Consider the following 144,179-nt stretch of genomic DNA (forward strand, 5'->3'; position numbering starts at 1 on the left):
AAGTGAGGTGGAAAATCTAGTCAGGTGGAAGAAGGCAGCATACATGAGGTTTAGGAAGCAAGGATCAGATGGGACTACTGAGGAATATAGGGTAGCAAGAAAGGAGCTTAAGAAGGGGCTGAGGAGAGCAAGAAGGGGGCAAGAGAAGGCTTTGGCAAGTAGGGTAAAGAAAATCCCCAAGACATTCTTTGATTGTGTGAAGAACAAAAGGATGACAGGAGTGAAGGTAGGACCGTTTAAAGATAAAGGTGGGACGATATGCCTGGAGGCTGTGGAAGTGAGCGAGGTCCTCAATGAGTACTTCTCATCGGTATTCACCAATGAGAGGGAACTTAATGACGATGAGGACAATATGAGTGAGGTTGATGTTCTGGAGCATGTTGATATTAAGGGAGAGGAGGTGTTGGAGTTGTTAAAATACATTAGGATGGATAAGTCCCCGGGGTCTGACGGAATATTCCCCAGGCTTCTCCACAAGGCGAAGGAAGAGATTGCTGAGGCTCTGGCTAGGATCTTTATGTCCTTGTTGTCCATGGAATAGTACCGGAGGATTGGAGGGAGGCGAATGTTGTCCCCTTGTTCAAAAAAGGTAGTAGGGATAGTCCGGGTAATTATAGACCAGTAAGCCTTGCATCTGTGGCGGAAAAGCTGTTGGGAAAGATTCTTAGAGATAAGATCTATGGGCATTTAGAGAATCATGGTCTGATCAGGGACAGTCAGCATAGCTTTGTGAAGGGCAGATCGTGTCTAACAAGCCTGATAGAGTTCTTTGAGGAGGTGACCAGGCATATAGATGAGGGTAGTGCAGTGGATGTTATCGACATGGATTTTAGTAAGGCATTTGACAAGGTTCCATATGGTAGGCTTATTCAGAAATTCAGATGGCATGTGATCCAGGGAAGTTTGGCCAGGTGGATTCAGAATTGGCTTGCCTGCGGAAGGCAGAGGGTCGTGGTGGAGGGAGTACATTCAGACTGGAGGATTGTGACTAGTGGTGTCCCACAAGTACCGGTTCTGGGACCTCTACTTTTTGTAATTTGTATTAACGACCTGGATGTGCGGGTAGAAGGGTGGGTTGGCAAGTTTGCAGACGACACAATGCTTGGTGGTGTTGTAGATAGTGTAGAGGATTGTTGAAGATTGCAGAGAGACATTGATAGGATGCAGAAGTGGGCTGAGAAGTGGCAGATGAAGTTCAACCGGAGAAGTGTGAGGTGGTACACTTTGGAAGGACAAACTCCAAGGCAGAGTACAAAGCAAATGGCAGGATACTTGGTAGTGTGGAGGAGCAGAGGGATCTGGGGGTACATGTCTAAAGATCCCTGAAAGTTGCCTCACAGGTAGATAGGGTAGTTAAGAAAGCTTATGGAGTGTTAGCTTTCATAAGCCAAGGGATAGAGTTTAAGAGTTGTGAGGTAATGATGCAGCTCTATAAAACTCTGGTTAGGCCACACTTGTGTCCAGTTCTGGTCACCTCACTATAGGAAGGATGTGGAAGCATTGGAAAGGGTACAGAGGAGATTTACCAGGATGCTGCCTGGTTTAGAGAGTATGCATTATGATCAGAGGTTAAGGGAGCTAGGGTTTACTGTTTGGAGAGAAGGAGGATGAGAGGACACATGATAGAGGTGTACAAGATATTAAGAGGAATAGATAGAGTGGACAGCCAGCGCCTCTTCCCCAGAGCACCACTGCTCAGTACAAGAGGACGTGGCTTTAAGGTAAGGGGTGGAAAGTTCAAGGGGGATATTAGAGGAAGGTTTTTCACTCAGAGAGTGGTTGGTGTGTGGAATGCACTGCCTGAGTCAGTGGTGGAGGTAGATACACTAGTGAAATTTAAGAGACTACTAGACAGGTATATGGAGGAATTTAAGGTGGGGGGGTTATATGGGAGGCAGGTGGGCCTGTACTGTGCTGTACTATTCTATGTTCTATTACCTCAAGATTCAGGGGAGAAGATTGAGGACGGAGATGTGGAGTAACTGTTTTTCCCAGAGAGTAGTGAATCTGTGGAATTTTCTGCCCAGGGAAGCAGTTGGCGCTTCCTCACTAAATATATTTAAGAAACAGTTAGATAGGTTCCAATATAATAAGGGAATTAAGGGTTGTGGGGAAAAGGCAGATAGATGGAGCTGAGTTTTTGGACAGATCAGCCATGATCTTATTGAATAGCAGGACAGGCTCGATGGGCCGGATGGCCTACTCCTGTCCCTATTTATTTTGTTGTTATGTTTAAGCAGGAGTACTTATTGTTAATGGGTACAGCCACAAGGATGCTCTCTAGCCTCTGACTCCTGCCCTTCCCTCTCCTGACTGTTAGCCATTTGACTGTCTCCCCAGGCCCCAGTGTGACTCCCTGCCAGTAACTTTTCTCTATCATCTCTTCACTCTCCATGACCAGACGAAGGTCACCGAGCAACATCTTCAGTTCCCTAACGTGGTCCCTAAGGAGCTACAGCTGGACGCACCTGGCACAGATGTGGCCGTCCAGGAGACTGGGATTCTCTCGGACTTCCCACATCTGACACCCAGTACAGAACACCGGCCTCACACAATACTTCCTGTCTGTATTCTACACAGATAACCTACCTCGCCGAAGCCCCGTTGAGCCAAAGCCTTCCTACTCTGTCGTCCACTCTATAAACCAAGGCTAGATTCCTGATTTGTCAGAGCGTCATAAGTTAAGTGGAGAACACAGAAGAATTGGGTTGAGAAGGATCATAAATCAGTCATAACCATATGGGTGAGCAGATTCGATCAGACCCATGGCCCAGTTCTGTTCCCAAGCCTTATGGTTTTACTGACATTGAAACATTTCGACAGGTTGTATTACTGATTGGTCTCTTATCCCTTCCCGAAGCCCACTATGTAAATTCCAGTCCAGTTATGATTGATTCTCCTGTTGCTTCAACATCGGCATTCACTGCTGATCCCCCTCCCTCTTTGCACTTCTCCTTTCCTGTGGACCATTTCATCTTTCCTCACGCTGGCTGAATAACGGCCACCATATATGGCACTTCCTCTTTCCTTCCATGTGCTCCTTGCGTAATATCCCCGTTGCCCAAGACCGAATGTTATTCCTCGTAGCCAATAGAAAGCCAGTGTTGGACAAAGTGTAAGGAGTTAGACAGAGAGCCACCTTGGGCTGTCTCGATATAAACTGGGATCGAGGGAGGGTTCTTCAATTCCCATGAAGACCTTGCACAAGGTGAGCAACTTTTCCTCTGCTCCAATTATGGTGTTAGAATGAAGACTGATTTTTGCCATTTATTTCCATCAGTGGATTATGGAATATGGTCAGTAGGGAGGACAGAGGATATGGAGCAATGTCTCCCGTCCAGTGAGGGATGAACTATGGGCTGGGATGGCAAATCGGGTCCTAGAAATGTGAGGGGAGATACATTCTGAGTCTGACACATGTCCAGGGAGTGCCTCAATGGACAGTGCCAAGACAGGTTCAGTCCGAGTCCTGACATATGTCCATAGAGTGTTTAACGGAACAGTTCGGGGGAGTTTCACTCTGTGTTTTACCCATAGGCTCAGTGCCCAACAACGTGTGATGAGATAATACAAAGGGAGCTCCTTTCTGTGTCTGACCCATGCCCGAAAAGAGCATGATGGGACAGTGTAGAGATTCTGTGGCTAAAAATGAGAGTATGTCTCTTTCGTTACCTCTGTGCGCCAGGATGAAGGAAGTCTTCTAGAAGTTGCAGCACATACTTAATGGAGAGTGTGAGCAGGCAGAAATCTTTGTGCCCATGGCACCAACAACTTGCTGTGGATACATATGGACGAGAGTGTAGAGGTTAGCCCAAGACTTTAAAGCAGTCAGATATAAGATTTGGGTTCAATTTCCACCGCTGTCCGAAAAGTTATTTTAGCTTCTCTCCGTTTTGTACGGATTCCTCAGGGTGTTCCAGTTTCCTCCTGCATTTCAAAGATGTGGAGGGTAGAGTTAATGAGTTGTGGGTATGTTATGTCGGATCTGGGAGTGTGAGCTCACACTTGTGAGCTACCCCTAGCACAATTCTCTCTAATTTAATTTAACACATTTCATTGTTTTTTAAAATTAATTTATGGGTTGAGGGCATTGCCAACTAAGTCAGCATTTATTACCTATCGCTAGTATATGTTAGATACAGATGTGACAAATAAAGGTTCAGAAAAATAGAGGGCTATGGGTAACCGTAGTAATTTCTAAGGTAAGGACATGTTCGGCACAGCTTTGTGGGCCAAAGGGCCTGTATTTCGCTGCAGGTTTTCTATGTTTCTGAAGCCGATCTTTAATCATCGCACCTATATAAAACGGGATGTGGCCTGCTGAGTGGATATCGGGAGTTAGGCAGAGGTTTACAAAGTAGACACAATGAGTCTGCGGATGCTGGAATCTGGGAATTCTGGAGGAAAACAGCGTGTCGCGTAGTACCTGCGTGAGGGAGGATGTATGGGAGGAATTGTTGATGGATCAACTCTGATGCAGGGTTTCGATTCCTTTCCCCTGACAACTATTATTCAACCCGCGGATTTCCTTCAGCAGGGTTAAAAAACAGAATTAAATCCAATGTGCATCCTGTGAGTCTCTCCGCGGCTCAGAATTGGGCCAATCGAGTCTGCTCCAGCATTCCAACACCGCTGGTTTAATATCTCTCTCGGCCCCGTTGTGCTGTCTTCTCCCCATAACTTCTGACGCCCTGACTAAGAAGAACCTCTGCGAGTTGCAGGGCAAGAAGTTCTATACAGATAGTGGGGAATGCCTCGGACACACAGCCAGGCGTTGAGATCAGGTATGATAGCAGTATTTCAAACTGAATTTAGATAATCACAGAGGGAATTAGCTTATATTGATTTCCTGATCGGCACCGAAGGGCCTCCTCGCTTACTGTGCTGTGGCATGTTCAACAGGATGACAAGTTGAAGGAATTAATTGCTATGAATTTGGGGAAGGAGCTGGAAATGCGATTAGCTGACGTGCATCTTGGCTAGACAGATTCTCCGTTTTTTCTCTGTTTAATACTTGATGTTATGGACCAATTGCGGGGAAACAGGACTAACTCAGGATGATCGGCATGGACAGGCTGCACCGGAGGAACAGCTTCGGTGTTAAAATCTATGTTCCTGTAATGGTATTTTTTTTGTAAAAAGACGCGGACCACTACAATGTGTGTGGGACTGATAAACGAAATGCCAACACCGATAGAGTTGTGTTCTCAGACAAACAAACCACAATTCTGCTTTCGACAGGATACTGCTGTTTTTCCTTTCTTCCATCAACCCACCGAACATAAATTCCTAAATACTGTTTTTTCATGTACGGTGCATAACTAAAAATGTCATCTCTCCCGGCCAGTAGAGAGGCGTAGCTGCACAAAGTAGTTGTTATCCCTGACCCCCGGCGCTCTCAGCTTGGAGTTTCCACCTTCTCCTGGTGACACCGGTGTGCACTGGCTCCCCTGCGGTCAAGACCGCTGTAAGTAGTTCCCAAGGAATGAATCAATCTGGGTGGAGCTTGTGGGGTGGGGTGGGGTGGTGGGGGGAAGGTGCGGCATCATAGGATGTGGAAGAATGAAACAAAATCAGTGTACGACTTGTGTAACAAGTATATATTGTCGGTTCGGACCCAGTGGACCGAAAGTACCGTTTCCCTGCAGATAGGCTTTATGAGTAGACATGGGTCATTGGCCGTGTTGTCAGCATTTCAAAATTTGGAGTCATAGACTCATACAACATGGAAGTAACCCCTTCAGCCCAACTCGCCCATTCCGACTATTGCCATCCAATCATCACTAATCCACATAAGAACATAAGAAATTGGAGCAGGGGTAGGCCATCCGGCCCATCTAGCCTGCACCACCATTCAATAAGATCATGGCTGATCTGTCCGTAATCTCAGCTCCATCTACCTGCCTTCCCATAACTCTTAATTCCATTACTATGTAAAAACCTATCTAACTGTTTCTTAAATATATTTAGTGAAGAAGCCTCAACTGCAGAGAATTCCACAGATTCACTACTCTCTGGGAAAAACAGTTTCTTCTCATCTTCGTCCTAAATCTTCTCCCCTGAATCTTGAGGCAATGTCCCCTAGTTCTAGTCTCACCTACCAATGGAAGCAACTTTCCTACTTCTATCTTATCTATCCCTTTCAAAATTTTGCATGTTTCTGTAAGATCCCCTTTTATTCATCTGATCTCCAGAGAGTATAGTCCCAGGCGACTCAATCTCTCCTCATACAGTAACCCTTCATCCCTTAGCCACAATTCTTATCTAGATGACTTTTAAATGTAGCTAATCTGTATGTCTCCAGCACAATTTCTGACAGCACTTTCAAATACTCGCCTTCTCATGCTCAGGAAATTGCACCTCATGTCCCTTTAAAATCTCTCTCCAATGATCTAAGTCCTATGGCCTTTTGTACATTTCAAATCAAAGTCAAATTTAAGTTATTATCAAGGTATGCCTGTCACCATCTACAACCATGAGATTAATTGTTACGGGAATTTACATGAAAACAAATACAATATAATTCATGAAAACATGTGCATAAATAATGACTGACAGCACACACACACACACACACACACACACACACACACACACACACACACACACACACACACACACACACACACACACACACACACACACACACACACACACACACACACACACACGGAGTTTACGATTTGAGGGATTGTAAATTCCTTTATTGTGATTCCATGTGTTGTGGAATGAGTTCAGTGTCGAGGTGGCTGAAGTTATCCGAATCGGTTCTGAAGGCTGATGTTTGTAGAGTTACTGTTATTGAACCTGGCGATGTGGACTCTAAGGGTCCTATACCCTCTGTCCCACGACAGCAGCGAAAAGAGAACATGCTCTGTTCTCATTGGGAGGTTAATGATTACCAACACTGGTGCATTCAATTTAAAAATCAGCAGAGACGCCGTGAGTGGGTTCGGTGGGAATGTAGACTAACGTTTTTGTACAGAAACCGGGGATAGAAACACGGAGAGGAACTGTGAAGAGGTTGTTGTGGATCAAGAAGGATAGGTCAGAGAGAAGAAATGAATGACCTGTTGCAGGGTTGGGTCTTGTTTATAACCATCTCTGAACAAGTCTGACACGTTCCAATTCGACGCAACCGTCACGAGGTAAGTTATAGTTTCAGAACGGTGACATTTCGCCATAAAATAATGCTCCAGGTATTAAAATCTCGGCGATTCGGAAGTTAATCCGAGACTAAATTAATTCCCCTTTCCTGTCTATTTTAGCACAGGATGAAGACCAATTACCTACTGTTATTTGCCTGTGTTTGGGCCGTGGCCCGAGCTCATCACACAAGAGGTAAGGTTTCATTTTATCTCTGCTCCGCTGGTTCCAAGCATGGAGATGGAAATGGTGCCGGATTCATAGATCAGATTATTCCTATTCACACGGGTCGTTAGGGCACATTGTTACAGGGCGTCAATCGTCAGGCACTGGGGTTAGACAGCCTAGTGCCGACTGACCCAGAACCGCCTCTCAGCCGAAGTGGTGTAATTGTCTGTGCTGTTGCTGAGTGTATGTGAATGTGAGGTCAAAATGATCATTAAATCAGAATGTGGTGATTCAGATTCAGAGTTATTGATCTCACGTACATCGAAATATACAGCGAAATGTGTCATTTGCGTTAAAAGCTATCACACCAAAAAGGTGCAAACACGAGGAAATCTGCAGATGCTGGAAATTCAAACAACACACACAAAATGCTGGTGGAACACAGCAGGCCAGGCAGCATCTATAAGGAGAAGCACTGTCGACGTTTCGGGCCGAGACCCTTCGTCAGGATTAACTGAAAGGAAATTTCTAAGAGATTTGAAAGTAGGAGGGGGAGGGGGAAATGCGAAATGATAGGAGAAGACCAGAGGGGGTGGGGGGAAGCTGAGAGCCGTAAAGGTGATTGGCGAAAGTGATACAGAGCTGGAGAAGGGAAAGGATCATGGGACGGGAGGCCTCGGGAGAAAGAAAGGGGGAGGGGGAGCACCAGAGGGAGATGGAGAACAGGCAGAGTGATGGGCAGTGAGAGAGAAAGAAAACAAACAACTGAATATGTCAGGGATGGGGTAAGAAGGGGAGGAGGGGCATTAACAAAAGTTAGAGAAGTCAATGTTCATGCCATCAGGTTGGAGGCTACCCAGCCGGTATATAAGGTGTTGTTCCTCCAACCTGAGTGTGGCTTCATCTTGACAGTAGAGGAGGCCATGGATAGACATATCAGAATGGGAATGGGACGTGAAATTAAAATGTGTGGCCACTGGGAGATCCTGCTTTCTCTGGCAGACCGAGCGTAGGTGTTCAGCGAAATGGTCTCCCAGTCTGCGTTGGGTCTCACCAACATATAAAAGGCAGCACCGGGAGCACCAGACGCAGTATACCACACCAGCCGACTCACAGGTGAAGTGTCGCCTCACCTGGAAGGACTGTCTGGGGCCCTGAATGGTGGTGAGGGAGGAAGTGTAAGTGCAGGTGTAGCACTTGTTCCACTTGCAAGGATAAGTGCCAGGAGGGAGATCGGTGGGAAGGGATGGGGGGGATGAGTGAACAAGGGAGTCACGTAGGGAGCGATCCCTGTGGAAAGTAGAAAGAGGGGGGAAGGGAAAGATGTGCTTGGTAGTGGGATCCCGTTGGAGGTGGCAGAAGTTACGGAGAATTATAAGTTGGATCCGGAGGCCGGTGGGGTGGTAGGTGAGGACAAGGGGAATCCTATCCCGAGTGGGGTGGCGGGTGGATGGGGTGAGGGCAGATGTGCGGGAAATGGAAGAGATGCGTTTGAGAGCAGAGTTGATGGTAGAAGAAGGGAAGCCCCTTTGTTTAAAAAAGGAAGACATCTCCTTCGTCCTGGAATGAAAAGCCTCATCCTGAGAGCAGATGCGGCGGAGACGGAGGAATTGTGAGAAGGGGATAGCATTTTTGCAAGAGACAGGGTGGGAAGAGGAATAGTCCAGGTAGCTGTGAGAGTCTGTAGGCTTATAGTAGATATCAGTAGATAAGCCGTCTCCAGAGATGGAGACAGAAAGATCAAGAAAGGGGAGGGAGGTGTCGGAAATGGACCAGGTAAATTTGAGGGCAGGGTGAAAGTTTGAGGCAAAGTTAATGAAGTCAATGAGCTCAGCATGCGTGCAAGAGGCAGCGTCAATGCAGTCATCGATGTAGCGAAAGAAAAGAGGGGGACGGATACCGGTATAGACTTGGAACATGGACTGTTCCACAAAGCCAACAAAAAGGCAGGCATAACTGGACCCATGCAGGTGCCCATGGCTACACCCTTGGTTTGGAGAAAGTGGGAGGAGCCAAAGGAGAAATTATTGAGAGTAAGAACTAATTCCGCTAGATGGAGGAGAGTGGTGGTAGAGGGGAATTGGTTAGGTCTGGAATCCAAAAAAAAGCAAAGAGCTTCGAGGCTATCTCGGTGGGGGATGCAGGTATATAGCAACTGGATGTCCATGGGGAAAATAAGGCAGTGGGGGCCAGGGAACTTAAAATCATTGAAAAAATTCAAAGCGTGAGAAGTATCACGAACATAGGTGGGAAGAGATTGAACGGGGGGGGGGGGATAAGACAGTGTCAAGGCATGCAGAAATGAGTTCAGTGGGGCAGGAGCAAACTGACACAATGGGTCTACCCGGACAGGCAGGTTTGTGGATCTTGGGTAGGAGGTAGAAACGGGAAGTGCGGGGTGTGGGAACTATGAGGTTGGTGGCAGTGGATGGGAGATTCCCCAGAGCTGATAAGGTTGGTGATGGTATAGGAGACAATGGCCTGGTGCTCCTTAGTGGGGTCACGATCAAGGGGTAAATAAGAGGAGGTATCAGAGAGTTGTCGCTGTGCCTCGGCCAGGTAGAGGTCAGTACGCCAGACAACAACAGCTCCCTCCTTATCAGCAGGTTTTATAGTGAGGTTGGGATTGGTGCGGAGGGAGCGGAGAGCAGAGCGTTCGGAAGGAGTGAGTTTGGAATTGGAACAGGGTGTGGTGAAGTCGAGATGGTTGATGTCCTGTCAGCAAGTAGCAATAAGGAGATCCAGAGCAGGCAGAAGACCAGAGCGGAGTGTCCATGAAGAGGAGGAGGGTTGAAGATGGGAGAAGGGGTCAACGGTGAGGGTGGGAGAGTCCCTGTCAAAGAAGTAAGCTCGGAGACGGAGCCGGCGGAAGAAGAGTTCAGCGTCATGGCGTGCCAAAAAGGTGTGCTGGAGCAGCGCAGTAGTGTCTCCATATACTTCCGGGCCCATACAGCACGCCTAGAATACTAGACAGAGCAATAAAGAACACGACAGAACAAAACATACCAAGAAACGAGGAGCTTGTGATTGCCTTGCTTGTTCCACTTTTTCGCTTGCTGCAAAGCTAACAATTCACAAATAATTAACACTAGAACAAGTGGTACTCTGGACAGTGAAGAAACTTATAATGAGTTACAGAAGGATGTTTGTCAGCTGTGTAAATGAGCCCAGGATTGGCAAATGGCATTCAATTCACTTAAGGCTGTGGTGTAGCATTTTCGGAAGTCAAACCAGGGTAGGACTTCCACAATGAGCTGTGGGGTCCAGGGGAATATTGAGGGGAGAAGAACCAGGGAGTACAGGTAGATAGTCCGATGAAAGTAGTGTCACAGGTAGACAGTCAAACCACAAACAAGCGAAAACCTGCAGATGCTGGAAATATAAGCAGCACACAAAAATGCTGGAGGAACTCAGCAGGCCAGGCAGCATCTATGGGAAAAGTGTCCTGACGAAGGGGTTCAGCCCGAAACGTTGACTGTACTTTTCCATTGATGCTGCCTGGCCTGCTGAGTTCGTCCAGCATTTTCTGTGTGTTTCACAGGTAGATGGGGTGTTCAAAAGGCATTTGACATGGCAGCCAATAAGCCGTTTGACATGATGGCATTTATCAGACAGGACATTGAATATCGGAGCTCAGATATTACATTGACGTTGCACAAGGCATCAGTTAGTCCATAGTCGGTGTGCTCTTTATAGTCTTCCTCACGCTGTTTGAAGAAGGATATAATCGGGTTATATGGGAAAATCAGGAGGAGCTAGATAGGAGCTAGTGGTAGATAGTCACCCCTGAGTTGCAGGAGGCAAATACCTGGGTGACTGTCACGGGAAGGGAATGGAATAGACAGCCAGCACAGTGTACTCCTGTGGTCGTTCCCATCAATAACCATATAACAATTACAGCACGGAAACAGGCCATCTCGGCCCTTCTAGTCCGTGCCAATAGTAAGTATACTATTTAGGGGGCGACCTACAGGGGAAAGCAGCAGTCACTTGACACTGAGTCTGTCTCTGTAGCTCAGAAAGGAAGTGGGGGGCAAGAGGAGTGCAATAGCGATAGGGGTATCCATAGTTAGAGGAGCACTCAGTTGATTCTGTGGACGTCAAAGATAGTATGTTGCTACCCAGATCCCAGGGTCAGGGATGCTTCAGATTTCTGTATCATTGAGATCGCCTATGGGGATGGTATTACCTGTACAAAAAGGACGCGTTACGCCTGAAGTGGAGGGGGACTAATAACCTGGGGGGCAGATTTACTAGTTGAGGAAGGGGTAGACGGTATACAACTAGCTGCTGTGCAAAGTGAGACTGTGGGAAAGGGCAAATTACGATGATGATGATGACGGCCGCAAGAAAATGAACTTCACATTTCTATAAGGTGATGTGCATGTACTTTGATAATACATTTACTTTGAACTTTGAACTTTCAAAGATATCACAAAGGTGAAGAAGTATTCTAAAGGGAGGCTGAGGCAACCGTGGGGGACTAAGGAAGTCAAACACAGCATAAAAGGAAATGAAATTGCATATTCAATAGCAAAATATAGTGGGAAGACAGCAGAATGGGTTGCTTTTACAAACCAACAGAAGGCAACTAAAATCCCATAAAGAGAGAGAAGATGAAATTTGAAGGGTAGATAGCCAATACTATAAAAATAGATGGAAAAATGTGTTTTTGAAGTTTCAATATAGAAAGGGTAAACAAGAGACGAAAGTGGATATTGCAACACTACAAAATGACACATGAGAGGTAGTAATGGGGGAAAATAATTGCCAGATGTATTTAATTAGTATTCAGCGTTAGTCATCTCTGTGGAAAACACCAGCAGAATGCCAGAACTGCGAGAGTGTCAGGGGCAGGAAGTGAGGGTCATTGCTATTAATAAGGAGAAGATACTTGGGAAATTGAAAAGTCTGAAGGACGATAAGCCACCTGGACTAGAAGGACTACACCCCAGAGTTCTGAAAGAGATAGCTGAAAAGATTGTGGAGACATTAATAATGGTCTTTCAGGGATCACTAGATTCTGTAATGGATCTGGAGGAATAGAAAATTGCAAATATCACTCCACTCTAGGATGCAGAGGTGGCTGTCCAAAGGAAAGCATATGATAGGTAGCCCGACTTCAGTGTTTGGAAAGATGTTGGAGACTATTATTAAAAATGAACCATCTGGGTACTCTGAGGCACATGATAAAATCGGCCAAAGACAGCATGGTTTCCTTCAGCGGAAATCTTTCATGACAAATATGTTGGAATTCCTTGAGGAAATAACAGGCAAGGTCGTTAAAGGGGAGTCAGTGGATGTTGTTTGGATTTTCAGAAGCCCATTGACAAGGTGCCACTCATGAAGCTGATTAACAAGAGAAGTATGCATGGTATTAACGTAAAGATAGAAACATAGAAACAAAGAAAACTCACAGTACAATACAGGCCCTTCGGCCCACAATGTTGTGCCGAACATGGCCCTACCTTACAAATTACTAGGGTTGCTGATAGCCCTCTATTTTACTAAGCTCCATGTACCTATCTAAATGTCCCTTAAAAGACCCTATCGTATCCGCCTCCACCACCGTTGCTGGCAGCCCATTCCACACACTCACCACTCTCTGAGTAAAAATAAACATACCCTTGGCATCTCCTCTGTACTTACCCCCAGCACCTTAAACCTGTGTCCTCTTGTGGCAACCATTTCAGCCCTGGGAAAAAGCTTCTGACTATCCACATGATCAATGTCTCTCATCATCTTCTGCACCTCTGTCAGGTCACCTCTCATCCTCCATCTCTCCAAGGAGTAAAGGCCGAGTTCACTCAACCTGTTCTCATAATGCATGCTCCCAAATCCAGGTAACATCCTTGTAAATCTCCTCTGCACTCTTTCTATGACTTTCATATCCCTCCTGTAGTGAGGCGATCAGAACTGAGCACAGTACTCCAAGTGGGGTCTGAACAGGGTCGTATATAGCTGCAACATTACCTTTCGGCTCCTAAATTCAATTCCACGTTTGATGAAGGCCAATACACCATACGCCTTATTAACTACAGAGTCAAAACCTGCGCAGCTGCTTTGAGTGTACTATGGACTCGGACCCCAAGATCCCTCTGATCCTCCACACTACCAAGAGTCTTAACATTAACACTATATTCTGCCATTATATTTGACCTACCAAATTGAACCACTTCACACTTATCTGGGTTGAACTCCATCTGCTACTTTTCAGCCTAGTTTTGCATCCTATCAACATCCCGCTGTAACCTCTGACAGCTCTCCACACTATCCACAACACCACCAACCATTGTGTCATCAGCAGACTTACTAACCCATCCCTCCACTTCCTCATCCAAGTCATTTATAAAAATCACGAAGAGTAAGGGTCCCAGAACAGTTCCCTGAGGCACCCCACTGGTGACTGACCTCCATGCAGAATATGACCCGTCTACAACCACAATTTGCGTTCTGTGGGCAAGCCAATTCTGGATCCATAATGCAATGTTCCCTTGGATCCCATGCTTTTTTATCTTCTTAATAAGCCCTGCATGGGGTACCTTATCAAATGCTTTGCTGAAATCCATATACACTACATCTACTGTTCTACCTTCATCAATGTGTTTAATCACATTCTCAAAAAATTCTATCAGGCTCGTAAGGCACGACCTGCCCTTGACAAAGCCATGCTGACTACTCCTAATCATATTATACCTTTCCAAATGTTCATAAATTCTGCCTCTCAGGATCTTCTCCATCAACTTTCCAACCACCGAAGCAAGACTCACCGGTCTATAATTTCCTGGGCTATCTCTACTCCCTTTCTTAAATAAAGGAACAACATTTGCAACCCTCCAATCATCTGGAACCTCTAACTGTCCCCATTGATGATGCAAAGATCATCACCAGAGGCTCAGCAATCTCCTCCCTCGCCTCCCACAGTAGCCTTGGGTGCATCTCATCCGGTCCCGGTGACTTATCCAACTTGATGCTTTCCAAAAGCTCCAGCACATCCTCTTTCTTAATATCTACATGCTCAAGCTTTTCTGTCTGCTGAAAGACATCACTACAATCACTAAGATCCTTTTTCATCGTGAATACTGAAGTAAAGTATTCATTAAGTACCTCTGCTATTTCCTGCGGTTCCATACATGCTTTCCCACTGTCACACTTGATAGGTCCTATTCTTTCACGTCTTATCCTGTTGCTGTTAACATAATTGTAGAATGCCTTGGGGGTTTACTTAATCCTGCCCACCAAGGCCTTCTCATGGCCACTTCTGGCTCTCCTAATTTCCTTCTTAAGCTCCTTCCTCTCAGCCTTATAATCTTCTAGATCTCTAACATTACCTACCTCTCTGAACCTTTTATAAGCTTTTGTTTTCTTCATGACTAGACTTATTAGAGCCTTTGTATGCTACGGTTCCTTTACCCTACCATAACTTCCCTGTCTCATTGAAACCTACCTATACAGAACGCCACACAAATATCTCCTGAATATTTGCCACATTTCTTCTGTACGTTTCCATGAGAACCACTGTTTCCAATTTAAGATTTTAATTTTCCACACATAGATTGGGAAGCTCATTCTGTAAAAGGGCTGGATGGTTTAGAGTTTGTGAAATGTGTGCAGGATAGTTTTTTGCAACAATACATAGAAGTACCGACTAGAGATGGGGCAGTGTTGGATCTCCTGTTAGGGAATGCGATAGGTCAGCTGACAGATGTATGTGTTGGGGAGCACTTCGGGTCCAGTGATCACAATAGCATTAGCTTCAATATAATTATGGAGAAGGACAGGACTGGACCTAAAGTTGAGATTTTTGATTGGAGAAAGGCTAACTTTGAGGAGATGCGAAGGGATTTAGAGAGAGTGGATTGGGTCAAGTTGTTTTATGGGAAGGATGTAATAGAGAAATGGAGGTCATTTAAGGGTGAAATTATGAGGGTACAGAATCTTTATGTTCCTGTTAGGTTGAAAGGAAAGGTTAAAGGTTTGAAAGCGCCATTGTTTTCAAGGGATATTAGAAACTTGGTTCGGAAAAAGAGGGATGTCTACAATAGATATAGGCAGCATGGAGTAAAGGAATTGCTCGAGGAATATAAAGAATGTAAAAGGAATCTTAAGAAAGAGATTAGAAAAGCTAAAAGAAGATACGAGTTTGGTTTGGCAAATAAGGTGGAAGTAAATCCGAAAGGTTTCTACAGTTATATTAAAAGCAAGAGGATAGTGAGGGATAAAATTGGTCCCTTAGAGAATCAGGGTGGTCAGCTATGTGTGGAGCCGAGGGAGATGGGAGAGATTTTGAACGATTTCTTCTCTTCGGTATTCACTAAGGAGAAGGATATTGAATTGTGTAAGGTGTGGGAAACAAGTAAGGAAGCTATGGAACCTATGACAATTAAAGAGGTGGAAGTACTGGCGCTTTTAAGAAATTTAAAAGTGGATAAATCTCCGGGTCCTGACAGGATATTCCCCAGGACCTTGAGGGAAGTTTGTGTAGAGATAGCAGGAGCTCTGACGGAGATCTTTCAGATGTCATTAGAAACGGGGATTTTGCCGGAGGATTGGCGTATTGCTCATGTGGTTCCATTGTTTAAAAAGGGTTCTAAAAGTAAGCCTAGCAATTATGGACCTGTCAGTTTGACATCAGTGGTGGGTAAATTAATGGAAAGTATTCTTAGAGATAGTATTTATAATTATCTTTATAGACAGGATCTGATTAGGAGTAGCCAGCATGGATTTGTGCGTGGAAGGTCATGTTTGACAAACCTTATTGAATTTTTTGAAGAAGTTACAAGGAATGTTGACGAGGGTAAGGCAGTGGATGTAGTCTATATGGACTTCAGCAAGGCCTTTGACAAAGTTCCACATGGAAGGTTAGTTAAGAAGGTTCAGTCGTTAGGTATTAATGCTGGAGTAATAAAATGGATTCAACAGTGGCTAGATGGGAGATGCCAGAGAGTAGTGGTGGATAATTGTTTATTGGGATGGAGGCCGGTGACTAGCGGGGTGCCTCAGGGATCTGTTTTGGGCCCAATGTTGTTTGTAATATACATAAATGATCTGGATGATGGGGTGGTAAATTGGATTAGTAAGTATGCCGATGATACTAAGGTAGGAGGTGTTGTGGATAATGAGGTGGGTTTTCAAAGCTTGCAGGGAGATTTATGCCGGTTAGAAGAATGGGCTGAACGTTGGCAGATGGAGTTTAATGCTGAGAAGTGTGAGGTTCCACATTTTGGCAGGAATAATCCAAATAGAACATACAGGGTAAATGGAAGGGCATTGAGGAATGCAGTGGAACAGAGAGATCTAGGAATAACAGTGCATAGTTCCCTGAAGGTGGAGTCTCATGTAGATAGGGTGGTGAAGAAGGCTTTTGGAATGCTGGCCTTTATAAATCAGAGCATTGAGCACAGAAGTTGGGATGTAATGTTAAAATTGTATAAGGCATTGGTAAGGCCAAATTTGGAATATTGTGTACAGTTCTGGTCACTGAATTATAGGAAAGATATCAATAAATTAGAGAGAGTGCAGAGACGATTTACTAGGATGTTACCTGGGTTTCAGCACTTAAGTTACAGAGAAAGGTTGAACAAGTTAGATCTCTATTCATTGGAGCGTAGAAGGTTGAGGGGGGATTTGATCGAGGTATTTAAAATTTTGAGAGGGATAGATAGAGTTGACGTGCATAGGCTGTTTCCAGTGAGAGTAGGGGAGATTCAAACGAGAGGACATGATTTGAGAGTTAGGGGGCAAAAGTTTAAGGGAAACACGAGGGGGTATTTCTTTACTCAGAGAGTGATAGCTGTGTGGAATGAGCTTCCTGTAGAAGTAGTAGAGGCCAGTTCAGTTGTGTCATTTAAGGTAAAATTGGATAGGTATATGGACAGGAAAAGAGTGGAGGGTTATGGGCTGAGTGCGGGTAGGTGGGACTAGGTGAGATTAAGAGTTCGGCACGGACTAGGAGGGCCGAGATGGCCTGTTTCCGTGCTGTGATTGTTATATATGTTAAGCCTCCAATTTCCTGCCTGATAGTCTCATAATTCCCCTTACTCCAATTAAATGCTTTTCTAACTTGTCTGTTCCTATCTCTTTCCAATGCTATGGTAAAGGAGACAGAATTATGATTGCTATCTCCAAAATGCTCTCCCACTGAGAGATCTGACACCTGACCAGGTTCATTTCCCAATACCAAATCAAGTACAGCCTCTCCTCTTGTAGGCTTATCTATATATTGTATCAAGAAACCTCCCTGAACACACCTAACAAACTCCACCCCATCTAAACCCTTTGCTCTAGGGAGATGCCTATCGGTATTTGGGAAATTAAAACCTCCCATCATGACAACTCTGTTATTATTACACCTTTCCAGGATCCGTTTCCATATCTGCTCCTTGATATCTCTGTGACTATTGGGCAGCCTATAAAAAACACCCAATAAAGTTATTGACCCCTTCCTGTTCCTAACTTCCACCCACAAAGACTCCATAGACAATTCCTTCATGGCGTCCACCTTTTCTTCAGCCATGACACTATCTCTGATCAACAGTGCACGCCCCCACCTCTTTTGCTTCCCTCCCTGTCCTTTCTGAAACATTTAAAACCGGGCACTTGAAGTAAACATTCCTGTCCCCGAGCCATCCAACTCTCTATAATGGACTCCACATCATATCTCCTAGTAATGATCCATGCTCTAAGCTCATTCGCTTTGCTCACAACACTCCTTGCCTTAAAATAGACACATCTCAAACTTTCGGTCTGAGCGCGTCCATTCTCTATAACCTGGCTGTCCTCCCTCTTGCACTGTCTACAAGCTTTCTCTATTGGTGAGCCATCCTCTTCTTCCCCAGTCTCTTCAGTTCGGTTCCCACCCCCAACAATTCCAGTTTAAACTCTCCCCAGTAGCCTTAGCAAACCTCCCCGCCAGGGTATTGGTCCCCCGAGATTCACGTGCAACAGGTCATTTTTGTACAGGTCACACCTGCTCCCAAAGAGGTCCCAATAATCTAGAAATATGAATCCGTGCCCTCTGCTCCAATCCCTCATCCACGCATTTATCCTCCACCTCACTCATTTCCTATTCTCACTGTTGCGTGGCACTGGTATGGAGAGGAGATTGCTTTACTGACAGAAGGGAACGAGTTGGAATAAAGGGGGCCTTTTCTAATTGCCTTCTGGTGACTAGAGGTGTGCCCCAGGGTTTGGGGGGTGGAACTGTTCCACTTCATCTTATTTGTCAATGATTTTGAAGAATAAATAATGGTTGTGTGCCCAACATTGCGGATGATTGGAAGATAGGTGGCGTTCTAGGTCGTGTTGAGGAAGCACGGTGTCTGAAGAAGGACTTTGTCAGATTGAGAGAATGGACAAAGAAGTGGCAGACGTAATATAGTGTAAGGAAATGCATTATAATGCACATTGGAATAAAGAAGTGGACAATTTTCAAAATGGGGAGAAAATTCAAAAGTTAAGAGTTGTAAAGGGACTTAGGAGTCCTCGTACAGGCTTTCCTAAATATTAACTTGTAGGTTAAACTGGTGGTAAGGAAGTCAAATGCAATGTTGACAATCATTTCGAGAAAACTAGAATACGAAAACAAGGATGTAATGCTGAGAATTTATAAGGCATTGGTCAGACTGCACTTGGAGCACTGTGAGCAGTTTAGGGTCCATTTATGTGAAAAGATGTGCTGGCATTGGGGAGTGTCCAACATAGGTTCACCAGAATGATCACAGGAGTCTTTGATGGCTTTGAACCTGTACCAGCTGGAGTTTAGAAGAATGAAAGGGTGGTACCATTGAAAACTAACAAATATTGAAAGACCTGGATAGTGTGGATGTACAGAAATGTTTCCTGCAACGGGGAAGTCTAGTTCCAGAGGATACAATCTCAGAATAGGAGACATCCATTTAGAGCATAGATGAGGATAATCATCTTTATCCAGAGAGTGGTGAATCTATGGAATTCACTGCTATAGATGGCTGTGCAAGCCAAGTCATTGGGATAGTTACAGCGGAGGTTGATAGGTTCTCGATTAATCATAGTGTTAAAAGTTTATGGGGAGAAGGTAGGAGAACGGCATTGAGAGGGATAATAAATCAGACATGATAGAATGGCAGAACAGACTCGATGGGCTGAATGGCATAATTCTGCTCCTATCTCTTATAGTTTTATCGTCTAATGCAGCTGGAACGAGTGTAAAGGGGTACATGAGGATTTTCCAACACTTGGGGTGCTATGGAGAGGAATTTGGGTATGCCTGCTTTTATTCCCCAAAACACGGGAGACTGAGGGGTGACCTTAGAGAGGTGCATAAAATTATGAGTGGTATAAACAAGGCAAATGCAAACAGTCTTTATCCCAGAGAAAGGGAAATTAAAAAAAAATCCAAGTCATAGGTTTAAGCTGAGAGGTGAAAATTTTAAAAGAGAACTGAGGGCCAACTCCTTTACTCAGACGGCTCATATATGCAATAAGCTTTCAGGGGACGGGTTTGAAGTAGGCCAATAATAATAATTAAAAGTTATTTTGACATATGGATTGACAACATATATGGATACAAAATAAAAAAGAGGGATTCAGACCAAATGCGGACAAATGAGAACAGTGCAATTGGACACCATGGTCGGCGAGAGTTATTTCTATGCTATTTACCTTTATGCCTCCTCTCCATGTTTAGCCCTTGCAACAAGTCCTCAGCAAATAGAGCAGCCTGTGCCAGCATGCAGCAATGCCCGGATAACATTTCAGCTTAGATCAATTCATTGTCATATACACTAGGGTACAATTACATTTCTTGTTCACATAAAGCTCACAAAGTAATGAATGTAAAGTTCACCGAGGGGCGACCATGAAAGAGGCTGCTGGTTCAGTTATTGAGCAGTGAAAGAGGTTGTTTAGTTCAGAAGTCTGACAGCATTGGGGCAAAAGGGTTTTCTTGAGTCTGGGCAGTCTCTTTTCCATATTTGACCCACAAAAGAGAAAAACTAAGAAAGAAAGAGATGGTGTGTGTGAGTGTGAGTGTGAGTGTCTGTGTGAGAGAGAGTGTGTGAGTGAGAGTGTCTGTGTATGAGTGTGTGAGAGAAAGAGACAGGGAGAGACTCAGAGACAAAGTGACAGAAGCAGAGAGAGAGAGAAAAACAAAGACAGAAAGTGAGATAGGGAGAGAGTAAGCTGGAGTTTTAAAAATGCCATCAGGGCCGGGTTTCCAGCTGCATTGTGGAGGAGAGCTCGCCGTTCACGCATTAATTTGTAAGGTAGCGTATAGATAGTGCGAGGGTAACGACCATGCGGGAACAAAACAGCGGCCGTGCCGTAGGCTGACATCAGGCTTATTCTTGTGATTGCAGGTAACTTGTGCGAAACAATCCGCGCCTCGCAGTCGAGCCTGGCCGATTTCCGGGGATATGCCCTCAACGCCATTGACAGGAACCATGACCCCAATTACCAGCACGGGTCATGTAGCAGAACGGCCACGGAGCCGTCGCCCTGGTGGAGTGTAGATTTCTTCCATCATTACAAGGTCTATGTTGTAAAAATCACCTCCAGCGGCAACGGAGTTGGCCTGAGGGGAGCGGAAATCCGCATCGGAGACTCACAAGAAATGAACGGCAGTAAAAATCAGATGTAATACTCAAACTCCCTGGATACGTAACCCCGGCAAACGTAACCTCCCGCGATGCACAAACCTCAGCGATACACAACCCCGGGAAACATAATCTCCTGGGATATACAAACTTCCGGGATTCACCACCCCGACAGACGCAAACCCCTAGGACACTAAACCGTGCAGAGATCCTGGTACTCGCAGAACCCAGGGAAAGGCACACCCGCAGGAGAAACAAAATACCCGGCATGCGCTGACCCACGATACACGCCAAAACACCGCAACACGCCCACTTTCTTAGACATGCAAATCCCGTGGACATGACAACACGGAATACATGCAACCCATTGTAATTTGCAATCCCAGAAGTGTACTATCACTCATCTTGCGATACCAACCCTCGGAATGCACAACGTGGAAACGCTGCGATGGCATTCAGGGTTATAAGCATGTCCTTCAAATACACGTCAAGCTCAGTGGTTGGCAAGCCCGCAGGATACTCAATTTCCACATTGCTCGCCTCTTTCATGTGCAACCCTCTTGGTATTCACCCCACTTCAAGACACCCTTTGTGATAAACCGACTCTCAAAGGGGCGGTCCAGCCCATTTTTAAAATGATGCGCCCTGTGCAAACGTTGCCACGAAGCGTTAATATTTCTTTGCTTTCAGTGTAACTAATAAACACAAGAGATTCTGCAGATGCTGGAAATGCAAAACAACTCAGCAGGACAGGTAGCATCTATGGAGAATAATGAACAGTTGACATTTCAGGTCATTTCAATCCGGATGAAGGGTCTCGGCCCGAAACCTGGACTGTTCATAGATGCCGCCTGACTAGCTGAATCCCTCCCGCACTCTGTGTTACCAACAAACAGTTCCGTTAGGATGTCATGCTGATTCGTATTCTGTTCCTACAGCTGTGCAAGGGATGTAAACGTTCCACCCGGAGAGTCTAGTTACTTTTACTGCCATCTGAGCGGAGTACACGGACGTTACATGACCATTACCATCCCCGGGAGGACGGCATTTCTGTCCCTGTGTGAGGTGGAAGCGTATGGAGCATACGATCCTCACTAATGCTCACGGTGAGAATTGTTCTGACTGTTCTGATTTCAGCTCTCTATTCCTTACACCTCCCACGACACAGTCACTGGCTGAATCATTGAATCATGCAATATTTATCGCCCAAGAGGCAATTTGGTCCATTTGCCTAGGTCAATCCCAAATCTCCGTACAATAGCCCTGCTATACTAGCTCTTCAAGTGCGCTCTCACGTATCACTTACACGTGACTCCTGCATTTCTCTCATCACCAGGAGTTTGCCTTTATGTTTATTTATCAAATCACGACGTATCAACATGAGAGGTGGGTATACGTAAATTTCAAGGACATAAGATTTTCCAGTGTTCAGTGCAAGTACTGTTTTGATATAACTTCAGTCTGAAACCCACCCACCACCCATAGCCTTCCTTTCTCCTACCAACAAGCCAATTCTATTTTCAATTTGTTACCTTTGCCCTGGATCTCACATGTATTGAAGCTTCTGGATCAGCTCAGCATACAGGTACATGTCAAAGGCCTTATTAAAATCTATTTAGACTATGTACACTGCCCTACCCTCTTCAGTCCTGCTGGTCACCTCCTCAAAAATTCAGTCACGTTTATGAGCCATGATCTCTATCGAGCAAAGGCAAGTTGACTATCACTAATTCCCTATCGTTCAAATGAAAATTGATAATTTCGTTTTAACCTACTCTAAATTCAATCTAATCCTTCCATCGTACTTTGCACTCCAGTTTTATATCATCCATCTGCCAATCTAAGAGTTCCTTAACTGCTCCTAATGTCTCTGCCTCTACCACCACACCTGCCAATGTGTTCCACTGAGGCACAGTCAAAAGCTTGCTTTGCAAGCGACCCATTCAGACGATTTCATTATAGCAATGCATGGAGGTAGTACAATGGAAAACAAAAACAGATTAATGAACAAAGAGTTACAGTTGCAGAGAAATTGTGCTGGAGGCAGATGATAAAATACAAGGACTTAACGAGGTATATTTTACGGTCTGATTGCCTTTTAGCTTTACCGGCTTATACGACTTCCTCTGGTATCCTCTTCTATATAGACATCACCATCAATATGAAAACATGGCGATCAAGTCTCTTTTAAATCTTGTCCCTCTCACGGGAAATCTATGCCATTTAGTTGTTTTGGACTGCTCTACCTTCTTATCTATAGGACTATCCATCGTATCCCTTATGTTGCATATCATATAACAATTACAGCACAGAAACAGCCATCTCGGCCCTTCTAGTCCATGCCGAACGCTTACTCTCATCTAATCCCACTGACCCACACGCAGCCCATAACCCTCCATTCCATTCCTGTCCATATACCTATCCAATTTTATTTTAAATGACAATACGGAACCTGCCTCTACCACTTCTACTGGAAGCTCATTCCACACAGCTACCACTCTCTGAGTAAAGAAATACCCCCTCGTGTCATGTTACCCTTAAACTTTTGCCCCATAACTCTAAAATCATGTCCTCTAGTTTGAATCTCCCCTACTCTCAATAGAAAAAGCCTATCCACATCAACTCGATCTATCCCCCTCATAATTTTAAATACCTCTATCGAGTCCCCCCTCAACCTTCTACACTCCAAAGAATAAAGACCTAACTTGTTCAGCCTTTCCCTGTAACTTAGGTGCTGAAATCCAGGTAACATTCTAGTAAATCTTCTCTGTACTCTCTCTATTTTGTTGATATATTTCCTATAATTTGGTGACCAGAACTGTACACAATACTCCAAATTCGGCCTTACCAATCCCTTGTACAATTTTAACATTACATCCCAACTCCTATACTCAATGCTCAGTTTTATAAAGGCCAGCATACCAAAAGCTTTCTTCACCACCCTATCCACATGAGATTCCACCTTCAGGGAACTATGCACCATTATTCCTAGATCACTCTGTTCTACTGCATTCTTCAATGCCCTACCATTTACCATGTATGTCCTATTTGGATTATTCCTACCAAAATGTCGCACCTCACACTTATCAGCATTAAACTCCATCTGCCATTGTTCATCCAACTCTTCTAACTGGACTAAATCTCTCTGCAAGCTTTGAAAACCTACTATCCACAACGCCACCTACCTTAGTATCATCTGCATACTTACTAATCCAATTTACCACCCCATCATCCAGATCATTAATGTATTTGACAAACAACATTGGACCCAGTACAGATCCCTGAGGCACACCACTAGTCACCGGCCTCCAACCTGACAAACAGTTATCCACCCTGGCATCTCCCAACCAGCCACTGTTGAATCCATTTTACTACTTCAATATTAATACCTAATGATTGAACCTTCCTAATTAACCTTCCATGTGGAACCTTGTCAAAGGCCTTACTGAAGTCCATATAGACAACATCCACTGCTTTACCCTCGTCAGCTTTCATCGTAACCTCTTCAAAAAATTCAATAAGATTTGTTAAACATGATCTTCCACACACAAATCCATGCTGACTATTCCTAATCAGACCCTGTCTATCCAGATAATTATATATACCATCTCAAATAATACTTTCCATTAATTTACCCACCGCTGATGTCAAACTGACAGGTCTATGATTGCTAGGTTTACTCTTAGAACCCTTTTTAAACAATGGAACCACATGAGCAATATGCCAATCTTCCGGCACCATCCCCGTTTCTAATGACATTTGAAATATTTCTGTCAGAGCCCCTGCTATTTCTACACCAACTTCCCTTAAGGTCCTGGGGAATATCCTGTCAGGACCCGGAGATTTATCCACTTTTATATTCCTTAAAATGGCCAGTACTTTATACTCTTTAATTGTCATAGTTTTCATAACTTCCCTATTTGTTTCCCTTACCTTAAATAATTCAATATCCTTCTCCTTAGTGAATACCGAAGAAAAGAAATTGTTCAAAATCTCCCCCATCTCTTTCGGCTCCACACATAGCTGTCCATTCTGATTCTCTAAGGGAACAAGTTTATCCCTCACTATCCTTTTGCTACTAATATAGCTGTGGAAACCTTTCAGATTTATTTTCACCTTACTTGCCAAAGCAACCTTGTATCTTCTTTTAGCTTTTCTAATTTATTTCTTAAGATTCTTTTTACATTCTTTATTTTCTCGAGCACCTCATTTACTCCATGCTGCCTATATTTATTATAAATCTCACTCTTTTTCCGAACCAAGTTTCCAATATCCCTTGACCACCATGGCACTCTCAAGCCTTTAACCTTTCCTTTTAACGTAACAGGAACATAAAGATTCTGTACCCTCAAAATTTCACCTTTATATGACCTCCATTTCTCTATTACATCCTTCCCAAAAAAACAGATTGTCCCAATCTACTCCTTCTAAGTCCTTCTGCAGCTCTTCAAAGTTAGCCTTTCTCCAATCAAAATTCTCAATGCTGGGTCCAGTCCTATCCTTTTCCATAATTATATGGAAACTAATGGCATTGTGATCACTGGACTCGAAGTGCTCCCCAGCACATACGTCCGTCACCTGACCTATCTCATTCCCTAACAGGAGATCCAACACTGCCCCTTCTGTAGTCGGTACCTCTGTATTGCTGCAAAAAACTATCCTGCACAAATTTTACAAACTCCAAATCATCCAGCCCTTTTATAGAATGGGCTTCCCAGTCTATGTGTGAAAAATTAAAATCTCCCACAATCACAACCTTTTGCTTACTACAAATGTCTGCTATCTCCTTACAAATTTGCTCCTCCAATTCTCGCTCCCCATTAGGTGGTCTATAATACACCCCTATAAGGGTTACTACACCTTTCCCATTCCTCAATTCCACCCAAACAGCCCCCCAGATGAGCCCTCTAATCTATCCTACCAAAGCATCGCTGTAATATTTTCTTGGACAAGCAATGCAACAACTCCTCCTCTTGCCCCTCCGATTCTATCACACCTGAAGCAATGAAATCCAGGAATATTTAGTTGCCAAATACACCCCTCCTGCAACCATGTTTCACTAATAGCTACAACATCATATTTCCAGGTATCAATCCATGCTCTAAGCTCATCCACCTTTCTTACAATGCTCCTAGCATTAAAATAGATGCATTTAAGAAACTTTCCATCTCTTCCTCTCTGTTTATCCCTAACGATATGATCAACTTTATTATCTTTTTCTTCCTTCTCCCCTACATCTTTGGTCTGAGCGCTCCCCTTCTCTATCACCTGCCTATCCTCCCTCACACACTGTCTACTAGCTTTCTCTATTTGTGAACTAACCTCCTCTCCCCTAGTCTCTTCAAATTGATTCCCACCCCCCAACCATTCTAGTTTAAAGTCTCCCCAGTAGCATTAGCAAATCTCCCCGCCAGGATATTGGTCCCCCTTGGATTCAAGTGTAACCTGTCCTTTTTGGTCAGGTCACACCTGCCCCAAAAGAGGTCCCAATGATCCAGAAACTTGAATCCCTGCCCCCTGCTCTAATCCCTCAGTCAGGCATTTATCCTCCACCTCATTCCATTCCTACTCTCACTGTCGCGTGGCACAGGCAGCAATCCTGCGATTACTACCTTTGCGGTCCTTCTTCTCAACTCCCTTCCTAACTCCCTATATTCTCCTTTCAGGACCTCTTCCCTTTTCCTACCTATGTCATTGGTACCTATATGTACCATGACCTCTGGCTCCTCGCCCTCCCACTTCAGGATATCTTAATTGTGATCAGAAACATCCCGGACCCTGGCACCAGGGAGGCAAACTACCATCCGGGTTTCCTGATAGCTTCCACAGAATCGCCTATCTGACCCCCTAACTATAGAGTCCCCTATTACTACTGCTTTCCTCTTCCCTTCCTTTCCCTACCCTTCTGAGCTACAGGGCCGGAGTCTGTGTCGGAGGCACGGCCACTGTTGCTTCCCCCAGGCAGGCTGTACCCTCCAACAGTACTCAAACAAGAGTACTTATTGTCAAGGGGTACAGCCACTGGGGTACTCTGTGGTACCTGACTCTTCCCCTTCCCCCTCCTAACCGTGACCCACCTGTCTGCCTCCCGTGGCCCCGGTGTGACCACCTGCCTGTAACTCCTCTCTATCAACTCCTCACTCTCCCTGACCAGACGAAGGTCACCGAGCTGCAGCTCCGATTCCCTAACACGGTCCCTCAGGAGCTGCAGCTCGGCGCACCTGGCGCAGATGTGGACTTCTGGGAGGCTGGGAGACTCCAGGACCTCCCACATCTGACACCAAGAACAACAAGCTGCCCTCAAACTCATACTTCCCCTTTCCTCAAATAACAGCCTATTCTCATACCTTATGAGAATAGGCTGAGTGAACTCGGCCTTTTCTCCTTGGAGCAACGGACGATGAGAGGTGACCTGATAGAGGTGTATAAGATGATGAGAGGCATTGATCGTGTGGATAGTCAGAGGCTTTTTCCGAGGGTTGCAATGGCTAGCGCAAGAGGGCACGTGGAACGGGCTGCCGGCGGCGGCGGTGGAGGTGGATACTATAGGGTCTTTTAAGAGACTCCTGGACAGGTACATGAGCTCAGAAAAATAGAGGGTTATGTGTAACCCTAGGTAATTTCTAAGATAAGGACATGTAAGAGCCTGTATTGTGCTGTATTGTGGTTTTCTGTGTTTCTGTGTATCTATGGCGGTCGTTATAATGCATCCTCTATATGTCACATTTCAAGCTCACGTGCATCAGTAAAATAGTTCCAGTCTATGCAATCTCCCCTTGTAACGAAAGCTCTGCAGTCAGGGGACTATCCTCATGACTAAATTCGACACCATTTACAGGTTATTGACAACATCCTTCAACACTCCCCAAGGACCTGCCATTTTCCAGGTATATCCTCCTGTGGTTTAACTTCCTAAAATGTATCAACTCTTAAATGTTCGAGTTCAATTCCATAAGTGAATCCTGTGAGTGTGGCAAAAGGGTGAATTGAAGACATTCTATGCAACTGTCCACTCTCACCTGATTTAGCTGACACTGTACTGCTCAACATCAACCAAACAACACCAGAGTAGCTGGCTGTCTGGTGTGACAAGCTATGATGATGAATTCCATAAGACCATAAGATATAGGAGCAGAAGTGGGCCATTCGGTCCAGCGAGTCTGCTCCGCCATTCAATCATGGCTGATCAAATGTTTCCAGTTATCCCAACTCCCCTGCCTTCTCCCCATACCCTTTGTTGCCCTGACTAATCAAGAACCTATCTATCTCTGCTCTAAATGCACCCAATGACGTGGCCTTTATAGCTGTTTGTGGCAGAAAATTCCACAGATTTTCCACATCTCTGTTCTAAATGGACGTCCTTCAATCCTGAAGTCGTGCCCTCTTGTCCTGGACTCCCCTACCATGGGAAATAACTTTGCCATGTCTAATCTGTTTAGGCCTTTTAACATTCAGAACATTTCTGTGAGATCCCCCTCATTCTCCTGAACTCCAGGGAATACAGCCCACGAGCTGCCAGATGTTCCTCATATGGTAAACCTTTCATTCCTGGAAGGATTCTCGTGAATCTTCTCACAGCCTCCTCCAATGTCAGTATATTGTTTCTAAAATATGGAGCCCAAAACTGCACACAATTCTCCAAGTTTTGTCTCGCGAGTGCCTTATAGATCCTCAACATCACATCCCTGTTCTTATATTCTATATTTCTAGAAATGAATGCCAACATTGCATTCGCCTTCTTCACAACCAACACAACCTGGATGTTAACCGTTGGGGTATCTTGCACAAGGACTTCCAAATTCATTTGCATCTCTGCGTTTTGAATTCTCCCTTCATCTAAAATATACTCTGTCAATTTATTTCATCCACCAAAGTGCATGACCATACACTTCCTAACATTGTATTTCATTTGCCACTTCTTTGCCCATTCCCCTAAACTATCTAAATCTCTCTGCAGGCTCTCTGTTTCCTCAATATTTCCCGCTCCTCCACCGATTTTTGTATCATCGGCAAATTTAACCACAAATCCATTAATCCCATAGTCCAAATCATTGACATATATCGTAAAAAGCAGTGGTCCCAATACCGACTCCTGTGGAACTCCACTGGTAACCAGCAGCCATCCAGAATAGGATCGTTTCATTCCCAGTCTCTGCTTTCTGCCGATCAACCAATGCTCCACCCATGCTAGTAACTTCCCTGTAATTCCATAGACTCTTATCTTGCTAAGCAGTCTCATGTGCGGCACCTGAAAGGTCTTCTGAAAATCCAAGTACACCTCATCCACTGCATCTTCTTTGTTACTCTGCTTGTGGTTTCCTCAAATAATTATGGAGTAGGTTGGTCAGGCAAGATTTTCATTTCAGGAAACCATGCTGGCTTTGGCCTATCTTGTCATGTACTGCCAGGTACCCAGTGATCTCCTCCTTGACTATGTGACAGGGACGGGGCGAGAAAACGAGCCCAAGTGCAGGACTCCAACGCGGAGGCAGGATCAGGAGGCAGAATCTCCATAGCGAGTGTAGAATCGGGACCAGGCTGAGTCAGGACCTGGGAGACTTGGTTTACGAAGAGATACGGGGTTCAAGACTTGTTGCAAGGTCTCTCCCTTCTCCCTTCTCCCTTCTCCCTTCTCCCTTCTCCCTTCTCCCTTCTCCCTTCTCCCTTCTCCCTTCTCCCTCCACAATCTGGCAAGGGCTGACTGGAGCTGTCGGAGTCTTATCTTCTGGTGGCTAATGGAAACCAGGTGCTGGTGATTGAGAGGAATTGGGAAAGATTGGGAATCAAGTGTGGGGATTAAGGACCAATTAGGGAGGATAGGGAAAAGGTGGGGAATGCCAGCCAGGACCATGACAGACTATCGATTTCAACAACTTTCTAACTACCGTACTGATATCAGGCTAACAGGTTTATAGTTCCCTTTCTGCTGCCTGCCACGCTTCTTAAATAATGGCATAACATTTGCATTTTTCCAGTCATCCGGTACAATGCCAGAATCTATCGATTCTTGAATTGTTAACTGCCTCTGCAATCTCTCTAGTTACTTCCTTCAGAACCCAAAGGTGCATTCCATCAGGTCCAGGAGATATATCCACCCTCGGACCATTAAGCTTCCCGAGCACCTTCTTAGTCCTAATTTTCACTGCACATACTTCATTTCCTTGGCACTCTAGAATGTCTGGTATACTGCAGATGTCTTCCACTGCATTCAGTTTCATTGCCATCTCTGCATCTCTCATTACAATATCTCCAGCGTCATTTTCTATTGGTCCTATATCCACCCTCAACTCTCTTTTACCCTTTATATACTTCAAAAAGCTTTTAGTATCCTCTTTGATATTACTCAACAGTTTCCTTTCATAATCCATCTTTTCCTTCCGAATTACCTTTTAGTTTCCCTCTGCAAGTTTTTAAAAGCTTCCCAATCCTCTAACTTCCCACTAGCTGTACTTCCTTGTATGCCTTCTCTTTTGCTTTTACTTTGGTTCTGACTTCACTTGTCAGCCTTCTGCTTAGACATTCTACAGATTCTCTCTCTTGAGGTCCAGTACTGACCTGGTATTCCCAATCCACTTTCATGTTAAAATCCCCAATGATTATCATGACATTGCCTTTCTGACACGCCTTTTCTATCTCCTGCTGTAATTTGTAATCCACATCCCGTCTGCTGTTTGGAGGCCTGTATACAACTGCCATTAGGGTCCTTTTACCCGTTAAATTCGGTCTGCTATTCCGTTGACATCTTGCACAGTGGAAACAGATCCATCAATAACCGCAGAAAACGTTGTTCTCTGTCCGCCACACCATCAATTTTGGCGTCATCTGCAATCTTACTAACTACGTTAGCAGAAGCACAGGAGATTCTGCAGATGTTGGAAATCCAGTCACACAAACAAAAAACGCCGGAGGGGCCTAGCAGGCCAGGCAGTACAGAGAGGAGTAAACAGTCGAAGTTGGGCTGAGACCCTATATAACGGCCCTGATGAAAGATCTCGGCCCGACACGTGGACTGTTTACTTTGCTCCATAGATGCTGCCTGACCTTCATTTTTCCGGCATTTTTGTTTCTGTTAATCACTTTATCATCATTGCCCTTCCTGTATTTGAACCAAAGGAGCTCCTTCTATGTTAAGTCAAGTCCAATGCAGTGCACTTCTTATCCACAATTACTGTGAGGTGCAATGAACAAGCTTGTTTGCATGAGCATCACAGGTACGTAAGTACAGACGTAACTGAAAGCGTAAACTGGACATTAAAATGTGTAAAAAGTACACATACAATTTCAGTGGAATAATAAAATCGTGATTTCCATTTATGACCCTGTGATGATTTTCCTCAATACCATTAACCCTTTAATGGTAAGCTTTTGTTATACAGCATAGATCTCCAACTTCCCTGCTCCTCCGCACCAGCTTCTTTGTTTTCTGTTGTCCCCTCACTCCACACCACGGGAAGCAACAGGATATAGAATTGTGTAAGATGATATTATTGACTGATAACTTGAGTGCCGTCTTACAAAGGGAAAAAACGACATCTGGAGAAAAAGTCAAGTGGTTTCTGATTCTCAACCTGAGGAAATATTTTTCCTAATGAAATGTACAAATTCCGAGCAATCTGATGTGAAGATCACCTGTCTGTCTAGATATACCCAATATATTTTATTTAGCAAAACTATACTGCTTCTTTGCAATATAGAAGCAAACCTAATTGTGGCTAGTTATTTACAGCCTGTGAAATAGTTATTCTTGACTGCTTTAATTGGATATATATTTGCTTCCTATACATGACATATAACAAAATATCACTGAGAACGAATCAATGGCTTTGCAAAGTAAACCATCCTCATGTAAGATAGCTATGTTTGGCGGGCAAAGCTGGGACAGAGGAGTCCCCGATTGCTGCTTCTGGTGGTACTGGCGAGTGGAGTTGTAACCGCGAGCTGTGGATGACCACTGTAGATAGAGCAGAAGCTCGACAAAGTGATCGCCCATTCTGTACTGGGTCTAACTGATGAGGACACAGATCGAAACATCACTCTGACTTGTTTTGCAGGTTCCCTGACACGGACACGAGTGCGACCTGGCAATTTTGTTTTCGTGCTTGCGGCTTCTGCATCTGACCAAGACGGAGAAAGGATCCAGCTCCGAATTCCGGGCCATCCCACTCTAATTCCGCTTCAAGCATCTATTTTCACAGGCAGTCCGTCTTTCAGGAGTTACGTAGCTCAGTTCAGAGCGCAAAACAGCAGCTGATGCGGGTGAGAAACAGAAAACCCAAAAGCGGACACCACTCTGCGCCTGTGATACATGGCCAGGACCGTGGAAGCGTCCATTGCTCCACCACAGCAAGTCGCGCATCTTTCCTTTGTGAGTGAAATTGGACAGTAAAACCTTCACTCCGTCCCAGCCGGGACAACTCTCAGCTCCACAGACATCTCCATCGACATGTGCGACGGGCGTTCGAGTCATCACAGACCTGCATCGAGACTCACTCACTCTGAGTGCATGTGCCATTTCTGTTTTAATAAATGAGCGAAGCAGCTTGAGCAACCACTTTCTGTCCAGAGTCGGTTAGTTATAGAGCACGAACCACAGATCGCTGACAGCCAGGGCAGCGGGTGGGGATGAGAGATCAGGCTCTGTTACAGACGGGATGGAGCCCAGTAATGTCCTAGTTTCCGACCAGTCCGACAGGTCCGACCAGTCCTGGAGTACTTCACTGGTCAGGCAGGCTACTTCCAGGGCAGAGAAACAGAGGCAGCGTTTCAGGATATCCGACGAGGCACTGACAAAGGGACTCAAATTCAAAACATTTTCCCGTTTTCTTCTCCCACAGACGCATTCTGACTTTGACACAGCCAAATAATTCCACAACAAAAAGGGCGTGGCTTTTGCCAGAGGTTGGGCATGGGAGAATTTATTCATTGGAAAATAATTAGAGAGGTGGCCCTACAGAGGGGTATAAAATTACGAAGGGAATAGATCAGTTGAATGCACTTAGTTTCTTGCCAGAGAACATAGAAGGTAGAACACAGAAACAGAAACCCACAGCACATTACAGGCACTGCTTCAGAAGCTGCCTACAATTTCCCTACCGTGTAGCCCTCTATTTTACGAAGCTCCGTGTACCTATCTAAGAGTTTCTTAAAAGACACTATTGTATCTGCCTCCACCACCATCGCCAGCAGTGCATTCCACACACCCTCACACACACTGTGTGAAATACTCACCTCTAACATGCCTTCTGTCCCTATTTTCAAGCACCTTAAAACTCTACTCCCCCGTTTTAGCCATTTCAGCCCAAAGAAAAAGCCTCTGTCTAGTAACACGATTAATGCCTTTCATCATCTTATACACCTCTATCAGGTCAACTGTCATCTTCTGTTGTTCCAAGGAAAAAAGGCGAAGTTCACTCAACCTATCCTCACGATAGGTTAACGCAGGGTAACGTAGAAATATAGAAAACCTACAGCACAATACAGGCCCTTCAGCCCACAAAGTTGTGCCGATCATGTCCCTACCTTAGAAATTACCAGGCTTACCCATAACCCTCTATTTTTCTAAGCTCCATATACCTATCCAAAAGTCTCTTAAAAGATCCTATCGTATCTGCCTCCACCATCGTTCCCGGCAGCCAATTCCAGGCACTACTTTTTACTCTCTGAGGAAAAAACTTACCACTGACTTCTCCTCTGTACCTACTCCCAGCACCTTAAACCTGTGTCCTCTCGTAGAAACTATTTCAGCCCTGGGAAAAAAGCCTCCAACTATCCACTCGATCAACTCCTCTCATCATCTTATACACCTCTATCAGGTCACCTCTCATCCTCCGTCGTTCCAAGGAGAAAAGACCGAGTTCACTAAACCTATTCTCATAAGGCATTCTCCCTAATCCAGGCAACATCCTTGGAAATCTCCTCTGCACCATTTTCATGACTTCCACATCCTTCCTGTAGTGAGCTGACCAGAACTGAGCACAGTACTCCAAGTGGGGTCTGACCAGGGTCCTATATAGCTGCAACATTACCTCTCGGCTCCTAAATTCAATTCCATGATTGATGAAGGCCTAAAGAACATACGCCTTCTTAACCACAGTCAACCCGTGCAGCTGCTTTGAGCATCCTATGCACTTGGACCCCGAGATCCCTCTGATCCTCCACACTGCCAAGAGTCTTACCATTAATACTATATTCTGTAATCATATTTGACCTACTAAAATGAACCACCTCACACTTATCTGGGTTGATACATGTGGTACTGGGAACGCATTCAAAAACATCGCGGCCCTGTCAGCTGCAGAGGGAAACTATCAACCGTGTTTCCTTTTCGCGTCCACAGAATCGACTATATGTCCCCCTAACTATAGAGACCCATCCTTTTCGGTTCCTTGCCCTTGTGAGCCACAGGAACTGACTCAGTAGCTGAGGTAGGGCCACTGTTGTTTCCCCCAGAATGGCCACACCCCCTCCCAACAGTACTAAAAATGGAGTACTTATTGTTGAGGCATCAGCCACGGGGGGTGCTCGCCACTATCTTCCATTTTTCCCTTCCCTCCCCTAACACACTCATTTATCCCTCTCCTGTAGTCTTAGCATGACTACCTTCCTGTAGCCCCTGTCTATCACCTCTTCACTTTCCCTAACATGCCGTAGGTCATCAGTGGGTTAAAAACTAGACACAGGGTTAAGGCCAGAGTTGAATGATTTATGTATATGTATATGAGGGCAATTTCTTCAGAAAAGGTGGCACATGAATGGGAAGTGCAGCCAGAACAAGTTATTGAGGCAGATACATAAACAAAGTTTCAAAGACATTAGGATAAGTACATGGAAAGAAGGATTTTCATAGACTATCTTTATGAGCACCATAATCAGCATGGATGAGTGGGGCCGAAGGACCTGCGTCCACACTGTGTGACTCTATTGAGGTGTTATTTACGTTCCATCCATTGAAATAAAGCAAAACGTGTTCATTTCCCATTCATCCAGGCAGGCAATGTCATTCATAAGTAAATCGAGGTGGTACAAAGAAAAACAAATGCAGAATATATTCTGTCAGACTGAGAACATAATGGTAAAAATAAACCAATACAAATAAAGATATAATGAAATATTCTGCAGGGAAAAGATAGCAAAGAATCACAGTGGTAAGTTTCGAGTAATACGGTTAAATATGAGAAAATGGGTCTAGATTAGTCATCGTGGACCAGTTCGGCCGAGGGCCATGTTTCCACACTGTCCGAATCAATGACTCTAAAACATATCCAGTAAAATCCCAGAGGTACAGAAATGCCCACAGAAGCTCCAAAGATCTCATCTATGGGAGAGGAAGGATACACCAAGAAGGTGGGCTACACCTGGAGTTAACGTCAAATACTGGGCCAGGAGAGATGACTCTGGCGAGCCTACAACCCAATAGTGGCAATGAGCTTGAGCAGGTATAGCAAGGAGGGTTTCAGTTATAACGAGAGACCAGATAGTCTGGGACTGTTTCCACTGGAGAGCAGGAGACTGAGGGGTGATCTTAGAGAGGTTTATAAAACTATGATGGGTAGAGGGTGATGGGTTCATGGATCGAAGAGCCAGGCGTGGTGACTGATGTGGGAACAATTACTTTAGCAATTTTTTAAAGTCACATTTATAAAGGTATGTGGACAGAGCCGGTTTGGGAGATATAGGCGATTTCTAGGCCCAAACACTCCGTCTGGAGTGCAGCTTGTCCAGTATGGACAACTTATAGGGTCAGTACAGCAATGCAGAACGGATATGGCCCCTTCTGTCCAAAGTCCCAACAAGCTAGCACAACTTCCTGCATTTATCCCACTTTCCTCCAAGCCTCAGCCCTCCGGACATCGAGCCTATGGCCGCAGTGCCTGTTTCCGTACAGTATGAATACGTGAATTCCTGTCGCAGACCACTGGATTCCGTTTTAATTTATAAGAGTGACAACAAAAGCAATAATGAATTAAAAATCTTTTCCTGGGAGTTTCACTTTAGAGGAGCGAGAATAAGAAGGAAAAAGAGGAGTTAAAAAGTACCTTTCGCTGTTTAACTAATAGGCTAATTGAGCAGCATCTGCCAGTAAAATGACAGAAGTGGGAAGTTCAGAGTGGAGCTTTAAGGCATTGACTAAAGGAAGTGGAGTAAATGAGCGGAGGACCAGGTGATGTTCAAGTATAGTCTCTTCCTTTTTTCTCAGTTAGAGCAACAGGAATGATCTTCTTGCAGGGAGTGAAGGTCTCTTCTGACTGCATCTGCGAGGAATCCATCCATCTGCAGCTCCCTAATGACCGCGTTTGGGGATTGGAGCTAGAGCCGAATGAACACCAGATAATTCAAGCGACTGAGAGATTGCTCAGAGTTCGTAACAGCTAGAGAGAATTAGATGTAGAAGGAAGAGGAATAGGCAGTCAGAGCAGGGTACCCCGAGCTATTCTCCTCAATAACGTCTACGGCTTTGGATACTACTGGAAGGACTTGTAAAGAGCAAAGCCTCACAGGCCGGATCTCTCACAAAGAATCTAGCTCTGTGGTTCAGAAGGGAAGTGGGAAGAAGAGGAAACAGGTTCTGATAAGGTATTCTGCAGAGAAACAGATGGCGATCCTGTAGACAAGAACATAGCGCTCAGATAGTACTTTGCATACCAGGTGCAAGAGGCAGAGATGTGGTGGAAGAAGTCTACAGGAAGAGGGTAAGCAACTGGAAGTGTGGTACACGTTGATACGAAGCCCGGAAGAGTGAATATCGGAAGAAGGATTTTTAAAAAAAGGACAAGGGAAGGTAATCTCTAGATTGCCGCATTTTGGCACACATGTGGATAGTCAGTGGCTTTTTCCCAGGGCTGAAATGGCTAGCACCAGAGGGCATAGCTTTAAGGTGTTACGTACCCCGTAACTGGGTTACCAAACCAGCAGAAATGCAATACATGTTGGAGTCTGTACTTACTAGTAACTAATAAAGTTTATTAGCAAACTAAGTAATACAGTTACAAAAATAAAATGCAAATATGAAAATTTAAACAGGTTAGCAATTTTATGTGTATGTATATAGATACAGAAGTGTGGTAAAAGGAATCAAAAACCAAGCTCTTCCAAAGTCTAGGGGTAAATGAATAGTCTTAGGAGATGATGAAAGTTCAGTTCAGTTCAGTTTAGCTTAGGTCAAAGTAGTTGCTGGTGTAACGTTGGACAGAGAGAGAGAGAGAGAGAGAGAGAGAGAGAGAGAGTGAGCGAGAGGTGAGCAGCTGCAGCAGGCAAACCTTCCGTTGTCTTCTTGTTCCGTTGTACTGATGTGGTCATTCGGTTATGACTCCTCTGTTCTCGGCTAGACCATTCTTCAGTGGTGGACTCGTCACTCTGGCATGAGTGGGCACACACACAAGCCCCCACTGGCCCTGCCGTCACACTGTGAGCTTTGTGACCGATCTCCAGATTCGGTCCTCCAAGGCCCCACCGGTCTGTGGGTGCACAACACTCGTTCCGTGTCCAAGGGCTTGTCTGCCTGTGTCTGAGTAGATCCGTCTTTTCTCTCCTCTGACGGGGTATCAGCCATCCATCAACTGTCCATGTCCATCAAACTGGCCACTCCCTCCTGTTTCAGCAGGCACCTGGCATCACTCTGCTGTGTCAGCAGAGATCCACACAAACAGGCCAAATGTCATTGGCGTTAAAGTCAACAATTAGCGAAAAAGCCATAATACTAAATCATCCATTTTAATCCTTCTCTCTCTCTCCCATCTGCAACAGGATGCCTGCCCCCCCCCCCTTCATCTCTCTCTCTCTCATTAGCAGCATAGTTCCCGGGGGGGTCAACTCTGGACACCATCTCCAATTGGTTTTCTCATCACACATAACACCCCCACCCTTAAAAGAACTTTACTGGGGGAAAAATTCAATAGTAAAGCACATTACAGAGTCTAATATAATACAGAAGTAGTCATTAACTAACAGAGTAACACAGATGTACTTTCAAATCTAACACCTAGATAAACAATCAGCAATTACATTGTCAGTCCCCTTTGCATGTTGTATCTTAATATCAAATTCTTGCAAAATCAGACTCCAACTTAATAACCGTCTATTTTTATTCTTCATGTTAGTCAAAAATACCAATGGGTTGTGATCAGTATAAAATATCAATGGCTTCTGTGCCGGACAAATGTAAACCTCAAAATGCTGTAATGCCAGAATAAGTGACAGTAATTCTTTTTCCACAGTGGAATAATTTTTCTGGTGCACATTGAACTTGCTAGAGAAATAAGCCACTGGGTGTTCAATTTCATCCTCAACTCTCTCAGTAAGTTCAAAGGTGATACAATATGATTAGCTCTCAACTCCTTAACTATCCCCTGGAATGTTCTCAATGTAAAGTTACTACCCTTCTCAGATTGGATTCCTTTAGGTAGACCTACCAGTGTAGAAAATTTTATAAGTGTTTTTAAGTGCTTTATAAGTGCTTTTACCACAGCTTTTACCTTGATGTTCCAGAGGGGCACCATCCCATGGAACCTAGACATAGCACACGTGATGGTTAACAGATACTCGTAGCCAGCTGCAGTCTTTGGCAATGGGCCCACACAATCCACTATGACCCTGGAAGATAGTTTGCCAAGAACAGGTTTCGGCCTAAATGCTACTGCTAGGATCACCTGATTAGGTTTTCCTGCACCTTGACAGGAATGACAAGCGCTTCGCAAGTTCACAACATCCTTCCTTAAATTAGGCCAGTAGAATTCCCTCTCCTTTCCACTTACTGTCTTTTCCACTTCAAAGTGCCCACCTAAAGACATATTATAAGCCACGTTTAAAATTTCGGCCCTGTAAACTTTCGGGTCTACCTGTCTCTTTCGGGAACTCCTGTCTCTGCTAACTGTGGCAGTATCTGTGCTTGGGTTGCAAGCCACGAGTTTGCTCGTTAGCCATTCCGCTGACTTAATATCACCCTGGATAGGTGCTAATTTAATGTTTACCAAGCTCAACACCATCACTAAACTTATGAAAACCATGTTTACATTCTGGAAATTCCCAAATAAACCATCTAATCTGTTTCTTCGACTCTTACTTCGATTCGTCCCCATAGTTACGCAGACAGGAGGCCTCTCAAAACCAAAACAATCTTCTCTCCTCCCATTGTAATCTTGACCAACAGCTCTATGACCTTGCTTACTTTCAACTTCTAAAATAGAATCTAACAAGCTGACAAGTTTTCCAACAGACCTTTGACCTGCAAGCAGGGCCAAAGGTCGCAGAACCAGTCCAAACTTCACAAATTCTTGCTTTAAAAAAACCAGGCACAGCCCCTTTTCCACCATTGTCCATTAAATTCACTTCACCAGCTTTCATCTCATCACTAACTTTTAGAACACCTTCCAACACAAGTGACTGAGAATCCTCACTTTCCACTGGTGCCAGGGTAAACCCCTTACTCAATGAACCAAGACCATCAGACCCAAAAGGACTGCATTCCTTTTTAACTTGTTATGAAGGATGAACAACTCTGATGGGCAGAAGGGTACAGAGTTGCCCATATTTTTTTTCCCTCTCCTGGGAGAATTACAAACCGTTACTGTTGCCATGCTGCTAATGAGAGAGAAAGAGATGGAACAAAAACAAACTGGGACTGGAACATTTGCTTCAGATAAGGGAGAGATAACACCGGGAGAGAGAGACTTGTTGTTCCACCATATTATGACTCCTGTAAGACTTATGGCTCCAGAGAGGGCTGTTTACTTGGTACCATTCTGTTCATTAAAATTCCTCAGTGGACAGCCAGAGTGGGCTGGTTTGATGGACTAAGCCATTCAAAACTGATTGACACCTGAGACCCCGTGAGTAGGGATAAAAGTGAGGTCTGGGGAGACACCCCTCAGACACACCAGGAGACGCACCAAGAGACACACTAGTGAGCATTGCTTAAGTGTTGGAACCCACGAGAAGGTGTGGGGCATCGGAGACTGAACGAAGGGTCGGTCAATTTTAACTCACAGTGTTTATAGTGAGGCTGGTGAGGACTTGTGTGTGTGTCCATCCTTGCCTGGGTGACGAGTCCACCATAGAAGAACGGTCTAGCTAAAGGAGAGAGGGGTCACACCTGAATGGCTACAACAACACATCGACGGATCAAGAATGTAAAGGAAGGTTTGACTGACTGTAGCTGTCACTGTTTGCTCGCCCTCTCTCTCTCTCTCTCTCTCTCTCTCTCTCTCTCTCTCCAACAATTACAACACATCGACCAACAACTACCTCAGCCTGTATGAACTGAACTGAACTTTATATTCACATATGACAATTCATTATCCCCTAGACATCGATAGAGCTTGTTTGTTATTGATTATTATTATACCCACACTTTTAGGTTTAGTATTGCTAATGTTTATTATCTGTATATTTGCATTGTGGATATTGATTTGTATATTTTACTAATAAACACTGTTTTGAAAATAGTACCAGACTCCAACGGATACTTCTATCTTTGCTGGTAAGACACCCAGTTACGGGGTACGTAACAAATTGGGGCCTCGTCTCGAGATTTGATTACAAAATTGGGGGGCCAGTGAATCGGGCTATAAGTCCATTATTTGTTCTGGTTGCGTGGGTAACCAGACAGGAAACCAGCAAAGATGGATATAGACAAATTTTTAGAAAGCCCGACTTTGAAGGCGCTAGAGGATGCCACAAAGACGGTCTTGGTGGATATTGCGAAACGATTAAATCTCACAGAGGTGAAGTCGTCAATGAAAAAGTGGGAGATACAGAGGGCCATAGCCCAGTATTATATAGATAAGGATCTGTTTTCGGCTGGGGTATTGGATCTGTTCCCTGAAAAGAAACCAGTTGTTGGGGTGGTTCAGTTAGAGTTGGAAAAATTAAGGTTGGACGCGGAACAGAAGAAAAGGGAGTATGAGCTCCAGCTAAAGGAGTTGGAGGTGCAAAGGGAGCGGGAAAGAGCTGCCTGGGAGGCACAAAGGGAGAAAGAAAAAGGCTGTGTTAGAGGCACAAAGGGAGGAGAAAGCCAAAAGGGAGATGGAAGAAAGGGAAAAGGAGAGAGATAGGCAGCATGCACTGGAAATAGAGAGGGTAAAGCAACAGGGAAAAGACCGAGGGGAAGGCTCAAGAGAGGAGAAGTTTAATGTTAGTAGGGAGTTTAGGTTAGTACCTCCGTTCGAAGAGACAGATGTTGATAGTTACTTCTTGCATTTTGAAAAGGTGGCAGTGAATCAGAAGTGGCCCAGAGGTTAGTGGGTGGAGTTGTTACAAAGTGTATTAAAAGGGAAGGCTCAACGGGCATATGCGGCGTTGTCCGAGGGGGAGTCTGAGGATTATGAGGAAGTAAAGCAGGCTATCCTTCGGGCCTACGAGTTGGTACCTGAAGCGTATAGACAAAAGTTGAGAGATTTAAAGAAACTGTGGAATCAGATGTATGCAGAGTTTGCCTATGAGAAGGGTGTGCTCCTGGATCGCTGGTGTGCTGCAGAAAGGGTGGAGGAGGATTTCCATCATTTCAGAGAGTTAATTCTGATTGAGGAATTTAAAGGTTGTGTTTCGGATAATATCAGGATGTATCTGAACGAGAAGACGAATAAGTCTATATCGGAATTTGCCAGGTTCGCAGATGAATATGCCCTAACCCACAAGACAAAGTTTTCCTCAAATAAGAGTTACCTATAAGGTAGTAGGGATGGTAAAGAAAGTCCACCGGCTAAGGTAGAGAATAAGCCGGGAGCTAGTGGTAAAGGTGAGGAGGAGGAAAAGCAGGCTGACAGGAAGGTTCCTGGCTTGACCTGTTATAATTGTGGAAAGTTTGGTCATATTGCATCTAAGTGCTTTGCTCCGAAGAAGGAGGCAGGAAAAGGGAAAACAGCAGTCCCTACAGGGTGTATTGAGTCGATCAGCAAATCGACGAGGAAGGCAAAGGAAGATAGATTACGAGAGGGGCGTGAGAAATTTATTTCAGAAGGGACGGTGTCTGTGAAAGAAGGAGAGACCCCAGTTCCAGTGAGAATCTGGAGGGATACTGGGGCTGACCAGTCATTGATCCTAAGTAAGGTGCTAGATTTCGGTCCTGAAACTGGAGAGGTGGTATTAAGAGGTATAGGAAAAGGGTCAGAAGCTGTACCTTTGCACAAGGTCATTTTAAAATGTGACCTGGTAGCTGGACCAGTCGAATTAGGGGGTGCGGTCAGAATTACCGAGAGACGGTGTGGACGTCCTTCTTGGTAATGATTTAGCAGGTGGTGACGTGTGTGCAGCAGTGAAATTGACGAGCAAGCCTGTGAGTGCTGAGGACCCACCCCTGGATTCTAAGATCTATCCCGCATGCGCAATCACTCGCAGCATGTCGAGAAAGGTGGCTGAGAAAGAGGACAATTTAAATGAGTCCAGTGTTGATTTGGCTGAGACGTTTTTACCGACCCTGTACCAAGAGGGTTTAGGGGATGGTAAAGCGGAGAATAGGGAGGTGAAAGAGAGTAAAGGAGAGGAGGTAGACCTACCCTTAGCCAAGAGGGAATTTATAGAGGCACAGAGTAAAGATGAGAAACAGATGAGGCAGTTAGAAGGCCCAGGGTTGGACACTGATGATCTGTCTGGCTTGACAGAGCAGTTTGAAGTTGAAAAATTTAAATGTGTTCCTGATAATGATATAAGGGCAGTCCTAGATGAAAAGGATGCCATTACCTTGAAGGAGTCTGCTGGGTTAGCAGATGAAGTTGTTTTAATCCGCAGGGTTGAGTTTACTCAGGATGGGAGTTGCCCAGAGAGTAACTGGGAGGATCAGGGGAACTTAGACTTTGAAAAAGGGACTGGTGTTGAAAGCCTGGAAGAGGTAGATGTCCCGTTTGAGTGTGTTCAGGATATGAAGGATGTGGAGTCACAGGGTACTGAACCTAGTATTGAAACTCAGGAAACGTCTGAGGTATCTGATTTAGTTGAAAAGGAATGCAGTTCTTTTGGGTCAGATGGACTTGGTTCAGTGAAGAAAGGGTTAATCTTGGTACCAGTGGAAAGTGAGAATTCTCAGTTGTTTGTGTTAGAAGGTGTATTAAAAGTTAATGATGAAATGAAAGTTGGTGATGTGAATATTATTGAAGGAGAAGGGAAAGGTGTTGTTCCTAAATTGAATAAAGAAAATTTAAAGTCTGAATTGGTTTTAGAAGCAGTAACCAGGCTGAAGGAACAATGCCTTGTTAACAAGGTGCCTGTGAATCAATTACAGTTTGTTTTGGAATTTAAAGGTAAACAACTCGCTGATGTTATTAAAGGAGGTGATTTGGAGGGACAGAACCAAAAGCGTTGTTTTGACAAAGAGGGATCACTTGCAGATGTTAAACTGAAAACTAATAGAATAAAGGGTCCTGAAGATAAAATTAATGACTTGCTTAAAAATAAAGAATTGTGTGGAAGTTCAGAGAATGGGCTAAGTTTGGAAAACATTGGTGATAAGATAACTCCTATGAAAGTAGTATGCGAAAGCCTATTCCACACTGGTGAGCAAGCTAACCATGTGAGAGTTAAGTGGAAAAGAGGAAAAGGTTGACAAAATGCCACGTTTGAATAATAGGATCTGGTTTTGAGGGAATTCGACAAAGCATGTAAATAATAAAGACAACACCATGGAAGATTGACTGTTAAGTTTAAAAGTAAAATAGACATTAGTATTTGCACAAACTTTTGTAATGTACTACAGTATAATCACACCTGTATTACTTCACATTTTGTAATATACACTTAAGATAAGATCACAAGCCTTGGTATTTGTTGGCTAACAAAGAGAAAAAATAGGCAGTTATTAAATTGGAGTCTGATGCTACAGGAATTTATTAAGATATTAAGATACACCATATTAAAGGAAGTGACAATGTAATCGCTGACTGTTTATCTAGATTCTAAGTGAAGGTATATCTGTATTGCTTTGTAGTTAAAAACCTTTCTGTATTTTGTTAGATTCTGTAATTCTGTAAGACTCTGTATTAATTAATTTTCCCCTTTGGTGAAAATTCCTAGAAGGATGGGGGTGTTACGAAGGATGAACAACTCTGATGGGTAGAAGGGTACAGAGTTACTCATTGTTTTTCCCTCCCCTGGGAGAATTACAAACCATTATTGTTGCCATGCTGCTAATGAGAGAGTAAGAGATGGAACAAAAACAAACTGGGACTGGAACATTTGCTTCAGATAAGGGAGAGATAACACCGGGAGAGAGAGACTTGTTGTTCCACCATATTATGACTCCTGTAAGACTTATGGTTCCAGAGAGGGCTGTTTACTTGGTACCATTCTGTTCATTAAAATTCCTCAGTGGACAGCCAGAGTGGGCTGGTTTGATGGACTAAGCCATTCAAAACTGATTGACACCTGAGACCCCGTGAGTAGGGATAAAAGTGAGGTCTGGGGAGACACCCCTCAGACACACCAGGAGACGCACCAAGAGACACACTAGTGAGCATTGCTTAAGTGTAGGAACCCACAAGAAGGTGTGGGGCATCGGAGACCAAACGAAGGATCGGTCAATTTTAACTCACAGTGTTTATAGCGAGGCTGGTGGGGGCTTGTGTGTGTGTCCACCCTTGCCTGGGTGACGGGTCCACCATAGAAGAACGGTCTAGCTAAAGGAGAGAGGGGTCACACCTGAATGGCCACAACAACACATCGACGAATCAATAAAGCAAAGGAAGGTTTGAATGACTGTAGCTGCCGCAGTTTGCTCGCCCTCTCTCTCGCTCTCTCTCTCGCTCTCTCTCTCTCCAACAATTACAACACATCGACCTGTATGAACTGAACTGAACTTTATATTCACATATGACAATTCATTATCCCCTAGACATTGATAGAGCTTGTTTATTATTGATTATTATTATACCCACACTTTTAGGTTTAGTATTGCTAACGTGTATTATCTGTATATTTGCATTGTGGATATTGATTTGTATATTTTACTAATAAACACTGTTTTGAAAATAGTACCAGACTCCAACGGATACTTCTATCTTTGCTGGTAGGACACCCAGTTACGGGGTATGTAACACACTAAATCAGACACCTCAGATCTCTCCGGAGTTTCAACACAAGGTTCAGTACCCTGCAAATCCACAGGTACCTCAACAACCTGAACACAGGCAAACGGGACAGCTACCTCTTCTAGGCTTTCAGTACCAGTCCCAATTTCAAAACCCAAGTTCCCCTGATCCTCCCAGCTACTCTCTGGGAAGCTCCCATCTGGAGAAAACTCAACCTTGTGGGCTTAAACAACCTCATCTGCCAACCCAGCAGACACCCTCAAGGTAGCGGCATCCTTTTCATCTCGGAATGCCCTTACATCATCGGGAACGCACTTCTTAAATTTTTCAACTGCAAACAGCTTTTTCAAGCTACATAAATCATCCCTGCCCAACACTGCACCTTTCAACTGCCACATCTGTTTCACAAATTGTCTCTGTCTTTCCCTTTCCTCTGCCTCCAGCTTCCTCATTTGGAACTCATGTTCCCTGTTCCTCTCCTCGGCCTCTATTCTTAATCTTTCCAACTGAAGCTGAAGCTCAACCCCACTGGGTTTACTCTCGGGAAACATCTCCTGCTCCTCTTTGGAAAACACCCCCTCAGATACATAGTGGTCAACTATGGCTCTCTGTATCTCTGACTTCCTCATTGCTGGTGTCACCCTCACAAGTTTCAACCGTTCCGCAATATTCAACAATTCCAACTTTCTGGCATCCCTTAATGCCTCCGAAGTTGGTTCCCTTAGAAATTTGTCAATCTCCATTTCTGCTGACTACCTTTTCGGTCTCCCACACAACCTAATCAGATAAGTGAATTTACCCCAAACAATTCAGCGGTCCCCAATTGGGTAATCAAATCCCGGACGATTCCCCCAATTTGTGACGTACCCCGTAACTGGGTTACCAAACCAGCAGAAATGGAATACACGTTGGAGTCTGTACTTACTAGTAACTAATAAAGTTTATTAGCAAACTAAGTAATACAGTACAAAAATAAAATGCAAATATGTATATATTACAGGTTAGCAATTCTATGTGTATGTATATAGATACAGAAGTGTGGTAAAAGGAATTAAAAAGCAAGCTCTTCAAAAGTCTAGGGGTAAATGAATAGTCTTAGGAGATGATGAAAGTTCAGTTCAGTTCAATTTAGCTTAGGTCGAAGTAGTTGCTGGTGTAACATTGGAGAGAGAGAGAGAGAGTGAACGAGATGTGAGCAGCTGGAGCAGGCAAACCTTCCGTTGTCTTCTTGTTCCGTTGTACTGATGTGGTCATTCAGTTATGACTCCTCTGTTCTTGGCTAGACCGTTCTTCGGTGGTGGACTTGTCACTCTGGTGTGAGTGGACACACACACACTCAATTTATATTGAGTTACCCAGCAACATTGATAATTTTTCTGGATGATGAAGAAAGAAGATTTTTTACTGATCATCAGAAAGCGGAGAAATTCGTACAAGAACTCCCTAATATTCGCGAGATGCAGGAAAGAATTATAGAAATGAAATGGATTAAAGATGAAGATTGAGATAGGGATTGGATTTGATGGACATTTATGAGTAGAAGAACAGAAATATATTTTAACTATATGATAGAAGGGGAACAAGAAAAAAGAAAATAATTGACATTATTTTTTTTCTCTTCTTCAAATATATATATATATTTCTCTTCTTTTTTTGCGGGGGAGCTGGAGGAGCTTCTGATCGATGGCTGCGGTATTCACGTGCGCAATCATGACGATTGCCATGATGCGTAAAACGGAGGGGGGGTAATGTTGTGTTTCTTTTTATTCACAACATTAGTGGGGGGGGTACTTTGATTTTTTTTTTCTATATCAATTATCTTTTTTTTATTTTTTATTTTTTGCCTGGATGATTGGGGAGAGACACATAGCAACATGGAGAATTTTAAAGAGATTCCCCAAGGTAGTATGAATGACTAATTTACTTAATTTTTAAAGTTTTAATGTTAATGGGATTAATGGACCTGTGAAAAGAAAAAGCATTTTAACATATATTAAGAAAATGAAGGGAGATATAGCTTTTTTGCAGGAAACACATTTAACAGAGACAGAACATCAGAAGTTAAAGAGAGATTGGTTGGAAGTGTTATTGCAGCTTCATTTAATTCAAAATCGAGGGGAGTTGCAATTTTGGTTAATAAAACCTTACCAATTAAAATACAAAATGTATTAATTGATTCTGTGGTGAGATATGTGAATATACATTGTCAAATATTTTTGGAATTATGGACTCTTATAAACATTTATGCACCAAATGAAAATGATGCAAAATTTATACAAGAAGTTTTTTTTGAATTTGGCTGACGCACATGATAAAATATTAATAGGTGGAGATTTTAACTTTTGTTTAGACCCAGTTCTAGATAGGTCAACTAAAGCTGTCACAAAATCAAAAGTAATAAAGTTAACTTTATCATTAATGAAAGACTTAAATCTGATTGATATATGGAGAAAAATTAATCCAAGAGAAAGAGATTATTCATTCTATTCAAATGGACATAAAACTTATTCAAGGATTGATTTTTTCCTATTATCAAAGAACATTCAGGATAAAAAGTGTGGAATATAAAGCAAGAATACTGTCAGATCATTCTCCCTTGATAATGACAATGGTAATGATGGATAAGGAGGAATTGATTTATAGCTGGAGATTTAATTCAATTTTATTAAAACGTCAAGATTTTTGTGATTTTATGAAAAAACAGATCCAATTTTTTTGGGATACAAATTCACATTCAGTTGAGAATAAATTTGTATTATGGGAAGCGATGAAAGCATATTTGAGGGGTCAGATAATAAGTTATACTTCTAAACTTAAGAAGGAATATATGGTAGAAATAGATCAATTAGAAAAAGAGATTACAAAATTAGAAAAAGAATCCCAAAGATATACGACAGAAGAAAAATGAAAACAATTTGACAATAAAAAATTACAATATAATACACTCCAGACGTATCGACCAGAAAAAGTAATTATAGAACTAAACAGAGATATTACGAATTAGGTGAAAGATCACACAAGATTCTTGCTTGGCAGTTGAAAACAGAACTGGCTTCCAAAACAATAAATGCAATTAGAACAAGTGCAAATAAGATTACTTATAAACCTTTAGAAATTAATGAAACTTTTAAAAGATTTTACTCTGAATTATATCAATCAGAATCACAAAATGAGATTGCTGAGATAGACAAATTTTTATCACAAATAACTCTTCCAAAATTAAATTTGGAAGAACAGAAAGGACTAGATATGCCCTTTACATTAAAAGAGGTTGAAGAAGCTTTAGGATCACTTCAGAGTAATACATCCCCAGGAGAAGACGGTTTTCCGCCTGAATTTTATAAAAAATTTAAAGATTTATTAATCTCTCCTTTTATGGAGTTAATATATCAAGTGGGAAGAACACATAAACTCCCACAATCTTTTTCGACAGCAATCATAATAGTATTGCCAAAAAAAGATAGAGATCCTTTAAAATCAACATCATATAGGCCTATCTCTTTGTTGAATACAGATTATAAAATAATAGCAAAAATTTTATCTAATAGAATATCAAAATATTTACCAACATTAATACATATGGATCAAACAGGCTTTATTAAAAATAGACAATCGGCGGATAATGTAACTTGATTACTTAGCATAATTCATCTGGCACAAAAAAGAGAGGAAATGAGTGTGGCAGTTGCTTTGGATGCAGAAAAAGCATTTGATAGATTGGAATGGGATTTTGTATTTAAGGTATTGGAAAAATATGAGTTAGGAAAATCTTTTATAAAATGGATTAAAACCTTAAATATTAGTCCTCAAGCTAAAGTAGTGACAAATGGTCAACTTTCAACATCATTTCACTGAACCAGGTCAACTAGACAAGGCTGCCCATTATCACCTGCCCTATTTGTATTGACGATAGAACCATTAGCTGAAATAATTAGAACGGACTCAGATATTGTGGGCTTCAGAGTTCACCAAGAAGAATATAAGATTAATTTATTTGCTGATGATGTTCTGATTTATTTAACAAACCCATTGCAATCGCTGCAAAAATTATCTTTTAGATTGGAAGAATATGGGAAAATATCAGGGTATAAAGTAAACTGGGATAAAAGTGAAATTTTACCCCTTACCAAAGGAGATTATAGTCAATGTCAACTAGTAACTCAATTTAGATGGCCAACAAATGGTATAAAATACTTAGATATAAGAGTCGATAATGATATAAAGAATTCATATAAACTAAATTATTTGCCATTATTGAAAAAAATAAAAGAAGATCTTGATAAATGGATAATGTTACCAATAACGTTAATAGGTAGAGTTAATGCTGTAAAAATAAATGTATTTCCTAGATTACAATATTTATTCCAAATGTTACCAATACAACTGCCTCAGAAGTTTTTTCAAGAATTGAATAAATGTGTGAGGAAGTTTCTTTGGAAAGGAAAGATGTCAAGAATATCGTTGGAAAAATTGACATGTAAATTTGATTTAGGAGGGTTACAACTTCCAAATTTTAAGAATTATTACAAAGCAAATCAACTTAGATTTATTGCATCTTTTTTGATGAAGAGAAACCGGCATGGATTAGCAGAGAACTAGATAAGATAGGAGAAAATATACCAGAAGATTTTATATATAAATGGGAATCCAAATAGATACAGGAAAAGAAAGAATCTCTTATATTAAGATATTTGATTGATTTATGGAATAAGGTAAATATGGATGATGAAATAAAGAAATCCTTATTAGCAAAAAGAACCTTAATTCAAAATAGGCTTATTCCTTTCACAATGGATAATCAACTTTTACATAACTGGTTTCAAAAAGGGATCAGCTACATAGGTGACTGTTTTGAAGGAGGTATATTGATGTTGTTTGATCAATTAAAAATAAATATCAAATATCAAATAACACTCTTTTCTGTTATTTTCAATTAAAGGGCTATTTACGAGATAAACTGGGTCAAACAATGTTAATGCCAAAACCTAATGAAATAGAAATCTTAATTCAAAAAGGAAAAATTAAAAAATTTACATCTTGTATGTATAATTTGATTCAAAACAGACAATTAAACCAGGAATTCATAAATCAAGACAAAAATGGGAAACTGATTTGAATATTAAAATTGCTGAAAAAAATTGGTCAAGACTATGTCTTGATAGTATGATAAATACAATAAATGTCCAACTTAGATTAGTACAATATAATTTTTTACATCAATTATGTATAACACCACAGAAAATAAATAGATTAAATTCAAATTTATCAGACCAATGTTTTCGATGTAATCAAGAAATTGGTACCTTTTTACATTCTACTTGGTCTTGTTCTAAAATTCAACCTTTTTGGATAAATTTAAGACTTTTACTGGAACAAATTATTGGAATACAACTTCCACATAGCCCAATATTATTTTAACTAGGTGATATTGAAGGGATAATACCGAAACCTAAATTGAATAAATATCAGAAAAAATTTATAAAAATTGCATTGGCAGTAGCCAAAAAAGCTATTGCAGTTACTTGGAAATCAGATTCATATTTAACTATGGATCATTGGAATAATGAAATATATAGCTGCATTCCACTTGAAAAAATTACTTATAATTTAAGAAATGAATATGATATATTTTTGAAAATTTGGCACCCCTATCTACAAAAGATAGGATTAAATATACAGGTCCTTTAAAGATAAAATTATGAGTTATTTGGGGAAAATAAAAACTAAAGTTATTTTGAACTCCATGGAGCATGTGGGGATACTCCGATATCCAAGCAATCTTTCTAGCCGTTCCGCTGACTTAATATCACCCTGGATAGGTGCTAATTAAATGTTTACCAAGCTCAACACCATCACTAAACTTATGAAAACCATGTTTACATTCTGGAAATTCCCAAATAAACCATCTAATCTGTTTCTTCGACTTTTACTTCGATTCATCCCCATAGTTACGCAGACAGGAGGCCTCTCAAAACCAAAGAAATCTTTTCTCCTCCCATTGTAATCTTGACCAACAGCTCTATGACCTTGCTTACTTTCAACTTCTAAAATAGAATCTAACAAGCTGACAAGTTTTCCAACAGACCTTTGACCTGCAAGCAGGGTCAAAGGGTGCAAAACCAGCCCGAACTTCACAAATTATTTCTTTAAAAAACCAGACACAGCTCCTTTTCCACCATTTCCATTAAATTCACTTCACCAGCTTTCATCACATCACTAACTTTTAGAACACCTTCCAACACAAGTGACTGAGAATCCTCACTTTCCACTGGTGCCAGGGTAAACCCCTTACTCAATGAACCAAGACCATCTGACCCAAAAGGACTGCATTCCTTTTTAACTAAATCAGACACCTCAGATCTCTTCTGAGTTTCAACACAAGATTCAGTACCCTGTGAATCCACAGGTACCTCAATAACCTGAACACAGGCAAACGGGACAGCTGCCTCTTCTAGGCTTTCAATACCAGTCCCAATTTCAAAACCCAAGTTCCCCTGATCCTCCCAGCTACTCTCTGGGAAGCTCCCATCTGGAGAAAACTCAACCTTGTGGGCTAAAACAACCTCGTCTGCCAACCCAGCAGACTCCCTCAAGGTAGCGGCATCCTTTTCATCTCGGAATGCCCTTACATCATCGGGAATGCACTTCTTAAATTTTTCAACTGCAAACAGCTTTTTCAAGCTACATAAATCATCCCTGCCCAACACTGCACCTTTCAACTGCCACATCTGTTTCGCAAATTGTCTCTGTCTTTCCCTTTCCTCTGCCTCCAGCTTCCTCATTCGGAACTCATGTTCCCTGTTCCTCTCCTCGGCCTCTATTCTTAATCTTTCCAACTGAAGCTGAAGCTCAACCCCACTGGGTTTACTCTCGGGAAACATCTCCTGCTCCTCTTTGGAAAACACCCCCTCAGATACATAGTGGTCAACTATGGCTCTCTGCATTTCTAACTTCCTCATTGCTGGTGTCACATTTACAAGTTTCAACCGTTCCTCAATATTCAACAATTCCAACTTTCTGGCATCCCTTAATGCCTCCGAAGTTGGTTCCCTTAGAAATTTGACAATCTCCATTTCTGCTGACTACCTTTTCGGTCTCCCACACAACCAAATCAGATAAGAGAATTTACCCCGAGCAATTCAGCGGCCCCAGTTGGGTAATCAAATCCCGGACGATTCCCCCAATTTGTGACGTACCCCGTAACTGGGTTACCAAACCAGCAGAAATGGAATACACGTTGGAGTCTGTACTTACTAGTAACTAATAAAGTTTATTAGCAAACTAAGTAATACAGTACAAAAATAAAATGCAAATATGTATATATTACAGGTTAGCAATTCTATGTGTATGTATATAGATACAGAAGTGTGGTAAAAGGAATTAAAAAGCAAGCTCTTCAAAAGTCTAGGGGTAAATGAATAGTCTTAGGAGATGATGAAAGTTCAGTTCAGTTCAATTTAGCTTAGGTCGAAGTAGTTGCTGGTGTACCATTGGGGAGAGAGAGAGAGAGAGAGAGAGAGAGAGAGAGAGAGAGAGAGAGAGAGAGAGAGAGAGAGAGAGAGAGAGTGAGATGTGAGCAGCTGCAACAGGCAAACCTTCCGTTGTCTTCTTGTTCCGTTGTACTGATGTGGTCATTCGGTTATGACTCCTCTGTTCTCGGCTAGACCGTTCTTCCGTGGTGGACTCATCACTCTGGCATGAGTGGACACACACACAAGCCCCCACCGGTCCTGCCGTCACACTGTGAGCTTTGTGACCAATCTCCAGATTCGGTCCTCCAAGCCCCCACCGGTCTGTGGGTGCACACACTCATTCAGTGTCCAAGGGCTTGTCTGCTGGTGTCTCAGCAGACCCGTCTTTTATCTCCCCTGACAGGGTATCAGCCATCCATCAACTGACCATGTCTGTGTCCATCAAACTGGCCACTCCCTCCTGTTTCAGCAGGCACCTGGCATCACTCTGCTGTGCCAGCAGAGATCCACACAAACAGGCCAAATGTCATTGGCGTTAAAGTCAACAATTAGCGAAGAAGCCATAATACTAAATCATCCATTTTAATCCTTCTCTCTCTCTCCCATCTGCAACAGGATGCCTGCCCCCCCCCCTTCATCTCTCTCTCTCATTAGCAGCATAGTTCACAGGGGGGTCAACTCTGGACCCCATCTCCAACTGGTTTTCTCATCACACATAACACAGGTGTTTGGAAGTAGTTATAGAGGAGATGTCAGGGGTAAGTTTCTTTACGCAGAGAGTGGTGAGTACGTGGAATGGGCTGCCAACGACAGTGGTAGAGGTGGAAACCATAGCGTCTTTTGAGAGACTCCTGGATGGGTACATGGAGCTTAGGGAAATAGAGGGCTATGGGTAAGCCTATGTAGTTCTAAGGTAAGGACATGTTCGGCACAGCTTTTTGTGCCGAAGGGCCTGTATTGTGCTGCAGGATTTCAAATTTCTATGTTTCTACGCTAATGAAGGAAGAAAAGGAAGATATTCCTTTGTGGCAACCGTGGCTGAAGGGTTGGTGCAAACCGTGGTGGGAGGAGAACTAGATTTCAGATTCGTGGAGCATTAAGATCTCTTCTGGGTAAGGGTCCAGTTATACCTGAAGTAGACAGGGAACAATGTCCTTGTGTATAGGTTTGCTGGAGCTGTTGGGGAGGGGTTAAACTAGTTTGGCAGGAGAAGGGGAGTCATTGCTACCTCATAGGATGGAGCAGTTGATGTAAAGGCATATGCAAAGTGCAGAGAGACCGTGTGGAAGGATATGCAGTGTAAAGGACTTAAATCCAGTCAGATCTGTACTTTGAAGTGTGTTTAATTTAATGAGAAAAGCATTAATAACAAAAATGAAGAATTGAGAGCATGGATCGGTGCATGGTGCTATAATACTATGGATATTAAATAATTAATTTGGTGTTGCAAGGGCAGGATTGGCTTCTTGATGTCAAGGAACAGCGAGAGGGGGAGTTTAGGTGAGGAGTGAGACTGCTGATCAGGAATAGTAGCATAGCTGCAAAAAGGGACGACTTTGTGGAGCAACCCGTTCACTGAACCAATGTGGTTGGACGCCAGAACCAGAAAGGCAGCAGTAATTGCATTTGCTCTATTCTCTGACAATAACTGAGACTCCAATGACCAGCTCAGTAGGTTAGAATTTGGAAAGGTGCAAAAATAACAAGGATGCCGTCGTGGGTGATTCTAATTTCCTTGACATTCTTTGGCACCTCCTTCATGCAAAATATGAGGTAGAATTTATTTGGTGTGCCCAGGAGGAGTCCTGACTGAGTACATGAGCAGGGCGACAGGTGGAGTGGCCTTACCTGATCTAGTAGAAGCCAAAACACCTTGCCAGGCAGAGACCTCCTGGTGGGCAAGCATCCTCTCCACATCCAGTCTAGCAAGGCCTTCCACCATTCCATAGGTTTCAAATAAGTCACCCCTCATTCTCTTGAATTCTAGTGAATACAGGCTGAGAGCCATCAAACGCCCTTCATATGACACGCCATTCAATCCTGGTATCATTTTTGTAAGCCTCGTTTGAATTCTCTCCAGTTTCACCACATCCTTTCGAGGAGAAGCTGCCCAACGCCTACTCATACTACTCCAAGTGAGGCCACAGCAGTGCTTTACAATTTCTCAATATTACACCGCTCCTTTTATATTCTAGTCCTCTTGAAATAAATGCCAACATTACATTCACCTTTCTCACCACCCGCAAGTTAATCTTTGGGGCATACTGAACAACGGCTCCCAAGTCCCTTTGCAGCTCCGATTTATTTCCCTTCTATTTAGAAAATAGTCAAATTTTTAATTTATTCTACCAAAGTGCATAACTATACACTTCCAAATACTGTATTCAATCTGCCATTTATTTTCCCTTAATTGAACACAGTATTCCAAGTGAGTCTTATATAGCTGTAACATTATCTCATGGCTCTTGAACTCATTCCATGGTTGATGAAGGCCAACACACAATATCCCCTTTTAACAACACTGACAACCTGCACAGCAGCTTTGCATATCCTGTGGACATAGGCTCCAAGGTCTCTCTGATCCTCCACACTGCCAGGAGTCTCACCATTAATGTTATATTCTGTCTTCAAACTTGACCTACTAAAATGAAGCACTTCACCCTTATCTGGGTTGAATTCCATCTGTCACTTCCCAGATCAGTTCTCTATTCCATCAATGTCCCACTGTAACCTCTTACAACCCTCCAGACTATCCACAACAGTCCCAACTTTTGTGTCATCAGCAAACTTACTATCCCACCCTTCTAGTTCCTCATCCAGGTCATTTATAAAAATCACAAAGAGGACCGGTCCCAGAACAGATCCCTGTGGAACACCACTGGTTACCGACCTCCATGCAGGAGACGAACTATCTACAATCATACTTTGCCTTCTGTGGGTGAGCCAATTCTGAATCTACAGAACAAGTTCTCATTGGACCCCATGCCTCCTTATTTTCTGAATGAGCCGTGCATGGGAAACCTTATAAATACCTTACTGAAATCCATCTACACTACATCCACTGCTCTACCTTCATAAATTTGTTTAGTTACATCCTCAAGGAGTTCAATCGGCTCGTGAGGCACCACCTGCCCTTGACAAAGCCATGTTGACCAGCCCTAATCAGATTATGTCTCTCCAAATGCTCATATATCCTGATAAATGCTCAAAGATCCTTGCAGGATCTTCTCCAACAACATGTCCACCACGGAAGTAAGTTTCACTGGTCTATAATTTCCTGGGTTACCTCTACTCCCTTTCTTGAACAAGGAAACATCATTTGCAACCCTCGAATTCTCTGGTACTTCTCACATACCTGTTGATGATGCAAATATAATTGCCAGAGGGTCATAATTTCCTCCCTCGCTTCTCACGGTAGCCTGGGGTTTATCTCGTCCAGACCCAGTGACTGATCTAACAATGCTTTTCATAAACTCCAGCACATCCACTTTCTTAATGTCTATATGCTCAAGCATTTCACTCCATTGTAAGTCATCCCTACAATTGCCAAGGTACTTTCCTCTGGTCAATACTGAAGCAAAGTATTTATTAAGTACTTCTGCTACCTCCTTCAACACCATACATTGCTTTCCATTATCCTGTATATTCCGAATTGCTTCCAGAACTTCCAGCCATTGCCACTTTACCATCATCCCTGGCAGTGTTCTTTTCCAATCAATTCTGGCTAACTCCTCTCTCATGCTTGTGTAATTCCCTTTGCTCCACCGTAAATCTGATACATCTGACTTTTAGCATGCCCTTTTTAGCATGCATTTTCTATCTCCTTTTGTAATTTGTAGTGGGAGTCATTACTGGAGTTTGGGAATATGTATACAACTCTCACCAGGGTACTTTACTCTTGCCATTCCTTAGCTCTATCTACAATAATTTAACACTTTCAGACCCTATGTCAACTCTTCGTAATGATTTGATATCAATTTTATCAACAGAGCCACGCCACCCCCTCTACATCCCTGCCTGTCCTTTCGATACAATGTGTATCCTTGGACATTAAGCTCTGAGCTATAATCTTTCAGCCATGATTCCCTGATGCCTGCAACACCGTACCTGCCAATATGCAACTGTGCTGCAAGTTAACTACCTTTCCCTGTATACTACGATACAAGTTCAGTCCTGTATTCACTCCTCTCGGTTTTGTTGCACCACGTTCATCCTTAGGGTTCCCAACTTACTCTGAGGCCTTACAAACATAGAAACGTAGAAAACCTACTGCTTAATACAGGCCCTTCGGCCCACAATGTTGTGCTGAACATGCCCCTGCTTTAGAAATTACTAGGCTTACCCATAACACTCTATTTTTCTAAGCTCCATGTACCTATCCAAAAGTCTCTTAAAAGACCGTATCGTATCTGCCCCCACCACCATTGACAGCAGCCCATTCCACGCACTCACCACTGTCTGTGTAAAAAAACTTACCCTTGACATCTCCTCTGTACCTACTCCCCAGCACCGTAAACCTGTTTCCTCTTGTGGCAACCATTTCAGCACTCGGAAAAGGCCTCTGACTATCCACATGATCAATGCATCTCATCATATTCTACACCTCTATAAGGTCACCTCTCATCTTCCATCACTCCAAGGAGGAAAGGCCGAGTTCACTCAACCTGTTTTCATAAGGTAATCCTGAAAACATCCTAGTAAATCTCCTCTGCAACCCTTCTATGGCTTCCACATCCTTCCTGTAGTGAGGCAACTGGAACTGAGCACAGTACTCCAAGTGGGGTATGATGTGGTGGCCATTACAGTGACTTGGATGGCTCAGGGACAGGAATGGTTACTTCAAGTGCCGGGTTTTAGATGTTTCAGAAAGGACAGGGAGGGAGGCAAAAGAGATGAGGTGTGGCACTGTTGATCAGAAATAGTGTCACAGCTGCAGAAAAGGTGGACGGATTTCCTGGAGGAATTGTCTATGGAGTCTTTTTGGGTGGAGATTAGAAACAGGAAGGGGTCAATAACTTTCCTGTGTGTTTTTTATAGATGTCCTATAGTAACAGGGATATCGAGGAGTAGATAGGGAAACAGACAATGGAAAGGTGCAATAATAACAGAGTTGTCGTGATCGGAGATTTTTATTTCCCAAATAGCAATTGGCATCTCCCTAGAGTGAGGGGTTTAGATGGGGTAGAGTTTGTTAGGTATGTTCAGGAAGATTCTTGACACAGTATGTAGATAAGCCTACAATAGGAGAGACTGTACTTGATCTGGTATTGGGAAATGAACCGGGTCAGGTGTCAGATCTCTCAGTGGGAGAGCATTTTGGAGACAGTGATCATAATTCTATCTCCTTTACAATAACATTGGAGAGAGATAGGAACAGACAAGTTAGGAAAGCGTTTAATTGGAGTAAGGTGCATTATGAGGCTATCAGGCAGGAAATTGGAAGCTTAAATTGGGAACAGATGTTCTCAGGGAAAAGTATGGAAGAAATGTGGCAAATGTTCAGGGGATATTTGTGTGGAGTTCTGCATTGGTAGGTTCCAATGAGACAGGGAAGTTATGGTAGGGTACAGGAACCGTGGTGTACAAAGGCTGTAATAAATCCAGTCAAGAAGAAAAGAAAAGTTTACAAAAGGTTCAGAGAGCTGGGTAATGTTAGATATAGAGAAGATTATAAGGCTAACAGGAAGGAGCTTAAGAAGGAAATTAGCAGAGCCAGAAGGAGACATGAGAAGGCCTTCACGAGGAAATCTGCTGATGTTGGAAATTCAAGCAACACACACAAAATTCTGGTGGAACACAGCAGGTCAGGCAGCATCTATTGGGAGAAGCGCTGTTAACGTTTCGGGCCGAGACCCTTCGTCAGGGCAGAAGTAAGGAAAACCCCAAGGCATTCTACAAGTATGTGAAGAGCATCAAGATAAGACGTGAAAGAAAAGGTCCTATCAAGTGTGACAGTGGGAAAGTGTGTATGGAACCAGAGGAAATAGCAGAGGTACTTAATGAATACTTTACTTCAGTATTCACTATGGAAAAGGATCTTTGTGATTGTAGTTAGGACTTTCAGCAGACTGAAAAGCTTCAGCATGTAGATATTAAGAAAGAGGATGTGCTGGAACTTCTGGAAAGCATCAAGTTGGATAAGTCGCTGGGATGGGATGAGATGTACCCAGGCTACTGTGAGAGGTGAGGGAAGAGATTGCTGAGCCTCTGGCGATGATCTTTGCATCATCAATGGGGACGGGAGAAGTTTCGGAGGACTGGAGGGTTGCAGATGTTGTTCCTTTATTCAAGAAAGGGAGTAGAGATAGCCCAGGAAATTATAGACCAATGAGTCTTACTTCAGTGGTTGGTAAGTTGACAGGGAAGATCCTGAGAAGCAGGATTTATGAACATTTGGAGAGGTATAATATGATTAAGAATAGTCAGCATGGCTTTATCAAGGGCAGGTCGTGCCTTACGAGCCTGATTGAATTTTCTGAGGATGTGACTAAATACACTGATGAAGAAGGAGCAGTTGATGTAGTGTATATGGATTTCAGCATGGTATTTGATAAGGTACCCCATCTATGGTTTATTGAGTAATTCTCACGTGGCACGGGTAGTAATTCTGAGATCAGAACCGTGGTGGATCTGCCCTTTAACTTAGCATCTAACCGCCTGAATGCCCTACGCAGAACCTCATCACTCATCCTACCCATGTCATTGTTACCTACATAGACCACAGGTTCTGGCTGTTCACTCTCCCACTTGAGAATGCTGAGGACTCGATCCCAGACCCTAGAACCCAGGATACAACATACCACAGGGGAATCTTGTTCTTGTCCACAGAACATCATTTATTTTCCCTTAACGCATGAATCCCCTATCACTGCAGACAGCCTAAACTTACCTCCTCTCATCTGAGTCACAGAGGCAGACTCAATTCCAAGAGACCCGACCACTGTGACATTCCTCTGTGAAGTCAGTCCCCACCCCCCGACAGTCTCCAAAGTGATATACCTGTTGTCGAGGGGATGGCCACAGGGGTTCTCTGCACTAGCTCCTTAACACGTATCCCTTCCATGCCTCGCAACCAGTTTCCTGTGTCCTGCACCTTGGGTGTAACGACCTTTCTATATGTCCTATCTATTGCCGATTCAGATTCCCAAGTGATCTGGACTTCATCCAGTCACAGTTACAGCTCCTTAATGTGGTTTGGTGGAAGCCAAAGCTTGATACTCTTCTCACAGTTGTAGTGGCCGGAGATATTGGAGGTCTCCCTGCCTTCCCACATCCCACAAGAGGAGCATTGAACAGTCCTGCCTGACATCTCTACTGTCCTAGTTGAGCAGAAGAAAAGGAAACACTTCAGCTTTTCTTTCCTTTGCTTTCTCTGACTGAAGTCCTTCTTCGCTGAAGAATCGAAGAGCTAAATCCTTAACATCATCACTCTGACTATGTCCAGAGACGATGGCTGCAGCTCTTGCCCCGCCATCCTTTAACTTACTCTTATTATACAATCCCAAATGCCGATTGGCTGATGGTCAAAGATCTTTAATGTTGAATCAGGGCTTCAGGTCTGGAAAGTGATACAGAAAGCACTCTCTACGAATAGATATATGTATCATTTATTTACAAACAGTAAAACTTCAACCAAACAAGTTAGAGGCGTACAAAACCGAATACTCAACAGACATACCATATCCAACAAACATACTTAGTTCGAAGATTGTACAGAGCATAGCTGGCTTCTCAGAAGGCCTTTGATAAGGTGGTACAGATGAGGCTGCTTAACAAGATGAAATCCTATGGCTTTACAGGAAAGATACTGTCTTTGAGAGCAGAATGGTTGACAGGTAGGAGGCAGCGTGTTGGAATAAAAAGAAACTTTTCTGGTTGGCTGCTGGTGACCAGTGGTGTTCAACAGGGGTCAGTATTGGGACCGCTACTTTTCACATTTTTTGCCAATGATGTAGATAATGGAATTGATGACTTGGTGGTAAAGTTTGTGGAGGATACGGAGATAGGTGGAGGGTTAGGTAGTGCTGAGGAAGCAATGCGATTGCAACAGGCAAATTGGAGGAAAGGACCATAAGGTGGCAGATGGAACACAGTGTAGAGAAATGTATGACAATGCATTTTCACCAAAGGAACAGAAGTGCAGACTAATATCTAAATGCGAGAAGGTTCAAACATCAGAGATGCAGAGTGACTCCCAGAAGGTTAATTTACAGGTTGAGTCTTTGGTAAAGAAAGCAAATTTAATGTTGGCATTTACTTCAAGGGGAATAGAGCACAAAAGACAGTAGATAATGCTGAGTCTTTATAAGATACTAGTCAGGCCGCACTTAGAGTATTGTCAACAGTTTGGGCCCCATATCTCAGAAAGGATGCGTTATCATTGAAGCGAGCCCAGAGGAGGTTCTCGAGGATGATTCTGGGAATGAAATAGTTAACATATGAGGAACGTTTGGTAGCTTTGGGCCTGCATTCACGGTAAAGTAGAAGGCGTGGTAATCTCACTGAAACCTGCCGAATGTTGAAAGGACTGGATAAGGTGGATGCGGATAGGATGGCAGATTATCCAGGGCACAGCCTCAACATTTCAGGCCGACCCTATAGAACAGAAGTGGTAAGGAGGAATTATTTAGCTAGAGAGTAGTAAATCTGTGGATGCTGTGCCACAGACTGCGGTGAAGGCCAAGTCCGTGTGTATATTTATGGCAGAGGTTGACCATTCCCTGATTGTTCAGGGTATGAAAGGTTATGGTGAAAAGGCAGGTGTATGGGGTTGATTGGGATCCAGGATCAGCCATGGTGGAATGGTGGAGCAGACTCGATGGGCTGAATGGCCTAATTCTGCTCCTATGGCTTATGGTCTTATACCTTCCCAAGAGTCATGTCTTAAACAAAGGAAGCAAACAGTATTCTCAGAGGATTATTTATGGCATGTTAAGACGATAGGCTCCCTAATGCACCCATTAATTTGTTAGATAAGATCACTCCGGTACATCCCTCATCCCATATTCTCAACAACCACATGGCCACAGAAAACCCAGCCTTTTGTCTGTACCTATCCCCTAAACACGCTGATTCCTTATTGGAGAATTCTCTGCGCTCCTTTGTGTCGAAGGTGTCCATTATGCCATCCCCCGAATATTCCTAAACTTCCTCTCCCTCCTGAGAGGAAAAAGCTGCAGATGGATGCCCCTGCGGTGGGTGTGGGAGTGTGTAATCCCTGGCCTGCCCATACTCTTTTGGACACACAAGGAAGAAGGCGATCATCTCAAGGATTAAACCGAGGGGTCCACGATACTCTCTGTCCCTCGTGTTCATCATCGAGCTAGTTATCCCCATCTCCCTGTCCCACAGTAGGATCAGCGCCCTGTCTCAACATGGCTCGAACCGTAAAGGAATCAGGTTCCCAATGGGACCTTTGATCTGCCTCTAAATTCTGCACTTCCGTTAGCCGACAAGATATCTGTATATTCTTATCTTCTAACTTCGTAGCCTTACTCTGAACCATCAATTGTGATTCGCTAAGAACAATACAGCGCTGACCGCGATCGTCCAATTCATTCTTAAGTCTCGCTATCGTTTTATACAGTTACCTTACAATTATTGCTAACAGCTAGAAAGCATCCCGCCAGCTGTCTCCCCTCCTGGAAATACCCAACGATTTACGCATAGAAACAATGTAATGTCGCAGTTCAACTTCTTAGAAATCTAACTGGTCTGACCAATTCACTGGCATTCCGTAACCCATTAATAAGTTAGTGACACTTGCAAAGCCTGCACTAGTATTGTCACAAGGGGATGTGGAGACTGGACCCAAATGCAAGATGCAGGCACTGAAGTACTAGAGGCAGGACAGGAACAACTAAAGGATAGAACAAGATGGGGAGACTGTGGCATGCAAAGGTGATCCTGGGGTTCAGAGAGTTCATGGCAAAGGCAGGACCCTGGAGTTCATGGCGAAGGCAGGTCCTTGGCTAGGCTAGAGGATGGGTCAATGGGACAAGGAATGCTGGGAGGATAGCCCCCTGAGCAGGCCACATCACTTCTGGGCAGGGCCCGGCCTCCCAGGCAGGAACACAGGGGCCTGGGCAGGTCACAGGGCACCTGGGCAGGTTGCGGGGCACCACCCGTCAGAAGAGAGGGGTAGCAAAGGGTCAGAGACCCTACCGGGCAACGGCAGTCCGGCCTGCTTACCCGACGGAGGCAAGGGATCAGAAGGGAGCTCAGTCCAGGGTGACTACAAGAACGGACTTACAGAACTAGATAATTAACAGTGGGTACTCAAGCCAGGGTCAAAATGAGATAGCCAGGCGAACAGCGCAACGGCGTGAACAAGGCAAACCGGACAGAACAGCAGGTACAAGAGGAACAGAACAAACCCCCAACTAGACTCAGTCCCAGAGCCCCATATATACACCTGCCAGCCGATAGGTCTCAGGTGCACCTGCTTAAGCCAAGATGATCCTATCTGGGCTTAAAGGTGAAAGGAGGGACGGCTACAAGACCCGGAGTCCGCGGACCGGATCAAGACCCAGAATGTGGGCTCCGGACCGGACCATAACAAGTTTCCGTCCACCCTGTAACTTTGCATCAGTCAAACAGAGGCCCTCTCTTTCTGGGGCGCCTCGAGGCACTCGTGTGACAGCAGAACTCTCAACGGTTACGATTGAATATTCTCATTTCAGCCTGATACAGCAAAAAAACACAATTGCTTCCGAGGTCAGTACAGTCAGCAGAGATGTCTTAATGCATTTAAATGAACTTTTGCTTCTTAAAACTGATGGAAACAATGCTGATTGTGGACGGACTCCTCGCCGGATTCTACGTAGGAAACGTGGCTGCAGGTCAGGGATTTAAGGAAATGGGATTTCAAACTCCCAATACCTTCTTGCTGGCAAATGTGCGGTCTCTGGTGAATAAAAGCGATGATCTCAGAGCTGGGGTGCTGAATGAGAGGAACATTAGGACCGCGTATGTCCTCTGTTTCACGGAAGCCCGGTTAACCCCTTCCATACGGGATGCAGCGATTCAGATTGGCGGGTTTACTATACACCGTCATAATAGATCTATGGAGTCTCTCAAAAGGCTGAGGTGGAGGAGTATGCCTCATGATCAACTCTTCTTGGTGCATAAAGCTATCAGTGATGTCCCAATTCTGCTCACCCAAACCTGGAACATCTAGCAGTTAAGTGCATCCATTTTACTTACCACGGGACATTTCCAGGATCATTTTGGTAGTGGTATACATTCCACCTCAGGCCAATGTCAATCGGCCTTTAGATGATCTGTGCAATGTGATCAACATCCACGAAACAGCTAACATCTTCACCATCATTTTGGGGGATTTTAACCAGACCGGTTTTATAAAAATCACAAAGCAATTATCATCAACAGATCACTTGCAACACCAGAGGAAACAACACGCTGGACCAAGCTACACCGCTATCAAGAATGCCTACCGTGCTATTCCACGCCCTTACTTCCTGAGGTCTGATCACCTGGCTGTACCTCTACTGAAGACTGCAGCACCAGTAGTGAGGACCAAGAAGGTATGGACAAGGAAAGCACAAGAACACGTATAGGACTGCTATGAATTGGTGGACTGGACTGTATTCAGGGATTCATCATCGAATCTAGATCAGTATGCTTCACTTGTTACCGATTTCATTAAAACCTGTGTGGATGAGTGTGTGCCTACAAAGACTTACTGTACATTCCCAAACCAAAAGCCGTGGATGAACCAGGAGGTACGTTGTCTGCTGAAGGCTAGATTTGAGGCATTGAAGTCAGGCGACCCAGCTCTGTACCAGAAAACAGGTATGACTTGCGGAGGGCTATTTCAAAGGTGAAGAGACAATTTCAAATGAGGTTGGAGGCAACATCGGATGTACAACAACTCTGGCAGGGTTTGCAAGATATTACTTCCTACAAAGCTAAACCCAATAGTATGAATGGCAGCGATGCTTCACTACCAGATGAACTCAACACCTTCTATGCCTGCTTTGAAAGGGAGAATATAACTACAGCTGTGAAAATCCCTGCTGCACCTGATGACTCTCTGATTTCTGTCTCACAGGCCAGTGTTAGGCTGTCTTTAAAGAGGGTGAACCGTCGAAAGGCAGAAGGTCCCGATGGAGTACCTGGTAAGGCTCAAAAATCTGTGCCAACCACCTGGCGGGAGTATTCAAGCACATTTTCAACCTCTCACTGCTATGGGCTGCAGCTAATGTCATGAGCAGCTTATATTTTATTGTAAGAAGTATCATACGAAAGCGAGGTAAGCTCAGGGTGTTTATCAGCGCATGGAATCATGATATTGCAGCCATTAGTAATACTTGCTTGCAGGAAGGGCAGATCTGGCAGCTCAATATTGCAGAGTTCCATTAATTTAGCGGACAGAGTGGGAATAATTAAAGAAGTCACTTTTTTTCACTAGTCAGGGAAAAAAAACGTCAGGGCACTGCTAAATTAGGACAGATTGGAGAACTCGTCTAATGAATTGTTATGGGTGGAACTGAAGATAACCATGTCAACAGGACTATATTACAAACCGGCCAACAATGTCGGGACACCTGAGAAACAAATGTGTAGAGAGATCGTAAACTGCTGCAAGAAACATAAGGTGATTTTAACTTTCACATCTGCAGCATCCAGCATCTGCAGATTTTCTCTTGCTTGCTTTTTAACCTTCACATCTTGACTGGGACTCCCATACTCTAAAAGGACCAGAAGGAATTGAGTTTACATGTGTTTTTGAATGTTTCCTTAAACAGACGGGGAAGGTGACAAATGTTTGTGTAAGGAAACAGTTTGTATCTAGTGATCATTATGCCACTAGTTTGAAAGTAACTGTGAAAAATGACGGGACTGGTCCAGGGGTTCAGATTCTAACTTGGAGAATGGCCATTTTTAATGGTATCAGAAAGAATCTGGCAAATGTGGATTGGGACAGGCTGCTTACTGGGAAAAAGTGTACTTGGTAAATGGCTAGCCTTCAAAAATGAAATTGTCAAAGCACAAAGCATCAACGTGATTGCCAGCATAAAAGTTAAAATAACATGTATGGGGAATCTGGTTTACAAAAGATAGTGAGGTCCATGTTGGAAAATGGAGGTGTATAGACAGATGCGAATGAACAAGTAACCCTTGGAGTGGAAGAAATGTAGGAGAACACTTAAGAAAGAAATCACAAGAACTAAAAGAAGGCATGAGATTGCCATATCAGACAAGGTGAAGGGATTATATAGATCTCATAAAGCAAATGGATTGCAAGTGACAAAATTGGTCCTCTGGAATATCAGAATGTTGATCCGTACGTGGAACCAAAAAGGCGGGGGAGATCTAAATTTTTTTTTGCATCTCTATTCACTGAGGAGATGGTCACGGAGTTTATAGGAGCGAAGCAAAGCAGCATCAACTTCATGGGTATTAGAAAGATTACTAAAGAGGTGGTGTTCGTTGTCCTTATGTGAATTAGGGTGGATAAATTCTCAAGGCCTGATAAGGAACCTTCTCGGATTTTGTAGGAAGCAAGCGCAGAGATTGCAGTGGCCCTAACAGAGATATTTAAATCATCCTTAGCGACAACTGAGGTTCCTGAGAAGTAGAGGATGGCTAATTTTGTTCTGTTGTTTAAAGAAAGGCTCTAAAAATATACGAGGAAATTATAGACCGGTGAGCCTGTCATCTGTAGAGTGAAAGTTTTTTGAAGGTATTCTGAGAACCCACTTATGTTCATCATTGGATAGACGAACACTAATTAGACATAGTCAGCATGGCTACGTGAGTGATAGGTGATGTCTAACCAATCATAAAGGGTTTATCGAGGAATTTACCAGGACCTTTGATGAAGGTAAGGCAGTGAATGTTATCTCATGGACTTTCAGCCAGGTCTGTAACAAGGTCTGGCATGGAAAGTTGGTTAATTTGGTTCTGTCGCTCAGCATTCAACATGAGAGTGTAAATTAGGTTAGACATTGGCTTTGTAGGGAAGCCAGAGAGTGGTGGTAGATGACTGCCTTGCTGACTGGAGGCCTATGGCTGGTGGAGTACCGCAGGGATCGTTCTGGGTTCGTTGTTGATATGAACTATATCAATGATCTGGATAATGTGGTTAACTGGAACGGAATATTTACAGATGACATCAAGATTGAGAGTGTAGTGGACAGCAAGGAAGACTATCAGAGCATACAGCAGGATCTGAACAAGTTGGAAAAATGGGCTGAAAAACGACAGACAGAATTTAACGCAGAAAATGTGAGGTGTTGCAGTTCGGTAGGACCAAACAGGGTAGAAGTTAGACAGTGAACCGGAGGGCTCTGAGGACAAAGGGGCCTGTGCATAGCCATTCATAATTCATTGAAAGTGGCATCACAGGTAGACTGAGTTGTAAAGAAAGATTATGGCACATTGGCCTTCATAAATCCAAGTGAAGACAGCAGGAGATGTGATGTGATGATAAAGTTGCATAAAGCGTTGATGAGGACTAATTTACAGTATTGTGTGCAATTTCGTTCACCTACCTACAGTAAAGTTAGAAATAACTTTGAAAATTTGCAAGGATATTGCTGAGAATGGAGGAACTGAGTTATAAGGAAAGATTGAATCGGTTAGGATTTTATTCATCCGAACGTAGAAGATCGAGAGGAGAATTAATATAAGTATGCAAAATATGAGGGGTATACATAGGATAAATGCAATCAGCTGTTTTCCACTCAGGATGGGTGGGCCTACAACTAGAAGTCATGGGTTAAGTCTGAAAGGTGAGAAGTTTAAGGGGAACATGAAGAGAAACATCTTCACTGAGAGGGCCGTGAGAGTATGGGGCGAGCTGCCAGCGCAAGTGGTGAATGAAAGCTAGATTCCAAAGGATGATAGCGGTATGGAAGGCTATGGGCCAGGTGCAGGTCGATAGGAATAGGCAGTTTTAATGGTTTGGCATGCACTACATGGGTTGAAGTGCCTATATCTGTTCCATACTTTGGTATGACTCTATGACTCCATGATAGTGTCCGTAGACCTTAAAATTCATTTTGAATAATGAGTTAAATATTAACGATCATAAGACTATAAGAAATAGGAGCTATTTAGCACATCGAGTCTGCTCCACCATTTTGTCATGGTGATCCATTATTCCTCTCAGCCCCCATCTTCTCCCTTCTCCCCATATCCGTACATGCCCTGACCAATCAATAATCTACCAACTTTTGTCTTAAATATACACAAAGACTTGGTTTCTACAGTTGCATAGTGGCAAAGAATTCCACAGATTCCCTACTCCGGCTAAAGAAATTTCTCCTCAGCTTTGTTCAGATACGATGGTCCTATATTCTAGGGCTGTGTGCTCTGGTCTTAGACTTTCCCACCATAGGAAACATCCCTCTGCACGTCCACTCCATCGAGGCCTTTCACCATTCGACAGTTTTCAATAAGGTCACCCCTCCTTCTTCTGAATTCTAGTGAATACAGGACCCGAGCCATCAAATGTTCTTCATATGACAAGCCGTTCAATCATGGAATCATTTTCGTGAACCTCCTTTGAGCCCTCTCCAGTTCAAAGCAAATTCTTTCTAAGATGAGACTCCCAAGCCTTCTCACAGTACTCCAAGTAAGATCGGAATTGTGCTTTATGAAGTTTCAACATCAGAGCCCTGGTTTTATCTTCTAGTTGGAACAGAACACGGAAACACAGAAAACCTACACCACAATACAGGCCCTTTGGCCCACAAAGCTGTGTCGAACACGTACTTAGCTTAGAAATTACCTAGGGTTACCCATAGCCCTCTATTTTCCTCAGCTCCATATACCTGTCTAGGAGTCTCTTAAAAGACCCTATTGTATCCGCCTCCAGCACCGTCGCCGGCAGTCCATTCCACACACTCACTGCTCTCTGAATAAAAAACTTACCCGTGACATCCCCTCTGTACCTACTTCCAAGCACGTTAAAATTCTTCCCTCTTGTGTTGGCCATTTCGGCTCTGGGAAAGAGCCTCTGACTATCCACGTGATCAAAACTTCTCGTCATCTTATACACCTCTATCACCTCTTATCCTCCGTCACTCCAAGGAGAAAAGGCCAAGTTCACTCAATCTATTCTCGTAAGCAATGCTCCCTAATCCAAGCACATCCTTGTAAATTGCATCTGCAGCCTCTCTATAGTTTCCATATCCTTCATGTAGTGAGGTGACCAGAACAGGGTACATGGAGCTTAGAAAAATAGAGGGCTATGGGTAACCCTAGGTAATTTCTAAAGTGAGTGCATGTTCAGCACTTAATGTCTACATGCTCAAGCTTTTCAGTCCACTGTAAGTCATCCCTACAATCGCCAAGGTCCTTTTCCGCAGTGAATACTAAATCAATGTATTCATTAAATACCCCCGCTATCTCCTCTGATTCCATACACACTTTTCCACTGTCACACTTGATAGGTCCTATTCTCTCACATTTTACCCTCTTGTTCTTCACATACTTGTAGAATGCCTTGGGGGTTTCCTTAATTCTGCCCACTAAGGCCTTCTCATGGCCCCTTCTGACTCTCCTAATCTCATTTTTAAGCTCCTTCCTACTAGCCTTATAATTTTCCAGATCTCTATCGTTACCTAGTTCTTTAAACCTTTCGTAAGCTCTTTTCTTCATCACGTTCCTTTAACCTACCATCCGTTCCCTCTCATTGTTATGTACTTATGCAGAACACCAGGCAGATATGCCCTGAACATTTGCCACATTTCTGCCGTACATTTTCCTTATGAATATATGATATATATGTACAGTATCAGAAATACATCTTATGGAAGTGTTTGTTTGATGATGAACTTCAATAAAAAATAAATTAAAAAAAAGAATATCTGTTCCTAATTTATGCTTCCAAGTTCCTGACTGATAGCTTTATATTTTCCCTTACTCAAATTAAATGCTTTCCCGTCTGTGCCTATCCCTCTCCTATAGAGAGAATTGTGATCACTATCTCCAAAATGCTCTCCCACTTAGAGATCTAACACCTGACCAGGTCCATTTCCCAATAACAGATCAAGTACAGTCTCTCCTCTTGCAGGCTTATCTACATATTGTGTCAGAAAACCTTCCTGAATACACCTAACAAACTCCATCCCATCTACATCCCTTGCTCTAGGGAACTGCCGATCAATATTGGCGAAATTAAAATCTCCCACCACAACAACTCTGTTATTATTGCATTTTTCAAGAATCTCTCCCTATCTGCTTCTCGAGCAGTATTCGAGTCTCTGATGGACAGGTAAGTCCATGATTTCTCTCGCTGTCCTTTTCAGGGGTCGTTTTCTAGTGACACCTACAAAGCTGGCCCCATCCCATGGTTGTGGTAGGGACGGGTCTATCCAATGTGCTATAAGCGGTTTCGCTCAGTTCTTGCATAGGATGAGTGAGTTATGATGTGGATGGTTGTAGGAAGGCTGCAGTTCGTCACCAGTTTCTCGAGTTTATTAAATCATTCTGGCCTATCTCTTTGGCTTTGAAGGATGTTTTCCAAATGGTGGGCTAGATATGTAACTATTTTTCTCTACACTGTCCATCAGGAGTCCCAGTTTCAGAGTATGCCGGTGAATATGTGTGGTCAGGCTTGGTCAGTGAAGATCCATAAGCAACATCCAGAGTTATTGTGAGAGCTGAATTAAATTTACTATCAATTCATTGTCGCTATATACATCACCTAAGATCTGTCCCTACAATCGTCAAGGCTTCTAATCCTTCCCATCGCTGCCCTACTGCTTCAAATTGCGCGGGTGATGCAACAGGCAAATCATCTAACCAGGAATAGTGGAAGAAACTGTTTGGACCAATGGCCCCACCTGGCGGTCAACCACTTGCATGGCTGTGCAGACGCGGCTGTGACGACCTCACTGACAATGTGTCCCACAGCTGCTGGAGTGAATCCACTCACAGCTCCACCACAGTGCATTTAGCCGGTACCTGCAGCCAATGTATGATTGTCGAGTCCGAGAATTGTCCACAATTCCCAATAACATCGGCGAAGCATGCTACGGTGCAACCGGTCATCATTTCTCCCCAGTGTTGTCTCCCACCGTACTCCGCTCAGAAAAAAATGCAATAGGGTCGTGTTCGTTACAACATTGAACGCTGGGTAATACAATACCCAGCATAAGAAGTGGCTCAATTACCCATCAACACCGGACCGGTGCCTTTTTAAATAGATTCAATATATTGCCTTATTTTCCTTAGAAGAGTGCAAGAAAACAGTGTGTGTGTGTGAGAGAGAGATTTGAAGCACTTGAACAGGTGCGTGTCAAAAGAAATGTTTACGGAGATATGGATTATCATAGAAAGGAATTTTGTTTGTATGGAAACATTGGGCCAAAAGCCTTGTTTCTGTGCAGGTGAAGAGTCTCAACCCGAATCGTCGCTTCTTTATTCCTTTCCTTAAATGCTGCCGATCTGCTGAATTTCTCCTGCGTTCTGTGTATTTTTGTGCTGTATTGTGTTATAACTATGACCTGTCATGTAATTTATCTCTCTCAAATGATAGGTTTGGCACAAAGTAGTTTTGAAAAATTGGAGTAATACGCAGGTTTGCATGATTCTGTTTGCATCGAAATTTCACCTGGAAATAATTGCTGTATCGTGAAGGTTTGCATTATCTTCAAGAGCAAATGAATGGTGGCGAAGGGTTTGAGGGCAATTATATTTAAAGGGGTTTCTGAGTACCTCGTGATTTTTTTGTTAAAGGCTTTTATTGAAAACGAGCAAGATCATGGACAGTGGGGAATGTTGCTCTCTGCAGTTCCCATACAGTCGTCAGGTCGAGAGGACGAGAATATAAAATTAAGGACATAATGCTGAGACTTTATAAGGCACTGGCGAGACCCCACTAGATTGTGAGCATTCTTTGGCCCGTTTTCTAAAAAAGGATGCGCTGACATTGGAGAGGGTTCAGCGGAGGTTCACAGGAATGATTCAGGGAATGAAAGAGTTATCATATTTGGAGGCTCTGGCCTGTACACGCTGGAAATTAGAAGAATGAGGAGGGATCTGATTGAAACCTATCGAACGCTGAAAGGCTTCGACACGGTGGATGTAAAGAGAATAGTTCCTTAGGCAGGGGAGTCTAGAACCAGAAGGCACAGCCTCACAATAGAGGGACGTCAATTAAGAACAGAGATGAAAATAGATTTTTTTTGAAAGAGGATGATGAATCTGTGGAATCCATTGCAAGTGGTGGCTCCAAGAACAGGTTACCCCAGGTGCATTCAAGGTGGCGGTGGATAGGTTCTGGATTATTCCTGAGCATGAAAGGTTATGGGGAGAATTCAGGAGAATGAAATTGACACAGAAATGGATCAGCCATAATGAAGTCACGGAGAAGACTCGATAGGCCAAAAGCCCTAACTTTCTTCCTATGTCTTATGGTCTAAGAGTACATTTGCAGATCATTTTTGTGCACATGCCCCGCCCACACTTTCGCTCTCAGCTGCTAGTATGCTGCATCTCTGAGCCATACTATTGACAGTCATTAAAAACCTCTCATACTATGGGGTACCGGGAGTTGTGGCATCACGTATATTCTCCACCTGCCGATATTTCCTTTGGTCACGATAGAGTTTATCAAATGTGTTCAGGGAAGTTTCCTTCATCAGTACTGTATACAGAAGTCCCAACGACAGAGTGTATGAGGGAATGGGACAGGGCAGGTTTTTGACAGAACTTTTTGTAGAGGAACTCTTTGTATCTAGTGATCATAATTCAATGAGCTTCGAAGAACATATGTAATAAGATACGTCTAGTCCGCTGGAGGAAATTCCAAATTGCAGAAAGGCCAATTTTGATGGTATCAGTGGGGACCTGGCGAGTGTGGATTGGGATTGGGACAGGTTGTTTTCTTGGTAAAAGGGGAGGGGGGCTTCAAAGGTGAAATTGTGAGCTTATATGTGCCTGTCAGAATAAAAGGTTAAGTTAACAGGTAAGCATGAACTTTGGATTTCAAGATATATTGAGGCCTAGGTTAAGAGTATTGGGTAGTCTATGTTATAGCCTCATTAACGTAGTCATATCTTTCTTATTTCCCCGTTCCACCATAAAGCCTCACAATACGTGATCTCCAGTCTGCTTTGACTCAGCACTGCTATCATATTTTCCCTGACTAGTAACATCATCCCCTTTAACCCCTCCTGTTCTGTTGCATCTAAAATAAAGGAACCCCAGAATATTCAGGTGCCAGTCAAGTCCTTGCTGCAATCAAGTCTCACTAATGGCTACATAATTTTATGTGCGGATCTATGCCCGGAGCTTATCTGTCTTTCGTACAATACGTCTTGCACTCAAATATACAGGGCTCAGAACACTACGCCCTGCATTCAGATATAAGGGCTCAGAACACTACGCCCTGCGTTCAAATATACAGGGCTCAGAACACTACGCCCTGCATTCAGATATACAGGGCTCAGAAAACTAGGCGCATCGTACTCAAACTTTTGATCCTGACTTAGGTCTTAACAGCAGCTGTCGCCACAATCTCTTCACTATCTGTTCTGGCAGGGTTCCCATCTCCCTGCAAGTCTAGTGTGAACCTAACCCCATCTCTCCACCCTCGATAACATTAGCAGATTTTCCCGCTAGGATATGACCACTGCTCCCCATTTCAGTTGCAAGCCTTCTCTTCTTTTCAGATCCCACCAACCCTGGAAGAGAGCCAAATAATCCAAGGATCTGACACTTTCCAATGGGAATCTTGCCATGGGAGCAAGATTCTAGCCATTTGGCCCATCTACTCATAGGTATGTCAGCGTCCCCACTTCACCTTTCAAGGAGCATATGACTGCCTGTCTGAACAAAGTATCTGTGGGTCAGGATAAAAGGTGCACGTTGTCAATTTTTGATGTCGACCCTGCCTCAGGTCTGAAGCCAGAGGAGAGCAGTGCATAGGGGTAGGGTGGAGGATAGTGGCAGACAAGTGGAACTAGAAGAGGAATGTACCGTATTGGATCAGTTGTGAGAATGTGCCGATGCGCATGGGGCCATTTGATTGGGTGAGAGGTACTCCCGGGCGTTCTAGTGCGCACATTTTCCTCTTGGAGGCCGGGGTCGTCGGTCCCACACTAAGCTGTCCAGCGAGCACTGTGACCAGCATGACTTCATAAAAACGTTTAAGCACACGTTACCATCCTTTCTCTGTCTGCGTAACAGAAAAGTTCCCCTTCATTGCCACACAGGCCAAGGTGGAAGAGCAACTTTGCGTTGCACTTGGACAGTTTACAACCCAACAGCATTGACAGGTAATTCACACCAGAATTCCCTTCCCACACATATTTGCATGGCCAGTGAGTTCTCTCCCTTCATGTGCCTCTCCCATCTGATGACATTGTCACTGAGAAACTGTTTTTTTCCCAACATGACACCACAGACAATCCCTCATCGCTGTCTCGATGCCTGGCCCGAGGTCTAGAATATAAAAACCAAGGATGTAATGCTGAGACTTTATAAGGCGTTGGTCAGACCGCACTTAAAGCATTGTGACCAACTTTAGGCCACTAAACTACTGACAAGAGTTCAGAAGAGGTTCACAAAAGGGGTTCAGAGTCTGACAATGATTAATTGAAGAGGAGCGTTTGATGGCTCTGGGTCCATATTCATTGGGCTTTGAAAGGAGGGTGGATCTTATCGAAACTTGTTGAATACTGAAAGACCTAGATAGAGTGGAGGTGAAGAGGATGGTTCCTGTAGAGGCTGATTCTAAGACCAGAGAGCACAGCCTCAGAACACAAGAATGTCTCTTTAGAACATATGAGAAGATGTTCCTTTAGCTAGAGTGCGGTGAATTGGTGGAATTAATTTGCTACATTCTACTTTATCCCACACTCCAGGATGCTGGATGAAATGAAAACTAGAGTTCATTGTTTAAGAGTGAAAGATTAAATATTTAGGTGCAACTTAGGGGGATCTTCTTCACAGAGTGTGGTGAGAATCTGGAATTAGCTGCAAGATGAAGTGGTGGGTGTAAGTTCAGTTGCAACATTTAAGAAAGGATTGGATAGTTACATGGAGGAGAGAGGTATAGTGGCTTTTGACCCTGGGGGGTGGGGGGAGTTGATATGTCTATATATTTTAAAACAGTTAGCAGCAACTAGATGGACCAATGGACATGCTGTGTGCCGTAATGTTCTATAACTCTCTGGCTTCAATGCCAAACCTATGTACGACAGTAACTCTTGTCCCAACAAATATCCCCAATGTCTCAGAAAATGAAAGCAGAATTGTTAACTGTTCCCTTTGGCACCCCAACAACACTCCTTTTCAATTACAGGGAGGTATGGACTTGCTTCGCTAGATATCTCTGTTCCACAATTCGTCCCAGACCCTGTTTATTTGCAAGTCTGGCTAAATATGCCTGTGGTTTTACTTCCCAAAATGCATCACTTTTAAAGTTTGTGAGACTGCCTCCTGCCATTCCTTTGCTCATATACCCAGCTGGGAAACAGTCTGCATTGTTAACTCGGCTGCCAGGGTGGGGTGGGGGGGGGGGGGGGGGGGGGCGTGTAGGACTCACGCCTCTCCTTTGCTGTGGAATGGGATGCCTATTAAGCCAGAATGAGCTCAAGTTAAGTAACTTCTGCTTCACAGCTAGCAGAACCTCTCCCAACTGCCAATTGGGAAAGGACTCGATGGCCCAACAGAAAGCCGTTAACTTGGCTGTGGCTTGTGTGATGTGGAAAGGCAGCACGTCCTCATTGGAGTACAGTGATTGTCCTGGGTCCCGAGAGCCTCTCATCTGCAGATCTACTCTGGGCCGGGGTTAGGTACAGTTGTCAGCTTGCAAGTTGGGTTCCCCACACAGGCTGCTAACACAGTCGATTGATAGTTGGTTCATCACTCGTCTGTGAGGAATATTTTCCAAGTGCCTTGCAGATTGTCCAGCCACACCCATGCAAACAGAAAACCAGCATAGGGTCCAAAGTGTCTATTTCCTGTAGTGATATACAGGCCAGTGAAAGCATGCAGCTTCCAGAGTCATTGGCTCTGCAACATGGGATCCAGGGAAATATGAAAAAGTCGACCCAAACACATGAGATTATGGAAGTGTTGGAAATCCAGAGCAATGCACATGAAATGTTAAGGGAACTCAACCAGTCAGCAATTATGGAAACGGATAATGAGTCGAGCTTTCGAGCCAAAACCCTTCAAAGTGGACCCAAAATAGCTATAAGAGGTAGTAGGTGATAGTGGAGAGGTTTCGCTTGTGCCTGGAAGAAGGTGAACAGTGATGTACCACAGGGACCTGTATAAGGGCTCCTGTTGCTTATAAGTTACAATGGCAACTGTGAACGAATGTAGGGTGGAGATTATATGAAAGTTGCCAGCATTGTTGATGATGGGGTGTCTTGGGCTGTTGACTGATGTTGATCAGTTGACAAAGTTGTCAGGAGCATTGGCAAGAGCAGCTGAATCCTAATGAGCATGAGGAGATGTCGAATCCTAGAATTATATAACCATATAACAATTACTGCATGGAAACAAGCCATCTCAGCCCTTCTAGTCCGTGCCAAACGCTTACTCTCACCGGGTCCCACTGACCCGCACTCAGCCAATAACCCTCCATTCCTTTTCTGACCATATAACTATCCAATTTTGCTTTAAATGACAATACTGAACCTGCCTCTACCATTTCTACTGGCTCATTCCACATAGCTACCACTCACTGAGTAAAGAAATTCCCCCTCATCTAACCCTTAAACTTTTGCCCCCTAAGTCTCAACTCATGTCCTCTTGTTTGAATCTCCCTACTCTTAATGGAAAAAGCCTATCCACGTCAACTCTATCTATCAAGTCCCCCCTCAACCTTCTATGCTCCAAAGAATAAAGACCTAACTTGTTCAATCTTTCCCTGTAACTTAGGTGCTGAAACCCAGGTAACATTCTAATAAATCTTCTCTGTACTCTCTCTATTTTGTTGACATCTTTCCTATAATTCGGTGACCAGACCTGTACACAATACTCCAAATTCGGCCTTACCAATGCCTTGTACAATTTTAACATTACATCCCAACTCCTATGCTCAATGCTCTGATTTACAAAGGCCAACATACCAAAAGATTTCTTCAACACCCTATCCACATGAGATTCCACCTTCAGGGAACTATGCACCATTATTCCTTGATCACTCTGTTCTACTGCATTCTTCAATGCCCTAGCATTTACCATGTATGTCCTATTTGGATTATTCCTACGAAAATATAGCACCTCACACTTATCAGCATTAAACTCCATCTGCCAACGTTCAGCCCACTGTTCTAACTGGCCTAAATCTCTCTGCAAACTTTGAAAACCTACTTCATTATCCACAACGCCACCCTCCTTAGTATCATCTGCATACTTATTAATCCAATTTACCACCCCATCATCCAGATCATAGAAGCATAGAAACAGCTTCTTCAGCCCACCGAGGCCATCATTCTGATCTACACTAATACCACCATATTCCTCCACGTTCTGTTCATTCAGCAGTCTGTCCGAATGCCTGTTAAACGCTGTTGTCTTCCTACCTCCATCAATCACCAGTTCTTCCCACCACACAATCCATCCCTAACAACTGTCTACTGATATTAACTAATCTTAGTGTGAAGATATCCCGCACATCCATTTCAACTTTTCTCCTCTCATCTTAAACTTAGACTTTTCAGCTTTAGATGCATTGATAACTGGGGACAAAATGGTATGCCTCTTCCATGTCACAAACAAGAGAAAATCTGCAGCTGCTGAAAATCCAAGCAACACACACAAAATATTGGCCCGAAATATTGACTGTAGTCTTTTCCATAGATGCTGCCTGGCCTGCTGAGTTTCTCCAGCACTTTGTGTGTGTGGCCCCTCTCATGTGACCTCTTAGCATCCTTTGTTTCTGAAAAAACATTTGCATCCTGTCCAGTCAAAAGAAGAGAAGAACGTAAGGAATAGGAGCTGGACTAGGCCAACAGGCCCATCGTCTGCTCTACCATTCTAGTTGTGAACTCATCTCTACTGCCTGTTTTACCTCTTAATCTCTAATTTCTCCCGGTATGGAAAAATAAATCTGCGTCTTAAATGTATTTAATCAGGTCGCCTCTTGTTGAAAGTTTTCACCTTTTAAATAACAACTCTAGTTTCTATTTTAACTTCCAAAGTGTATTTACTTATATTTTACAACACCTATCAGACCTCTGACCACTCACTTAATCTATCCATATCACTCTGCAGACTACCTGCACAGTTTGCATTTTTCTACAGAATTTAGTGCCATATGCTACATTCGGCCCCCTTCTTACAAATCGTTAATGTACTGTACATCGCGGATGTATGTGAGCACATCATTGATCCCCGCAGTGACATGCAGAGGGTGTCATAACTGATTGCGAACCAGAGAGGATGAACACAGGGCCCTGGTGGAGGACTTGGTCAAATAGGGTAACTAAATCATCTGCAGCTCAACATCAGTAAGACAAAGGAGATGGCAATGGACTTTAGGAAAAATAAGTCTTCACTGTTCCCTGTCATTCTTGATGGTGATGACTTGGATGTGGTGAGGACCAACAAGTACCAGGAGGTGCACCTGGATGACAGACTTGAGTGGAACACCAACACAGAGGCTGTGGACAAGAATGGCAGAAATCGTCTCTACTTCCTGAGGAGACTGAGGTCCTATAGTACAGAGTACGCAGGGCTCTCATTCACTTGTTCTACCAGTCTGATTCTGCAGGTACAATCTTCTATGCAGTGGTGGGCTGAGGCAATGGCATCAATACAGGTGATGCCAACAGGCTCAATAAATGGATTAGAAAGTCTGTGTCTGTTATAGCAGTCAAACCGGACACTCTGGAGGCTGTGCTAGTATCAAAGGACCCCACAGAAAACCCTGGCAATTTTGGACATGGTTTCTCACCCTTTGCATGTCACCTTGACTGAACAGAGGAACACTTTATCATAGAAAATAGAATAGCATTATACATTTTGCGATGCACCCAGACCATTCATCAATAATGTAACCCCGGATTACAGTGTGTTGTGGGTTTTTCAACATCAGACACCCTCGTCCGGGGGACCTAGCCCGGTCTGTCTGAGTAGCATTCTGCCATAGCCACCTCTAGGTTCGTTTTGTTGTTTCTGTGGTATTTCTGATGGCTTTAACCTTCTGGGCCTTTATGGCACCCATCTGGCTGCAGGCTCTGCAGAGGGATTGACCAGAAAACCCTCTGCAGCCCAGATCTATGGGCATATAGCGTGCCCAGCTCCCTTTGCTGCATTGGAGAGGGAGAGGAACAGACAAGTTAGGGAAATGTTTAACTGGAGTAAGACGAGATATGAGGCTATCAGGCAGGAACTTGGAAGCATAAATTAGAAGCAGATGTTCTCAGGGAAACGTACAAAAGAAATGTGACAAATGTTCAGGGGATATTTGCATAGGGTTCTGCATAGGTACGTTTCAATGAGACAGGGAAAGGATGGTAGGGTGCAGGAACCGTGGTGTACAAAGGCTGTTCTAAATCTAGTCAAGAAGAAAAGAAGAGTTTATAAAAGGTTTAAAAAAAAACTAGGTGATGATAGAGATCTAGAAGATTATAGTTAGCAGGAAGGAGCTTAAGAATGAACCTACGAGAGCTGGAAGGGGCCGTGAGAAGGCCTTGGTGGACAGGATTAAGGAAAACCCCAAAGCATTCTACAATTATAGGAAGAGCAAGAGGATAAGACGTGAGAGAACAGGACCAATCAAGTGTGACAGTGGAAAAGTGTGTATGGAACAGGAGGAGATAGCAGAGGTACTTAATGAATACTTTGCTTCAGTATTCACTACAGAAAAGGATCTCGGCAATTGTACGGATGACTTACAGCTTGAGCATATAGATATTAAGGAAGAGGATGCACTGGAGATTTCGGAAACCATCAAGTTGGATTAGTCACGAGGAACAGACAGGAGGTATCCCAGCTACTGTCGGAAGCGAGGGAGGAGATTGCTGAACTTCTGGCGATGATCTTTGCATCATCAATGAGAACAGACAGACAGACATACTTTACTGACCCCGAGGGAAATTGGGTTTCGTTACAGCTGCACCAACCAAGAATAGTAAAGAAATATAGCAATATAAAACCATAAATAATTAAATAATAATAAGTTAATCATACCAAGTGGAAATAAGTCCAGGACCAGCTTATTGGCTCAGGGTGTCTGACACTCCGAGGGAGGAGTTGTAAAGTTTGATTGCCACAGGCAGGAATGACTTCCTATGATGCTCAGTGTTACATCTCGGTGGAATGAGTCCCTGGCTGAATGTACTCCTGTGCCTAACCAATACAGTATGGAGTGGATGGGAGTTATTGTGCAAGATGGCATGCAACTTGGACAGCAACCTCCTTTCAGACACAACCGTCAGAGAGTCCAGTTCCACCCCCACAACATCACTGGCCTTATGAATGAGTTTGTTGATTCTGTTGGTGTCTGCTACCCTCAGACTGCTGCCCCAGCACACAACAGCAAACATGATAGCACTGGCCACCACAGCCTCGTAGAACATCCTCAGCATCGTCCGGCAGATGTTAAAGGACCTCAGTCTCCTCAGGAAATAGAGACGGCTCTGACCCTTCTTGTAGACAGCCTCAGTGTTCTTCGAACAGGAGAGGTTCTGGACGAATGGAGGGTTGCAGATGTTGTTCCTTATTAAAGAAAGGGAGTAGCGATAGCCCAGGAAATTATAGACTAGTGAGTCTTACCTCAGTGGTTGGTAAGTTGACAGAGAAGATCCTGCGAGGCAAGATTTATGAACATTTGGAAAGGTATAATATGATTAGGAATAGTCAGCATGGCTTCGTCAAGGGCAGGTCGTGCCTTACGAGCCTGATTGAATTTTTTGAGGATGTGACTAAACACGTTGATGAAGGAAGGGCAGTAGATGTAGTGTATATGGATTTCAGCAAGGCATTTGATAAGGTACCCCATACAAGACTTATTGAGAAAGAAAGGAGGCATGGGATCCAAGGGGATATTGCTTTGTGGATCCAGAACTGGCTTGCCCACAGAAGGCAAAGAGTGGTTGTAGACGGGTCATATTCCGCATGGAAGCCGGTGACCAGTGGTGTGCCTCAGGGATCTTTTTTGAGACCCCTTCTCTTTGCCATTTTTATAAACGACCTGGTTGAGGAAGTGGAGGGACGGGTTAGTAAATTTGCTGATGACATAAAGGTGGGGGGTGTTTTGGACAGTGTGGGGGATTGTTAGAGGTTACATCAGGATATTGGTAGGATGCAAAACTGGGCTGAGAAGTGGCAGATGGGGTTTAACCCAGATAAGTGTGAGGTGGTTTATTTTGGTAGGTCAAAAATGCTGGCAGAATGTAGTATTAATGATAAGACTCTTGGCAGTGTGGAGGATCAGAGGGATCTTGGGGTCCGAGTCCATAGGACACTCAAAACTGCTGCGCAGGTTGACTCTGTGGTTATGAAAGCATACGGTATATTGGCCTTCATCAATCATGGGATTGAGTTTAAGAGCCAAGAGGTAATGTTGCAGCTATATAGGGCCCTCCTCCAACCCCACTTGGAGTACTGTGCTCGGTTCTGGTCGCCTCACTATAGGATGGATGTGGAAACCATAGAAAAAGTGCACAGGAGATTTACAAGGATATTGCCTGGATTGGGGAGCATGCCTTATGAGAGTAGGTTGAATGATCTTGGCCTTTTCTCCTTGGAGCGATGGAGGATGAGAGGTGACCTGATAGAGGTGTATAAGATGATGAGAGGCATTGATCGTGTGGATAGTCAGAGGCTTTTTCCCAGGGCTGGAATAGCTAGCATGAGAGGGCACAGTTTTATGGTGCTTGGAAGCAGGTACGGAGATGTCAGGGGTAAGTTTTTTTTACGCAGCGAGTGGTAAGTGCGTGGAACGGGCCGTCGGTGATGGTGGAGGCGGATACGATAGGGTCTTTTATGAGACTACTGGACAGGAACATGGAGCTCAGAAACATAGAGGGCTATGGGTAACCCTCTGTAATTTCTAAAGTCAGGACATGTTTGGCATAGCATTGTGGGCCAAAGGGCCTGTATTGTACAATAGGGTTTCTTTGTTTCTAATGTTTCGTGCACCCTTTCTGGACAGGCACATGCATAAAATCAGTTTAGTGGAACAAATGTAGGCAAATGGAACATCCGAAGTGCACAAATCAGTGGGTAGGGAGGCCTTCGCCGATGGGTGGGTTTCCATGCCGTATACCTCTGTGACTCTGTACAGGCAATGATTAACCCAACAGTCTATCTATAAGTTATCGTCATTTTCCGTCACAAATTCTGCCTCAGAGGAGACGCTACTGCTCGGTCTTAGCTTTCACATGGGACTCTGATGGAGAGGATTCCTGACGATACTTGGGTCTGGGCTCCAAAGCTCTGGCTTCCACTGGATTCCGAGAGTGTGAGGAGACTGTACACTTACCCCCTTGAGCTCCCACCCTCTCCACACTTCCCCTTTGCAAATTAACGTTCCTTTTTCCCTCGCCTTGGATAACGGCTGCCGAACAGTGCACTTCCCCTCCTTCCATTTGCACGTTGGTCAATGTCCCATTGCCCAAGACTGAAAAATTGCATTCCACTTTCAGCCAATAGAAAGCGTGCCATGTATAATACTTGACCAGCTGGCCAAATCCCCATTCTGGCAGCCTCAATATAAACTTGGATGAAAGGAGGGTCCCGCAGATCCCGCGGATACCTGCGGAAGGTGAGCGACTTTTCCTTTTCTCTCCGGGAATCTAGTCTGAGCAATCCGGGCTAATTATCTTTGCAGTAAACGTGTTCTATTTGGTGTAGGGTCATTCCCAACAGCAGCTGGAGCTGGGAGGCTTACCATCAAGGGCCAAGAGCGTAAGCCTGCAATGAAGGGGGCTGGGAAACTGGGATAAGCTCTACTTTCAGCAGAGAAGGTTAAAGAGAGGTGACAAACATGCGGGAGGAAAATTACAAAGCTCGGATCAGAACAAGGATGACTTTATAAAATTTTATGAAGTTGTGACAGGAGTAGATAAGGTACATGGTCCTTCCAGGGAAGGGAAGACTAAAACCAAAGGGTGAGGGGGAATTGATTTACCTTGAGAGGGGAAACGAATGAAATAGGACCTTCGTGACAATATTTTCACCTAGAATGTGGTGGCTGTATGGAACGAGTCACTAGAGGAAGTGGTTCAGGCACCTAAAATTAGACATCTGAGGTGGTGCAGGGATAAGGATGGTTTAGAGGAGTATGGGTGGAATGCTGTCAAATGGGTCCTTTTCAAGCAGACACTTTGGTCAGCATTGAAGAGTTAGGGCAAAAGGCTTGTACTCTATAACACGGACTCTTTACAGTGTGAATCATGTCTGCTCTTTCTGTCATTTCTGCAGGATGAAGTCACGTTTAATCCTGTTGCTCGGTTCTCTCTGTGTAACAGTGAACTTCTCTAGGTCACACGGTAAGATCTTTTGTGTCTGTTTTTGAGAAAGAAGGGAGAGTGGCGGGGGGAGGGGTTGGAGAGAGAGAGAGGGGCGGCGAGAGGGGATAAGGAAAGAGATACTGGAGAGGCAGGAGTGGGGGAGTGGTGGAGGAGCAGTGGAGAGAGAAAGAACGAGAAAAGGGTGAGAGAGGCAATAAAATCTGTTTCTATTTGTCTCTATGTTGTGCGAGTGGAATTGCCAAAGGAGGAGTCAAATGTGGTCAAAGGATAATACGGGGGAAAGACCCATGGATAAGGCCATGAGATTGGAACAGAATTAGGCCATTCAGCCCATCGAGTCTGCTCCGCCATTTCATCACGGCCTATTCATTTTCCCTCGCAACCCCATTCTCCCATCTTCTCCCCATAACCTTTCATGCTCTGACTAATGAAAAACAGATCAACATCTGCCTTAAATACAGCCAGTTACCTGGCCTTCACATTCCCCCATGGCAATGAATTCCAATCATTCGTGACCCTCTGGCTAAAGAAATTTCTCCCCATCTCCATTCTAATTGGACGTCCTTCTATTCTAAGGCTGCGCCCTTTGGACCGAGACTCACCCACCATTGGAAACCTCCTCTCCATGTGCACTCTGTCTCGGCCTTTCAACATTTGAAATGTTTCAATGCAAATCCCTCCGTATTCTTTAAGTTGCAGCGCCTACAGGCCAATAGCGTCCTTTCCAAATCAATGTCAACATGACTCTTGCCTTCCTCACCACTGACTGAACGTGCAAGTTAACCTTTAGGAAAACTGTACGTTGACTCACATGTCTCTGCATATATGGAATTTTGAAACTTCCGCCTATTTATAAAATAAAGAGCAAAGTGCATGACCATATACATCCCGACACTGTATTCTATCCACCACTACTTTGCCCATTCTGCCCAAGTTCCTCTGCAGCGTTCTGCTTCCTAAACATTACATGCGCTTTCACCTATCTTTGTGTTGGCTGCAACTTTGGTCACGAGGACATCAATTCCGTCATAAAATTATTGACGCATATGGAGAAAGCAACTGCTCCCAAACACCAACACCTGCGGAACACCACGGGGTCATTGGCAGTCAACCAGAAAAGCCTCATTTTATTCCCATTTTTGCCTCCTGCCAATTGGCCAATGCTCTATGGCAAGTTTCTGCAGACGGGAGGGTAACATATGTAGATGGACGGACACCTAACTGCCCTCAACTGTTCTATTTTAACATAGACGATCATGATTCCGCCCCGGAGAACGTGATCTTTGGAGTCAGGGCGACGCAGTCAACTACCTACGGCAAATATGGAAGCGCAAGCAACGCCATTGATGGGAATCACGACAGTGAATTCAGTCATTCGTCGTGCAGCTGCACCAACAGACAGTGCAATCCCTGGTGGCGTGTGGATCTGCAGAGACACTATCGCATCTACGTGGTTAGCATCACAAACCTAAACAGGAGACACAACAGGCTGAATGGAGCCGAGATCCGGATTGGCGACTCACTGGAGAACAATGGAAACAACAATACCCTGTGAGTCCCTCATCCACATCCACTATACAAAATTATGAGGAGTATAGAGGTTGGGTGGGACTACATGAGTTAAGGGTGAAAGGTGAAAAGTTTAAGGGGAACATGAGGGGAAACTTCTTCGCGAGAGTGTGGAATGAGCTACCAGTACAAGTAGTGTATGCGAACACAATCTCAACGTTTAAGCGAAGTACATGGATAGCAGAGGCATGGAGGGCTATGGTCTCGGTGCAAGTTGATGGAAGTGGGCAGATAAAGTGGCAGTTGAAAACTCTATGCAATATTTTGGATGCAGCCTGATTGAAAAAGCTGCGTCATAATTTCCTGAGTTTTGAACTCAATGCGTCGACTAACAAAGGCAAGCATGCCATAAGCTTTCTTAACCACCCTAACCATTTGTGTAGCCACTTTCAGGTAGGAATGAATTTAGACCCCAAGATCCCTCTGCTCATCAACACTGATCTCTCTTGCTCTTAAAAGTATCCTTTTAATTTGATCTCCCAAGGTCTGGTTAAACATCATCTACTATTGTTCTGCCCATATCAGCAAATGATATATATCTGTCACAAACACGAGAACATCTACAGATGCTGGAAATCCAAAGCAAGATTCATAAAGGACCTCAGCAGGTTAGGCAGCATCTATGGAAAAGGACCCTGATAAGGGGTAGTTGCCCAAAACATGAACTGTTTACTCTTTTCCATGGATGCTGCCTGGCCCGCTGAGTTCCTTCAGCATTTTGTTGTGTGTTTCTTTGTATCCCGCTATATTCTTACCTTATTTGGGAGAAGAGCAATGACATAATGGTACCTGTACTTTTAGACTATAGCCTATGAAAGTCCACAGAGACTAGCCAACGGAATCAAGGTATGACGGTGCCGAATCGATATAAAAAATAAATATAATAGTGGAGTTCAGTGTAGATCAGCGAGAAATCTGAAGACCAGCAATCACAAGGAAGATTGGGGCGGGGGAAGGAGGATCAATATTTTAGCCAATGCGAAATCCATATTTTGGTGTTAAACGTTGTAGCGGGTGTCTGGGGCAGTACTGGTTCAGAAGGAACAACAGCATTCAGAAACGTAAGTTTCTGAATCTATTTCAAGAAAATCCTTCGCATGTGGGCATTTACCTTGATATTGGTTGCATCATCATACGGGATTGCGGGGAGGGGGAGGAATCTCTGCACAGGATTGGAAAAAAAACCTGATGATGGTTGCAAACTCGGTCAGCTCCATCATTGGCATTAGCCTCCCAACTATTGAAAACATCTCAATTCCCTTCGAATTCCATTATTCAAGAAGGGAACCAGGGATAATCCTGGAAACTATAGATGGGTGAGTCTCACGTCAGTGATAGAGGTGCCAGTTGAAAGAATTCTTAGGGGCAGGATTTATGAGCATTTGAAAAACCATGGTCTAATTTGGGAGAGCTAGCATGGGATTATGCGGGCCTAGTCGAGTCTTACTAACTTGATTTAGTATTTTGAGGAAGTGTGAAGGGTGATTGATGAAGATGGAGCTGTGGATGTTGCCTGCATGCATTTTGGAAAGGCGCTTGACAAGCAAACTTATGGGAGGCTCATCGAGAATATTAAGATGCATGAGGACCATGATGAATGGACTGATTGGATTCAGAACTGACTTGCCCATAGAACAGGGAGTGTGGTGGTCGAAATGACTTATTCTTGCTGGAGGTCTCTGATTAGATGTTTTGCAGGGATTTATATTGGGATTTTTGCTGTTTGTGATGTATATAAATGAACTGAATGAAAAATATAGATCGGTGGTTAGTAAGTGTGTAGATGATACAAAGATTGGTGACATCATAGATCGCATAGAATAATGCCAAAGAATAAGTAAATCAGTTCTAGTATTGAATAGATTAAAGATCATGAAAAACAGAAATAATATATAGTAGAAAAGTGAGGTAGTGTTCAAGGGTTCAATGTCCATTTAATCATCCTCAAATGATGTCAGATTCATCTGTCTATAATTTCCTTATGTACGTTAAGAGCCGTTTGTTAAACAGTGGAAGAAGCTTGGCTATCCTCCAATCCCCTAGTATCTCTCCTGTCGGAAAGGATGATTTATATATATCTTCAGGGGCGTCGGAAATTTCTGCACTAGCTTGCCGTAGGGTCAGGGGAACCCAGTGTTGGGCTCTGGAAATTTATCTACCCTGATATGATTCAGGATAGCAAACACCTCCTCCTTTGTAATCGTTACTGGGTCCATGAAATAGATGCCTTTTTGTCTCAATTCTATAGATTCTCTGTCTGTCTATTGAGTACATGAAGATTTAAAATAACATTTAAGATCTCCCCCATCTGTTTTGGCTCCACACAGGGAACACCATTCAACTTCTTTTGGACTAGTTTCGTCCCGTTAAATCCTTTTGTGTTTAACATATCTGTAGTTTCCCTCAGGATTCCTCTTCACTTTGTCTGCTAGAGCAACATTTTGCCTTCCTTTAACCTCCTGAATTACTCTAAATCCCTAAGACTGTTGGTGGTCTGTAATATAGCTCCATTAAGGTGGTCATACCTTTCATATTTCTCAACTCCACACATAACGCCAAAATAGATGCATTCTCCAGTCTGTCCTGACGGAGCACTGCCCTATTATTTTCCCTGACTGATATCGCCACCCCTCCTCCTTTTATCCCTCTCACTCTGTCACGTTTAAAACAACGAAACGCTGGAATATTCTGCTGCCAATCCTGTCCCTCCTGCAACCAACTCTCACTAATGAGTACAATGACATAATTCCAGCTGTTGACCCATGCCCTGAGCTCACCCGCCTGACTTACGATCCTTATTGCATTGAAATTTCCACAGCACAGGACAATAGTGGCACCATGCTCAATCTTTTGATTCCTGACTTTGTCTGAGGTCTAACCAAAATATGGCTCCACTAACTTTTCTGGCACTCCGGTGCCCATTCCTCTGCAACTCTAGTTTAAGCCCCATCGTGCAGCATTTGCAAACCTTCCCACTAGGATTTCAGTCTCCTCCAGTTAAGGTGCAAGCTGTCTCTTTTGTAGGGATCCTACCTTGACTGAATAAAGCCCAATGATCTATAACTCTTATGCCGTCTCTCCGACACCAACCCTTTAATCACATGTTCAACTGTATAATCTTCCTACTTCTGGCCTCATAAGTACGTGGCACTGTTATCAATCCTGAAATCACAATCCTGGAGATCGAGCCCTTTACCTTAGCACTTAACTTCCGGAATTCCCTGTGCAGATCCTCGCCACTCGTCTTTGTCAGGTCATTAGTGCCTACATGGACCACAACCTATGGCAGTTCATCCTCCTACTTTAGAATGCCGAAGATTCGATCGGAAATGTCCCAGACCCTGGCGCACGTGAGGCACATACCATCAGAGAATGTTGTTCTCCCTCACAGAACATCCTTTCCCTTCCCCTAACAAACGAGCCCTGTATCTCCACAGCTGGCTTCTTCACCACCATCTCTTCTGGGTCACAGAGCCAGAGTCAATGCCAAAGACCTGACTGCTGTGACTTTCCTCTGCTAGGAACAGTACTCCCAACAGTATCCAGTGAATTGGATCTCCACAAGGGTTATGGCCACAGGGATACTCATCACTGGCCCCTTAAGCCCTCTCCTCTTCCTGACTGTCACCCAATTTCATGCCTCCTGCACCCTGGGTGTTACTACCTTTCTATATCAATTCAAGTCGAGTCACTTTTATTGTCATTTCAACCATAACTGCTGGTACAGTACATAGTAAAAATGAGACAACATTCTATGTTCTATGTTCTATCGTTCAGCCTTCCGAATGATCCGCAGTTCACCTAGTTTCAGGTCCAATTTCTTAGCGTAATTTGTAAAAATCTGCAGCTGCATGCACTCCTCGCAGTTGTGGTCGCCACGGACACTGGAGGTCTTCCTAACTCTCACAACCCACAAGAGGAATATTCCACTAACCTGCCTAGCATCTCTAGTGTTCCAACTGATCAAACATAATGAAGCAGGGAAGGAATATTCTACCTGCAGCTTTTCATTTTTGCCTTTTCTCACACAAGTCTCTCCTCGCTGAAGTATGAAGAATTAAAGCCACAAGATCTCCACTCTATCTCTGTCCATTCTGACGATAGCAGCTCCATTTGGCCCTGTCTTCCTTTCATTTGTTCTTATTCATGTTACTCCGCTACTTCAGAAGGTTGGGAGGCAGCAGAAAGGAAACTACAGGCCTGTTAGTCTGACTTCAGTGGTTGGGAAGTTGTTGGAATCGATTGCTAGGGATGAGATTACGGTGTACTTGGAAGTGCATGACAAGATAGGCCAAAGCCAGCATGGTTTTTTGAAAGGAAGATCCTGCCTGACAAACCTACTGCAATTCTTTGAGGAAATTTCAAGCAGGGTAGATAAAGGAGATACAGTAGACATGGTGTACTGAGATTTTCAGAAAGACTTTGACAAGGTGCCATACAAAATGCTGCTTAGCAAGATAAAAGTCCATGGAATTACAAGAAGGTTACAAGCATAGGAGCATTGGCTGCTCGGCAGAAAACAGAGTGGGAATAAAGGGATCCTATTCTGGCAGGCTGCCGGTTACCAGTGGAGTTTCACAGGGGTGGGTGTTGGGAACGGTACTTTTTACAATGTATGTCACTGATTTGGACTACAGTATTAAGGGAATTGTGGCTAAGTTAGCAGATGATACAAAGATAGGTGGAGGAGCGGGTAGTGTTGAGGGAACAGAAAACATGCAGAGAGACTTATATACTTTAGGGGAATGGGCAAAGAAGTGGCAAACGAAATACAATGTTGAATTGTGTACGGTCATGCACCTTGGTGGAAGAAATAAATGGGCAGAGTATCATTTAGATGGAGGGAGAATTCTAAATGCAGAGATGGAAACTTGGGAGTCCTTGTGCAGGATACACTAAAGGTTAACTTGCAGGCGGAATCGGTTGTGAAGAAGGCAAATGCAATGTTGGTATTCATTTCTAGAGGTATAGAATATAAGAACAGGGATGTGATGCTGAGGCTCTATAAGGTACTCGTGAGACTACACTTGGAGTAGTGTGTGAAGTTTTAGGCTCCTTATTTTAGAAAGGATAGACTGACATTGGAGAGGGTTCAGAGAAAATTCTTGAGAATGATTCCAGGATTGAAAGGCTCACCATGTGAGGAAAGCCTGGCAGCTCTTGGGATGTATTCCCTGGAGTTCAGGAGAATGAGGGGGGATCTCGTAGAAACATTCCGAATGTTAAAAGGCCTGAACAGATTCAATATAGCAAAGTTATTTCCCATGATGGGGGACTCTCGGAGAAGAGAGCACGACTTCAGAATTGAAGGACATCCTTTTAGAACTGAGATGCAGAGAAATTACTTTAGTCAGAGGGTGGTAAATCTGTGGAATTTGTTGCCACGAGCAGCTGTGGAGGCTAACTCATTGGGTGTATTTAAGGCAAAGTTAGATAGTTTCTTGATTATCCAGGGCATCAAAAGGTATCTGGTGAAAGCAGTGGAGTGGGAATGAAGTGGATGAACCCATGATTGAATGGTGGAGCAGACTCGATGGGCCAAATGGCCTACTTCTGCTCCTATATCTTATAGTCTTATGATCTTAATCAATCCCAAACGCCGACTGGTCGCTTTTCGAAGCTCCACCAAAATAAAAACATTGCCGCGAGTTACTGTCATTTATAGTCGGTGAATGAACCTGAAATACGCTCCGCTCAAGCTTATCTCCCGATTGGTGGCTGATGAAAACTAAAATATAGCGGTCGCGAGTTCCTGCGTTTTATACGCGGTCAGCGACCCTGAGTGAAATCCCTCCTCTCAAGCTTCTGATCTCCCGATTAGTTGCTGGGCAAAGCTCCAAAAACAGCAACCAGATTGATTTTCATGCTGATCGTTTTCACTGAGTTAGCATTTTGGTCCTAACGCAACCCCATGAGTCAGTGAAGCATCTGGCATGGAAACAAACTCTTCCGCCCAAATGCTCTACGCCCACCAAAACTCGGATCTAAATGAGCCGCATTTGGCCTACATTACTCTAAACCTTTCTTGTCCATGTAACTCTCCACGTACGTTTTCAATTTTGTTAATGTACATGCCTTAATGTACATGTCTTCTGAATCACAGCAAGCAGGCAGAGGAGTAAATCGCCGGTTTTTTGGGAAAAAGTTCAGATTTTTTTTTTCAAACTACTTGGGATAAAAGAGGCACGACTGCGCAGGCGCATGACCTCAGAGCGGGGAAGATTTAAAAAGAACACCGCCATATCCAGCGGGCAGCAGAGTGAGAGGGTGCAAAGTGATAGGGCTTTGGCTCAACGGGCTTAGGCGGAAACGGGAAGAGGCTTCCTGCAACGGTTGAGTCTTACAGTTAAGTGGTAGGTTACAGGTTTATCTATTTAGAGCTAACAGTAGCATTAGAGGTATGCATTTAGGATTAGTGTTGTGCCTGGAGTGCCAGATGTGGGGACCTTGGGAGACTCCCAGCCTCCCCCAGGATTACATCTGCTCCAGATGCAATGAGATGAAGCTCCTTAGGGATCGTGAGAGGGATCTGGAGCAACAACTTGATGACCTTCAGCTTATTAGAGAAAGTGAGGAGGTGATCGATAGTACCTATAGAGAAATAGTTGACAGCACATCCATGACAGTTCCCCTCAGAAATCGATATATAGTTCTAGATACTTTTGGAGAGGTTGACCAGACAGAGGAAGACCACAACGAACGGGACTCTGGCACTTTGCCCAGTGCCGTGATCAAGAGAGCAAGGAGAAATGCCGTCGTTATAGGGGATTCCATCGTGAGGGGAACAGACAAGAGATTCTGCGAGCCGGACAAGGATACCCGGATGGTGTGTTGTCTCCCTGGTGCCAGGGTGCGGGATATCTCGGATCGGGTCCAGAGTATTCTGAGAAGAGAGGGCGAGAAACCGGAAGTCTTGGTACATGTTGCTACCAATGACATAGACAGAAAAAGAGAGGAGGTCCTGAAGGAAGAGTACTGGGAGCTAGGAAGAAAGTTAAAAGGCCGGACCTCCAGAGTAATAATCTCAGGATTATTGCCTGAGCCACACGTTAATGATTGTAAGAATAGCAGAATTAAGCAGATGAATGTGTGGCTAAGTAACTGGTGCAGGGGGCAGGGCTTCAAATTCTTCGATCACTGGGGTCTATTTTGGGGAAGGCATGACTTATACAGAAACGATGGGTTACACCTGAACTCAAAGGGTACTAATATCCTGGTGGGATTGTTTAATATAGCTGTTAGGGAGGGTTTAAACTGAGTTGGCAAGGGGAAGGAAACCAGGAAGTTAGGGTCAAGGAAGAGGAAAATAGAAATAAGTCAAGGAAGTCCTACTGTTCAAGAGGATTTAAACTAATGTGGCAGGGGGATGGGAACAAGTGCAGAGAGACAGAGGGGTGTAAAATGAGGGTAGAAGCAAAAAGTAGTAAGGTGAAAAGTGAAAGTGGCAGGCAGGCAAATCCAGGGCAAAAATCAAAAAGGGCCACTTTTCAACATAATTGTATAAGGGCTAAGAGAGTTGTAAAAACAAGCCTGAAGGCTTTGTGTGTCAATGAGAGGAGCATTCGTAACAAGGTGGATGAATTGAATGTGCAGATAGTTATTAATGAATATGATATAGTTGGGATCACAGAGACATGGCTCCAGGGTGACCAAGGATGGGAGCTCAACATCCAGGGATATTCAATATTCAGAAGGGATAGACAGGAAAGAAAAGGAGGTGGGGTAGTCTTGCTGGTTAGAGAGGAGATTGACGCAATAGAAAGGAGGGACATTAGCCTGGAGGATGTGGAATCGATATGGGTAGAGCTGCATAACACTAAGGGGCAGTAAATGCTGGTGGGAGTTGTGTACAGGCCACCTAACAGTAGTAGTGAGGTTGGGGATGGCATTAAACAGGAAATTAGAAATGCGTGCAATAAAGGAACAGTAGTTATAATGGGTGACTTCAATCTACATATAGATTGGGTGAACCAAATTGGTAAGGGTGCTGAGGAAGAGGATTTCTTGGAATGTATGCGGGATGGTTTTCTGAACCAACATGTTGAGGAACCAACTAGAGAGCAGGCCATTCTAGATTGGGTATTGAGCAATGAGGAAGGGTTAGTTAGCAATCTTGTCATGCGAGGCCCCTTGGGTAAGAGTGACCATAATATGGTGGAATTCTTCATTAAGATGGAGAGTGACATAGTTAATTCAGAAACAAAGGTTCTGAACGTAAAGAAGGTAACTTTGAAGGTATGAGACATGAATTAGCTAAGATAGACTGGCAAATGATACTTAAAGGGTTGACAGTGGATATGCAATGGCAAGCATTTAAAGATTGCATGGATGAACTACAACAATTGTTCATCCCAGTCTGGCAAAAGAATAAACCAGGGAAGGTAGTGCACCCGTGGCTGACAAGGGAAATTAGGGATAGTATCCAGTCCAAAGAAGAAACATACAAATTAGCCAGAAAAGGTGGCACACCTGAGGACTGGGAGAAATTCAGAGTCCAGCAGAGGAGGACCAAGGGCTTAATTAGGAAAGGGAAAAAAAGATTATGAGAGAAAGCTGGCAGGGAACATAAAAACTGACTGTAAAAGCTTTTATAGATATGTGAAAAGAAAAAGATTGGTTAAGACAAATGTAGGTTCCTTACAGTCAGAAACAGGTGAACTGATCATGGGGAACAAGGACATGGCAGACCAATTGAATAACTACTTCGGTTCTGTCTTCACCAAGGAGGACATAAATAATTTTCTGGAAATAGTAAGGGACCGAAGGTCTAGTGAGATGGAGGAACTGAGGGAAATACATGTTAGTAGGGAAGTGGTGCTAGGTAAATTGAAGGGATTAAAGGCAGATAAATCCCCAGGGCCAGATGGTCTGCATCCCAGAGTGCTTAAGGAAGTAGCCCAAGAAATAATTGATGCATTAGTGATAATTTTTCAAAACTCTTTAGATTCTGGATTAATTCCTGAGGATTGGAGGGTGGCTAATGTAACCCCACTTTTTAAAAAAGGAGGGAGAGAGAAACCGGGGAATTATAGACCAGTTAGCCTGACATCGGTGGTGGGGAAAATGCTAGAGTCGGTTATCAAAGATGTGATAACAGCACATTTGGAAAGAGGTGAAATCATCGGACACAGCCAGCATGGATTTGTGAAAGGAAAAATCATGTCTGACGAATCTTATAGAATTTTTTGAGGATGTAACTAGTAGAGTGGATAGGGGAGAACCAGTGGATTTTCTAAAGGCTTTTGACAAGGTCCCACACAGGAGATTAGTGTGCAAACTTAAAGCACACGGTATTGGGGGTATGGTATTGATGTGGATAGAGAATTAGTTGGCAGACAGGAAGCAAAGAGTGGGAATAAACGGGACCTTTTCAGAATGGCAGGCAGTGACTAGTGGGGTACCGCAAGGCTCAGTGCTGGAACCCCAGTTGTTTACAATATATATTAATGATTTAGACAAAGGCATTAAATGCAGCATCTCCAAGTTTGCGGATGACAGGAAGCTGGGCGGAGGTGTTAGCTGTGAGGAGGATGCTAAGAGGATGCAGGGTGACTTGGATAGGTTAGGTGAGTGGGCAAATTCATGGCAGATGCAATTTAATGTGGATAAATGTGAGGTTATCCACTTTGGTGGCAAGAACAGGAAAACAGATTATTATCTGAATGGTGGCCGATTAGGAAAAGGGGAAGTGCAACGAGACCTGGGTGTTATTGTACACCAGTCATTGAAGGTGGGCATACAGGTACAGCAGGAGGTGAAAAAGGCAAATGGTATGTTGGCATTCATAGCAAAAGGATTTGAGTACAGGAGCAGGGAGGTTCTACTGCAGTTGTACAAGGCCTTGGTGAGACCATGCCTAGAATATTGTGTGCAGTTTTGGTCCCCTAATCTGAGGAAAGACATTCTTGCCATAGAGGGAGTACAGAGAAGGTTCACCAGATTGATTTCTGGGATGGCAGGACTTTCATATGAAGAAAGACTGGATCGACTGGGCATATACCCGCTGGAATTTAGAAGATTGGGGGGGGGGAATCTTATTGAAACGTATAAAATTCTAAAGGGATTGGACAGGCTAGATGCAGGAAGATTGTTTCCAATGTTGGGGAAGTCCAGAACGAGGGGTCACAGTTTAAGGATAAAGCGGAAGGCTTTTAGGACCGAGATGAGGAGAAACTTCTTCACACAGAGAGTGGTGAATCTGTGGAATTCTCTGCCACAGGAAACAGTTGAGGCCAGTTCATCGGCTATATTTAAAAGGGAGTTAGATATGGCCCTTGTGGCTAAAGGGATCAGGGGGTATGGAGAGAAAGCAGGTACAGGGTTCTTAGTTGGATGATCAGCCATGATCATACTTAATGGCGGTGCAGGCTCGAAGGGCCAAATGGCCTACTCCTGCACCTATTTTCTATGTTTCTATCTTTCTATTAACCACTTCATCTCTCAGCTCTTTCTACTGCATACTCTTAGAGTGGAAAGGGCTACCCCTCGGTTTCCTATTACATTTCTCATCTTTCACATGAAAGCTATGTTCTCTCATTATTGATACACAACTCCTCTGTCTGTGCTTGAAGCAAATACCCCAAACTCTGCAGTTGCTGAGACATTGGGCATAGAACATATAGGCTGCACCATAGTTTAATATCATATACAATTCTGGTCACCACATTTCAGTGCGATTTCAAAAATATTCTGAATGGAACGTTTCTATCATGAGGAGGTTAGGTTTATTTTCGCTGGAACACAGTATTCGCTGGTCACAGATGGCAAAGAGACACAAATTATGAAGGGCATCGATACGGTGGGGGAGATTTAGGGGATCTGAGCAGGAATTTATTTTTTCCGGAGTGTACTAGAATATGGAGCACATTGCCTGATGAATTATGGGAAGTTGACACTCTGCCCACATTAAACGAAGGCAACAGCCCACTTGCACGACAAGATGCAGTGTTGACCTTACAATCTATATCCCTTTAACCCTTGCTTCACATTGTCTATATGTCCTGTATTTACTAACCTTCCCTTCCACTTCCTCATCCAGATCATTTATAAAAGTCAAAAAGAGGAGGGGTCCCAGAACAGATCCCTGCGGAACACCACTGGTCACTGACTTCCATGCACAATACGAATCAGTCACAACCACCCTTTGCCTTCTGTGGACAAGCCAATTCTCAATCCACAAAGCAAGGTCTCCTTAGATCCCATGCCTCTTTACTCTTATCAAATACCTTACTGAAATCCATATACAATACATACACTGCTCTACCTTCATCAATGTGTTTTGTTATATAATCAGAGAATTCAATCAGGCTCATAAGGCACAACCCTCCCTTGAGAAAGCCATGCTGACTACTCGTAATCAGATTATGTCACTCCAGATGCTCATAAATCCTGCCTCTCAGGATTTTCTTCAAAACCCTGCCCACCACTGAAGTAAGACTCACTGGTCTATAGGTTTCTGGGTTATCTCTACTCCCTTTCTTGAACAGGGGAACAACATTTGCAACTCTCCAATCCTTGGTACCTTTCACGTCCCTATTGATGAAGCATAGATAATTGCAAGAGGCTCCATAATCTCCTTCCTCGTATATTCAGTGATATATTCGTCCCGTCCCGGAAACTTACTTAACAATGCTTTTCAAAAGCTCCAGGGCATCCTCTTTCTTAATGTCTCCATGCTCAAGCATTTCAGTGTGCTGGAAGTCATTCCCACAATTGCCAAGGTCCTTTTCCCTGGCGAATAATGAAGCAAAAGTATTCATTAAGTAGCTCTTGAGTAAGCAAGGGTTAAGGGGATATAGATTGTAAGGTCAACACTGCATCTTGTCGTGCAAGTGGGCTGTTGCCTTCGTTTAATGTCTGGCATTGAGTCTGGCCCAGTTATTTAGAAGGGTAGGGAACGGAAGAGGATAGCAGCGGTAGCAGAGGACGCTGTAGTTAGGAGGATAGATAGGCGACTCTGTTGTCTCAAAAAGGATACACAGATGGTAGTCTGCCTCCCATGTGCCAGGGTTAGTGATATTTCTGAACGCCTCCACGATATTCTGAAATGGGAGGCTTGGCACCAGATTGGTACCAATGACATAGGCTGATAAAAGGAGGTGGACCTGATAAAAGAATACAGTGAGTTAGGAAGAAAGCTGAGAAGCAGGACCTCGGGGGTAATAAAGTCAGGATTGCTGACTGTGCCACGCGACAGTGAGTCCAGGAATAGAATGAAGTGGCCAATAAATGCATGGCTCAAGGACTGAAGCAGGGAGCAGCGTTTCAGATTTCGGGATCATTGAGTCCTCTTCTGGTTGGTACAAAAAGGATGGGTTGGGCTTGAATCCGACGGGGACCAATAGCCTGGCAGGGTGATTTCCTAATGCTATTAGGCAAGGTTTAAACTAGATCTGTAGTGGGTGGGAACCGAAGTGAAGGGGCGGAGGATGGAGTGGTTGATGCACAGCTGGAGACAGCTTGTAGGGAGTTTGTGAGGAAGGATAGGCAGATGATAGAACTGTGATACACCCAGCCTTTTGGTTTGAGATGTATCTATTTTAATGCAAGGAATATCATAAACAAGTTGGATGAAGTTAGTGCGTGGATTAATACGTGGAACTATGACATTGTGGCCATTGCAGAGACTTGGCAGAAATGGCTGCTGAGTGTGCCACACCTTAGATGTTGCTAAAAGGAAGGGGAGAGGGGCAAACGAGGTGGGGGCATGGCATTGCTCTTCAGGGATAATGTCACAGCTGCAGAAAAGGAGGAAGTCTTGGAGGGATTGTCTACTGAGTCGGCGTGGGTGGTAGCCATCAGGGAGGCTGGAAGTCGCCCGGATATCCCACATCTGACACCCAGAGCAGAAAACTGGCCATGAAGTTATACCTATTATTCTTACATCGGAGGAGAAAGGAGATATGAAAGTAACTTACACCCTTGCCTCGCCTAGGCCCATCCACACCGAAGACCAGACGAGACAAAGCCCTAATACTATGACTCAAGCTCCTTCTACGACCGATCTGCAAGATAATGTCTCCCTTTTGGTCCCAGAGCCTTCTCAGCGGCCTTGCGCAGTGACAAGCTACTGCGCCTGCGCTCTTCTCCCAACCGAATGTTACGTGCCTAAAGCTGCTAAATGAGATGAGTGTAAATGTGTACGATGTCCCCCAGATATGTTGGCCAAGGACTACTTTGCGGCATTCAGGAGCGACAGGGCGATGGAATAGGACTAGCATTGGGAGGATACTGGGAGATGGATAGTCCAGTCCCACCAAATTTCTCAAGGTGTTATGTGAGTTAAGGACGCCGTTTATGCTGTTACTGGTCTTCTGTCATTCCAGAACTCCTGCAGTCTCTAGCTCATCAGTCATCATGCAGTCTTTTTCCTCTTTATCTCTCTCTCAGCTGTGCAAAGATCAACTACATTCCGGCAGGACAGACTGCCAACTTTTACTGCGAGCCCGCTGGTGTCCACGGTCGGTATTTGAACATCTTTCTGCCGAGGTGTAGGTCTTATCTCACGCTGTGCGAGGTGGAGGCATTCGGAGCCCACGATCCACATTGATGTAACTTCTGATGTGAGTACGATCTACCACTGCCTTTACCCTCCTGCACGGCAACCGCTCCACTCCCTTTATATCTTCACTTTACTTCATTCTACCATTCCATAAACTCTCTCCCTTTCCCCTCCCTGCACTAATGGCACTTCAATCTGAGGTGTTGTGAGGAGACGACGATGATGACTGATGAGGGTACGGCAGTGTATGTTGTCAAGATGGGCTTTGCTAAGGCTATTTATAAGGTCCTCATGGTAAACTGATCCAGAAGATTAAGGTGAACCATATACATAGATATTGCTAGATTCGGTTCAAAGCGGCAAGGCCTCAGATGACTGAATAGTGGTGGAGTGATGTGATTCTGACTGGAGATGTGTGACCAGTGGCATTCCTGCAGGGATCACTACTGAGGTCTGTCTTGCTTTTGATATGTTAAAATTACTGGATAAAAATATACGTCAACCGATTAGTAAGTTTGTAGATAACTCACATAATTTGCGGTGTTGTGGATAGGGAATAAACTTGTCAAATCATACAGCAGGACATGCAGTAGAGCAGTCAGAGACATGGACAGTAAAATAACAGATGGAATTCAATCCAAAGTCGTGTTCAGTTTTGCGCTTTGGGTGCTCTAATGTAGGATGAAAATATACAACAAATGGCAGGAAATAATAAACACAAGAATATCTGCAGATGCTGGGAATCGCGAGCATCAGTAACAAAATGCAAGATTAACTCAGCAAGCCAGGCAGTATCTATGGAGAGGAATATACAATCGACGCTTCATGCAGAGACGCTTCATCAGGAAAGGAAAGGTAGGGAGTAAAAGCCTGAGTTCTGAGGAGCATTAATGTACAGATGGATCTTACGGTTCAAACCCACAGATCCCTGAAATTGCCAACTCAAGTGGAGAGGGCGGTAAATACGGCATGTACTTCATCAGTAAGGGTGCTGAGTATACAAAAAATGACTGAGGCACATTGAAAGTCGTGACAGCAATCAAGTCTCACCATTGCAGGAAGCACGTGGAGGCTGGCAGAGGGTGTAGACAAACTTCACCAGGATATTGTCTTAATCAGAACGTATAGAAGCGAAGACTGACGGGACAACCCCCCACCCACACTCAACCCCCGAGCCACTTATATTCCCAGTCAACAAGATGAGCATCAGGTGCAAATGCTTGAGTCCAAGCCAAAACAAGGGACAGTTGGAGGACCCGGAGTCCGGAGTCCGGAGTCCACGGACCGGACCGGACCGTGACACTTCCCTCTCCTGACTGTTACCCACTTATCTGTCTCCTGAGTCCCTGGAGTGACTACCTGCCCATAGCCTCGGTGTCTACCTGCCCATCGCCCCAGTGTGACTACTTGCCTTTTGCCTATGTGCTTTCACCCTCTGACCTGAGGAAACATTTTTTTTCACAATAGAGGAATCTGTATACTTGATGCTGGAGCCTCTGGCCCCTGATGCACATAGACAACAAATCTAGTCCCTTCTCATAACTGAAGCCTTCTGATGAATCCCCTTTGTATCAGGTAAAATTTTGATGAATATCGTATTCGATGTCTCGTGCAATGAGATGCTTCCTGTAACATGCTGATCAGAATTACACATAGTACTATAGCTCTGATCTAATCAATGTCTTATAAAGTTGTAGCAAGACACCATATTTGTGCCATAGCTACTGAAGACCGATATCCTATAGCCAAAAACGAGAAAATCTGCAGATGCTGGAAATCCGACCACCACACACAAAATACTGGAGGAACTCAGCAGGTCAGGTAGCATCTATGGGGAAAAAAAGCACAGTTGATGTTTCAGGACGTTACTGATACCCTTCAGCAGGACTGGCGAGAAAAGAAAGCTGAGGAGTATATTTAAAGGGTGGAGGGAGGGGAGAGAGAATCACCGAGTGATAGGTGAAGGAGGAATGAGCTGGGAAGTTGATTGGTGCAAGAGACAGAAAGCCATGGAAGAAAGGGAAGAAGGGGAAGCGACACCAGAGGGAGACGATGGGCGGGCAAGGAGTGAGGGAAATGGGGATGGAAAATGGTGAGGTGGGGAGCATTACTGGAATTTTGAGAAATCGACGTTCATGCCATCAGGTTGGTGGCTATACAAACGGAATATAAGGTGTTGTTCCTCCAACCTAAGCGTGGCCTCATCACGACAGTAGAGGAGGCCATGGATGGCATATAGGAATTGGAATGGAAAGTGGAAAGTGGGTACTGGGAGATCCCACTTTTTCCAGCAGACAAAGCATAGATCCTCATCCAAGCGGTCTCCCAATCTACGTCGAGTCTCAGCGATATACAGGAGGCCACACCGGGAGCACCGAGCATGGTAAATGACCACAACAGACTTGCAGGTGAAGTGTCACTTCACCTGGAAGGAATGCTTAGGGCCCCGAATGGTAGTGAGGGAGGAAGTGAAGGGAGCAGGCTTTTTCTCCAGTCCTGCCGAAGGGTTTCAGCCTGAACCATCGACTGTACTTTTTTCCATAGATGCTGCCTGGCCTGCTGAGTTCCTCCAGCGTTTTGTGTGTGTTTATCCTATATCGATTCATCTGCCTACCTGCCACCGTTATGGATGCTTTCACAATGATCCACTTTTTTTCAGTACTTCCAGGATCCTAAGTTTTTTTTCCCCCAATATGTGATGGTGCTGGTGAATCGGAATCAGAATCGGGTTTATTATCACGGCATGTGACATGAAATTTATTAATTTAGCAGCAGCAGTTCAATGCAATACATAATCTAGCAGAGAGAGATAAAAAAATAATAAAACATAATAAATAAACAAGTAAATCAATTACATATTTTGAATAGATTATTAAAAATGTGCAAAAACAGAAATACTGTTTATTAAAATAATGAGGTAGTGTCTAAAGCTTCAATGCCCATTTAGGAATCGGATGGTAGAGGGGAAGAAGCTGTTCCTGAATCGCTGAGTGTGTGTCTTCAGGCTTCTGTACCTCCTCCCTGATGGTAACAGAGAGAAAAGGGCATGCCCTGGGTGCTGGAGGTCCGTAATAATGGACGCTGCCTTTCTGAGACACCGCTCCCTAAAGATGTCCTGGGTACTTTGTAGGCTAGTCCCAAGATGGAGCTGACAAGATTTACAACCCTCAGCAGCTTCTTTCGGTCAGCGACAACGTGTTGATGGCCAATAAAACAAAGAAAGCAACTAAATACTTTGTTACTCAGTTTTTTTTTCTGGTAACCGATGGCAACAAGCAGACGTCTGTGGCTTCTCTGTCGGAATTGAGCTGTACAATCTGGCATTTTTACTGTGTGAGCTGGGGTCTCGGAGGGGCGGGACGGTTGCAGCATGTCTGGGCCGGAGTCCCCTGAGCAAGTGGATGGGGCGGAACCGAGTCGAGGATAGATTCGAGGTTTCATCGCTTTAAGAGCACAGCCGAATTGCAAGGATCGGATTCTGGCCGAATCAAGGCAGTAGATCCCGAGCCTAAGACCGAGAGCGAACAGTCTACCAAGGTCTGGACGATTTAAGCACCGGGCTAGATTGAAATTATAGGCTGTCGAGATCGGAGACGAGGAATAGGCTACTTCGCGGGGTTTGCCCATCCCTGTGCTGGACTGGGGTTGTGGCTTACAAATAGTGGACTTCTGGATCTCAAATTGTGATCTTCAGTTCTGAATGCCGTTTGCTTGTTTTAATGTTTGCACAGTCTCTCTCTCTCTCTCTCCCTCTCCCTCTCCATCCCTCCCTCCCTCCCCCCATTAGGTGTTTGATGATAATCCTTTGCTTTTAATGAACTCTATTGGGGTTCTTTGTTTCGTGGTTGCCTATAAGGAAACGAATCTTAACGTTGGATAAAGAATACATACTTTGACAATAAATGTACTTTGAAATTTGAGCCTTGTAAATTTTTCAGGATTACTTTCACCTGCCTTTGTTCTGCCCAAGTGATCAATATCGTCCTGTGGCCTGACTGCCTATAATGTCAATAATTTCATTCGTCAATATCATGTCGGAGAAATTATTAATAATATCTCCACATTCGGGTCTAAATTGTTAATATATTGAACAAACTGACCACCGGCTTTAGACCATAACGGCAACTCTTCACTATCGCCCTCTCTCTTATAACCAAGCCAGCCGCGGTGCAAATGCAGTAATTATAAAGGCTCCAAATAATTTGGAACGAACTTCCTAATGAAATGTCATCATAGTATCGAACAGAGAAGAGTCCAACACCGGAACAGGCCGTTCGGCCGACAATATTTTTCCAAACCAGCTAAACGGAAAATCGAAAGTACCCAAACACGAATCCCTCCTACCTACACCATGTCCATATACCCTCATCTCCATTACATCCATTGTCCTACCCAAATGTATCTTAAAAGCTTCTGATGTATTCGACTCCACCACCATACAGGAAGCGCATTCTGCAACTCTCTGAATAAAAGTCGTACCCCTCAAATCCCCACCGCCTTTCACCTTCAAGGAAAACCCCCCAGTATTAGATATTTTAAACCTGGATGAGACATTTCCGAGAATGTCTAATGGCTAATTTGTCCTGACAAAGCAGGACGCCCCTTCTTTACAGCAATCGGGTTGGGTCTGACCTGACCAACCACTGTTTTCCGTCATGGCCCCCAGGTTGTAGTCACAGCCGTCTCCCTATGTTACTCGAGAAAGTCCGCTATTAACTGTGCTTCTCATTCTAGAATCCGACGCTTCCGGCTTCTGCAAGGGACCCAGATAGAGATGGATCCAGCTCCATGTCCCGAACGATGTGGGCCCAACTAAAGCTTCAAGCAGCACTTTTCACAGCAAGCCTCTCTCTCCCTATTTTGTAGCTCAGCCTGGAATGAAGAACAACAGCTGGTGGTGGTGTGTGTATAGAAAGCATGTCACCAGAGAACCAACCGGCAGGAGGGCAACTTCGAAGCCTTTGTGAGGGGCCGATGTGTGGTGAACTACATATACCTGTCTGGACAGGCCCCCCCCCCCCCCCCGCTGACTGCTCCTGTGGCTCCTCCCACGGACCCCGGTATAAAGGCGATTGGAGACACAGCCCTGCCCTCAGTCTCCAGGATGTAGTATGGTGGTCAATTGCTGCTTGTTCTTTCTTCCAGCCAATAAAAGCCTATATCTCGCCTCACGTCTCCAAGAGTTATTGATGTTGCATCACGATGTCCGTCGTCCAGTTCACCGTCCGCTGCCTGCGCTGGTCTTCCCTCACTCTGATCGTATGTGTTAATCACACTCTATGGCAATTCTGTCAAATTAAATCAGAGAAACGGCTTCTGCAAACCCTCCCTGTCTTGAGTCCATCTTTCCTTGTGTACTATTCACAAAAACTTAACAGACCCGTGCAACAGCTGGGTAGGAACACAAGCAAGTGATGCAGATCCTTCATAAGACATTGTCACATCGCAGTTAGTGTGTAGAGTTGTGGGCCTCCTATCTAAGAAATGATGCGCTGGCATTGGAGAGGGTCCACAGAAAGGTTATGAGAATGATCCCGGAAGCGTCTGATGGCTATCTGCCTGTACTATGTATCGAATTCTGCAAGGAAGGCCTAGATAGATAGATAGGACGTGGAGTGGTTGTTCCCTGTCGTCAGGAAAACAAAGAGAAAGGCGCACAGCCTCAAAATGCAAGGATAACCCTTTAGAACAGAGATGAAGAGGAATTTCGTTATTTCATTTCATAATTTCATTAGAGGTGGAATTCTTTGCCACAGACATCCATAAATGCCATATCTTTGAGGTTATTTAGAAAGAACGGGTGATAAGTTCTTGATAAGTAAAAGCGCCAAAGGTAACCTTGGAGAAAACAGGAGAATGGGATTGAGAGGGATAATAACTTAGCCATGATGAAATGTCGGAGCAGCATCTATAGACATAATTATGCTCCTCTATCTTATGCTCTTATGGTCTATCAGGAAGTGAGCTGATGTATCATAGAGCCTTCAATGGTGCAATATAGGAATGGACAGGTTGGTTCAACTCAATATTGTCTTCAACTCAATGCTAAATTAAACTAGATTCAAGGTTTTTGAAGGAGGCAGACACAACCCGGTTATCTTTTGGTAGTTGTCCGTCCAGTCTGACGATGACTGGAAACCTGGGCGGGAGAGATTGCATTATCATGGAAAAACAATTGTACTGGGGCAGTTACACTCTCTTAGCTTCGGAAGTCCGAGACCAGTGCTACGTACAAGAGACACAAACTTGACTCCTCCTCAGTTTCACTGAATGACAATGACATCATCTGTGCCTCGTCATGCCCTTCACTCGCCAGGGAGGTTACCACCTATCCTGGCTGTTGGATCTATCTGTGGATCTCACCCGCCCGATGCGCCGGAGCTGACTTTGCACGCTAGGATAGATATCCCTCTAACTCACCGGGATTTGAGGCGACCGGCTAAACTCACCTGGTTTCTCCCGCCTGTCGAAGCACTGCCCGCTGTCGCATGCAAGCAGCTCTGGTGGGAGCTGACTGTCTGGTGGGGGCCAAAGGTGAGTGGGCTGCCCAGAATGGACACGATGAGCCCCTTCGTCGGAGGTGCTACCACTCCCTGGATGCCCATACAGTCCTTTCTTCGGGTATAAGTTTCAAACATGCAGCACACTACATTACAAGTATGAGTTAACAATACATCAACGACAATATCATTTCTGTTCGCTCCGGATCCATCTCTCTCAATTTCCTTAAGACGTGTTTATAGCTAAAAGCCTCTTAAACGCCACTCTCCTATATACTTCACCGCCACTGATTCCAAACACCAACCACAATCTGAGCATTAGCTCTGATTCCGCACTTCTTCATACATCTCATCTCTCACCTTAAGTGTTCACCCGACTAATACCTTTTGTGAATTCTATGATCTTCAATCAGGCCATCTATAGTTTCCGGTAAAAAGAAACATAAGTTTTTTCAACCTCGCATGACAGTTAATCAAAAGTTCTAAAGTTCAGATCATCAAAGATATATTTACTATTAAAGTAAGTATGGAGTATAGAACTCTGAGATAAGTTTTCTCCAAACAGCCACGAAATTAAAAAAACAAGGAAGCCGTTCAAAAGAAAGCATCAACACCCAGTCCCCACGCACAGAAAACACAAATCACCGACATCGCATCACTCACCCCCACCCCACCACCAGCCACGCCACTCCCCCACAATAAACATAGAAACATAGAAAGCCTAGAGCGCAATACAGGTCCTTCGGCCCGCAAAGTTGTGCCGAGCATGTCCCTACCGTAAAAATTACTAGGCTTACCTATAGCCCTCTATTTTACTAAGCTCGATGTACCTATCTAACAGTTTCTTAAAAGACACTATCGTATCCACCACCGTTTCTGGCAGCCCATTCCATGCACTCCCGTTCTCTGAGTAAAAGACTTACCCTGACATCTCCTCTGTACCTACCCCCCAGCACCTTAAACATGTATCATCTTGTGGCAACCATTTCAGCCCTGGGAAAAAGCCTCTGACTATCCACATGATCAATGCCTCTCAACATCTTATACACCTCCATCAGGTCATTTCTCATTCTCTGTCGCTCCAAGGAGAAAAGGCTGAGTTCACTCAAGCTATTCTCATAAGGCATGTTCTCCAATCCAGGCAATATCCTTGTAAATCTCCTCTGCACCCTTTCTATGGTTTCCACATCCTTCCTATGCTGAGGCGACCAGTAATCCAAGTGGAGTCTGACCAGGGTCCTACATAGCTACAACATTACCTCTCGGCTACTAAATTTAATTCCACGATTGATGAAGGCCAATATACCATTTGACTTCTTAACCATGGAGTCAACCTGCACAGCTACTTTGAGCATCCTATGGACTCGGACCCCAAGATACCTCTGATCCTCCACACTGCCAAGTGTCTTACCATTAATACTATATTGCACCATCATATTTTACCTACCAAAATGACCCACTTCACACTTATCTGGGTTGAACTCCATCTGCCACTTCTCAGCCCAGTTTTGCATCCTATCAATGTCCCGCTGTAACCTCTGACAGAACTCCACACTATCCACAACACCTCCAACCTTTGTGTCATCAGCAGACTTACTAACCCATCCCTTCAGTTCCTCATCCAGGTCATTTACAAAAATCACAAAGAGTAAGGGTCCCAGAACAGATCCCTGAGGCACCCCACTGGTGACCGACCTCCATGCAGAATATGACCCCTCTACAACTATTCTTTGTCTTCTGTGGGCAAGCCAGTTCTGGATCCACAAAGCAATGTCCCCTTGGATCCCTTACCTCCTTATTTTTTCAATAAGCCTTGTATGGGGTACCTTATCAAATGCCTTGATGAAATCCATATACACTGCATCTACTGCCGTTCCTTCATCAATGTGTTTAGTCACATCCTCAAAAAATTCAATCAGGCTCACAAGGCACGACCTGCCCTTGGAAAGCCATGCTGACTATTCCTAATTATATTATACCTCTCCACATGTTCATAAATCATGTCTCTCGGGATCTTCTCCATCAACGTACCAACCACTGAGGTAAGAATCACTGGTCCATAATTTCCTGGGCTATCTCTACTCACTTTCTTGAATAAAGGAGCAACATTTGCCACCCTCAGATCCTTCGGAACCTCTCCTGTCCCCATTGATGATGCAAAGTTCATCGCCAGAGGCTCAGCAATCTCTTCCCTCGCCTCCCACAGTAGCCTGGGGTATATCTCATCTGGTCCTGGCGACTTATCCAACTTGATGCTTTTCAAAAGCTCCAGCACATCCTCTTTCTAAATATCTACATGCTCAAGCTTTTCAGTCTGCTGAAAGTCCTCACTACAATCACCAAGATCCATTATCCATAGTGAATACTGAAGTAAAGTATTCATTAAGTACCACTGCTATTTCCTCCAGTTCCATACACACTTTCCCACTGTTACACTTGGTAGGTCCTATTCTTTCACGTCTTATCCTCTTGCTCTTCATATACTTGTAGAATGCCTTGAAGTTTTCCTTAATCCTGCCCGCCAAGGACTTATCATGGCCCCTTCTGGCTCTCCTAATTTCCTTCTTAAGCTCCTTCCTGTTTGCCTTATAATCTTCTAGATCTCTAACATTGCCTAGCTCTCTGAACCTTTTGTAAGCTTTTCTTTTCTTCTTGACTAGATTTACTACAGCCTTTGTACACCACAGTTCCTGTATCTTACCATAACTTCTTCGTCTCATTGGAATGGTACTATACAGAACTCCACACAAATATCCTCTAAATATTTGCCACATTTCTTCCGTACTTTTCCTTGAGAACATCTGTTTCCAATTTAAGCCTCCAGTTTCCTGCCTGATAGCCTCATGATTCCCCTGAGTACAATTAAACACTTTTCTAACTTGTGTGTTCCTATCTCTCTCCAATGGTATTGTAAAGGAGACAGAATTATGATCACTATCTCCAAAATGCTGTCCCACTGAGAGATCTGACACCTGACCAGGTTCATTTCCCAATACCAAATCAGGTACAGCCTTTCCTTTTGTAGACTTATCTACATATTGTGTCACAAAAGACAAATCGCGCACTCAGCAACAAGGACATTAAACCCCAAACTATCCCTGCAAAAAAAACTAAAATAAATAAGTCACTCAAACGTCAACAAGAAATAACGGGCAGACACACAGAATATAGCAGTGTAGAACTGAAAGAGAGCAATAGGAACCACAGACCACGGCCCAACCTATAAATCAACGAACTCTGGTAATATTGTATGACCGCATGGGGGGAAGAGACCACTAGTACATTAAGACCATATAATAAAGGAGAAGAATTTAGGCTACTGGCCCATCGAGTCTGCTCCGCCATTTTATCATGGAGGATCCAATTTTCATTTCTGCTTCAAGCACCTCTCTTCTCCCAGTATCCTTTCATGCCCAAATAGTTAAGGAATCTATAAACTTCTGCCTTAAATATACATTAAGACTTGGTCTTCACAGATGCCTGTGGCAAAGAATTCCACAGATTCACCACTATCCGGCCAAAGAAATTCCTCATCTCTGTTCTAAAAGGACACCCCTGTACTCCAAGGCAGAATCCTTTGGTCTTAGACCCTCCCACCATGGGAAACATCAGTCTACTGAGGTCTTTCTCCGTTCCATAGGTTTCAATGAGATCAACACTCATTCTTCTGAACTCTGGTGGAGGCAAGCCCAGATCCATCAAACGTTTTCCATTTGACAGACCATTCATTCCAGGAATCATTTTGGTGAACGTCCTTATAACACTCGCCAATTTCATAAGACCATAAGACCAGAAGGTATAGAAGCAGAAGTATGTCATTAGGCCTATTGAGTCTGCTCCGCCGTTCAATCATGAGCTGATCCATTTCCTCCAGTCATCCCCATTCCTCTGCCTTCTCCCCATACCCTTTGATGCCTGGCTAATCAAGAACCTATCCATCTCTGCCTTTTGTACACCCAAAGACTTAGCCTTCACAGCCTCTCCTGGCAACAAATTCCGCAGATTTACCACCCTCTGACTAAAGTAATTTCACCACATCTCTGTTCTAAGCAGACATCCTTCAATCCAAATAATCATAAGACCATAACACATAGGAGCAGAAGTAGGGCATTCTGCCCAACAAGTCTGCTCTGCCATTCAATCATGGGCTGATCCATTTCCTCCAGTCATCCCCATTCCTCTGCCTTCTCCCCATACCCTCTGATGCCTGGCTAATCAAGAACCTATATAACTCTGCCTTAAGTACACCCAAACACAGCTGCTCGTGGCAACAAATTCCACAAATTTACCACCCTCCGTCTTAAGCATATTTCTCCACATCTCAGTTCTAAAAGGACATCTTTCAATTCTGAAGGTAGCCATCTACCAAGACTCCCCTACCATGGGAAATAACTTTGCCATATCTAACCTGTTCAGGCCTTTTCACATCTGTAATGTTTCAATGAGATCCCCCCCAGCCCCCATTCTTCTGAACTGCAGGAAAAACAGCCCAAGAGCTGCCAGATGTTCCTCATACAGTAACTCCTTCATTCCTGGAACCATTCTCGTGAATCTTTTCTGAATCCTCTCTAATATCAGTATACACTTTCTAAAACAAGGAGCCCAAAACTGCAAACAATACTCCAAGTGTATTCTCACAAGTGCCTTACATCACATTCCTGCTATTATATTCTACTCCTCCAGAAAACAATACCAAAATTGCATTCGCCTTCTTCACCACCGACTCAACCTGGAGGTTAACTTTTGGGATATCCTGCACAAGAACTCCCAAGTCCCTTTGCATCTGCATTTTGAATTCTCTCCCCATCTAAATAATAGTCTGCCCGTTTACTTCTTCCACCAAAGTGCATGACCATGCACTTTCCAACATTGTGTTTCATTTGCCACTTTGGGCCCATTCCTATAAACTATCTAAGTCTCTCTGCAGGCTCTCTGTTTCCTCAACAGTATCCAGTCCTCCACCTATCTTTATATCATTGGCAAATTTAGCCACAAATCCATTAAACCCAAAGTCCAAATTATTGACATACATCAGTCAAAACAAAAGCAGCGGTCCCAACACCGACCCCTGTGGAATTCCCCTGATAACAGGAAGTCAGCCATAATAGGATCCCTTTATTCCAACTCTCTGTTTTCTTCTGATCAACCAATGCTCCAACCATGCTAGTAACTTCCCTATAATTCCATGGGCTCAATCTTGCTAAGCAGCTTCATGTATGGTGCCTAGTCAAACCTTTCTGAAAATCCAAATACACTACATCCACTGCACCTCCTTTGTCTACTCTGCTTGTAACTTCTTCCAACAATTGTAGTAGGTTAGTCAGGCAGGATTTTCCTTTCAGGAAACCATGATGGCTTTGGCTTATCTTGCCATGTGTCTCCACATATTCCGTAATCTCATCCCTCAAAATTGATTCAAACAACTTCCCAACCATTGATGTCAGGCTAACAGGTCCATAGGTTCCTTTCTGCTGCCTCCCACCCTTCTTAATTAGCACAGTAACATTTACAACAATCCAGTCATTGCCAGAATCAATCGATTCTTGGATTCTTGAAAGATTATTGATAATGCCCACGCAATCTATTCAGCTACCTCCTTCAGAACCTGAGAGTGCTTTCCATCAGGTCCAGGAGCTACAGAATCAACCTGGAAATTAACATTAAGGGAATCCTGCACAATGACTTTCTCTCCAGATAGAAAATAGTCAAACAGTTCATTGCTTCTATTAAAGTGCACGACTATACACTGCCCAACACTGTATTCTATCCGCCATTTCTTTGCCTATTGTCCTAAACTGTCTAAATGCATCTGTAGCCTTGTGTGTGCCAACTTGTCAAAGGCCTTCTGAAAATCTAGGTACACAACATCAACCGATTCTCCTTTGTCAAGCAAACATGAGTGAAATCTGCAGATGCTGGAAATTCAAGAAACACACAGAAAATGCTGGTGGAACACAGCAGGCCTGACAGCGTCTATAGGGAGAAGCACTGTCGACGTATCAGGCCGAGACCCTTCGTCCTTTATCAATTCTGTTTGTTGTTTCTTCAAAGAATTAGAAACATAGAAAACCTACAGCAAAATACAGCCCATTCAGCCCACAAAGCCATGCTGAACATGTCGAACTCTAACTATGGAGAAGGATAGGACTGGACACAAGGTTGAGATTTTTGATTGGAGAAAGGTTAACTTTGAGGCGATGTGAAAAGATTTAGAAGAAGTGGATTGGGACAATTTGTTTTATGGGAAGGATGTAATAGAGAAAAAGCATTCATTTAAAGGTGAAATTTTGAGGGTAAAGAATCTTTATGTTCCTTTTAGGTTGAAAGGAAAGGTTAAAAGTTTTAGAGAGCCATGGTTTTCAAGGGATATTGGAAACTTGGTTAGAAAAAAGAGAGATATCTACAATAAATATAGGCAGCACGGAGTAAATGAGGTGCTCGAGGAATATAAAGAATGCAAGAAGAATCTTAAGAAAGAAATTAGAAAAGCTAAAAGAAGGTACGAGGTTGCATTGGCAAGTAAGGTGAAAATAAATCCAAAGGGTTTCTACAGTTATATTAATAGCAAAAGGATAGTGAGGAATAAAATTGGTCCCTAAGAGAACCAGAGTGGACAGCTATGTGTGGAGCCAAAAGAGATGGGGGAGATTTTGAACAATTTATTTTCTTCGGTATTCACCAAGGAGAAGGATATTGAATTGTGTAAGGTAAGGGAAACAAGTAGGGAAGTTATGGAAACTATGACGATTAAAGAGGAGGAAGTACTGGCGCTTTTAAGGAATATAAAAGTGGTGAAATCTCCAGATACTGACAGGATCCCTGATGTTCCCTAGGACCTTGAGGGAGGTTAGTGTAGAAATAGCAGGGGCTTTGACAGAAACATTTCAAATGTCATTAGAAACGGGGATGGTGCCGGAGGATTGGCATATTGCTCATGTGGTTCCATTGTTTAAAAAGGGTTCTAAGAGTAAACCTAGCAATTATAGGCCTGTCAGTTTGACGTCAGTGGTGGGTAAATTAATGGAAAGTATTCTTGGAGATGGTATATATAATTATCTGGATAGACAGGGTCTGATTAGGAACAGTCAACATGGATTTGTGCGTGGAAGGTTATATTAGATAAAACTTATTGAATTTTTTGAAGAGGTTACGAGGAAAGTTGACAAGGGTAAAGCAGTGGATGTTGTCTATATGGACTTCAGTAAGGCCTTTGACAAGGTTCCGCATGGAAGGTTAGTTAGGAAGGTTCAATCATTAGGTATTAACACTGAAGTAGTAAAATGGAGTCAACAGTGGCTGGATGGGAGATGCCAGAGAGTAGTGGTGGATAACTGTTTGTCAGGTTGGAGGCCGGTGACTAGTGGTGTGCCTCAGGGATCTGTACTGGGTCTAATGTTGTTTGTCATATACATTAATGATCTGGATAATGGGGTGGTAAATTGGATTAGTAAGTATGCAGATGATACTAAGGTAGGTGGTGTCGTGGATAATGAAGTAGGTTTTCAAAGTTTGCAGAGAGATTTAGGCCAGTTAGAAGAGTGGGCTGAATGATGGCAGATAGAGTTCAATGCTGATAAGTGTGAGGTGCTACATTTTGGTAGGAGTAATCCAAATAGGACATACATGGTAATTGGTAGGGCATTGGAGAATGCAGTAGAACAGAGTGATCTAGGAATAATAGTGCATAGTTCCCTGAAGACAGAACTTACGCATACTTGTTCTCCCGGAAGGTATCAAACAAGGGGACCCCTCGAAGTATTTTGCTCAACTTTTAAAGGATGCGTTCCCTTCTGTATTCCCAGATAGTCCTCCATTACTTGATCATGCCCATAGAATTATGCACTGATCACCAAGTTCTTCATCTAAACCACCTGTTGTAATTGTTCGATTTCATTATGTGCATGTTAAAAAGTACCTTATTCGTTTGGCTCGGCGTTTAGGGATGGTTAAATTGAGATAATTCCATTTTCAGCTTGTGGAGGATTTCAGCCCAGAAGTGATGAAGGCGCAGCTTGCTTTTAAACCTTTGATGTCCGAATGTTATGAGAAAAACCTAAAACCAGCGCTTTTATACCCTGTGAAACTTAGAATCTCACCTTTGAATGCACCACGACGTGTTTTTCTCTCCACATCTGATGCTCAAAGCTTTCTGGATGAGAACTATCCTACTGCTTCGGATTCTCATCTCTAATAAATGTATGGTTTTGAGCGTTACAGGATAGTTTTTGTATCCAAAACCAGATTTTGTTTCTGACTATTGATGTAGGTTTATTTTACATTTCATATTCCAATTAAAGTTTTTCTTTATCAACGTACTAATCTTTTTAATTTACTTACTTTAACCATTGTATTATATTTTGGGTTATTATTATTAATCCTTTGAAGGTGAATTTTTTTAACGTTTTGATATATATCTTTTTCATTTTTTGTGTAACTAAGATGGCGGTTTCTTTTCTAAAATATTTGTTTTTTTTTTAAATTTCGCTTTTTTTGTCGTCTTCTTCCTATAATGCCTTTCTTATCACATCTTAACTTTTATTTGTTTGGGTTTTAACCTGATTTATAAGTTACCAGTGTTTATATTTTTGGGGGGGGGGGGGTTTTACTAGCAATTATATTAAGAAGTCTGTTTTAGTATAGTGTTAATTACTTTTTAGGGTTTTGGGTGGATCTTTTTTTTCTCCTTTATATATCTGGAGTCGCCTTCTGGGGACATGGGGGTAGATTTAGTCTCACAATTTTTTTTCCCTGGCCTCCTTCAGGTTCAGGAGGGTCTCTTTTCCGTGGGTGGTGGGCAGGGGAGTTCCTTTCTAATTCTATTGCTCTTTTTATTAGTTTTTCTAGTTTTTTCATTTGGGCTGATTTCAAACTACTAAAATGTCTGCCGTGTCGTCATTTCCGGGTCCTCCTTATTTTTGTTCCTCTTCCGGGTGCATGAGTTCGTACTTTGGTTAACTCTTTATATATACCAAAGGGTTAATTTTAGAAATATGGCTCAGACCATTAATTTTGTCTCTTGGAATACTAATGGCTTAAACCATCCGATTAAGCGGAAAAAGATTTTTAAAGTATTCCAAAGACTGAATGCGCATATTATTTTTGTACAAGAAACTCATGTGGGGAAAGAGGATAATCAACGATTTTTAGGTTTTGGAGGGATCAACATTACCATTCGAATTCGAATGCTAAAGTAAAGGGATTTTCAATATTTATTGACTCCTCTATTACATTTGTTCAACACGATATTATTTCAGATCCAAGTGGTAGATGTTTGTTAATTACTGGGTTACTTTTTAATAAGAAGGTTGCTATGGTTAATGTTTATGCTCCAAATGCGGATTATCCTGATTTCTTTAAGTCTTTATTTACTTCTCTACCTAATCTAAATGAATATATGTTAATAATGGGTGGTGACTTCAACTGTTGTTTAAATCCTTTGCTGGATAGATCTATATCCATTCAGACTTTACCAAATAAGTCAGCCACTTACATCAATTCTTTTTTGACTGATAATGGAGTTTTCGATATTTGGAGATTTCTGCATCCTAAGGACAAAGAGTTTTCATTTTTCTCACATGTTTATCATTCTTACTCGAGAATTGACTATTTTTTTATTGACTCTCGTTTTATTCCATCTATAACTGGTTGTAATTATGACATTATAGCCATCTCTGATCATGCTCCAATGAAACTTTCTATTAAATTAATGGACACAGCTTCTAGTACTAAGCAATGGCGATTTGATTCTACCTTACTGCAAGATCCGGATTTCATTAAATTTATGAAGAAACAGATTGATTTCTTCTTTTCAACTAATTCCATGGATGAAATTTCCTGCGGAATACTTTGGGACACTTTTAAAGCATATATACGTGGACAGATTATCTCCTATTCTGTTGGTTTGAGAAAACTTATTAAGAAGGAAACTCTTTTATTGGTTGATAAGATTAAAGAAATTGACAAGAAATATTCGATTGCTCCTAGTAAGGAGCTTTACAAACAAAGGGTTGAGCTTCAAATGGAACACAGTTTATTACTTACATCTTCAATTGAAAATCAATTAATGAAAACCAGAACTGATTTTTATATACGTAGTGATAAATCGGGTAAACTGTTAGCTAACCAATTGAAAAATGCTTCAGTTAAACGTCAAATTATTAAGATTCGTCAACAGAATGGTGAACTGACAGTTAACCATGATGAGATAAACAAATCTTTTCAAGATTTTTATACCTCCCTGTATCATTCTGAATTTCCTCATGATCATAATACCATGAATGATTTTCTTGGGAAATTGAATTTTCCAAAATTATCATCAGAAGAACTTTTAATATTAGAAACTCCTATTACGGATGCAGAAATTAAAGGGGTTATTTCCTCTATGGATTCTGGGAAAGCACCAGGTCCAGATGGGTATACAGTGAAATTTTTTAAGTGTTTTTCCTCTACCCTTTCTCCTTGGTTATGCAAGGTTTTTGAAGAAGCAATTAGACTAGGTAAATTGCCACAATCTTTTTATAGAGCTTCCATTTCTTTAATATTGAAAAAAGATAAAGACCCTACTGATTGTGCATTCTATAGACCAATATCCTTATTGAATGTAGATTCCAAGATCTTTTCCAAGTTACTGGCGACCAGGTTGGAGAAAATTATCTCGGAGGTTTTATTAAAAATCGCTATTCTTTTTCAATATTAGGAGATTATTGAATATTGTTTATAATCCTTCACGCAGAACCTCAGAATGTGTCATTTCATTAGATGCGGAGAAAGCATTTGATAGAGTTGAATGGCCATATTTATTTAATGTGCTTGAGAAGTGTAATTTTAGTCCGACATTTATATCCTGGATTAAATTGATATATCATACTCCAGTAGCCTCAGTTTTTACTAACAAAGATCTCCCTTTTTTCGTTTATTTCGGGGGTACCAGGCAAGGTTGTCCTCTTAGTCCATTATTATTTGATATTGCTATAGAACCTTTGGCAATTGCTATTAGAGAATCACCTAATATTTTTGGCATTGCTAGTGGGATGGATATACATAAGTTATCATTATACGCAGATGACTTGTTATTATATATTTCTGATCCTGAGAAATCCATTCCTGCAGTTATATCATTGTTGGCTCAGTTTAGTAATTTTTCCGGGTATAAATTGAATCTTAATAAGAGTGAATTGTTACCCTTAAATAGACAGGTTCCAATTTATGGAAATTTACCTTTTAAATTAGTTAATGACTTTTTTATATATTTAGGGATTAATCTTATAAAAAATCACAAAGAGTTATTCAAGGTTAACTTTTTACCCTTAATTGATCAGATTAAATGTTTGTTCACTAAATGGTCACCATTGTCTTTATCTCTGATAGGTCGGATTAATGCTATTAAGATGATTATTTTACCCAAGTTCTTATATATATTTCAAGTGGTACCAATTTTTATTCCGAAATCCTTTTTTGACAATGTTGATTCAAAAATTTCCTCATATATATGGCAGAACAAAAATCCCAGATTAGGTAAAAGATATTTACAGAAGGCAAGGAAGGAAGGTGGATTGGCATTGCCTAATTTTAGATTTTATTATTGAGCAATTAATATTCGATATTTGAAATGTTGGTTAAGGGATTGGGATTTATCTCCTAGCCCTCATTGGGTAAATCTGGAAACTAAATCTGTACAAGGATTTTCATTGGGTTCTATTTTAGGGACTTCTCTTCCCTTTGCTCTTTCTAAATTGCATAAACAAATTGACAATCCGATAGTCAAACACACTTTACGTATATGGTTTCAATTTTGGAAATTTTTTGGGTTGAATCAATTTGTTTTAACTATTCCTATTGTATCCAATTTCTTTTTTCATCCTTTTATTATGGACCAAGCTTATTCAGCTTGGAAGACTAAAGGAATACTACAATTTTCTGATCCATTTTTGGAAAATTGTTTCATGTCTTTTGAACAATTATCTAATAAATATAATTTGCCCAGATCTCATTTTTTTAGATATTTACAGATTAGGAATTTCTTAAACACTGTACTTCCTCCCTTTCCAAATCTTGATTCTTCGGGTATTTTGGAGGAATTGTTAGAATTAAATCCTTTTCAGAAAGGTGTAATATCAAATGTTTACAACATAATTATGAAAATACATTCAGAGGTCTTTTATAAGATTAAAAATGATTGGGAAAGAGAACTTAACTTTACTATCCCTATTGAGAATTGGGATAAAATTCTTCAATTAGTTAATTTATCCTCTATATGTGCTAAACATTCATTGATACAGTTTAAAGTTGTGCACAGGTCTCATATGTCCAAGGATAAATTGGCTTGTTTTCATTCCCATATAAATCCTATATGTGACAGATGTCATTCTGAGATAGCTTCTTTAACTCATATGTTTTGGTCATGTCTGCTTTTGAAAAAAATATTGGAAAGACATTTTCAATATTATTTCCACGGTATTGAACATTGACTTACAACCTCATCCTATTACTACAATCTTTGGTTTACCAATGATGGGGTCAATCCATTTATCTTCTTCGGCTTGTCGGGTGATTGCATTTCTTACATTAATGGCTAGAAGATCTATTTTGTTGAATTGGAAAGAAATTAACCCCCCTACCGTATTTCATTAGTTTTCTCAAACTACGTTATGTCTAAATTTGGAGAAAAGTAGAAGTGTCGTATATGACCCTTCTATTAAATTTGAAAAGATTTGGAGGCCATTTATTCAATATTTTCACATGATGTAATTTGACCCTGTTCCAATCCTATTTGTTTTTCTGGTTTTGATTATATATATATCTATATATATATATATATAGATATATATATATATATGTTGACAGGATCGGAGTTGGGGACACTGGTGATTTTGTAATTTTTTTTTATATAGATACTATAAACAGCCCTTTTTTTCTTTCTTTTTTTCTTAATAGTTAGTGGTTAGTTTATTAGTTTAGTTTTTCTTAGGGTATTATTTTTTTTTTCTTTTTCTCTTTTCTGTTTTTTTTTCAACATGAATTACTTAGTTTTTTTTGTTTTGTTTATATGACATTTGTATCATTCATGATTTGGGAAGACTTAACTATAATGTACTTATTGCTTGTGTATCCTTTCATGTTCATTTTAATTTTGTAAGTTGGTAATCCCATTATCTATGTACTAATCTTATAATGTTGATATTAATAAAAAGATTGAAAACGAAAGAAAGAGATTTAGGCCAGTTAGAAGAGTGGGCTGAACGATGGCAGATAGAGTTTAATGCTGATAAGTGTGAGGTGCTACATTTTGGTAGGAATAATCCAAATAGGACATACATGGTAAATGGTAGGGCATTGGAGAATGCAGTAGAACAGAGTGATCTACGAACAATGGTGCATAGTTCCCTGAAGGTGGAATCTCATGTGGATAGGGTGGTGAAGAAAGCTTTTGGTATGTTGGCCTTTATAAATCAGAGCATTGAGTATAGGAGTTGGGATGTAATGTTAAAATTGTATAAGGCATTGGTAAGGCCGAATTTGGAGTATTGTGTGCAGTTCTGGTCACTGAATTATGGGAAATATGTCAACAAAATAGAGAGAGTACAGAGAAGATTTACTAGAATGTTACCTGGGTTTCAGCACCAAAGTTACAGGGAAAGATTGAACAATTTAGGTTTTTATTCTTTGGAGCGTAGACGGTTGAGGGGAGACTTGATAGAGGTATTTAAAATTATGAGGGGGATAGATAGAGTTGAGTGGATAGGCTTTTTCCATTGAGAGTAGGGGAGATTCAAACAAGAGGACATGAGTTGGGACTTAACGGTCAAAATTTTAAGGGTGACATGAGGGGGAATTTCTTTACTCAGAGAGTGGTAGCTGTGTGGAATGAGCTTCCAGTAGAAGTGGTAGAGGCAGGTTCGGTATTGTCATTTAAAGCAAAATAGGATAGGTATATGGACAGGAAGGGAATGGAGGGTTATGGGCTGAGTGCAGGTCAGTGGGATTCGGTGTTCAGCATGACTAGAAGGGCTGAGATGGCCTGCTTCCGCGCTGTAATTTTTATATGGTTATATGGTTTGGTTATATGTCCTTACCTTAGAACTACCTCGGCTTACCCATAGCCCTCTACTTTTCTAAGCTCCATGTATCCATCCAAGAGTCTCTTAAAGGACACTAACATTTTCGCCTCCATCACCGCCGCTGGCAGCCCATTCCACGCACTCACCACTCTCTGCAGAAAAACCTTACCCCTGACATCTCCTCTGTACCTACTTCCAAGCACCTTAAAAATACGCCCACTCATGTGAACCATTTCAGCTCTGGAAGAAAACCTCTGACTATCCACAGAGTCAAAGCTTCTCATTATCTTATACACCTCTATCAGGTCACCTCTCATCCTCCGTCACTTCAAGGAGAAAAGGTCGAGTTCACTCAACCTACACTGATAAGGCATGCTCCCCAATCCAGGCAACATCATTTTACATTTTCTCTGCACCCTTTCCATGCTTTCCATGTCCTTCCTGTAGTGCGGCGACCAGAATTGTGCACAGTACTCCAAGTGGGGTCTGACCAGGGTCCTATATAGCTACAACATTTCCTCGCTGCTCCTAAATTCAATTCCATGAATAATGAAGGCCAATACACCGCATGCCTTCTTAACCACAGAGTCAACATGCACAGCTGCTTTGAGCATCTTATGGACTTGGACCCCAAGATCCCTCTGATCCACCAAAATGTCAAGAGTCTTGCCATCAATGCTATATTCTGCCATCATATTTTACCTACAAAATTGAACTACCTCACACTTACCTGTGTTGAACTCTATCTGCCACTTCTCAGCCCAGTTTTGCATCCTATCAACGTCTCGTTGTAACCTTGACAGTCCTCCATACTCTCCACAAGACCCCCAACTTTTGTGTCATCAGCAAATTTACTAACTCATCCGTTCACTTCCTCATCCAGGTCATTTATAAAAAATAACAAATAGTAGGGTCCCAGAACAGATCCCTGAGGCACACCAGTGGTCACCGGCCTCCATGCAGAATATGACCCGTTTACAACCACTCTTTGCCTTCTGTGGGCAAGCCAGCTCTGGATCCACAATGCAATATCCCCTTGGATCCCATCCCTCCTTACTTTCTCAATAAGTCTTGCACGGGGTACCTTATCAAATGCCTTGCTAAAATCCATATACACTACATCTATGGCTCTACCTTCATCAATGTGTTTCGTCACATCTTCAAAAAATTCAATCAGGCTCGTAAAGCACGACCTTCCTTTGACAAAGCCATGCTGACTATTCCTAATCATATTATGCCTCTCCAAATGCTCAAAGATCCTGCCTCTCAGGATCTTCTCCATTAACTTACCAACCACTGAAGTACAACTCACTGGTCTATAATTTCCTGGGCTATCCCTACTCCCTTTCTTGAATAAGAGAAGAACATCTGTAACCCTTCATAACCACTCCTGTCCTCATTGATGATGCAAAGATCATTGCCAGGGGCTTATCAATCTGCTCCCTCATTTCTCACAGTAGCCTGGTGTACATCCCGTCCGGTCCCGGTGACTTAACCATCATGATGTTTCCCAAAAGCTCCAGAGCATCCTCTTCCATAATATCTACATGTTCAAGCTTTTCAGTCCACTGCAAGTCATCCCTACAATCGCCAAGATCCTTTTCCATTATGAATACTGAAGCAAAGTATTCATTAAGTACCTCTGCCATCTCCTCCAATTCCATAGACACTTCCACTGTCACACTTGACTGCTCATATTCTCTCAAGTCTTCTCCTCTTGTTTTTCACATACTTGCAGAATGTCTTGGGGTTTTCTTTAATCCTGTCAGCCAAGGCCTACTCATAGCCCCTTCTGTCTCTCCTAATTTCACTCTTAAGCTCCTTCCTGCTAGCCTTATAATCTTCTAAATTTCTCTGATTATCTAGTTGTTTTTTTTAACCTTTTGTATGCACTTCTTTTCCTCTTGATTAGATTTACAACAGCCTTTGTACACCACGGTCCCTCTACCCTACCATCCTTTCCCTGCCTCATTGGAACTTATCTACGCAGAATCCCACACAAATATCCCCTGAACACTTGCTACATTTCTTCCATACATTTCCCTGAGAACGTTTCCAATTTATTCTTCCAAGTTCCTGCTGAGAACCTCTTATTCCTTACTCCAGTTAAACATTTTCATAACTTGTCTGTTCCTGTCCCTCCCCAATGCTATAGTAAAGAAGATAGAATTGTGATCACTATCTCCAAAATGCTCTCCCACTGAGAGACCTGACACCGGATTAGGTTCTTTTCCCAATATAAAATCAAGTAGAGCCTCTCCTCTTGTAGGTTTAACTATATATTGTGTCAAGGAACCTTCCTGAACACACCTAACTAACCAGCCCATCTAAACCCTTCACACTAGGGAAATGCCAATCAATATTTGGGAAAGTAACATCTCTCACCACAACAACCCTGTTGTTGTTGCACATTCCAGAATCTGTCTCCCTATCTGCTCCTTGCTGTCTCTGTTACTATTGAGTTGTCTATGAAAAACACCCTGCAGAGTTATTGACCCCTTCCTATTCCTAAATTCCACCCACAGAGACTCCATAGACAACACCTCCATGACTTCCTACTTTTCTGCAGCCGTGACCCTATCTCTGATCAAAAGTGCCACACCCCCACCTCTTTTGCCTCCCTTCCTGTCCTTTCTGAAACATCTAAAACCTGGCACTTGAATAGCCATTCCTGCCCCTGAGCCATCCAAGTCTCTGTAACGGACCCTACATCATATCTCCAAGTGCTGATCCACGCTCTGAGGTCATCTGCGTTATTCATAATACTCCTCGCATTAAAATAGACACATCTCAAACCATCAGTCTGAGTGCGTCCCTTCTCTATCACCTGCTTATCGTCCCTTTCATACTGTCTCCAAGCTGACTCTATTTGGAGCCAACCTCCCTTTCCTTCGTCACTTCGGTTTGCTTCCCACTCCCTCAGCAATCCTAGTTTAAACTCTCCCCAACAGCCTTAGCAAACACCCCCACCAGGATATTGGTCCCCCTCGGATTCAAGTGCAACCTGTCTTTTTCGTACAGGTCATACCTGCCCCAGAAGAGGTCCCATTAATCCAGAAATCTGTATCCCTGCCCTATGCTCCAATCCCTCAGCCACGCATTTACCCTCCACCTCATTCTATTCCTATTCTCACTGTCATAAGATTCCAAAAGTTTCGTCAGGCCCCGCAGTGTTCTTCCCTCTGGAGCAGCAACCGAGAAACAGCCACAAGCAGATTCCTTCCGTTCTCCAGCAGCAGAGAGTGTCAGACAGCTGTTTGGTGCAGAACATTCACTCTAATTCAATGTTTACTTCGATTTTCAATCTTCCTCGACGCCTTAATCGGCGAGAAATTGATTTGACTCGCACCCTGTCATTAAGCTTCTTCGACTCGAGGCCGCTTGAGTCCTGCATCTAGTTCAAATCACTAGACCACTCAGTCGACCTTCAGACTGCAAATCATCGGCTCTAACAGTACCAGACACATATTTAAATTTAAAAAGATGTAGAGCCCTAACCCTAATGCCCGAGAAAGCATTGTTCACTGGAGCCATCTTGACCGGATATCCTCAAATCCTGAAAACATCCTGATAAACTATTTCCTGAATCCTTACAAAAACCTCATCAACCTGTAAAACCTATAAAACATAAGAGCAGAATGAGTCCATTCGGTCAATCTAGTCAGCTCTGCTGTTTAATCATTGTTGCTCCCCGATTCCACTCAACCCACACACCTGCTTTCTTACCATATCCTTTGCTGCCCTCGGGATCAGGAAACGATCAACCTCGCCTTAAATATACACACGGACTTGGCCTTCACCATAGCCTGTAGCAATTGCATTTTACGGATTTACTACTCTCTTGCAAAAAAAATCCTCTTTATCTTTGTACTAAAGTGACGCCCCTCAAATCTGATGTGGTGCCTTCTAGTTCTGGATACCCCCACCACAGGAAACATCGTCTCCACATCCACCCTATCTAGTCCTTTCAACATTCGATCGGTTTCAATGAGATACTCCCGGATTCTTCTAAATTTCAGTAAGTACAGTCCCAAAGCTGCCGGAAGCTACGCATTTGTTAACTCATTCATTCCCAGAATCATCCTTGTGAAACTCCTGTGGACTCTCTCCAATAACAACTCATCCTTTCTGATGTATAGGGCTCAAAACTGTTGACAATACTCTAACTGCGCCTCCCTAGTGTCTTATAAAGGCTCAGCATTATCTCCTCGCTTTTATATTCTATTCCCCTTGAAATAAATGCCAACATTACACTTGCCTTTTTTACCACAGACTCAAACTGTAAATTAAACTTCTGGGAGTCTAGCAAGAGGGCCCCTAAGTCCATCTGCCCCTCTAATGTTTGATTCTTCTTCTCATTTAGATAGCAACCAGCACTATCGTTCCTTTCACTAAAATACTGCAATCACATTGTTTCCTCAGCAATACCTACTCACCCAGCTGTCTTTGTATGCTCTGCAAACTTTGCACAAAGCCATCAATTCAATTCTCTAAATCATTGAAAATCAATATGAAAAGTAGAGGTCCCAATACAGAGCCTTGAGGAACACCACAAGACACTGGCAGCCAATCAGAAAAGGACCCATTTATTTCTACTCGCTGCCTCCTGTCTGTCAGGCATTCCGCTATTGATGCCAGTATCTTTCCTATTAACGCCATAGGAATTTATCTTGTTAAGCAGTGTCATGAGTGGCACCTTATCAAACGCTTTCTGAAAATTGAAGTAAATAAAATCCATTGCATCCCATTTGTCCACTGTGCTTGATACTTACTCGAAGAACTTGAACAGATTTGTCAGGCAGGATTTCCCTTGACAGAAACTATGCTGACTTTGAATTATTTTATCATTAGTCTCCAAACACCCCGAAACCTCACTCTTAATAATAAACTCCAACTCTATGCCAGCCACTGAGGTTAGGCTAACTGATTAAACAGCAGAGCTGACTAGATGGACTGAATGGACTCATTCTGCTCCTATGGTTTATAGGTTTCACACGTTCTACAGATTGACGAGGTTTTTGTAACTAGCCAATAATTTATTTTCTTTGCCTTCTTCTCTTCCTAAAGAGTGGAGTGACATTTGCAATCTCCAGTCTTCTGGAACAATGCCAAAGTCATGTGATTCTTGAAAGATCATGACCAATCAGCCGTTATCTGCTCAGCAACCTCTCTCAGGTCTCTGGGATGAAGTCCATCTGGCCCAGGTGACTTAAGGCCTTTGAGTTTGCCTGGCACCTTTTTCTTTGTAATTGCAATGACACTCACTCCTGCTTCCGGGCACTCACGGACCACTGGCATACTGCTAGCCTCTTCCACAGTGAAGACAGATGCAAAATACCCATTAGGCGCACCTGCCATTTCACTGTTCCCTATTATTACCTCACCAACACCATTTTCCAGTCGTCCAATATCAACTCTCACCACCCTCTTACTCTTTATATTACTGAAAAAACACTTCCAGTATCCTGCTTTATATTATTGGCTACTCTGTCTTCAAAAACTCAATCGTGGGTTGGAGAGTAGGTTTAGGCATATACTAGGAGGATACTGCCTAGCTGAGCGGTCTGAGACAGAGTGGTAGGGCTTTCACACATTCGGGCTTCGGCGAGGTAAGTGGGTAGGTGGACTACGTTTTCTCCTTGCAGTGTAGGGTTAGTACTTCGCTCTGGGTGTCAGATGTGAGAATCCTGGGAATCGTCCAGTCTCCCAGATGGCCATATCTGTACCAGCTGCTCCGAGATGCAGCTCCTGAGAGACTGCGTTAGGGATCTGGAGCTGTGCTTGATGACCTACAGCTTGCTAGGGTAAGTGAGCAGGAGATATATAGGAGCTACAGGGAGTTAGTTACCCCGAGGCTGCAGGAGTTAGCCAAGTGGCTGACTGTCAGGAAGGGGAAGGGAAGAGGTGAAATGGTAGAGAGCACCCTTGTGGGCATCCCCTCATTTTCTTGTTTGGATGCTGCTGAGGGGGGTGACCAGACAGAGCATGACCACGGCGATCAGGTCTCTGGCACTGAGCCTGGTTCCGTGGTGCAGAAGGGAGAGAAGAAGATGAGGAATGCGGTAGTCACAGGGAATCCCATAATGAGGGGGAGAGACTGTCAGCCTGATAGAGATACCCGCATGGTCTGTTGTCTCCCAGGTGCCAGGGTACGGGATGTCTCGAATCGGTTGCAGAGTACTGAGATTATGGAGTACCCGGAGGAACATGACAAGATAGGCCAAGATAAATCAAAATAAATCAAGATAGTAAAGATAAATCAAAAACAGAGATGATAGGAAGGACAGGCAGATGATGAGGTATAATCACAACCAGTGGGATGATTTACAATAGAAAGCAACAAATACTGGACTGAGAGTGTTATATTTGAATGCACACAGCATAAGGAATAAAATGGACGACTTGAAATTCAGCTACAGATAGGCAAGTATGACATTGTGACACTTGGCTAAATAATAGCTGCCATTGGGAGCTGAACGTCCAAGGATATACAATGGATCGGAAAGATAGGTTAGTAGGCAGAGGGGGTGGTGTGGCCCTGTGTATAAGAAACAATACCAAATCATCAGAAAGGGATGACATAGGATCGGAAGGTGTAGAGTCTCTGTGAGTTGTGTTAAGAAATAATAAGGGTAAAAGGACCTTAATGACAGTTGTATTACAGGCCTCTAAACAGCTGCCAGGATGTGGATTACAAATTACAGCAGGAGATAGAAAATGCTTGTCTGAAGGCTCATGTCATGATAATCATTGGGGATTTTACCATGGAACTGTATTGGGAAAACCAGGTCAGTACTGGATCTCAAGAGAGAGAATTTGTAGAATGTTTAAGAAATGGCTTTTTAGAGCCCAGAGTTGATGAGCCCACTAGGGAATCAGCTGTGCTGAATTACTATTGTGGAATGATCCGGAGGTGATAAGAGAGTTTAAGGTTACGGAGCCCTTAGGAAACAGTGATCACAATATGATCGAGTTTACATTGAAATTTGAGGAGAAACTAAACTGCAATGAGTTGGTATTTCAGTGGAATAAAGGAAAGCACAATGGCCTGAGAGGGGAGCTGGCCAAAGTTGACTGGAAAGGGACACCAGCAGGAAGGACAGCAAAGGAGAAAAGGCTGGAGTTTCTGGTGAAAAATGAGGGAAGTGCAAGAGACATATATGCCAACTAAGAAGAAATTTTCGAATAGAAGGAGGACACTGTTGCTGACAAGTGAAGTCAGAGCCAAAGTAAAAGCAAAAGAGAGGGCATACAAGGACGTCAACGCTAATGGGAAGATAGGTAATTGGGAAGCTTTTTAAAAAAATTCAGAATAAGGTCGTTAGGAAGAAAAAGATGAATTATGAAGATGCTAAAAGATTTTTAAGTATATAAAGAGTAAAAGAGAGCTGACGGTAAATAGAGGACTAATAGAAAATGACGTTGGAGATATTGTAATTAGAGATGCAGAGATGGCAGTGGAACTGAATGCGTATTTTGCATCAGTCTTCACAGAGGAAGACATCTGCAGTACACCAGGCATTCAAGAGTGTCGGGGAAGTGAAGTAGGTGTAGTGAAAATTATGACTGAGAAGGTGCTCATGATGCTTAATGGTCTGAGGGTAGATAAATCTCCTGGATGTGATTGAATACACCCTCGGGTTCTGAAGGAAGCTTTGGGATAGATTGCAAAGGCATTAACAAAGATCTTTCAATAATCGACACATTCTGGCATTATTCAGGATGATTGGAAAATTGCCAGTGTTACTCTGCTATTTAAGAAGGGTTGAAGAGAGCGGAAAGGAAACTATACATTTGTTAGCCTGACATCAGTAGTTAGACAATAGACAATAGACAATAGGTGCAGAAGTAGACCATTCGGCCCTTCGAGCCTGCACCGCCATTTTGAGATCATGGCTGATCAATTACTATCAATACCCGGTTCCTGCCTTGTCCCCATATCCCTTGATTCCCCTATCCATAAGATACCTATCTAGCTCCTTCTTGAAAGCATCCAGAGAATTGGCCTCCACTACCTTCCGAGGCAGTGCATTCCAAACCCCCACAACTCTCTGGGAGAAGAAGTTTTTCCTTAACTCTGTCCTAAATGACCTACCCCTTATTCTCAAACCATGCCCTCTGGTACTGGACTCTCCCAGCATCTGGAACATATTTCCTGCCTCTGTCTTGTCCAATCCCTTAATAATCTTATATGTTTCAGATCCCCTCTCAATCTGGTTGGGGAGTTGTTGGAGTCGATTGTTAGGGATGAGATTATGGAGTACCTGGAGATACTTGACAAGATAGGCCAAAGCCAGCATGGTTTCCTGAAATGTAATTCCTGCCTAACTAACCTACTGCAAAATTCTGAGGAGCAAGAAGGCTGCGAGTGACCGGTTAAGGATTTCTGGAGTGAAGGCAGTTTTTCTACTCAGAGTGAAAGAGAGGCAAGACTGTGCAGGCAGGTGACATAAGCCAGTAGACTGTGAAAGGCTTAAAACAAAGACTGCCATATCCAGCGGGCAGCGCTCGGAGCGGGCAGTGGAGTGAGAGGTAGCAGAGTGATAGGGCTTTGGCACAACGGGCTTAGGCCTTAGATAGGTTTATTGGTGTTACCTGTGGAAAGGAGGGACTATGTGTGTGAGGTCAGTTTTCTGTGCTCGCTGTCAGATGTAGGGGGTCCTGGAGTCTCCCAGCATCCCAGACAGCCATATCTTCACCCAGTGTGTCGAGCTGCAGCTCCTAAAGGACCAAGTTAGGGAACTGAAGATGCAGCTCGATGACTTTCGCCTGGTCAGGGAGAGCGAGGAGGTGATAGAAAAGAGTTACAGACAGGTGGTCACACCACAGCCATGTGAAACAGGCAAGTGGGCCACATTCAGGGAAGGGGAAGAGTCAGGTACTAGAGAGTACTCCTGTGGCTGTACCCCTTGACAATAAGTACTCCTGTTTGAGTACTGTTGGGGGGGACAGCCTACCTGGGGGAAGCGACTGTGGCCGTGCCTCTGCCACAGAGTCTGGCCCTGTGGCTCAGAAGGGTAGGGAAAGGAAGAGGAAGGCAGTAGTGATAGGGGACTCTATAGTTAGGTGGTCAGACAGGCGATTCTGTGGATGCAGGAAAGAAACTCAGATGGTAGTTTGCCTCCCAGGTGCCAGGGTCCGGGATGTTTCAGATCGCATCCAGGATATTCTGCAGTGGGAGGGAGAACAGCCAGAGGTTGTGGTATATATTGGTACCAATGACATAGGTAGCAAAAGGGAAGAGGTCCTGAAAAAAGACTACAGGGAGTTAGGAAGGAAGTTGAGAAGCAGGACCATAAAGGTAGTAATCTTGGGAGAATAGGAACAGAATGAGGTGGAGGATAAATGCTCGGCTGAGGGATTGGAGCATGGGGCAGGGATTCCGATTTCTGGATCACTAGGACTTCTGTTGGGGCATGTGTGACCTGTACAAAAAGGACGGGTTGTACTAGAATCCAATGGGGACCAATATCCTGGCGGGGAAGTTTGCTAAGTCTACTGGGGAGAGTTTAAACTAGAATTGTTGTGGGGTGGGAACTGAACTGAAGAGACTGGGAAAGAGGAGTTTGGCTCACAAATGGAGAAAGCTTGCAGTCAGTGCGAGAGGGAGGACAGGCAGGTGATAGAGAAGGGACGCGCTCAGACCGAAGGTTTGAGATGCATCTATTTTAACACAAGGAATGTTGTGAACAAAGCAGATGAGTTTAGAGCGTGGGTCCGTATTTGGAGATATAATGTGGTGGCCATTACAGAGACTCGGATAGCTCAGGGACCAGAATGGTTACTTCAAGTGCTGAGTTTCAGATGGAGGCAAAAGAGGTAGGAGCATCACATAGTTGATCAGAAATAGTGTCACGGCTGCAGAAAAGGTGGACGCCATGGAGGGATTGTCTACCGAGTCTCTGTGGGTGGAGGTTAGGAAAAGGAATGGGTCAATAACTTTACTGGCTGCTTATTATAGGCTGCCCAATAGAATCAGGGATATCGAGGAGCAGATAGGGAAACAGATCCTGGAAAGGTGTAATAATAACAGAGTTGGTGTGATGGGAGATGTTAATTTCCCAAATATCAATTGGCATCTCCCTAGAGCAAGGGTTTTAGATGGGGTGGTGTTTGTTAGCTGTGTTCAGGAAGGTTTCTTGACACAACATGTGGATAAGCCTACAAGAGGAGAGGCTGCACTTGATTTGATGTTGGGAAATGAACCTGGTCAGGTGTCAGATCTCTCAGTGGGAGAGCATTTTGGAGATAGTGATCATAGTTCTATCTCCTTTACCATAGCAGTGGAGAGAGATAAGAACAGACAAGTTAGAAAAGCATTTAATTGGAGTAAGTTGAATTATGAGGCTATCAGGCAGGAAATTAGAAGCATAAAGTGGAAACATATGTTCTCAGGGAGAAGTACGGAAGAAATGTGGCAAATATTCAGGGGATATTTGTGTGGAGTTCTGCATAGGTACATTCCAATGAGACAGGGAAGTTATGGTAGAGTACAGGAACTGTAGTGTACAAAGGCTATAATAAATATAATCAAGAAAAGAAGAATTGCTTACAAAAGGTTCAGAGAGCAAGGTAATGTTAGAGATCTAGAAGATTATAAGGCTAAGTGAAAGAAGCTTAAGAAGGAAATTAGGAGAGCCAGAAGGGGCCATGAGAAGGCCTTGGTGGGCAGGATTAAGGAAAACCCCAAGGCATTCTACAAGTATGTGAAGAGCAAGAGGACAAGACGTGAAAGAACAGGAGCGATCAAGTGTGACAGTGAGAAAGTATTTATGGAACCGGAGAAAATAGCAGTGATACTTAATAAATACTTGACTTCAGTATTCACTCTGGAAAAGGATCTTGGTGACTGTAGTGCAAACTTACAGCAGACTGAAAAACCTGAGCATGTAGATATTAAGAAAAAGGATGTGCTGGAGCTTTTGGAAACCATCAAGTTGATTAAGTCGCCGGGACAAGATAAGATGTATCCCAGGCTACCGGAGGATTGGAGAGTTGCGGATGTTGTTCCTTTATTCAAGAAAGAGAGTAGAGGTAGCCCAGGAATTATAGACCAGTGAGCATTACCTCAGTGGTTGGTAAGTTGATAGAGAAGATCCTGAGAGGCAGGATTTATGAACATTTGGAAATGTACAGTAAGATTAGGAATTGTTAGCATGGCTTTGCAAGGGCAGGTCCTTCCTTACGAGTCTGATTGAAATTTTGGAGGATGTGACTAAAGACATTGATGAAGGAAGTGCAGTAGATGTAGTGTACATGGATTTCAGCAAGGCATTTGATAAGGTACCCCATGCAAGGCTTATTGAGGAAGTGAGGAGGCATAAGATCCAAGGGGACATTGCTTTGTGAATACAGCACTGGCTTGCCCACAGAAGGCAAAGAGTAGTTGTAGACGGGTCATTTTCTGCATGGAGGTTGGTCACCAGTGGAGTGCCTCAGGGATCTGTTCTGGGACCCTTACTATTCTTGGTTTTTTTTAAATAAATGACCTGGATGAGGCAGTGGAGGGATGGATTAGTAAGTTTGCTGATGACACGAAGGTTGGAGGTGTTGTGGGTAGTATGGAGGGCTGTCAGAGGCTACAGCAGGATATTGATAGGATGCAAAACTGGGCTGAGAAGTGGCAGATGGAGTTCAACCCAGATAAGTGTGAATTAGTTCATTTTGGTATGTCAAATATGATGTGAGAATATAGCATTAATGGTAAGAGTCTTGACAGTGTAGAGGATCAGATGGATCTTGGGGTCTGAGTCCATAGGACACTCAAAGCAGCTGCGCAGGTTGACTCTGTGGTTAAGAAGGCGAACAGTGTGTTGGCCTTCATCAATCGTGGAATTGAATTTAGGGACCGGCAGTTAATGTTGCAGCTATATAGGACCCTGGTCAGACCCCACTTGGACTACTGGTTGCCTCAGCATAGGAAGGATGTGGAAACCATAGAAAGGGTGAAAAGGAGATTTACAAGGATATTGCCTGGATTGGAGAGCATGCCTTATGAGAATAAATTGAGTGAACTCGGCCTTTTCTCCTTGGAGCGACGGAGGATGAAAGGTGACCTGATAGAGGTGTATAAGTTGATGAGAGGCATTGATTGTGTGGATAGTGAGAGGTTTTTTCCCAGGGCTGAAATGGTTGCCATAAGAGGACACAGGTTTAAGGTGCTGGGGAATAGGTACAAAGGAGATGTCAGGAGTATGTTTTTTTACTCTGAGAGTGGTGAGTGCATGGAATGGGCTGCTGGCAACGGTGGTGGAGGCGGATAAGATAGGGTCTTTTAAGAGACTTTTGGATATGTACACGGAGCTTAGAAAAATAGAGGGCTATAGGTAAGCTTAGTAATTGTTAAGGTAAGGACATGCTCGGCACAACTTTCTGCGCCGAAGAGCCTGTATTTGGCTGTAGGTGTCCTATGTTTCTATATAAATTAGAAGCAGTGTAGACAAAGGAGATGCAGTAGATGTGGTGTACTTGAATTTTCAGAAGGCTTTTGACAAGGTGCCGCACATGAGGCTGCTTAACAAGATAAGAGCCCATGGAATTACAGGGAAGTTACTAGCATGGGTGGAGATCTGCAGATCTGCATAAAACAGAGAGTGCGAATAAAGGGATCCTATTCTGGCTGACTGCCGGTTACCAGTGGAGATCCACAGGGGTCAGTGTTGGAACCGCTAAATTTTACAATGTATTAATGGATTTTGTGGCTAAATTTGCCGATGATGCAAAGAGAGGTGGAGGACCGAGTAGTTTTAAGGAAACAGAGAGCCTACAGAAAGACTTAGATAGTTTAAGGGAATGGGCCCAAGTTGCAAATGAAATGCAATGTGAAAGTGTATGGTCATGCACTTTGGTGGAAGAAATAAACGGGCAGACTATTAATTATACGGGGTGAGATGCAGAGGGACTTGGGAGTCCTTCTGCAGGATACCCTGAAGGTTAACCACAAGGTTGTTGCAGTGGTAAAGAAGGTGAATGCATTTTTCGCATTCATTTCTAGAGGTATATAATGTAAGCTCAGCGATGTGATATTGAAGGTCTATAAGGCACTCGTGAGACCCAACTTGGAGTATAGTGTGCAGTTTTGGACTCATTATTTTAGAAACGATATACAGGAGGTTCCAAGAAGATTCACGAGAATGATTCCAGGAATGAAAGGGTTACCATATGAGGAATGCCTGGCAGCTCTTGGGCTGTATTCCCTGGAGTGGTAAATCTGTGGAATTTGTTGCCACAAGTGGCTGTGGAGGCCAAGTCTTTGGTTTCATCAAAGGCAGAGGTAGATCGGTTTTTCATTAGCCAGGGCATCAAAGAGTCGGGATGACTGGAAGAATTGGATCAGCCCATAATTGAGTGGCGGAGCAGAATTGATGGGCCGAATGGCCTATTCCTGCTTCGGTATCTCATGGTCTTACATTTCATCTCTTCCTTTCTTACAGCTTTCTGATGTCTTTTGCTGGATTTTCGAAGCTTCCCAATCATCTTCTCACTTTTGCTACCTTATATTTCCTTTCCTTCGGTTTTGCAGTCCTTAATGTCCTTTTGTCAGCCACAGTTGCCCTTCCCTGCCAGTTAAGAACTGCTTCCTTTGTAGGACATATCTATCCTGGGACTTCGGAACTATTCCCAGAAAGTTCAACCATCTTTGTTTTGCCATCATTATCGCCCGTATCCTCCTCCAGTCCACCTGGCCAAGCTCCTCTCTCATGCCTCTATGGTTCCCTTTATTCCATTGCAATACTAATATACCTGAGTTATGCTTCTCCCTCCCAGTACAGATCCTTGAGGAACACTATTAGTCACTGTCAGCCAACCAGAAAAAGACGATTTTATTCCCATACGCTTCCTCCGACCAATCAACCAATGCTCTATCCAAGCCAGTAACTTGCCTGTAATAGAATGCACTCCTAATCTGTTAAGCAACTTCAAGCCCCATGTGTGGCACCTCGTCAAAGGCCTTCTGAACTTCCACATTTACAACATCCACTGCGTCCACTTTATCCATCTTACTCTTAATCCCCTGAAAGAATTCCAACTGGTTGGTCAGGCAAGATGTTCCCTTCAGGAAACCATGCTGAATTCATATCAGTATTACAGTCGAACAAAGGGGACTATGGAGACATGAGGGAGGAACTAGCCAAAGTTGACTGGAAAGACACCCTAGCAGGGATGACAGTGGAACAACAATGGCAGGTATTTCCGGGAATAATACAGAAGGTGCAGAATCAGTTCATTCCAAAGAGGAAGAAAGATTCTAAGGGGAGTAGGGGGCGACCGTGGCTGACAAGGGAAGTCAAGAACAGTTTAAAAATAAAAGAGAAGTATAACATAGCAAAGATGAGTGGGACGTCAGAAGATTGGGAAACTTTTAAAGAGCAAATGAGATAACTAAAAAGGCAATATGGGGAGAAAAGATGAGGTACGAAGGTAAGCTAGCCAAGAATATAAAGGAGGATAGTAAAAGCTTCTTTAGGTATGTGAAGAGGACAAACATTAGTTAAGACGAAAGTTGGGCCTTTGAAGGCAGAAACAGGTGAATTTATTATGGGGAACAAGGAAATGGCAAACGTGTTGAACATGTACTTTGGATCTGGCTTCACTAGGGAAGACACAGACAATCTCCCAGATGTAATAGTGGCCAGGGGACCTAGGGTAACAGAGGAACTGAAGGAAATTCACATTAAGCAGAAAATGATGTTGGATAGACTGATGGGACTGAAGGCTGATAAATCCACAGGGCCTGATGACCTGCATCCCAGGGTACTTAAGGAGGTGGCTCTAGAAATCGTGGATGCATTGGTAATCATTTCTCAAAGTTCTGTAGATTCAGGATCAGTTCCTGAGGATTGGAGTGTAGCCGATGTTATCCCACTTTTTAAGAAGGGATGGAGAGAGAAAACAGGGAATTATAGACCAGCTAGCCTGACATCAGTGGTGGGGAAGATGCTGGAGTCAATTATAAAAGATGAAATAGCAGCACATTTGGATATCAGTAACAGGATCGGTCCAAGTCAGCATGGATTTACGAAGGGTAAATCATGCTTGACTAATCTTCAGGAATTTTTTGAAGATATAACTATGAAAATGGACAAGGGAGAGCCAATGGATGTAGTGTACCTGGACTTTCAGAAAGCCTTTGATAAGGTCCCACATAGGAGATTAGTGTGCAAAATTAGAGCACATGGTATTGGGGGATAGGGTACTAACATAGATAGAAAAATGGTTGGCAGACAGGAAACAAAGAATAGGGATTAACGGGTCCTTTTCAGAATGGCAAGCAGTGACTAGTGGGGAACCACAATAGCTGGGACCGCAGCTATTTACAATATACATTAATGATTTAGATGAAGGGCCGAATGGCCTCCTCCTGCACCTATTGTCTATTGTCTATTGTATGAATTTGTCCTATCTTGTCCTATGCCATCAAATACACTTTAACCTTTGTCCTTTACAATTGACTCAAACAACTTACCAAACACATTAACAATATGGAAGAGAGGGTCAAGTGTAGTGTATCCAAGTTTGCTGATGATCCTAAATTGAGCAGAAAAGCATATTATGCGGAAGACACGGTGATTCTGCAGAGAGATATAGACAGGTTGATAAGTGGGCAAGGTTCTGGCAGATGAAATACAATATTGATAAATGCGAGGTGATCCACTATGGAAGGAAATATGGAAGAGCAGATTATTACTCAAATGGTAAAAAAAAATGCAGCATTTTGCTGCACAGAGTGGTTTGGGAGTACTTGTGCATGAATCCCAAAAGTTTGGTTTGCAGGTGCAGCAGACTATCAAGAAAGCAAATGGAATGTTGGCCATCACTGCTAGAGGGATTAAATTTAAGAGGAGGGAGGTTATGCTGCAACTGTATAGTGTACTGGTGAGGCTGTACCTGGAGTACTCTGTGCAGTTCTCGTCTTCTTACTTGAAGAAGGATATACTGGCTTTGGAGGCGGTGCAGGAAGGGTTCACCAGGTTGATCCACGAGGTTCATTGGTTGTTAGACTATGAGGAGAGATTGAGTTGCTGGGACTTTACTGGCTAGAACTTACAAGAATGAGAGGAGATTTATAGATACATATACAATTATGAAAGGGATAGATAACAGAGGCAGGAAAGTTGTTTCCATTGATAGGTGAGACTAGAACTAGGGGATTTTGCCTCAAGATTCAGCGGAGTAAATTCAAGATGGAGATGAGGAGAAACTGCTTTACCCAGAGACTGGTGTATCTGTGGAATTCTCTGCCCATTGAAGCAGTAGAGATAGCTCAGTAAAATATTTAAGACAAGGTTGGACGAATTTTTGCATAGTAAGGTAATTATGCCTTACGGGGAAAAGGCAGTTTGATGGAGATGAGTCCATGATCAGATTAGCCAAGATCTTATTGAATAGTAGAGCAGGATCGACGGGCCAGATGGCCTACTCCTGCTCCTATTTCTTATGTTTTTATGTTCTCCAAAATGCCGTGGACACCATCTGAATCAGCCCTGACCCTGACACCACGAACGCAATATCCTATTTGGGTGTCCCAGTCAAATCCCCTATTATTACCTCTCCCATCTTTCTCCCTTTTCCCTTCTGCACCATGGACCTATACTCGGTGTCAGTTACCCGTTCTCTGTGGCATTTTCCTGTGAGGTCATCCCCCCCCCCCCCCCATATAGTATCCAAAGCGATATACTTATTGTATGAGAGGAATGGCCTTAGGGGTGCTCTGTGCTGACTGCCTATTAACATTTCCAGTTATCCTGACAGTCACCCAGCTACTCGTCTCCTGCCACTTAAAGATGAATATTTCCCTGTAACTCTCTCTGATCGATTTGTCAGCTATCCAGTTCAGCATACCTGTACTTCGTAAATGCCCGACCAATGCTAAGGGACGGTCCCAGACCTAAGACCAAACCCTACACCCCTAAGATTTAGTTCCTCCCCTCTCTGATGCTGGGTGGCACCACTCCTTCCGTTGCTCAGACACCAACTTGACCCGTGGATTTACCCTCCCCCCGATGACTGATCTCTCACCTCCGTCACTCTCCCAAATGACAGGGGGGAGCATTCACACATTCCATTGCCTTCAACTTGTTCTCAGCTCTTTGCTGAATTTGAAACCAATATGTTGGATTAGAGATCATGTCTTATAAGGATTGGTTGATTGGACTAAGGCTTGTTGCTTTGAAGCAAAGAAGACTGAGAGTTGACTTCACAGGAGTCATAGGTCAAATGGACAGCCAGATTCTATTCTCCAGAGTTGCAATGGTTAATTAGAGAGGACATTGACGTGATTGGCGGAAAGCATGGGAGTGTTAGACAGTAGTTATTTTGCACAGAGTGGTAAGTGAGAGGAAGGCACTGCGGTGGTGGTGGCCGAACATTAAGGACATTTAAGGGTCTCTGAGATAGGAACATGAATGAAAGTAAAATGGAGGACTATATAGGAGGAAAGGGTTAGATTTGTCTGGAGTAAGTTAAAATGTTGGCACAACATCAAGGCATGAAGGAACCGTACTGTATATGTTATGTTCTATGTATGTTCTGGCTCCTAGAATGCAGGTAAAAGACTGGGCAACACAAACCATTATATAATCCTTATAAAAAGATATTGGCTCGTTTTGGTGAGAAATGGTGCGGGGGAGATGATGCTGTCACAAGTCAAACTTTTGAATTCTCTACATTGAGTGCTCCAGCAGCTTAATTGTTGACTTGAGTCACAAAGATCGAAGAACAGCCGGACATTAAGGGATGGTAAACGTGGTGCCAGGGTGGAAGATTATTCTATTGCCATTCCGAATCCTTGTTCTGGCTATCAATAGCCAATTGAATAACCAGCAGATATGTATGGGCTTGTGTAGAGCGAAGGTGCAGAACGTCAGCGACAGGTAGGGAAATATTTGGGGTAGGTTTATGTCCGTAAGATAAATTCATTGCTTCCTGTTATAAGTACCTGAAATGCGGGGTCAAGTCAAGTCAAGACACTTTTTATTATCATTATTGTCATAGTAAAGGAAGTCAATTGGATAAAAGGAGGATCGATCTGATTAATATGACAGTAGGTATAGTTTTGGGAATTGTAGCCCGGTGAATCTTACGTCTGTGGTGGACAACTTATTGGAGAGGATTAGTAGAGACATGATTTACAAGCATTTGGAGAAACACAGTCGAATACTGAGAGACAGGACGCATTTGCGAAGGGTAGGTCATGCCTCATAAGCCTGATTGAATTATTTGAGAATATCACAAAAGAGATTGCCGACGATATAGCAGAGGACGTAGTTTATACAGATTGCAGCATAGCGTTTTGTAAGTTTCCCAATATTAATCTCATTCAGGAAGTCAAAAGGCATAGGATCCAGAGAATCTTCGATATGTGTTACAGAATTAGCTTGCCCACAGGAGGAAGGGAATGGTTGTAAATGAAGCGCATTCTGCCTGGAGGGAGGCGATCAGGGATGTTCCTCCAGGATATGCTTTAAACCCCTGCTCTATGTGTTTTTATAAATGGCTTCGATGAAGGAGTGGAAGAGGCGGTAGGGCTGAGTAACTTTGCAGATGAGACGCGGTCCTAGGTTATGGTGGGACATTTCAAAGGTACATTTAATGTCAGAGAAATGTATACAATATACATCCTGAAATGCTTTTTCGTCGCAACCATCCACGAAAATAGAGGAGTGCTCCAAAGAATGAATGACAGTTAAATGTTAGAACCCCAAAGTCCCTCCCAGCTCCCTTCCCTCCCTTACGTATACGGCAGCAAGCAACGGTCCCCCTCCCCCCCCCCCCCCCTCCACCGGCAGAGAAAGAGCGCCGGTACCCGCCACCGAGCACTCAAGCAACAAGAACGACACAGAATAATAGTTACCCCAAAGGCTTCGCGTTTCAGCCGGCATTCTACATACCACAGGTTCTCTCTCTCCTTAATAAGGGAGAAAGTGGTGTCTCCGTTTCATAGCGAGAGAGGAGAGATAACAAATTGTCTTGCTGTTTTACCATGTTAAAAGTCCGTTACCTCGCTTGTTTCGAGCTTTGTGCCAAAAGACCTCGGGTCCCTTGGCACACAGCCGTAGACATTTCGACGACAAACAAATCTCCAGCCGTGACACCGACTTTCGGTCCGCCCGTTTCCAGAGCCCCGAGATTCTAGGCATCCAAAGTCGAGCCGAACTCTTAGGCTGAGTCCTTGGGGTGCTGAACAATGGCCATCCCAGCAAAAAAACCGAAGTCAGCGTATAACTCCAGGTCAGTGTCATCCAAAGAACCCCGGAAGGGAAAATTAGGGATACTAAAGACGGAAATAGAGCTGTTTCCGAAGATGCAAGAAAGTAGTCGCCGTTTACCGCCATAGTGTAAAATGACCTGCTTTGTAATTTGGAATTTAAAGGTAATACATGGTTAATGGCAGGGAGATCTCAGTGTCCAAGTTCATAGAAGCTGTCACGCAAGTTGAAAGGATGGTTAAGCAAGTGTATGGTGTATTCGCACTTGCAATATTGTGTTCAGTTCTGTTCGCTTGATTATAGAAAAGATGTGGAAGATTTTGAGAGATGCAGAAGAAATTTACTACGATGCTACCTCGATTGGCGAGCATTTTTATGAGAACAGGCTGAGCGAGCAAGTGTTTTTTCTCTTTGAAGCAGAAGAGGATCAGATCGGACTTGAAGAAAATGTACAATATGATAAAAGGCATAGGTCGACTGACAGCTAGACACTTTCTCCTAGGTCGGAAATAGCTAATACGAGGGGGCATAACATGAAGGTGATAAGCAGGAAATTATAAGGAGGATGTCAAAACTAAGTGTTTTTTCCTTCACCTAGTGAGTGGTGGGTGGGTGGACGCGTTGCTGGGGATACTGTTGTAGCAGACACAATGTGACGTTTAAACAGCTTCTTAGATAGGGACGTCGGACCCTAAAACCATCAGATAATAGTAGAATAAGGCTATTCGACCCATCAGATTTGTTTAACGATTTCATCATGGCTGATCCATATTCACTCTAAGCACCCATCTCTTGACTTGTCCTTGAACCGTTCACGACTTGTCAAATCTAGAAACTATCAACCCCCGCTTATATATACCCAATGAGCTGGCCTCCCCAGTCGCCTTTGGCAGTGAATTTCACGGATTAGACACCGTCTGGCTAAACAAATTCCACCTCATCTCTGTTTTAAGTGGACGTCCCTCTATTCTGACGCTGTGGCCCTGGACTGCTCCACTATAGAAAACATCCTCTCCACAATCACACTACCACCGCCTTTCAGTTTTCGTTTTGTTTCAATAATCTCCCCCCTCAGCATTCTAAACTCCAGCTAGTACAGATCCGGAGGTTCAAGGGTTCACGTATTATCACATAGTACAACACTGAAATTATTCTTATCCGGATAGCTACTAAATTGAGAAAGAAAAAGAACGGCAGCATGATCATTCACCCCCAAATTCCTCCCCCCCCCCAACCTCCCTCACCAAAAAGTGAACAAAAATGGAACAGGCACATTGGCCCTCAAATCCCCCAGCCCCACCCATACACAAAAATACGAGAAAGATCCGGTGATAAACACAGAACATTAAAAAATATAAAACAAAAAAAAAGTTTTTAGTCTAAGTACACATCCAAAACGTAGAAAATTGCCTGAATAACATTCTCCGGATGCAGTAGGAGGCATTCCACGTTCAGGTCACAGAGCGACCAAAAGGCAGGCAGCCGGCGCCCAATACCGCATTCGACTCGATGTTTCCGTCTCCCTTGTTGCATGGAGTGACGAACAATGGAGATGTTCATCAGCAAAGCGGCTCGCAGCAGCCTGCCGGCCATGAAGTTCGCGTATGCTGCTTCTGCCCCTCACAATCCTCTCGGACACTGCCGAGAGCTGAAACACCCAAAATGATCTCCAAGCCTGCACTCGCCTCGATGTTTCAATCTCCCTTGTCAGCGAAATGGAATTGAACATCGCCTCTGTCCGTCCCGCAGCCTATTCGCGATCGCTACCTTCTCAGCGACTGCGGAGCACAGAAACCCCCAACCAATCTCCAAACTGCAGAAGTATCAAATGCTCCTCATATGTTAACCCTTTTGTTTCAGCTATCATTCTTGCGGACCGCCTCTGCACGGTTCCAATATCCAGCACATCATTTCTTAGATAAATTATGATGTAGTTATGGAATTATGATGTAGTGGCCATTACGAAGACTTGGCTGGCACCAGGGCAGGAATGGATTCTCAATATTCCTGGATTTCAGTGCTTTAAAAGGGATGGGGGGAGGGGAGGAGGGGTGGCATTACTGGTCAGGGATATTATTACAGCTGCAGAAAGGGTGGGTAATGTTGTAGGATCCTCTTTTGAGTCAATATGGGTGGAAGTCAAGAACAGGAAGGGAGCAGTTACTCTACTGGGGGTATTCTATAGGCCGCCTGGTAGCAGCAGAGATACCGAGGAGCAGATTGGGAGGCAGATTTTGGAAAGGTGCAAAAATAACAGGGTTGTTATTATGGGTGACTTTAACTTCCCTAATATTGATTGGCACCTGATTAGTTCCAAGGGTTTAGATGGGGCAGAGTTTGTTAAGTGTGTCCAAGATGGATTCCTGTCACAGTATGTTGACAGGCCGACTAGGGGGAATGCCATACTAGATCTAGTATTAGGTAACGAACCAAGTCAGGTCACAGATCTGTCTGTGGGTGAGCATCTGGGGGACAATGATCACCGCTCCCTGACCTTTTGTTACAGGGACGTGGCAGGAAGAACAAACTCAAGTGCAGGACTCTGACACGGAGGCAGGATCTCCGTCGAGCGCAGAATCAAGACCAGGCTGAGTCAAGACTAGGGAGGCTTGATTCACAAAGAGATATGGGGTTGAAGACTTGGAGCAAGGCTCCTCTCTTTCTGAGAGTCGACCAACAATCTGGCAAGGGCTGACTGGAGCTGTCGGGGACTTATCCTCCGGTGGCTAATGGAAACCAGATGCTGGTGATTGAGAGGAATTGGGAAAAGTTGGGAATCAAGTGTGGGGATTAAGGACCAATTAGGGAGGAAAGGGAAAAGGTAGGAAATGCCAGCCAGGACCATCACACCTTTAGCATTATCATAGAAAAGGATAGAATTAGAGAGGATAGGAAAGTTTTTAATTGGGGAAGGGCAAATTATGAGGCTATAAGGCTAGAACTTGCGGGTGTGAATTGGGATGATGTTTTCGCAGGGAAATGTACTATGGACATGTGGTCGATGTTTAAGGATCTCTTGCAGGATGTTAGGGATAAATTTGTCCTGGTGAGGAAGATAAAGAATGGTAGGGTGAAGGAACCATGGGTGGGAAGTGAAGTGGAAAATCTAGTCAGGTGGAAGAAGGCAGCATACATGAGGTTTAGGAAGCAAGGATCAGATGGGTCTATTGAAGAATACAGGGTAGCAAGAAAGGAGCTTAAGAAGGGGCTGAGAAGTGCAGGAAGGGGGCATGAGAAGGCCCTGGTGATTAGGGTAAAGGAAAACCCCAAGGCATTCTTCAATTATGTGAAGAACAAAACAATGACAGGAGTGAAAGTAGGACTGATTAGAGATAAAAGTGGGAAGATGTGCCTGGAGGCTGTGGAAGTGAGCAAGGTCCTCAATGAATACTTCTCTTCGGTATTCACCACTGAGAGGGAACTTGATGATGCTGAGGACAATATGAGTGAGGTTGATGTTCTGAAGCATGTTGATATTAAGGGAGAGGAGGTGTTGGAGTTGTTAAAATGCATTAGCCCAGAGTCTGACGGAATATTCCCCAGGCTGCTCCACGAGGCAAGGGAAGAGTTTGCTGAACCTCTGACTAGGATCTAAGATTCAGAATTGGCTTGCCTGCAGAAGGCAGAGGGTTGCGGTGGAGGGTGTACATTCAGATTGGAGGGTTGTGACTAGTGGTGTCCCACAAGGATCTGTTCTGGGACCTGTACTTTTCGTGATTTTTATTAACGACCTGGATGTGGGGGTAGAAAGGTGGGTTGGCAAGTTTGCAGATGACACAAAGGTTGGTGGTGTTGTAGATAGTGTAGAGGATTATCGAAGATTGCAGAGAGACATTGATAGGATGCAGAAGTGGGCTGAGAAGTGGCAGATGGAGTTTAACCCGGAGAAGTGTGAGGTGGTACACTTTGGAAGGACAAACTCCAAGGCAGAGTACAAAGTAACTGGCAGGATACTTGGTAGCATGGAGGAGCAGAGGGATCTGGGGGTACATATCCACAGATCCCTGAAAGTTGCCTCACAGGTAGATAGGGTAGTTAAGAAAGCTTATGGGGTGTTAGCTTTCATAAGTCGAGCGATAGAGTTTAACAGATGCAATGTAATGATGCAGCTCTATAAAACTCTGGTTAGGCCACACTTGCAGTACTGTGTCCAGTTCTGGTCTATCACTATAGGGAGGATGTGGAAGCATTGGAAAAGGTACAGAGGAGATTTACCAGGATGCTGCCTGGTTTAGAGAGTATGCATTATGATCAGAGATTAAGAGAGCTAGGGCTTTACTCTTTGGAGAGAAGGAGGATGAAAGGAGACATGATAGAGGTGTACAAGATATTAAGAGGAATAGATAGAGTGGACAGCCAGCGCCTCTTCCCCGGGGCAACACTGCTCATTACAAGAGGACATGGCTTTAAGGTAAGGGGAGGGAAGTTCAAGGGGGATGTTAGAGGAAGGTTTTTCCCACTCAGAGTGGCTGGTGTGTGGAATGCACTGCCTGAGTCAGTGGTGGAGGCAGATACACTAGTGAAGTTTAAGAGACTACTAGACAGGTATATGGAGGAATTTAAGGTGGAGGATTATATGGGAGGCAAAGTTTGAGGGCCTGCACAACATTGTGGGCTGAAGGGCCTGTAATGTGCTGTACTATTCTATGTTCTATGATATTCAGAAAGAGGATGTGCTGGAGCTTTTGGTAAGCATCAAAATGGATAAGTCACTGGGACCAGATGAGATGTACCGCAGGCTACTGTGGGAGGGAAGGGAGGAAATTGCTGAGCCTCAGGTGATAATCTTTGCATCATTAATGGGGACGGGAGAGGTTCCAGAGGATTGGAGGTTTGTGGATGTTGTTCCCTTATTCAAGGGAGTAGAGATGGCCCAGGATATTATAGACCATTGAGTCTTACTTCAGTGGTTGGTCAGTTGATGGAGACGATGCTGAGAGGCAGGATTTATGAACATTTGGGGAGGTATAATATGATTAAGAATAGCCAGCATGGCTTTATTAAGGGCAGTTCGTGCCTTATGAGCCTGATTGAATTTTGAAGATGTGACTAAACACATTGATGAAAGAAGAGCAGTTGATGTACTGTATATAGATTTCAGCAAGGCATTTGATAATGTACCCCATGCAAGGATTATTGAGAAAGTAAGGAGGCATGGAATCCAAGGGGACATTGCTTTGTGGATCGAGAACTGGCTTGCCCACAGAAGGCAAAGAGTGGTTGTAGACGGGTCATTTTCTGCATGGAGGTTGGTCACCAGTAGAGTGCCTCAGGGATCTGTTCTGGGACCCTTACTCTTGTTTTTTTTATATATAAATGACCTGGATGAGGCAGTGCAGGGATGGATTAGTAAGTTTGCTGATGACACAAAGGTTGGAGGTGTTGTGGATAGTGTGGAAGGCTGTCAGAGCTTACAGCTAGATATTGATAGGGTGCAAAACTGAGCTGAGAAGTGGGGATCTTGCGACTCCCAAAAAGGAGGGGTGGGGGGAGCACAGGCGTAACACCCCCTTTCTTCGACGTGTTTTTTACCATCGGAAAAAAACGAAGTAATACAGAGTCTTACAGGAATTTAGAATCTAACACCATACAAAAGTAATACAGTTATACATTCAATTCAGTATCTAGATGGTTACTGATTACATTGTCACTTCCTTTAATATCATAATATTTTGTACCTTACTAAAGTCTTGTAGCATCAGACTCCAATTTAATAACCACCTATTTGTAGGTCTTATTTTTCGTTAGAAAAACAAAAACTAAAGAGTTGTGATCTTAGCTTATGGGTATACTACAAAAGTTCATGCAAATACTAATCTTTATGTTGCTTTCAAACTTAACAGTCAGGCTTCCATGGGGTTGTCTTTATTATTCACATGCTTTGTCAAAATCCCTTAAAACCGGCTTCTGCTATTTAAAAATGTCGTCTCCATTAACCCTTGCCTCTTTTCCGGTTAATTCCCACGTGGGGAGCTTGTGCACCCTGGTGAAATAGGCTTTCGTCCGCTCCTTCCATAGGAGTTATTTTATCAACAATGTGTCCCAAACTTAGACCATCTTCTGAATTTCCACCCAATTCTTTAATTTTACGCAAGTTGCTAGTTTTCTCTTCAGGACCCTTCAGGCTATTAGTTTTCAGTTCAAACTCTTTGTTCAAACAGCATTTCAAATTCTGCCTTTTCACCCCACACTCTGGAATAACAATAGCGTGTGGGGCCCCGTTACCTTCCAACTCAACCTGTAATTGATTCACAGGCTTTGTGGTACCACGCCATTGTCTCTGTAGCCTGGTTGCTGCCTTTGATATCAGTCCAGCCTTTAAATTTTCTTCATTCAATTTGGGAACTACATATTTCCCTTTTCCTTCAATAATAATATTCATCTTCCCAGTAACTTTTAACACACCTTCGAGCACAAACACCTGGGAACTCTCACTTCCCACTATTACTAAGGTTAACCCTTTCTTCACTGAACCAAGTCTATCTGACCAACTGAATCAAATACCTCAGACTTTTTCTGAGCTCCATTACTAGGTTCAGTACCACGTGCATCCA

The 144,179-nt window shown here is 43.4% G+C and overlaps 1 protein-coding gene across 1 annotated transcript; it reads left to right on the forward strand.

Moving 5' to 3' along the window:
* The first annotated feature begins 3,094 nt into the window (after window positions 1–3,094).
* Window positions 3,095–103,027, forward strand: LOC140732552 (uncharacterized). Its single transcript, XM_073055321.1, has 8 exons — window positions 3,095–3,208; window positions 7,269–7,341; window positions 20,652–20,928; window positions 21,827–21,979; window positions 82,741–82,808; window positions 84,041–84,341; window positions 97,749–97,921; window positions 102,595–103,027. Exons 1-7 carry the CDS (start codon window positions 3,191–3,193, stop codon window positions 97,906–97,908), a joined length of 1,050 nt encoding a protein of 349 aa, XP_072911422.1. The 5' UTR covers window positions 3,095–3,190; the 3' UTR covers window positions 97,909–97,921; window positions 102,595–103,027.
* The last annotated feature ends 41,152 nt before the right edge of the window (window positions 103,028–144,179 follow it).

This window comes from Hemitrygon akajei, chromosome 8, assembly GCF_048418815.1.
Source record: "Hemitrygon akajei chromosome 8, sHemAka1.3, whole genome shotgun sequence".
Classification (NCBI taxonomy): Eukaryota; Metazoa; Chordata; class Chondrichthyes; order Myliobatiformes; family Dasyatidae; genus Hemitrygon; species Hemitrygon akajei.

Coding starts and splice junctions, on each gene's coding strand:
- LOC140732552 (XM_073055321.1), top strand. Junction 20,929..21,826: donor AACGGCAGTAAAAATCAGAT/GTAATACTCAAA, acceptor CTGTTCCTACAG/CTGTGCAAGGGATGTAAACG. Junction 84,342..97,748: donor AATGGAAACAACAATACCCT/GTGAGTCCCTCA, acceptor TCTCTCTCTCAG/CTGTGCAAAGATCAACTACA.